Source organism: Onychostoma macrolepis, chromosome 17 (genome assembly GCF_012432095.1).
Source record: "Onychostoma macrolepis isolate SWU-2019 chromosome 17, ASM1243209v1, whole genome shotgun sequence".
NCBI classification, from domain to species: Eukaryota; Metazoa; Chordata; class Actinopteri; order Cypriniformes; family Cyprinidae; genus Onychostoma; species Onychostoma macrolepis.
The window spans coordinates 28498090-28642268 of NC_081171.1; the positions used below are offsets into that span (position 1 = coordinate 28498090).

The window sequence follows — 144179 nt, forward strand, 5'->3', positions numbered from 1 at the left end:
TAACAGAGTAACGAGAGAGAGAGAAAACAAAGTGGCAAATATATTGTATTATTAATATTAAACATGCAATGCAGTTTTACAAGATAGTATGCACCCTATATTGTAAACAGGTTGTACATGTTAAATACACATATTGAAAGTATACACAAAAGGTTCATGTGTGCAGTTAATACAAGGACATTCTCTCAGCCTTTAAATTTTGCACTTACTTTTTGCAGTTACAGTGTACTTGCATTGTTGTATTGTATTATGGACATAAGCATTTATAAATCTAAAACACCCTTTACATTAAATTCATGATTCCATTACACAATTATAATAAACTCATACCTGCTTTACCAAAGCTAGAACTGGAAATGCGTAACCTGTGTGCTTCCTCTTAGCACAAGTAAGCTGTATGTAATGAGAACTCATTAATGTAAATGACTTTGGTTTCAATTGCATCCAGTGATCTTTCTGAGCAATCTGCGCATTGTCAGAATGCATTATGACACTGAATTCCCTTAAGCTCTAGCAGATGAAAGATGATGTTATGCAAAGGAAATATTGCAGAGAGTCTAATATGTGTAATGCAAAATAGCAGATCTTCGGCAAAGGCTACATTGTGTGTGTGAGACACATACTGAATAGGTATAACAAAACTTTCAATGCTTGTATTGTAGAGAAGATGGAAGATTGTTCATAGCTTTATGGTCTGAAAAAAGGAAACTCCAGATTCCAAATGCAGTTGCAATAATTTTAATGTGAGGAAGTGGAATTAAAATTAATTGAAATTTTGGCAGACGTTTTTACTAGGAAAGCATTTTTACCAAGATAAATGTTGAATGTTAGCTTCACAAAGCATTGTTAGATGTGTTACAGTGTTTTCCAGATTTTGAATCTGAATAGTTTTGTATTTAGTTATGTATCAAACTCCCTAGCAAGGAATAATCATCACACAAAATATAATCATTATAAATCACTACAAATCCACTCCATAAAAGAGGGGTACAAAAGGACTGAAGGATGAATTAGAATTGTTGTTTTGTGATTACAGCAGTGCCTCATCTCAAGGTCAGTACACAAAGGCACTTGTACATGCCAACAAGAGAATAAATAAATAAATATAAAGTCTTAGCTTTTAACATGGAGTTTCTTTGATTTCCACAACAGATATAACATTGAACCCTTTCATAAAATAAAAACGTTGTGTATATACAGTACGCTCTGCCAATACACAAAATCATAGGCTACGATTTTAGGCAATGTTATGCAAATATAAACACACATTTGAACGCTGTATGCATCAGTATAGTGACACTGTAATAGTAACTGTAATGGATATATTTTTCTTGTTAAATTATTTCTCTTTTTTTTTTTTTTTTTTTTTTTTGACCAAGCTTGATCGTATTAGCTTGTAGAATTTATTGTATTAGCTTGTCAAGTGAAATGGAGGTAGCGAACACTTAAGCGTTTGTGTTGAGACTGACAGATAACAGACCTCTGTGAACGATACATTAAGTTGTCTGTGTATAGTTCAGTAACTGAGGTAAAACGTTAAAATTTGTGTTCATAATATGAGCGCACGGCAGCAGATGTGAGGTCACTGAACTAGCGTTATATTTGAGTCTCTTGAGAGCCATTTCAGATTAAAGCTAGAGGTCTCCTCCATTAATAATGCAAGCATGAAAGCTGCCTCTCTGTTTTGTTACCACTTTTAAAACTAAGCCACTGATAGAAAACTGCGCAGAACATGTAACCGTTTTGGTGTAAAAATGAGTCTATTCCTTTGAACAAGCTTATTTTATTGTACTTTTTTTCTCTCTCTTTTCTACGGTGATTATTTTTCTTTATTGACACTAAAAATTCAAAAACATAACAGATGTAGCTGTTAATTAGGTCAGAACCTCATGTTGTTCATCAAATCAGAGTTTAACTGTTTTATGCCATCTACATATATTATAGCTCACATGTTGTGTAAAAATGTTTTCACTCTGTTATCATATAAACAATTTCATATCATGTTAAAGTATTTTTTTCAGTCTGTCCTTCAAATATGTCATTGCACCACAAATATAGTTAAATGCTTTGACCAAATGTCCATTTTATTATCTTTATAGCCGAAACCGCAACAATACACAAACAAATCACTAAAGAACAATGCAATTGATTTTGAACACAAACAGAAGGATGTGGATTTTCCACAATTCCGTAAAAACCAAAATTATAAATCACTTTCAAAGTTTATTTAGAATTCGCATTATTTCGAAACTTGATAGAAACGAGGTTAGCCTACCTATTTACGCAGCAATATTCAGTGATATAGGGAAATGCGTTTCCGTCTTCCTGCTTTAACACAAACAATTTGTTGTTGTTGTTGTTGTTGTTGTTTTGAAGAACAGCGAATATACGATAGGCCTTCATACCACGATAAATTGTAAATATCCTCCATTCTCAAACACCTTCGCAAACTCTGTGTTATAGGATTGCTTAATAATGTTAAAAATATATACAAGATGCACACTAATACGCCTTTATATATATGTATATAATTCTGCAGACAGCATTGTCTCTCCGGCGCCCGGTGTTCTGCAACCTATTAGCATCATTTCGTCCATCGAGTTCCATTAATTACATTTGAATGAAAACTTGCGCGGAAGAATAAGATTTTGGAGAGGCCTGCCAGATACTTGCTCCTCTTGGGAGGACCTTTAACCTTCTTAACGGTGGGTATGCAGTACTTAAAGGCTGCTTTTTACTACAACTGGGAAGCTGGGACGTGCACCTGCCTGCTTATAGTACAAAATGGTCGACATAAGCGAAGTGGCAATTGCTTCATGTGTAGAAGGATTCTGTAGATTACTGTATGCTAATTAAAGAACGAATTACAAAATTTGGTAATAGCAATCTTTTATTTCGAAATATTATACTTGTCCTTACTTTAATTGAAGCTTGTGTCTGCGCGTGGCATCTATTTTAGATGTTAGACATGCATAACTTAAGCAGATAAACAATAATATTTCCTGACTGTTTTAAGATCGTTTTTATTTGAAATAAAATAAAATGATGGAAAATGTAATTTCATTTTATTTTGCTTCTAGACAGCGCGTTATACAAGACAGCGGATTATAAAGATATGAGATGCGTTTTGAAAGCTGGGGACGTGATTCGTACTTGTTAGGCTATATATCAAGGACTTGTGAATATTCAAATAACATTTTGAAAGACAGAAAGGCAACTAAAGAATCTCTCTGGCGCCAATAAATGTTACTTTATTTAAATACAAAATAATGAACAATAAAAAAATATATATTTATTTGCAAGTTAGTGGTTTAAAAATGAGAAGTTTTTATGTAGGTATTCAATTTAGCTACCATGAAACTGAAAATATCAACATGTAGACTGCTTAAACTTTATAGTCTATGTTACATGAATGTAAACGCCTTAGGTAGATATGCTGCTAATAGTTTGTGTAAGCTCTGTCTGAATATGGCAGGCCCTGTTACACCAGTAATCATGTTTGTGTTGCACTTACACCTATAGACACATATGAAAAACATGCAAGATCGCCTATGCAGGAGCATCCTTGCAGTCATTTATTGTGGATTTTTGAATTTTGGGAGTCATTATAAGCAAGGATAACACAGCGTTTTAAGCCTATGCGTCTACTACACAGTTCCCTTGAATGAAAAAGCTAATATCGCTGTTTTGTCTAGATATTTTTGTATTTGCAGTTTATGATAAATGAGCCTCAGAGCATGTAGACATATTCAACGAGCCCTAGTCTTGCTGTTAAAGCTGTAACAAAGGTAATAAAAATTTGATATGCCGATCTTAATTAACATAATTGTCCTCTAAATTAATTAAAGAAATAGTCGCGGGTTGTGGAGTATCATGATTCAATGTATCTTGACTCCTCATTGTAATACATTTACCCCGGAGGAAACTATAGGCTGTGGCATGTGCAACATCAGCATTATAATTGAAATAAATACTGAAACTTGATATGTGATGTCTTATGGATCTGTGGATGTTTTATTTACTCAAATATTTGAAATACTGCACCTTGCTGACCCGATATTTTTTTTTGTACCGCAACAGCTAGGCCATAGTTTGCTCGTGAAGTTAGGATTTTTTCTTTTTCTTTTTCAATATGCTCATTCCTAACGTAGCTATTTTGATGTGTTTTATACTGCATTGCAAATTATTCGTTATTGAATGTGATGCCAATAAATAATATTAGTAGGCTACCACTCCGAGCCCTTGTGCCTGCCTATACCGCAAAGTAGACATTAACTTATTCTGGACACTTTGTTTCACAGTCGGTTCTGTGAGATAATGGGTCAGGACCTCAGCTCTTACTCCAGGCTCTCTTTCCCTTCACTGACCCTTGATCCATCAAGCACTCCAGTGGACACATGTGTTTGCCCATTCACTCCTAGACTTAGGCTAGGCTATATGCACGCTCTGCTTTAAATGAGGATAGTTGCTTAAGAAAGGCAACGAATTGCAAACCAAACGTGAATTAAAATAAAATGCAGATTAAAAATAACGTTCAAAGGAATACTACAGGCCATGCCTTTTATTTTGATGGTGACCCAATTACCAACAGCTCTTGTCACGCATTAAAGGAGAAGGGCCATAGGTGACAGCCAACTCGCAGCTAAGTCAAACACAAACAAAACTGCACAGATTTGTCCTGAGAATTCTCGACTTACACTTTTCACTCTCACATTTTACCTGCAAGTCTCACGCAGACACATAAACATGCTTAGAAACGCGTAATTAGCTTAACTAAGAATGAACGGAATTCAGTTTCAGTCGAAGCATGTTCAAACAAATCTAAGCACGGTAAGATTTGTATTTTATTAATTAACTAGTTTTTCGCACATTCACCGATTAATTCAGTTGAATGGGAATTCATTTTATTAAAGCAAAAAGACATGCGTCAGAAGAATTTATAATATACTGAACAATCTTAAAGTAAATCTATAGATACGGATTGAAAAATCCACCTCTAAAGGAACACATAAGCACTCTTAATCATTTTTCAGTTTCAGCTTTAGTAAATAGTGTAACTCATTCATTAGCCACTGTTAGTTTCTTCGATATTAAAAAAAATAAAAAATAAAAAATAATAAATATAATCTTATTATTTTCCCGGGAGTAACATTACACCCACTAACACGCAGACACACATATACGCACATACGTATTTGAAGAGAAATTCTGCGAGTTCCTAAACTTACATGGACATTAATACATAACAATCCATCTCAACTAACCACGGCAAACACGCTGCCTTCATGTGATTCATTTCCCACGGCAACCTGTTTCAGTACCTGAGCAAATGTTGTCCAGTATATCCCAGTCCCATCTCTGATGATAGATTTTTTCATGTGTTCCTTCCGCATTGAAGTAGCCTATAGTCTACAGACAAAACATTTTTAGTTTTCTTGAGTGACTTGGTATAGCTACTTGAAATACCAAGCGGTCACCCATCCAGTGGTTTCTCCAGCATCAGAGTGAGGCGGTTGCTTGGCCCTCGGTCATGCTCTCTGCCTTAATATTCCACAAGGTTGAGTGGCCCTCATTTACCTAATGGATCAGGCGCACAAAACCTTAGACGAGTTTCTCGCTCTGAATCGCAAGACAAACTATATGTGATGCTTCGAACTGGATGGTCTCAGAATGAACCCAAATTAAACATATCGACAATTAAACACTTAAACATGATTTGCTGAACGTTTAGTAGTCAGAAGAGAACGCTGGGTGTTACTGTTTGTTTTGTGTTGCAAGTTTGCAAAAAGAGTAGAAATGTGTAGTGCTACTAAAGCCGAAGGTACTTAACGAAATACCTTCACCTTACATAGGCTACTTGTACAGTAGGCTATACCCAAACGTTTGAGACCAGCATCCACCCACGTGGTCGAATTAGACAGAGGTGTGTTCAACATGAATGACTGATGCAGGCATGGAAATGTTTCTTATTCCTAAACTTGTAGTTTTAAAACTTCATGAGCGTACAAGCATGGCTTATCCATTTTTCCTGCGCATTTAAAATGAGGCTTATTTTTAGAGCCTTATTTTTACATTTATATGAAGTGCCAAAATTAGGCCACGCAACATGTGCCCCACACTATTTTTTTAAAAACTGCATAAAATGTGAACTGTAATTATTAATAGCCATAGACCTGCTCACATCCGTGAGGTTACTGACCCATAAAGAATTTGAAACAGGTCGGATGAATTAAACAGGTTAAATGAGCTTTATTGTATTTAGTATAACGATTTTTGCCGAGGAAATATCGAACGTTTTAAAACTTAAATGTTAATTTTTTACAATGTACGTTCTTCATAAGCTTATACGTTTTCCCTTAATGTAGATTTCCAGGTTTATATAGCTATTACAAACTCCTTTTGTTTTAGAAACTGTTTAAAAAATGTGGCTGTACTTCAAATTTTTGATTAGAATGATTTTCTGTGGACATTTTTTTTATTTTTTATTTTTTTACTATGATCTTATTTGGGAGAGACCCTTAGCGCTGCTTAAGACGCATAAATTAGGTCATAGACTGGAGGGGGTCTTCATTGTGCCACTCTAACAGTGCGCACTGGCGCTTATGACTCTCGGAGTGCTCTCAAAGTTGGAAAAAGTATGGAATTCCCTATTGACGCAGATTAACAGCGCCTAAAAAAAAAAAAAAAAAAAAAGAAGAAGAAGAAGAAGAAGAAGAAGAAGAAGAAAAAGTAGACTTCAGACAGACAGCGTCGGCTCAATTCGATACCAATAAGCTTTGAGGACGATGTCAGACTCGTGAATTGTAGCTACGGCAAAAAAAAAAAAAGAAAAAAAAGGGGGGAAATATGACCATTGAAAATGTTCAGTCGGAATGATGATATATGTAATGTGAAACTAACAATATTTTTTTCTCAATTATCTTGCTGAGATGTCAATGACTATTGTTTGCTGGTCTAGGGAGTCGCTCCGCCCCTCATGTTTGTCGTAAATCTGGCGCCTGGCTACAATAAACCTGAGATAAGAGTGGCCAGGGCTCGCCTCCTTCTCCAAGGCGATCAATCGGATCTCAGGCATACTACAAGCACTCTCTTACGTCGACGTCCACGAGAACAGAGCTGATACAACAACACGGCTGAGCTCCACCACCAAATATCTATCTGCTTTTCTGAACCATGTCGCTGAGCCCAAAGCACACGACACCTTTCTCAGTGACAGATATTTTGAGCCCAATTGAGGAGACTTACAAGAAGTTTAGTGGCATGGAGAGCACTGGAAACCTCACATCTCCATTGGGAGCGTACCGGCAACCTCAGGTGTCCCAGACTGGCATGCAGCAACACTCTATGGGCCACAACGCCACTGTGGCGACCACCTACCATATGCCACACTCCGTTTCCCAGTTCTCGCACAGTGCAATGGGGGGCTACTGCAATGGCAGCATTGCCAACATGGGGGACCTACCCTCTTACCAAGAAACTATGAGAAACAGCGCAGCAGCAACAGGGTGGTACGGCGCCAATCCTGACCCTAGATACTCAACAAGTAAGTTCTCCTGCATTATTCTGATTTATATCTCGACTCTTTGCTCGTATGCATGTACTTATTTACTGAGTTTCCAACGAGTCTACTTCAGTTTTACGCATCAGCACTATTGCTCATAATTTGCTTTCATAGCGTTGTCGCTGCTATTGTTACTGTTGATTTTCCACCGTGTAGATTACTGCTTAAGTTTATTATAACTGAAACATTTATGTTCGTTCATCTGTGCACGCGTAAATTCTGCACTGAGTTGAGCATTTCAAGACTGTTGCTGCACAAATGATTAACAACTTAGCCCAACACTGCTACTAATTGAATGGCCGTACATCTGTATGCATATTTTGAAGTTTCTAGATTCATGGGACCTTCCACAGGTATGAACATGACAGGAATGGGCACGCTGACAGGCATGGCCGACACCACCAAATCCATCCCACCTCTGCACGCAGCTCCAAGGAGGAAACGACGGGTGCTCTTCTCTCAAGCACAAGTCTACGAGCTGGAAAGGAGATTTAAGCAACAGAAATACCTCTCAGCGCCCGAGAGGGAACACCTGGCTAGTATGATACATCTAACCCCGACGCAGGTCAAGATCTGGTTTCAGAATCATCGCTACAAGATGAAACGGCAGGCCAAGGACAAAGCAGCGCAGCAGCTTCAACAGGAGGGCAACCTGTGTCAACAGCAGCAGTCGCCGAGGAGAGTGGCTGTCCCTGTCTTAGTGAAGGATGGCAAGCCTTGTCAAAACGGCTCCAACACACCGACGCCAAACCAACAGCAGATGCAGCAGCAGCAGAACGGATCCGGGGTCGTGCTTCCTACCTCCAGTAACTCTATGAACCAACACCAAACCCAACAGGTCAACGCACTGGTCCAGGCCCAAGACCTGGAGGAAATGTCCCCCAGTCCCCCGTCACTCCACTCGCAGATGAACAACATGGGCCAGATAGACACTACTGTAGATTACACAAATAACATGGTCACGTCAAATCTGCTTTATGGCAGAACGTGGTAAGACCGGGCACCTTTTCTTTCCTCCGTTTTACCACAAACTTTAACGTCCTCTGAATTAAGAACTGCAGCGAGGCCAAAAGCAGACAGTGCTTCGCAAGCCGAGCATCCGTGTGGCGGGTGGTCGGATCAAAGGAGCCAGTTTTTGCGGGAAATTTACCACTTTTTTTTTTTCTTTTCTAAAAAACTGTTTTTGTGGTCACAGTTTTCTACAATGACCCTGCTACTCATTATGGACAAAATAACAATTTCTAGCCTCACGCTCTATGTTTGGGACTTCCTTTTGTTGTTCTAGTAGAAGGTTGTCTGTTGTTAAACAAAATTGCTGCTCCACATCTATGGCAATGCCAGGACACGGGAAGCAATGTTTCATATTTCAGGTATGAACTTCTAGCAAGAACTGGAAAAGTTTCCAGATCTCAATAAATGCCTGAACGTGCGACTGAAGCGACTATTGTAAAAACTAATGTATTCATTTAGAGAAATGAAAAGTAGGGACTGTATATTTGGCTAACACTTAAGTTTCTGTTTACTTGTAATATAAATGTTTGAGTCTTTTCGTTGGTCATTTATTCTATTTTTTTTTTTTTTTTTTTTTTGGTAAATTAAAACAAAGACACAAAGACGATGGCTGCTGTATATGTTTCAAACCAATTGAACGTTAACAATAAATCAATTAAACCGCACGCCATTGTTGGGGAATTAATGTGTGTAGAGTAATTTCTGTGAAGAGCGTTTTTATTCAATTAATATCTGAAAGTACATTTATTATTATTAAAAAGTCGATGGAAGGAAACTTTTCACTGATTTTGAGAGGAAGAAACCTTTATTTAGACACAAACAATTTTTAACGTCTGCCCTTTACTTCTAAATTGGCGTCCATAGTTAATTACTTGAGTTTGTTACAAATTCAGTTACCTCTCCTAATTCAAATATTTCCGAAACCTACCTTACACAAACGCTAATAATAATAATAATATTAATGATAATAATGTGCCACCCATTTATAACTTTAGGTTCTATCAATTTGTATTACGCAGAAGAGAGAACGATATTTTTTTTTGGTTATCTGTTGGTTCATTTTATTTAACTGTCTGACATTTCAGTTTGTTCAGATCCAAAGAATACATATGTATAGTTTACATCACGAAAATAAAACCGCATAGGCTACGTTTAGTATTCTATATTAGCTATGTTGTTGTATACTATTTGAATATAATTAAAGGCCATACGTTTAGCATACAATTAGATTTTCAGTAAATAGATTATTTTAATTTTGTAATAAGATCTAAATTGTTATTCTATTTTTAATTGTTTTATTTATTTATTTATTTGCATTATTAAATTCGATACCGTGGACTTCAATAATAGATTGTAGATTGGGAATTAAAGTTAATGCGAATATAGTTCGAAATTATTTAACATGATTTACAATTATGTATCTTGTAAAAAATAATTTTGCGCTGCAAGCAAGTTAAGTAGACTATGGCTATTTAATTGTAAATGTAACAATCAGAATGCCAGTTTAAAAACACTGACCTACATGCAGTAGCCTAATGAATTATGCGTACCTGGAATACATGACATGATCCAAAAAGCCTCAGAACTATCGGACAATCATCGAGGCACGTCACGTAAAAGAACAAATAAAATAAGAGTAAATGAAAATAGGAAACTGGTGATTGTAGCTTTTTTTTTTTCTTCTGTAAGAGCTATGAGTGCTCCAAAGTTATGTAAAGTGATTCAGTGACAAGCCCTGAAATTTAAAACAAGACTGTTTTTTTTTTTTACAATTTTAGTTCCAAAAGGTCCAAAGGAAGACAAAGCAATGCCAGTCGACATTATTCATATCCACATCAACTCAAACGACACAGACTGAATGTAATGTGAATGATGTTCTGTTTAAATGAATCTACTGTCCAAATGGTGCAAAAGGGAAGAGAAAACTTTTCAAAGTTATAATAACTTCCACCAACCCAACTGCAGAGACTTTTTTTTTTTTTTTTTTTTTAATTATAGACTCCAAAACGCACACAAATTTAAGGCTAAGGAAGAATCTGTAAATGATTTATTATTTATATCTGGCATGATAAATACTAATAATAAAAAAAAAAAAGCAGGGTTAAGTACATAAACACCTTCCACATGGATATTGCTCCTGACTGAAGGGAAAATTAAGCAAAATATTTGGTTGTCATTATGAAATGGCTATGTTTCAAAGCCTGTGCAAACTTGATCTGATTATGATACTATTTTACTCAGCGTTTGGAAGATGGATCCAAATAATATGGTGTTGGAGGCAGAGGCAGGATTTAAATGATCGACTATCATCTCTGACAGCCTCAATTCTGGCAGTGTCTAATGCTGAGTCTTCAAGCTCTCTACTATGTAGCAGTCACAATATCAGACAGAACACTTGGTTTTGATATTTGGATTAATATAAAAACTGAATTTTGTGTATGTTGAATATGCTGAACCAGTTCATGAATTAATGCATCAGTTAATTATGTAGTTTTTATTGCAGACAAAAATTAAAGCCACTATAGTGTCAACATTTTGCTTTAGTTTTTTAGTAGAGCATATCTTGTTTAATTTAATATAATTAATAAAAGCTTAGTGAAAATTGAAAAATATACTTTTCAATATCTGTTCAGTGTCAGGAACGCATAACATAGAGATTCAAGAGATTTTAGTATTGCTTTTCTCAATCCTGCCATAGATTTCTTGAAGCTCCATTCTTCCCCACTAATTGCAGGATCTTAACAAATTCTTACCACTGAGTAATTTGAATCCAGCCGGAGGACCTTGTCTGTATTTTCCCTGGCCATTATTCTACTTAATATGTCAGAACGTCTGATCGCAGAGAAACCTTTTCAAGTTCCATTGATGTGCCTTTCAATTGACCATGGTGACCTAGCAACCTGGACAGCACTAATTGGCATAGGCAGCCTGACGTCAGTATTACAGTTTATATGGGAACAAATGTGACACTGCTGGAATAGTTTACACAAGTATATTAACAAATATTTAGGCTGTTTGTTTTTAATATAAAGACATAAGCTAAAATTCTAATTCTATTGTACATTTTCTCACTCGTTCTCTCTCTCTATATATTAAATTAAAGCTGCATATAGTTTTATTACCCATGCATGGTTTTAAAATCTTAATTTTCTAAAAACATCATACAGACTGAGGTTTTTACAAACCAGTGAAGCACTCTGACATACTTCAGAAATGGTATTTGAATGTGCGCGACGCCCTACCCCCACTCTAACACACACACACACACACACACACAGATGTTGGTATTTGTGGTTTACGGGGACTCTCCACAGGCGAAATGGTTTTTATACTGTACTTACTGTATGTGCTATTGCCCTACACCAACCCTACACCTAAACCTACCCCTTACAGGAAACTTTGTGCATTTTTAGATTTTCAAAAAAACAAAAGTGAGTTTTTAAAGCCTTTTGAAATAAACCACCTTCAAATTGTAATACCTCTGTCATACCCATGTCATTATACAAATTTGTGTCCACGTAAACCACAAATACCTAACACCCACCCCACACACACACACACACACACACACACACACACACACTCATACTTCTGTCTATGTTACGTGTTTCCAAATAAAAATAGACTCTCATGTGGTGCTTTGACAAATATTTACTTCAGCGCACGGAAAAGACAATGGAATAAATCTCAGAATAACTATCTGAGAATTTTTATATTCACATCTCAGGTAGAGAAATGCATTCTTTGGATAAAGGCACTCTCCTCTCTTTGAGAGCAAAACCTCACTTCACATTTCTCATTGTGAGTGATGTTCAGAAAAGGAGGTATTTATCTGGTATATGGCAGTAGTGCATGGTTGTGTAGTCTTGGTCGGGCAAGTTGAGGCATTGTGTTTCCATGCAAGTATAAGAAACCATCAGCTTTGCAGCATCAAAGCAGACTTCTTCCTAGAAAATGCAAACCGTCCTAATCTGAGCCATTTCAAAGTGGGGGAAAATAGTGGGCAAATAGACATGCTCCAACCCAATGAAAAATATTTCAAGAAGGTCAAGGGACTCGGAAAGCAATTCTCTCTCTAATGGGTTTCCATAAAATTAAACAAATCACTGTGAATTTTGCCATTGCCTTCGCAGAGAAGTATATAATCGAATCGATGTATATATATATGGCAAGACAATGATAGTGTTCGTAGTCTTAAAATGTTTAAATTCGTTGCTATGGATAACATTCCACCAGCATTGTGCAGGCGATTCACTCCTCTGAATTCTGTTTCATTTCACTACGTGAGAGACGGAAAGCAAATTAGAGATGGAAAAGTGAGTGAGGGAGAGAAAGTTGTATCCCTTATTATCAAACCATGTCACATTCCCCCCAATGCCTGGCTGTGCAGCTCTGGCCGGTCAGTAATCCCTCTTCCAAGTTCCCCATGCATCTTATTCAGGCTGCTTATAAGTTGTTAAAGAAACTGTTTTCAATCACCACTAATAACTACTGACCTCGAGTGACACAGAGCCACAATAGGCTTCCGAAGCCTGTGCAGCCCAACCAAAGAAGCTGATTAGTACTTCAAGAGGTCTAAAGCAAGAATCAATGGCTGGTCTGTCTCTAGCTGCCAGTCTCAGCATCGCTGCCATTATGGCTGTACGCCATTAGTTATGCCTCATTAATTTCAGCAAACACCACTCCAGAGAAATTTGTTTACCTTTAGACATCTAATATATGTGATATTATAGACCTTATTGGAATTGGATGGTTTAAAGATTTTGACAGAAGGCCTAAACTGGGCACCAAAAGTAAAGAAGGCCACAGACCACAAAGGTGGTCGAAGGTGGTGCGATTTGAGGTTAAAAGGCCGCAAAAATGTATTTGGATATTTCCAATTTGTTTTTTGTTTTTTTAAAGATGGCTTTTAGTTCAGCATTACTGCAACTATGAAATTGAATTGAAGTTGATAGTTTCTGTGAATATCCACTCAGTTTCAAAATATTTAATTGATGCGGATGTGAATGCAGCTGAAATAATAAAAATATTCTGATTTTGTCAACTTAATCTGTTATCAGATTTCACTGGTTTAATAACTAATTTATTACTGAATGAATGCACTGTGCATTATTATTGCTACTGGAATCCAGCCTATTCAAGCAGCTGATTTCCAATGTAAAAATATCAGTTTATAATGTACTCTCTGCTACATCATTAATGAAATGTTTTCCCCATTCTCACCCATTAATCCACATCTGATCTTTCTTTAGCATGAGCTTTGAATGAGACAATTGTGAAAATTTGTATGCCTTGATGAAAATGCTTCAGATGACAATGGGATTCTCAAGAGCCGAGAGTATCTGATTTGTATTCGGCTCCTAAAATTCAAATCAGGGTTGAATGGGCCACATTGTGAAGTGCTGAAGTATTCTAGGTCCCTGCAAGACTCTTACAATACTACACTTTCTAACTAGCACACAGCTTCTTCCCAATCCACAGTTGCCAAGGCGATGGCCAGCTGCAAGACTGGGCCTTGTTTGTTTATAAGGGCAGGGGTGGATGGTGGTTCAAATGGAGGCAGGCAATAGCATGAATTGTTTGCGTGCAACCACTTCAGAAGTGTGAAAGGGAGGATTGATGTTGCATATGTTTACGTCCTGTTCTATTATGTGTGCAACACTGCTGGATGCACGTAACTTATTCGTCTACCTGAGCGCATGTGATAAATTTGACATTTTTGACTAATTGGTGGCTGCTTATGCCTCACTGATGGTTAGGTGTAACAGGTGGGCCTTCTTGCTTGTTTCGAACAATCATACATTTTCTTACTAATCAAACTGTATGTAGACTATACGAAGTTGCCACCTCATTAAATTGTAACATTTTCTGGTGAGATCAGGTTGGCACATATACTTTCAAAACTGAGATCCAACAAATGACGTGACAGTGGGACTTTTTCTGTGAGAAACTGAAGATAACTTATTTAGAAAAACAAAGTGCAGTTTGTACAGAAAAAAATGACTTCACATCTATTATGAATATGTTTTAATGTTATTTTTGTAAAGCATAAAGGCAAACATGGTTTGTATACACATGGTCATCATCGAAAGGCTGACATTACTTTTTTAAAAGTTTATTTCAAAAATAGTTTCAGTTTTATTCAGAGGTCCAGACTGAGCAAATTATGCAACTTAGAGTAAATACTGTTATTTATTTGACTAAAAAGTAAGATGAAATTAAGATAGCTTATAACGTAAATCACTGAGATCTTTATAACAGTACAGCCGATACTTACATAAAAATATATAAATATCAATCACTCTATATCTCTGAATTATGTCTCATTAAGATGCTATTTAAATGTTTAGTTTTATGATCAAAGCTCTGTAGTTATTACTAAGTTATAGTTATTACTAAATATACAATATATACTAAGTACTAGTTTTACTAGTATACTACTTTTTATGATATAATCAAGTCCAGTAGGTGTTCATTTTGAAATGTATTAACAGTATAAAAGTTATTATTTGTTTACTTTCACAGCAAAAAGATGTGAAGCACGACTTGAAGGGGAGTGTTTTTTCAATTATACTAAAAGTTTTTCACTTGCTGAAAAAATGATAAACTATCAATCAGAAGAAGGCATGTGGTAGATTATGGGCAACAGGTCTTTAAGCAAAGTTAGAGGCCTTATATGACACATAGGCTTTTATATGGTTAAAGGGACAACATTGTGCCTTATTTACTTCTAAAAGCGGCATATTAGTACCTCAGAGCAGTAATATATACCCTTTAAGTACTACCCAGAAGCTTGCAGGGGAAAATAAGGAACAAAGACGTCTTTTTAAGGGTACTGCCTTAGTGACAATCTGTTACACCCCTAAATGTGCAATTTAATGTTTCATGGGAAAACAATCAGATTTTTCACCTTGAAAAAAAAAAAAAAAATGTAAGAAAAAGTACAAATATGATGCATATCAGTGTAAATTTACATGTACACAAAACAAGCATCTCCTAACGACCTAACCCATGTTGGGTAGTCCATCACTCTGGGAACATGGTTAATTCATTTAAAGAAAATGTTTATCTGTTTGAACATGGCTTGTGTCCACTAATAAGCTTAATCAAGTTTAATTAAGTCTAACAAATTAAAAGACCACTGCTTGCTTCATTAAGTGGAGATGAACCTAAGAATGTTGGCACATTTGTTATTGTGTGAAATCCCCTCGTACAAACACAGCAAGTCAGGCCTAATATGCTGCGTACACAAGGCCAAAGAGCAGTGCAGGACCACCCACTCTCTTTCCAATTATCATCTTGCGACAACCTGTCTACTCTTCACCATTCATCAATAGACGCACCACTCCAAAGAGGGCATTACAATTAGATGCCTGTTGTTCCCCTTAATAAATTTCTAGACAGTTGCTGGGAATCAATAGCTGGCAGTCCATGTGCCCCGGATGACAAACAGGATTACACCCCAAATCCCGCGTTCTGTCCCCTGCTCCTCCTCCTAAGTCACCCGGGATGTCAAACACTGAGAGCTGGCTATTCAGCAGAACACAGGATTGTGCTGCGGACTGAAAGAAATTAAGATTTAAGATTTAAGGCTCCTGCAGTGCACTGACAGTGGCACGCTTTCTGCCTCTTTCTGGCTCCTTTTTCCAAACTGTTCATCAGTTATTATCAGACAGTGTCCATCCGATCGTATGTAAATGTATCTGTGCATCTTGCATCGCATTTCAGATCCATTCCTTCCTGCGTTTATCTATAATAATATAATGCACACGACCCATGTACATTATGCAAATAAAGCCAATTAGGCCAGGAAGTGCATGAGACAAAGGTGCGCTACAGCTGGCTAGCCTCTTGGCCACAGCAGACGCTGGAGTGTTTACTTGCCCTGATTTAAGCAGCTGGTCTCAGAGGTTAGGCCTGGACGCATTCACCCCGCTCCACGGGGGGGGGGGGCCCGGCACACTCAAAGAGAAAGTTTTAGCTGCATTCACTTTTGCTGGGGGGTCAGTGATGATAGGGGAAACAAAGATGACATGCAACACAGGTTTTCCACAAATCCTCAGTCTAGCCACACTTAATGGTTAATTAGCCGAGCTCGGTCAGTCCCCTAATCATTACACAGCACATTAAACCCGTCCTAATCAGGCCTAATCCTGAATGTGTGCTCCTGATCTTTCTCCTCTACTTTTGCAAGAGATGGACGCACTCTAGTAGTATTGATTAAGCCACAAGTGCCTGCTAAGATGTGTACATCCTAATAATTAGATTCTATATTAAGAATGGGATGTTTTTTCCTGATCAATCTCTGCTTTGGGCATCATCAGCATTTCGATTTTCCACGGACGTATTCCCCAGAAGCAATTTGAGATACTATGGAAGATAATTTCACGGATCATTTCCATAAAAAAAACTGACACGGCTGGACTTGCATTTGCTAATAGGCTAATTGCAATGATCAATTTTAAAACATCATCTTTCCTAAACAAACCAGGCTCATTTGAAATATGTGACTCAAAGTTGCAAAAACGCACCTATAGGCCTACATACATTGCACTGCAGTTTCCAGCTGAAATGAACACTAGTGGTAGAAAAACACCAACAACTTTGGTTCCTTTCCAGACAGATTATGATTACAGGGCAGCTTATCAATTAATAAAGATTTATATTTCCTTGCACAATACTATTTATTTATTTTTTTATATATATATATATATATATATTTTTTTTTTTTTTTTTTTTACCTCAAAACACTTTTAAATAATGCATGATTTGTAAACTAATACGTTTGCATTATAACCTGGTCCACATGCATGGCTTTTCTAAAGTAGTAAACTTACTTGGTAGTTCATCACCCGTGAAGTCCCGTGAAACATGAGTAACGATAATAGACTTGTAGAAAGAAGCTAAAATGGCATGGTTATGTCACCAAATGAGCTTTTATCTCACATTAGGTTTTTCCTCACACTATCAGTTGGGTTTAATGTGTTCAATTCAAATGTGAGACAGCATTAATCATTCACTGCACATTTAGTTTCTGAACTGCCGTGATATGTGCATTAATAAAATGTTGCCACATTTATATTTATACTTTTTCAGAGAAAACTGAACAAGCTTTTTAGAGCCAGTCACTGGACATTTCACTTTAAAAATTCCATAAACGTGTTTCATTCAATGGCATGAAATGGAGGAAAAATATATATATTGCTTATGGCGCCTCTTGTGGATGTTCACCTGAAAAGTGCAAGGAATTGTAACCGAAACAACTTATTTCAGGTTTTGCAGAAATGGAGTCATGGGTTGTTTCTAACCGATGTGCCATAATTTCTTCCAAGTAAATGCTGAATTTCACATCTCCGACACTGGCTACTTTAACTACACTCCAATTACCGTGCTCCTCCAAAATAGGAGAAATGAACTGGTCAGAATTTTTCAAGCGACCACATTTTATTCTGAGTGCTGTGCAGAAAACAGATCAGGTAATTACTGTACTTTCCAGGACTATAAGGCCATACATTAAAATCTCCAACAACTTCTCAAGTGACAACTCATCTAATCACAAGGACAATCACAGAGAGGCTGTGCTGTTTACTGATTGCTCTAATCAAAAATAGCTTCTTCAAACACCGCTAATTGGTAAGTTTATCCACCGAATCACATGGCAGACATGCAGGGGACACGGTCCTGATTTGCCGAACCCAAATATCCCATTTGCATTAAGTGCCACCAGAATGCTCTTGACTCCCACAAGTTATCAGCAAACCAGACAATTATTCATCAGCAGCAAATTGGCACATCAAAGTCAAATCAGAGAATTACGGAGAGGAACACCCAACACCGGGGCTGAGAGATGTTAGGTGGCCTTTGATTGACCGCATTGCCCTTCCAGAGTCTTCACCGACATTACAGCGCTTAAACCCCTACCGAGGCCCATTTGCCTGCTGGACAAGTGTTATATTCAGATAATGGCCATTTAGACAGCGAATGGAATCTCACCCTGTTTCCCCTGATAAAATTAGGATATACCGCTCTAACGTGGGGTTTGGTCATTTTTGATAACTTCTGATAAATTGATAACTCTAGCAGACTGAGAAAAAAAAACACCACACATGCTGCACCTTGACTAATACTGGTACTCAAATTTCCATTTTAAGTTATAGGAATTTTTCAAAGACCACGAGACAGAGCAGAAAAAAGAATAAGTGCCACACAGAGTTCCTTTACAGTTATTTTAACCCCATGAACAAAATATTATTTACTAACAGTGATGCTGCAATCCAACTGAGATCCTACATGAAAACAAGATACTAAAATTGATTAAAGGGAGATTTTGCCCTACATGAATGACCTTTTCTTTCGGAGTCAAGCTCAACAAGGAACATGGGTGAAAAACAGTGTGGCAAACTGGAAACAAATGAGTTTTAAAGATTAGGGGTCACATTATATTCTGAACTGAGTTTGTAACACTCGGCCCTATCGTCCGAGCAAACACAATTAACAGGGGAATTGTTTGCTGTACCTGTTTACTGGGTGTACGAAGAAATAGCAGATACAGAAGGCGAAGACGAAGAAATAGCAGATATACAATAACAAAAATTTATTTTCACAAACAAATAACACAGAACTGAAACAACACAACATATACAAAGAGTTCTTAGACTGTTAAACGCATAGAGTCTGCTGGTTCTTTACTATAAAACAGTCTTGAGGCAACTCCCAATGTGTTGATAGTCCAATGTGCTATTTGTTTGTGAAAATACATTTTTGTTATTGTATATCTGCTATTTCATCGTCTTCTTTGTTTACACCCAGTAAACAGGTACGGCAAACAATTCCCCTGTTAATTGTGTTTGCTCGGACGATAGGGCCAAGTGTTACATATTGGTGGCCCATACGGGGAACGATTGATTTGGAATTGTTTTAATTGGGGATTAAAAAGAAAAAATGGCATATGAAAAACAGAATGCTTCTACTGTTCCTTGTACAAAATATCTGTACCAAACATCTGAGAGTTTTAATGATTGAAAGAAATGTTACTGTGATCAGCTAAGAACAGAAATTGTTGCACTTAAGGAAATGGTTTTAAAACTGGAGAAAAATTTGAATGATTCTGTGGAAAGTCGATTTCCAAGGAAAGTCTTTTTCAAGAAGTACGTCAGGACCACGGTGGAGACACTGGAGAAAGAGGTGAAGGTTTGTTTACCGAGGAGGGACAAACAATGGGAGAAAAAGCTAGAACAAAGAGTGTCACTCCTGCAGCCATCACCAGCACAGAGGTCCTCCACTGTGCACCTGCTAACCCAGTTCTCAGCGTGTTTACAGCACAACATAACACCACTTCTTCCAGAGATGACAGCCGAGATCCGCCATCTACAGAACCATCTACTCCAGACTGCCATTTTCCAGAGAGGAACTGCTCAGGCCCAGGCTGACGACACCACCATCATCCACCTGAAAGCAACTGACACTTCTCCTACCTCCCAACACTGCAAGTTCAAAGTACACCAGGGCGTACTGTATCGTCAGGTCCAGAAGGAAAGGGAACGTCTTCAGATGCGACCCATCATTCCTGGAGTTCTGGTGGCCCAGCTGATACACTGCTTCCATACCCAGATACCCGAAAGACATCATGGAAGGGTGAAGACTCTCCTGAGGGTTATGGAAGTTGCCTGGTGGCCGTCCATCCAGAGGGACGTCTGGCAGTTTGTGGGCGACTGTAAACGATGTAGGAGGAAAGAGAGGACAGTGGCAGTAAGGGGCCGACAGAGGTCACAATCCCCATACCATCATCATTCTTCTATTCCTACCACTCTTGCTACCCATTCAGCACAGCCAGGAGCAAGGAGGCACCAGGAAGGACTGCATACCAGCGAGACTGGGTCAGGATCAACGCTACCTGTCCCGGGTTACCCAGTCTGGTGGAGAATCCCTCCTCTTTTTAGTGTCTACCCTGCCTCCTTGGTGGGAGGGCCAGGCTTTACCTAACTTATTACAAAGACAATTTTATACACACTGGAGGAAACCCACAATACGGACTTTATGATGTGGCAGATTCCAAATGGAGCTAGAATTCTTTCCCTCATACGCCGTAGGCTGGGGGAGGGGTCAATGTGACACTGCCACATAAGGGACATGTTGTAACTGCTCTGCATGTAACAGTATATTTGTGTAGCAGAGTTTTAAATGGTTTTACATGTTACCTTGTCCATTTGAACTCCTATTAAAATGGTGTGTTTGTCTTTAAAGAATGGGACTACTCTAACTGTCATGTGACAAGCACTTGACAGGAAGTAGGAAGTGGACTCTCACATGCTAGGCAAAAAAGGAGCAGTCTGGCATAACGGCAAGGGGAACTGACACTTAAATGAAACTCAGTTGACGTCATCTACTGCCTGGATTGTGAAGTACTCTTGGTGGACACTTACCCTTCCAGGACCAACACTTGCACTTGGGATTATAACACTTTGGATTGTACATACACAGGTGAACACATTGGACTATCAACGCATTGCCTCAAGACTGTTTTATAGTAAAGAACCAGCAGACTCTAAGCGTTTAACAGTCTAAGAACTCTTTGTATATGTTGTGTTGTTTCAGTTCTGTGTTATTTGTTTGTGAAAATACATTTTTGTTATTGTATATCTGCTATTTCATCGTCTTCTTTGTTTACACCCAGTAAACAGGTACGGCAAACAATTCCCCTGTTAATTGTGTTTGCTCGGACGATAGGGCTGAGTGTTACAAGTTTATAGAGAATGCTTGCAGCTGAAAGGCTTTAATCCTACATTATGAAGAGACCTGAACAGTAGACAGTCAGCGCTTCAACCGCATGAATGCGACTTGGCCTTCTTTTCGCTTCGGCATCGCTTGACGGTCTTTTATCATCAGCTGAATAGCATGTTTTCACTGCTCTTGTATGAGTTCATCATTAATAAAAGACAGAAATGTGTGTATGAACAGAAAGACACTCTCGTTCGAGGACTAGCCATTCCCAATTTTATCGCTGGCAAGCGAAACAAACCACACAAGCAGCTATCCAGCGGTGGTCGTAAAAGAAATGCTTCAAAACGCTGCACTTTAGGGCAGCCGACCTATTTCAATCATACGCTGTGAATCGAAAATGTGTGGCCTTGCTTCTGCTCAGTGTTGAGTTGAATACAAGGTGAAAGATATTTTTGACGAATTTGAGCATCTTTTGCTGGTTTCAGGTTCCCCTAATTTCAATAAAAACTGAACCTGATCAGCCACATTCAATGAATAATGCTAAGTTAAATAAGGATTCATATTTTGTGTGAACATTTTGCACCTAGGCCAGCGAGGTGCTGTCATTCATATGCTGTTTTACATGGAATGCATTTCTGTGATAACAAAAAATGGTGACTTGCTGAAGGGTTGTGATCATAAACTGAAATGCATCATTGCTGATTGCATGATCAGCAGCAGCGTTCCTCCTCCAAACCATACCCTCACTGCATCAGTCAAGTGTTGAGATTGCTTTGATTCAAGTAAGACGATGTGGATCCTTTTTAAGGAAACTGATAGTGCTTGCACATCTTTCAAAGTATGTGACATATACACAATAACATAAATTCAACATTGGTGGCCTCTAAGTACAAGGAAAGCAATGAAACTTAAGAGCACTTGTTTCCCATTTCAAGTACAGTGTACAACATTATGCTTCCTCAACCATTCCCTTCTCTTCACATACCATAAGTCAGTTTATTTTGCTTCAAAGGGACATCATATGGTGGTTTCAAAGTGTGGGGCACATCAATATTCCAGGTGGATTTTGAAAAAAATGCCTTAGAAGCACTATATGAATTGCAGTGAACACTGGAAGCCTTTCTGGCGTGTTTACTCCTCTTTGTGGGAATTTGGCTATTTAAGATTCTAGCTTGCATATTCAAACCTTACAGCTGTAGTACAGTATGCATAAAGAAATACTATAATAACACTGTACTGAGGAATATTATTAGTGTAGGAAAGGTAATCCAAATGTATTGTTTACTATATTCCCATTGCAGTTAACAAGCTACACACTGATTCCCACGCAGTTTGGGGGAGTTCTAACTTTTTAGTAGCATGAAAGTAGCTCAGCTGTTTTCAAAATTGTATAGCTTTTCTAGTAATACTTTTTCCAGCAACAGTGGTGCAGTGTGACAAATGTTAGGTTTTCACGTCACGTATTGAGTTTTACAACTGTGCAATCTGATGCGACAATCAAAAACATTTATTTGCATAGTGCTTTTCTCAATACCACAATACGCATTATTTAAAAACAGCTTTACAGAAAGTCATACCGATATGTCAATAATGCATTAGTGCTTTACCACAGAGCAAGCTTCAGGGCTGGGTGATATGACAATATGACAATATAAAATAAAAATGTATGTGTGTGTGTATATATATATATATATATATATAATGTTGTTTGGCACATATATCACTGCCGCAATGACTCATGTCCGAGTGTTCAAAGCAATTAAGCGATTTAATTACTGATAGACAGTGTAGGGATGTCTGAGTAACACTTAATTTTAAGGTGTCATAATACAAAGCAATTACCTAATTAAGTACTTAGTAGTAGCTGTTGTACTTACATGAAACAAAATGTACTTACCATGTAACTAAGTTATGGAACAGCCTGTACTTACAGTTTGTAGTTATGTAGATGTAATAGGCAGCTACTGTTACACATATGTAACAGTCCGAGTCTGTTACACAGCTACTTAAGTACAATCTTGATAGACTTTATTTTAAGTAGCTTATGCCTGTGTAATATTCTGTCATTTTAATGTAATTAGAAAGGTATTACGTGTATTTTAGCTGTGTACTTTGGATTAGTAGCCTGTCTTTGTTGGTAAGTAGCTACTTTCCAAAAGAGTAGCTTCCCAGTAGATTATCTTCTTCAAATGATGGTTAGCCTGTAGCTTGGGAAGCAACCGTCTCAAAGAAGCTTCCCCAACGGTGGTCCTACATATATATTTATGCCAGTAGCTAGAATCCGTCACCGCGCATAGCTAGGACCGCTGCTGTGGAGCAGGTGTCTGAGGCTTTAAATTAGCATTTCCTATTCATGCTAATGGCTGAACCCTGTTCCCCCCGTGAGGAGAGTTGAGCGTGCTCTCTTCTCCAGAGCACAGTGCATGCTAATAAGAACACACTCCACAATCCCCGCTCTGTGTGTCTTGGCTAATCTTGTTTTATCACCTTTGTTAACATCTCCATGAACAACAGATTTAATCCAGGCAGAGATTACCGTAATGTGACTTCTGCTTTCCCAGATGGAGTCTGCACCCTTCAGTCTATAAACATTTGTATTCCCTGCGGTAGGACAGACAAAGAAGGATGAAGTGAAACGCTACAGATGTAACAGCAGGTTATGAACTGTGCCTGAATGCTTGAAGTGCAGAGGTTAAAAACACAGCACATCCGCATATAGGACGCGAGCGACGGGTGAATGCGAGAGGTGACTCCTTTTGAGCCCTCGACGCTGTTTGCGCGCAGAGCTGCGGAGTGGAAAGTCAATAGTTGCGGAAGCCAAAGAGACACAAGAAAAACTAGTTCTCCTTTATCTGCAATGATTAATTCTGTTCATCTCAGGAGATTGTCTTCAATCACAGAGCATAAGGTGCCAGTGCTTTGGCCCTGCATTCAGGGAGCAGTGAATTACCTTGTGCCAGATTGCTAGACAGCTGTGATAAGACTCAGCTTTGGGTTAATTATCCAATGGGAAGTCAAAGCTCACAATCTGGGCTACTTAACAAGAGGGCAGGGTCACCCTTGGACGAGAGCAGGTAGAAAAAGGGTGCACGACAGATTCAGAGCAAAGAAACCTTAAAGGTACAATATGTAAGATTTTCGTAATAAAATATCCAAAAACTGCTTGCACAGAATTATATATTTTATGCAGTTGGGTATTTTTGTTATTCCAAAAGTTCCCAAGGATTTGTAAATCCAGAGAAATTCCAATTTCCCTGGTCATGGTCGCCGATCAATGACGTAACATCCGCAAATCCTCAGTTTCCGCTTGTTGAAACTATGGCAACAAATGCTGCGGTACAGTTAAACTAAATCCATTATGTCTGTCCTGAATAAAATGCAAATGAAATGAAAAGTGCTCAATGTTGCGCCATGATTTTTTAATGCGCTTTTACAGTGTTGCGCATTATAACCAATCACAAACAAGTCTGTTGAGCTTATGAATGCAATGGCCAATCAGAGGCGTTCAGATGAGTTTTTTTGTTCACTGCACGAGCTCGCTGACTGAATTCAGCTCTCATGCGAATTCTCTCATCATAAACAACGAAGTGCAGATGTACGTAAATGATGTAAGATATTCATTCATAAAACCGTGTATAGACAGCTTTACTGATTATAAGGGGAGTTTTTTGAGAGTGCTTAAACTCGCGCTAGACTCAAGTCAGTCATAATGTTCTTTGCTTGCATTCTCTCTATAATTTATTAGCTGTTTGAATAACTATGGAAAATTTATTCATTACCTCATCCGTGAACATATTCCTTCGTCCTTTGTTATTGTTTTGAAAATGTGACCTCTAGTGGCGAAAACTTACATATTGTACCTGTTGGCAACATCTTCGAAGCCATTCGATGGAATGCACGTGCAGCAAATTACACGTTTAAGCTGAACAAGGAACAGATATGAATAGTGCCTAAGCGATAAATGTGCAACACAGTATCTCAACAACACGTTTTCCTGAACATGGAAGTTTTGCCTAAATCATACCGGAAAACTGTTTTACATTTCCGGTGCGACTAGTCAAATTAGCCTGTTTTCCTAGCTGGTAATGGAATGGTAAATCTATGAAAATGGCCATAAAAATAAAGCTTCCAAAAGGGGGATTTACACTGATGCCATAATGTATTCTTAAGTGTTAAGAATATTTAAAAAATCTGAAGAACATTTTTCCACTATAAAGAACCTTTTGTAGAATGGAAAGATTCCATGGCTATTGAAGGTTTTTCACACAACCTTTAATAAACCTTTTATTTTTACGAATGTAGTGCCGACACTTGCAATGACTGTCTTTTGGCATCGTCTCACCTGTCAAAGTTTAATGAGTGGGTAGATGACATGAAGCGGTCCGAGGCTAACTACATTGATAACAGGTGGGAGTTAATATCCTACACACAGCTTTGGATAGCAGTGAAGTTTTTGACGGCTTTTGTCCACTTCTTTTCTCCTTTAAGTTTCTTTTTAAAGGGGTGGTCTACCAGCTTTTTTTGAAGGCTTGATTGTGTTTATGGGGTGCACAGTAATGTGTTCATGCTTTGTTTTTGTTTTTTAAAAATCACATTATTTTTCACATATTTTATCTTCATTCTACACTGCTTTTCTGTTCTTCTAAACAAGGTTTGTTAACTTCCTGGTTCCTCCCTCAGAAATTCACAATGGGCCCAGATTGGTTAGCTGGCCCAGTGTGTTGTGATTCGCTAGTGCACATTGTCCGGAAATGTCATGCCTCTCACCATAATGTGTAGTTGCATGCACGTTGTATTGTAAACAATGGCTTCAATATTGCCTTATCAATTTAAACCCAAGTCAGACCCAGAGTATATTATTGAAGAGGATCCAGCAAATCCTATGCAAGCACGACTCTTACAGGACACTGAAGAATGGTATTTTTTATTTTATTTTTTGTAGCTGTCTCATAATTATTTTTTTGGATGCGCTGTTATTTGACAAATGCTACTGCTGTTTATGTTATCTTTTGATTGAGTTCATTTGAACTCACATAGATTGAGGAAGCTGTCCTCCATAAAATGTGCAGCACAGAGAGCTATATTTGGATTATAATTTTCAGGAAGTTAAAATAAATTTTAATCATTTCTCCATAAGTCCAGCTTCCCTAGTAGCTTCCTTTAGGCCAAAAATAGAGGGCCTGCAATCGGTGTGAAAATAACAACGTTTAGATGGCATGTCAACAACACTCTTCTCTAAAGCAGCCCAACATAGCCCCACCCTCTCTGTTGCATGTTCCTGGGGGCAGGGTTTATGTAAATTTCAGGGTTTGTGATGTCAATAGTCCCTACCAGCCTTTTGTTGTAGACCTTAAAAAGTTAATTCTGTAAAAGACATTTTCACCCTTTGCACTGAACTTTGAGCGTCGTAACTTTGCAGATGTTGTTAATGCTCAAACAGCCACATTACACACTAACTAAAGTTAAGAAGGTGAAATCGTTATCTATGACCCCTTTAAATATTTAAGTAGTTTTTTGCACAGTATTAACATGGTTTCCTATGGACACTGGAACAGTTCAACGGAAGTTAGAATCCATCATGGTGGCACTCATTGGTTGTCCGGGAAAAAAAGAAGTATATTCAGCGCCAGTTATTAGCAAAACAAAACCTGGCTGGCTGTTTTACAGTAGTTCTGAATAATAGCTGGATTTGGAGTTCACGCTAATTGAGATATGACCAGTACATTAATGCCACTGCACAATCATGGCATATGCAAAATTTCACCCTAAATGGTTGGTAACTGATGGAGAAACCCAGACTATACTGTAGGTAATGGCCAGTAATCATCCTAACTCAGTGTGCACCTTTATTTATTTATTTCCGTGCCCTGATGTGTGGGGTTAAAGTATCACACTGTTGTTGTTCCATTTAGCAGATCACAGAAATTGATTTGCTGCCCAAGGAACGGCCCTTTTCCTGCTCCCCTCATGCAGCCGGGCGGCATTCCGCTCACATAATCAAGGATGAACGTTGTCTGTCTACCCAATCTAGCCCTCGGTCCCAATGGGAGAGGGGACTAGTAGCGAGAAAATCTGCATGAATACTAATTCAGCCTCTCGGCTTTAACAGCTTTCGCAAACCCATCTCAAAGGAATTCACTGAACATGATGTCTTACCATATTAATTACTCCATGGGCATGAAGCGGAAAAAAGAAGCAGAGATCACAGGAAACCTATAAGGAGGGACTTGCTGCTCCAACTTAAATGTGGTTAATTATAATTTGATTTTGTGCATTAGATGGAAGGGCCCAATGGTATAGAGCGATGCTGAGGGTTCTTTTGCCCACGATGCTGTGTGCTCTTATCTATACGTTGCCTAACTCACCTTGAGCGTTGAAGTCTAGCATTACAGACCACTTTTGTATATACACAGCCTCCATGCAACAGTACATCAGATCTGTACAAAAACATTCTTTGTGTACAGAAATTCATTTTTACAGGAGCCTCATATGAATGTTTTTGGTCATAGACCATGCAACTGTGGGGCCAGTAAGGCATTTACGTTTTGGTCACCAAAAAGTTGGTGAGAAAGCCATGGACATACAATGTTAATCAAAATGTTCAAATAACTTAGTACAAGACTCAAAATACATACATCTATACATACCACTGTAAAATTACAACTGTTTATAGCTCAACAGTAAGTTTCAATGAATAACTGTATTAGATCAAAGTATTTTTTAACTTTACAATAAAAATACAGTTATATTTGTAGTTTTTGGAAATGAAAAAGATTTACAGTGAAAAATGTAAACTGACATTCCCATAATTTCCTGCATTACACTCCACATTTGATATTTCTTTCTTATCATTCATGTACACTAGGATTTTATGTTGCATCTAATGTTGTTAAGTTAATGTTTATTTAATTATTTTAGTGCCATGTGTGTTACCAAGAAAGCATTTCTTTCTGTGTATAACACAGAGCAACTTTGATATATTAGTATTTACATCATCCGCTTGAGGGAAGACTACTTGTGACAAGTTTTGGTCCATCAAATGACTTTCTCATCACCACCTGATTTTGGTAACTGCCAGTTTGTTATAATTGTACAAAACAGATTAGTACTTCAATAGGATGGTATATGAACATTGTATCATAACTGTCAATGCAAGATAATGTAAAATCTGTAAAAGTCATTTTTATGGTAAATTTCTGGCAACCACAGATGCTGTTTTTTTTTTAAACCTTAAATTTCAGATTTTTATTATTATTATTATTTTTTTTACACTCATGTATACTTTAGTTCAGTTAATGTAGATAAGTTAAGTTAATGCAGATAAAGTAAAACTATTAATTTACATCTCTTCTCCTTCATTAATTTATTGATAAATAAATTAAGATAAATTCGATTAAATAAGATAAATAAATAAATAAGATTAAATAATCTGATTTTAAAGGTTGATCAACAAATAGTTTGGTATACTTATAATTTTTAAACTGGTTTGATTATGTTGTATGTATTCATTAAATGGTCAAAAAAAGGCACTCAAACATAATGACTATGTGTTATGGTATCTCATATGGTAACCACAAATGTTCAAAATGCACATTCAAGCAAGAGAGGAAGAGGAGTCATTTCACAGTGTGCAACATAATAAACAACGGTAGCAAAATTAGTGTAACTCACCCAAAGGTCAAAAGGTCAGCTATCAATTCAGTCATACAGACAGAACATTTTGTAAAGAAAACTTGTAGGATGCAGGTTATTGCATTATACAACAGTGCTTAAAGCAACATTTACAGTATTGATAGTATAGTGTCTTCTGTTGTTACAATTGTCTTCATTAATCTTGCCAGAGGTGTCATGCCCATTCAAAGTGAGGGGGCACGTGCCCCCTCAGATTTTTGAGCCAAGTGGATTTTGAATGCAGCTTCCAAAAGACAAAAAAAAAAAAAAGAAAGCCGATTAATATTTTCTATATTTGATACAATCATACCGGCGTGATTAGAACGTTGGGTGCATCATATCATCAGCTGATAAATACAAATCTGCATTCACTGGCTGGCGCTGAGCCAGAGAGAGACGCGTTTTTACAGCGCTGCATTATAACCAATCACACGATTCTGCTGAGCTTATGAATGCAATGACCAATCAGAGGCGTTCAGATGAGTCATCGCTAAAATGCCGGTGTTTTCTTTACTCGCTCGCTGACTGAATACCTCTTTCTGGCGAATTCTCTCCTCAGAAACAACAAAGTGCAAATGTGTGTACGAATATGTAAGTAAGATATTCATTTCATAGTGTAAACGGCTTCAGTGATTTTAATGGGAGTTTTTGAGAGTGCTTGAACTCTAGACTGACATTAAAAATGTTCTTTGATAATGTAAATGTTCTTTGCTCTCTTTCTGTACAATGAAAGTGTTATGATTAGTAGCCTAACTTACAATGTTTTTATTCACATTAACTTTCAATGTTAAATTCACATTAAATATAAAGTCAGTCATATTAAAATATGTTATGGCATGGCACCCATATCTGTTAATTAAGTAAACAGACAGGTTTTTATGCATGGTTAATAGATTACATTATTAGGTTACTTTGACCATGGCCCACTAGATCAAATACCATAATCTATAGGTGAGAATCAAGATATTTCATGATATAGTTAATGCATTTGGGAATGTTTCATGTTTCATGACGCCACTGAATCTTGCCTTTTGCTTACAGAGTGAACAGATGATACACGCATTGTGAAATTTATATCAATTTGCTGAGGCAATGTATGTGTATTATCTAATCTGATGTAAATTGTGACAGTTTTTATCCAGCACCTCATCAAGTCTCTTGCATCGTGAAAGGACACATGTAATACCCTAAAAAGCACAAAGGTTTTGAATGAACGACAATCTATGTAACAAGTGTGATCTGTGGATTTTTGTACTAAAGGTTTCAAAAAACCTCTTGTGGAAATAGTATCCTAAGCCATTAAAAGAAAAAAAAACTTTCAAATATAAAGAAAAAATAAATACTGAAATATTTTGGAATGTTTAAAATTGACACTATGTCTAAGTCAGGCAAAAGCAACGTCAAGGTCATGGGTTTGATTTGCATAAATTGACCCGTACAGTATGTGTACATTGGGAAATGCAGGCGCATTACAGAAGGGCTGATATACAGTAGAAACATGCCACAATATACAGCATGGTCCAAGAAATCAGACTACTGTCGATGACATTCATATTGCACTAAAGACTGTTCATGCAGAAGTGTTTTTCACCTAAAACACTGCAGTACATTTAGTCTTTACAAGAAAACGATTCAATACTGTGCACAGCCCACATTCCCCCAACCCACAGGTCCTATTTGCATATTATAAAATGGCTTTTGCATGGACACCCAACAAAACCAGGTAAACTGTATATTTCCAAGCAAAAGGAGGTTTAATTATCTATATCTGTATGAATCAAAACGTGAAACGTGGGCTTGAATGATGAAAAGCACGGCCTTTGTGTCTTCGTTGAACATCCTCAGAAACGCTGTCAGAGAAACCACAGGCGAGTAAATGAATATTTCATTAAGGTCTATTGAAACAGAAGATCAAATGACCTTGTTTTAAATCATTATTCCCTGATAAAAATAAAAGTGGATAGGGGGAGAGTGGAAGGGACACACTTGAAACTTCAACTTGTCGAATAAGCGTGAATAAATTACACAAACACGCAATATGCAAATAGCACAATGCTGGCATATCATTGTTAATAAGAGTGTTTAACTTCCCTACTTGCTTTCATCTAGGTCTTCCTTTCTTTTATTGTGTGAGATTGTTCCTGAAACAAAAACAGACATGTCTGGCCTTCGCTGCATATCATTCAAAGCCAAAACACAAGTTTAGCTTAGGTGCCCAATGCCGTGAACAATTAAACACGCTGACAGTTTACGGTGGACTGAAGAAAAATGTTTAATTATGATAACTGAGACCTTGACCAAAAATCATCTCGACATTTAAAGCTAAATTAATATATGATAAAATACTGTTTTTAACACATTATAACTACATATAAACGTTTTTATTTTTTTTGAAGGATACTTTTATTCAGCAAGGATGCATTAAATGAATCAAAGTGGCAGTAAAGACATTCATAAGAACTCTATTTATCTCCAGACTCCACAATTAAGCAGCACAACCAATACTAAATTATTATTGTTATATAATAATAACAATCATAATATAGATTTGAAAAAAGAAATCAGTTTCGTAGGGTATGAAAAGTGCCTTTGGAATGTACCGCGTGACATGTTGCTGCACATGTACCATGCATAATACTGATAACAGCTAGACAAAAGCAGACTTTCTTCTCAATAAAAAACATGTAGATCGAACCGATTTAATTCTTCAGATGAATGGAGATTCAGCAACGGACATCCTAACTGAGCCTTGAAATCAGGCACTATACACCATTAAACAGATGATTTAAATCGAGAATGTCTCTGAATCTGAATGCTTTAATGACCTTCCCTGCTGGGAGAGCACCGTGCACGCTTATAAAGTGGCGTCGTACACACAAAGAAATCAAAAGCAAAACATTTTCTCTGTTTTGATGTGACATCATTTACAAGTCGCACTCTGGGTTCGGCTTTTCTCTTTTTTTTTTAGCACGTCCGTGGGCCCTAGCGCTCGGAAGGCGGTTCCTTTAAAAAGCGTTCACGGCGTTGTTACAGGCTGGCACAACGTAACTCTCTCACAGAGCTTCCTCCATCACACAAGTATCTGTTGACATGATCCTTAACACAGATATTATGTGAGGGGAGCTTTTTAGCAATCTCCAAATTATGCAGGCGCGTTTCGACGCGTGCGGGTCAAGGCTGGCTGCAGCCATTACGGCTAATGAGTGTGGAGTCCTACTCTAGCAGGTTCGGCCTCATAAAGTTACTTAAAAGCCAACTAATGGAATCATACTGATGGATAGAATGCTGCAGGTTTTGTATCATTACAGGATAACATGCCTCCGTGCATGTTAAATATGATGAAACCAAATGAACTCAGAGTCACAGACAAAATGACAATCCCCTGTCACGGGCGATGTAGATTATTGATGGCTGGGAAACAGTTCTGGAAATCCGTGCACAGCAATTTTAGTTTGCAATGTTATTTTCAGGTCCATTAGAAAAAGGGTTACAGTCGTTATCACTGATTGGCTGTTTTGGAAAAATAACCGTTATTACTGTAATGATATTGCTGTGTTTGATCAGTGCTCTTTTCAATGCCTAATCATAATTATCTGTAATTTTAACTATCATGTGGAGTCTAAAAATAGCCATTAGAGGGGCATATTATAACAATGAATCGAAGCCAGTGCGTCACATGCTTTGTACAGTAACACAGACGTCTGTGTCTATGATGCAAAATGTATAAAAACTAACTTGACATCCCCCAAGAATCAGCCAGAGAGCATAAAAATGGGCGCACATTTGCTATAAGAGACAAATCCTGAAGTGGACTTTGCAGCACGCATATCGCCGGTCGGGGAGACGCTCACGTCGCGTTCGGCTGAAGAAATCGCTTTTCTACCGCCACAAATACAGAGAGCGTTTGTTTCTATATTGAGATGAGCACAACGCATTTTGTCCTCCTAAATGGGCCAGGGGTACTTGAGTGAGTTCAAAGGTGTTTCAGCAGCATGCAGAGTGGCCATTGTGCACTGGCTTTTCATAGGAGTTGACTCAGAGCATTCCACTCCAACTCACCGCCAGGTACCTGCAGCATCTAAAATGCGTAATATTCAACACAGAGCAAAGGAATCACTTTAAAAACCAAGTTTAATCTATTTCAACCAGGCCCAAGTGTTGTTCAGCTAAAGAGATTCAAGCAGGGTTAACACCGACATGTTTTGAAAACCCTTCACAGTCTTTGGCCACAATAAAGAGGATGGCTCTTTTTTGTTTTCGTGGAATGTCGCACTCATTCCTCAGTGAAGATTTTTGTTTGTTTTGCGAGCGTATAAAGGCATCTCTTTCAAACATATTAACTGCTCGTCGAAATTAAAAAAAAAATATATAACACGACAGTGTGAACTCACAAAAGAGAAACGCTAATCATAAAAATCATCAAAGTCATGGCTGCTGGTGTTGCGGGACTGAGGACGCAAGGCCATTTCGATCTCAGAATTGCTGTCATCTGATTCTCCCCAAAATGCTGCAAACAAAAATATATACGTACACCATTAGCATCTGTTGGAGTAAGGGGGCAGAGATGAACTTGCCTATGAACAAAATGATAAAAAGAAAAAAAATATATCACATTAAATAATTCCAGAGAAAGAAAAAGAAAAATCACTTTTGGGTGTTGGGGGGTTGTACAAAATATAGGTGACACATACTACTATGATTTTTTTCAATATTTTTGAAAGAAGTCTCTAATGCTCATTAAGGCTTTATTTATTTGATCAAAAATACAGTAATATTGTTCAATATTATTATAATTTAAAATGTCTGTTTTCTATTGTAATCTATTTTAGAATGTAATTTATTTCTGTGATCAAAGCTGAATTTCCAGCATCATTACTCCAGTCTTCAGTGTCACATGATCTTTCAGAAATCATTCTAATATGCTGATTTGCTGTTCAAGAAACATTTCTTATTATCATCGATGTTGAAAAAATGTTTGTCCTGTTTCATATTGTTGTGGAAACCGTGATACCCCAAACCTTTGAATGACAGTGTAAGTAAAAAAATAATAATAATAAAAAAAAAACTTAAATTGATCAACGGTGACAGTAAAGACATTTATAATGCAACAAAGGATTTCTATTTCAAATAAATCTGACTGGTAGTGTTTTCACAAAATGTAGGCAGTACAGTAAACAGTACACAAGTAGGAGTGTATCTTAATGTGGATCGTAAGAATTCAAATAAAGGCATATCCACACAATGTGCTGGCAGCTGCATTTAACACCAGACGCCACGTTTTCAACACTTTAGTCATTTGTACAGCGGTCTTACCCTTTGACTGGACAGCAGAGAAAGCTTTACTCTTTGCAGTCTTTCTGTGAGAAATGAAAAGAAAAAAAGAAATCTCTATAAACATTTGAACCATATCACACAATCATTTGAACCATATCACACAATCAGAGACACATAATTTCATCAGTTTAGCCACAACACACAAATGATCCAGGAAGCCATCATCTCTTACCAAAACGTTGTCTTTTCTTTCAAAGGTACCTATAACCAAACTCTGAAGAACATCATTTCCCCTCAGATGGGGCGAGTGGCCAAATAAACTTCCTTGACTTATTTTCTAATGGCGCCGAAGGACCCGGTCAGGACTCTCTATTCATAAGTGTACTGAGCGCCGGGTTGCCGGGTTCCCAGGTTCCCATAGCATCACTGATATCTCTATGTAAATGCATGACCCCTGACAAGCCTTTGATCTGCATTGATGCATATGCAAAAGCTCACGCTACTTTTCATACAGGCTTCCTTCTTCATTTACATCAGCACAGGGCTATTCAGATCTCAACAATGACGTCTTCATCTTCACCCTCATCCTCACCCTCACCCTCCATGTCTTCATACATCCATATCACTGATTTCGTTTTCACGTCCATGTACTTGAAAAGATTCTGGGAGCAAGAGTAAGAATATTTAGTTTCCCTTTGATGCATGTGGATGAATAAACCAAATGCCGATTGTATGTGTATTCACGTGTGCCCCGCCGACCCGACGGCAAATTCAGTCACGTGCGCACAACCTTGACACTGACCAAAGGGGCTGTAAAGATGTAGTTGAACTCAATTAGGCTGGCTCTCATATAATTCAGCTTAGCTCTTTTGTTTCCAGAGCATCTCTGCACAAAGTAAGACATTTCATCAATTCTATTGATGCATGTATGCAGATGCTATGATCAGGGTCAGAACGAACAAGTTACATAAATCACCTTTGGCTCAATAAGAATACAACTCCAAACTCATAAAACACAGAGCATCAAAGTTACAGTAGACAGATACAAAAAGTACCAAAGATGCATTCACTCCCAGGGTCAAAGGACGTGACTGACATGAAGCTCGTGAAAAACCTTTCTGAAACAGATACTGGCAGCTGAATTCTTTTTCATCAAAGTTTACAATATATAGTAGACCGATCGTGAAGGTTACTTTGATGACTTTAGGAGAAGCAAAACCCAAGAAAGGCAAAGAAACATACTATTAAGGGTGAAGTCTTGCAAAGAACAACAACGCAGACAGTAACCATCCTCTTGCTCAAAATGGCCCTTTAAGGTGGACTGAGCACAGTCTTTATTAAATATGATCAGCAGATATTTGAGATTTGTGTTGCATAGATAGCATGATGGGAGCACATTCAAAACACGTATCCAGAGCATTAGAAATACTTTCATGTAGCATAATTTGTTATGGTATATCTATTATACTTAAGCTCTCTGTGATTTAAAAAAAAAAAAAAAAATTTATATACACTGTAAAAAGTGATAAGTTGACTTAACTTAAAAAATTTTAGGAAACCCGTTGCCTTAAAATTATTAAGTAAATAATAATTAAAAATAAAAAGTTAAGTGAACTTGACAATTCAATTAACTTATTTTTTTAATTATCATTTACTTAAAAATTTAAAGGCAACGGGTTTCCTCAATTTTTTTAAGTTAAGTCAACTTATCACTTTTTACAATGTATACTGACTGACAGTATAATTTTGTTAGATTTCATTCTTCTTGCATAAAAAATATTTATTTGGTAAGCAGCTGCATAATGAATGGACAGACTGACTGTATATTATTCCTCACATACACTACCTTATTTTAAAAAGTTAGAAATATTGCATTTATTAGATCCCAAATATAATACAGAAAAAATAATATTTTTGTGAAATATTACTACAATTTAAAAGAACAGGTTTTTACTTTAAAATATTTTATTTCTGTGATGGCAAATCTAAATTTTCAGCACCATTACAGTGTCACGTGATCCTTTAGAAATCATTTTAATGTTCAATGTTCAATGTTCAATGTTCAATTTATTTATAAAGCACATTTAATACAACTTTAGTTGACCAAAGTGCTGTACATAAAACATAAACATCTAAAAAATTTACAAATCTAAGCGCTGCATTTAGTATTTTAATATGCTGATTTGCTGCTTACAAAACATTTTTCTTATTATTATCAATTTTGAATACAGTTATGCGGTTTCATGTTTTTATAGAAACCATGATATATTTTTGAATACTTTTATGTATAAAGTTCAAAATATTATATTTGAAAAATTTTTTTAAAACATGACAAATGTTTTACTGACACTTTTGATCAATTTAAAATGTCCTTTCTAAATAACAAAAATAAATAAATAAATACAAAAAATTATATATATATATATATATATATATATATATATATATATATATATATATATATATATATATATATTTTTTTTTTTTTTGTGGTAGTGGTAGTGTATGCTTACTGCATAGTATATATTATCTATTTATTTATTTTGTAATCCAGGAGTATGTTTTGTCATGTCCTAGTATATATGCCGACACTATAGGAATTGCTGATGAGAGTTTGACATAAAGGACAGTTTTTGAATAATGATTACATTGATGGGTCATGCTTAAAAATGCTTTATGGGAAAATTAAATACTAAAGTTACAAACAAACATCTTGTGTACAATTTTCCATCTCCCTTTCAAATTGAAAGCTGAAAATAGGGAGGCCTTTCTCTTTCCCAGCAGCGAACGCTAAAGCAAAATTTGAGGGCTTTTTCCCCCTTTAGTCATGATGAGCTCAATAATAAATACATGTTTGGGTGGGTAAATAGGGCTATTCTTTTATATAACTTGCTTGCCATGGGAATGCTCTATCAGCTGGGCCACTTCAGACAGTGACGAGTCTGATTTCAAGACACTATTATCATAGAGAGCTGTGAATGTCACTGACCCTCCAATCTAATATTCCATTTCCATAAACATTTATGCCAGTTCATCTTGCACTGAGGTTCACTTAATTGAGGCAACGAATCTGAATATGTAAGACAGGGCTGGCCACTGTTTGGCTGCGTCTCATACACAGAGGTGAATGTAATGTGTAAAATGATGCAAATTACTGCTTTGACGGCAACCTCTCTCTATTTCCCTCCGCTCCGGCGTTTACTTTTTCCGCTCTCCCTCTGTTCCACGTTGTTTTGAGCATTTGGATGTATTTGCGATATTTGATGAAAAGTGCCCCAGTGCGTTTTTAGGCAAGCATTTGATACATTAATATATGGGGTGTGTGGGTTGTTGTTATGATATCTATGAGCTATGAATAAAAGACGTCTCTCGGCATCCTATGCAGCAATACGCTTCATGTAAATAGACTGCGGTTAGTCTGCGTTTGTTGTCTGGGCCAAGTTATTTTCATAATACCTGTGATCACGTACGATTATAGTTCTGCGATTACATTTGATGAAAGTGTATCATTGTGATATTGTTCCTTTTGAAATAGTCTGTTTATAAAGTAAAACAAAATGCATGTGTGTCATGTCAAAAATTGCAGATATTCACTTATATTAAAAAAAACAAATGTAATTTATTGATTAGATAGATAGATAGATAGGTAGGGTAGGTAGGTAGGTAGGTAGATAGATAGATAGATAGATAGATAGATAGATAGATAGATAGATAGATAGATAGATAGATAGATAGATAGATAGATAGATAGATAGATAGATAGATAAGCACATGCTTAAAAAAGATTTTTGGACTGTTGCAACATGTTTTAAAAGAAAATACTGTCCAATCAATTCCATTTTCCACGTTTAATTCAGTGTGTTACTTGCTAATGTTACTAATTTTCAATTTGAGTGAAAATTGTTTCTACACCAATTTTATTTTTCAGTCTATAAGTATAAAAGAATCTATACCTATCATGAGAATATAGCATATGAATATAAACATCTACACGCCTCCACAGCTATGCTAATAGAACACGTTCTTTGGATCAGTGTTTGTGCAAGGTAGCAGTAGCACCTCCTACACCGGTCCCAGCTGTGACCCACAGCAGCACTGATTTACCATTGATTAGACCCCTGAAAGAGCCAAGAGCTCTGGAGTGAGGTAATGATTCAGAGCAGCAGAGAGAGCGCCCTCTACTTGTTACCGGCTGCCACTGTCACAGTACCAATGGCTGGGCTAAATATGAGTTCCCTCTCCTGGCCAAGAACCAGAACTGCAGGAGAACAGGCAGGGGGCTTTTCTATTTATTTGTGGTTGTGTACACACAGACAGCACCTCAAGGGAACTGGGTCACTGCATTTATTGCCTTTTTTTTATTCAACTCCGGTATTAATTTAGTATCACAAAACGAAGACCTCACCTCAGAAATAAAGAAAGTGTCATTTTTGGCTCAGTGAAATAAATATTGTTATGCGTAGAGAGGACTCTTTTTTTAGTAGACAAAAGCAGGTGGACATAGAGAGGCACAAAGAAAGAGAGTGACCCCCACTGGCTACTGCTGTTTAGTGCTACCCCCGTTACACCCACCACCCCGGACACGCTCATTCACTGGTGGATAGCTGAAGACACACACTGTCATTTTAGTTGACTAAAACTAAAACCATAAAAAGGGGGGAAAAAAAATTGTTACTTGAATTAAACGTTAATTCTGAAATAAAATATTCAAAAATAATAATTTTAGCCATTTGGCAGATTTGTATTTCTCATGGCGATATTTCTAATTTTCATTTAGTTTAACTTGATGTACTAAAATAAAAATGAATTAAAACAATATAGACCATCTAGACAAAAAAACTAAACAAAAACTTAGTAGTATCTCAATGACATAAAAATTAAAGTGCACAAGTGCAAATTTGTCAAACTAGAAAACTCTTAAAAGAACTACTTCCTTTACATTTTAACAATCCTGCTGCAGTTACACAAGCATTCGTTTTTCTCAATGTGAGAAACTGATGAAATATTGGTGAAGATGTTATACAAACCCACTACTAATCCTAACCTGTTATTTGTCATAAAGCAACAGAGTGGGACATTAAGAAACTGCGAGCAAGCGAGATCTGCGCTACATGCCTGCAGTAGCAGAGGACACAATAGCGGCTGAAGAGGAGGAAGCTGTGGCATGCAGCCTTTAACAAAGCACAGGAACAAGAGGTCTTTACATGGAGTGCAGCTGCTTATTCCAGCGCTCTCCTTCCTGAATCACTGCGGCATACAGGCGTAACAAACACCGCCTGGTCCGTCTGCACAGCCTCTGAATTATAACACAATAAAACGCTGTGTTCGATAAAAGTATTTCACAGTAAAAACGGCACGCTGACGAGAGCGCAGGGAAGGGAATTAAGAAAAAAAAACGGGGGTGGATATGAAAGACCCCAATTCTCTTCAGTGCTATAATAGTGAAATGAACACACATAAATGTGTTAAGAGTATCTCTTTGCATCTTGTATGGACTGCATGTATTTAATCTGGAAAGCTTATTATGGGCGAGTCATTGCTATGCAAAGCAGCGCCTGACGCTTTTCTCTGGTCTTTTCAGCCCAGCGCAGTGTTTGGCCAATAGGCCTGGCCCCCCGCCTCTCATTGGGCATTCATAACATGCAACATTTGCACAATGTATCTCTCAAAGACTGCTGAATAGGGGGCCTTAATACTCATGTAAACAACTGCAAACCAATTACTTAATGAATCAGCCCCACACATAATGAGGAGGCGCACAAAGGCCCATAAATGCATTTTTTGCACCAAAGCGCCTGCTTTAAACTCTGATTCTTCAGCTACGGTCTCGGCTTAAGCGCAAAATCATAATTACGGCTAAGAAAGAGAGGCACTTGATTTATTTTATTTTGCTTTATTACTATTTTGTCGGGAGTTTTGGTCCGAACCAGAAGGTCTTTTAATGTGCCCATCGGCTCAGTGACAGAATGACAGCAGTAAGTGACGGAGACGAGAGAGCGAGAAAGCAGAGAGGACGGGGGAACAGCACATGTAGTGTTCTACTGGTGCTCGAGTGCAGGGTACTTGTAGAGGCAATAAAGCGCAAGAAGTGACTGGCAGAAGAGGAATTCTTCAACACGGCACAAAAAAAAAAAAAAAGTGCCACAAAATATTTTACCTGAAAGCAACGCAAATGCTCCAATGCTAACCTTCATCTTTGCTGTGAGCTTTTAAACAACCTCTAACCCTCCACAAGCGATGGAGAGTCTCCGGCAGGGTTCTCAGGAGCTCTGTGAGGTTCTGGGATGATCCAAAAGCATCTTGCACTAGAGACAGCTTATGTTTATTAATGAGGCCATTCATTGGGCAGACTGTGGCATCCATCAGAGAGCTCTGTCAGAGTGCGATCATTATACCCTTTCCTCTGCAAATAGTGTAAACTAGCTGAGAGAGAGCAAGGGGAGGCGGGCAAAGAGTGGGCATAAAGACTGGGCAGAAGAGAGAGAAAAGGAGAAAGAGAAGAAAAAAAAAAAAAAGACGCAGACACAGGGAGGGAGACTTTCGACCCTTGTGTCAGCGTGATGCTCGGAAAAGCATGTGAAATCAGAGACAATTACTCTTCACGAGGTTTACCCATCCATTACCTGCCCTAATGGATTCATGGAGGAGAGGCGCTGCTAGGAGGCCTGCGTGTCTTAGCTGATTGTGTGAACTTGTGTTGATGTGAAAACCTAAACATTGTACCCTCAAGATCCTTTTTCATCATTCAAAGTCCTGATTTACTGAAGCAATCAAATAATGCCGATGATGAGAGAGGAAGCTCTGAATGAAAATACAGCTTGACTGATGCCTCCCACGTGAACTTGTGTTAATGATGCTAAGAGTGTTTCAAGGACAAACACATATTGCTTTTTTATTAAAAGAGGACAAATGGAAAACATTTTTTTTTTTTTTTTTCTTATATATATATATATATATATATATATATATATATATATATATATATATATATATATATATATACACACATTTGTGAGTACTTACCGGCTATTTTGCGTTAAAGAGTCTCGGAGCGCTTCAGATCTCTCCAATTTGTTGATGTCTTTGGATAACAAACAAATAAGGGTGTGTTATTATTACACATTTATACTACAATATTAAAAATGCATTATATGCATGTACACACAATTTTGTTAATTTGTATGATCAGTATAATCATAATGTATTTAGAAATATCATATATTTGTCTGAAAAAATACAGATAATATTTATTATGAATAACAGTAAACTCTCCAGATGTTTTAAATGTAACTGGGTTGAATTGGCGTACATGTAGTTTAAAAGAGAAAGGGCGATTTATGTATTTATATATTCTTACAATTAACAAGTGATTTACAATTAGGGGCAATAATAAAAAAAAAAAAAACATGTTTGTTTATGGTTGTCTGCCAATATCTGGCAATTATGGTGCTGGTACTTTAGGCATGAGGTGGGGAAAACAAATGAACTTGAACTTTATAGGCACAAATGGCAGTTTCTTGAGAATGGGCCGTTTGAAAATAATTATTTACAAACACACTCTGGACACACAACCTGCAAAATGTAATAGTTACAATAAATGTAACAATTCAAGAATAGCGATATTAAGAACAGTTTAAATAAGTTTCAACCAAATAAATTATATTTGATATAAAACTTTTAAATGTTTCATGGAAATAAACAAAGCACAACATATGCTTTGTCAAACTTTGGAACATTTTCTATTATTTTCCGTTACCTGGCGGCTCAGAATCCTCCTCCACCGAGTCACTCAAGTGCCTCTCTTGTGCCACAGACTGTTTAAGCAGCTGATATGCTTTAGTCTCTATAGGAAAAAAAAAAAAATACAAAATGCAAAAAGCAGCTAGTCAAATATTTGCTAAAGACCTCGACTTCCAACTTTCCAGAGCCTTGATGTTTGATGAACCAACATCAGCTCTTTAAGGCCACTGATGAGCAAAGAGAGGAGGTGAAAAACAGAGTGAGTGAGCACTAAACTATTGATCTAATCCAGACGCACAGACAGGCTGCCGTCTCCGTGAAAAAAAAGAACCCGCCGGCTTTTGTGTTGCCGCACATCTTATAGGATTCCATTTAAAACTCTGTCTTTCATGTTCTATAAACTTTGGAAATTGAGATCTTTAACCAGCGAGCATTCAAGCTTAAAATATTTTTGAAAGCGAGCCCTGGAAAACAAAAGTATGACGGTTTTAAATGCCGAAAGCAGACGGAGAAACAAATTGCAAAGTGGTTATGCCCCCAAAGACAAAATACTTTCCAGCATCTCGTTATCCTCATATCTGCAGTATGGCATGTTGTTTATTGCTGGTTTCTTCCAGTGTAATGACTGCAAAATATAGGCATCAGTAGCATGTAGAAAGAGCATCTAAAGATTTCCTTTTTGTTCGCCATATACATAAAACACTATTGTGCGTGGCGGCGATTTACCGACATGGAGACGGTGGAAGGCCACCGTTCGGACGCTGTTTCCACTGATGATTGCAAAGTGATGTAATACGAAAGGCAACAGAACTCGACACAGTCTTCATTAGCCGCATGTAAACAGCTCATAAGCAGCCAGGGACAGCAGAGGCGGTTTTCTACTACCATAATGCCTTTGATTAGTTGCAGTGAGAAGCTGGACTTCTCTCTCTGTGGTGCTCTTGGGCTAGCCCTGCGCATGAAAGGCACAGTTTGAAATCAGATAGCCAAGTGGAATAATGGATAGTTTTACATTTCTGAGCTGGCGCTGGGACTTGCTACCCGAGGCTTTTCAAAGGATGCCTTGACATCCAGTCTTTTCAAGTCCGCCTCTGGCTGGCATTGTTTAGTAGATAATGAGAACCAATGACAGATCTTGTGCGGCACCCCCAACCCGGCCGGCGGACAATTAAACCTCCGCATTATGCGCTCTGAGAATCTCAGTTTCACCCATACCTAGGGCAGAAGAAAAGAGACGGGTTTGTTTTCTCTGCCGATAATTAGAGGAACTGTTCCACTCTTCAGGTGGGACTTTGACCTCTGATTCACCTTGATCATCCTTTCACAGCTATCCAGTTGGGAAAAAAAGGGACCCCCATTATCTACTGCGTGAGGAGAAAGACAAAACAGGCACAGAAGAACTCCCGAACGGGCGCTTCTTCGATCTGCCTTTTTACCTCTAATAGGAATACTTTCCACTGGGCTTTGGTCGGCACTGTCCTCTTCAGCACTTTGAATTCCTGAAACAAAGAAAAGAGAAGGAAAGCGCAGCTCAGAGAGACGGTGGAAGAGCGAGACAGAGGAGAAACGAGAAAGAAAAGAAAGAGAGAGAGAGCTGGGGAAGGGGGGTGGGGAGCTTTTTCAATCTGAACAGCAGGACTGATTAAGACAGGTTTAAAGGGAGAATGAAGGCTGGCTGGCTTTGTCAGAAATGAGATTTGGGCAAAAGTGTATTCTCATGAGGGTCAGAGCTCTGGCATCCTGCGAGTACTCGAGGTCCCCTCTTCCTTCATCAGAACGGAGCCACCGAGCTGATGTTTCTCTGCTTTGGCACTGGAAATGAGCCGTTCATGCGGTTTGCCTGCTTTTGGGGAGTCCCTCTCAGTTTCTCTCTCTGTTCTAAACTGTCTTGCTCTTAACACCTGTGCGTATTTAAAAACCATCTTTGCAATAAGCAGAATTTGTAAATGCAAAAAAGTTCCAGCTAAGCAGAAAAGTCAAACAAGCCTACTAACCTTGTGTTCCAACAGTTTGCTCAGTTGTTTTGGAAGGCCTGGCGGGCTTGATTTCCACACTGTCATCCAGAAGAGAGGGCAAGCTGCAAGAAGATGACAGTTCACTTTCTGACGGCTGATGGGTCTCAGATTCGTGGATCAGAAGCCTCTTCAACAGCTCCCCTGCCTGGATGACAAAGAGACGATTTTTCTGTATTTCAGGGTTCCACCACCTAATATTTCCAGTCATGCATGATTAGAAAAAATGGCTAGAAAAAAATTATATTTAACAAAAACTAATCCTGGAAATCGCAGTTTTGAAATTCTGTGATATTTCCAGATCATGTTATTCATAATGATATCAATATGTGTGTACAGTGTCCAGATTCAGCCTGACTAGATTTAATGTGTTTTTTTGTTTTTAATTTTTGGAATTTGCTAAAAACAACAACAAAACATGTAGGATTCCCGCATAGAATCAGCAGCATCCACTGAATGTCTGTTGATTAAACATTTACTATTTGACACATTTTACCATGTATTTGAATTTAAAAATCTAATCTCCAGAATTCCAATTATTTTTTTTAGCAAAAATCAGTGCAGAAAATATGCAGATTCCATCTGAGCCACTCACTGCTCAGCCTCTCATCTTTTCACATACAATTATACAAGATCTGAGGGCTGATACCACAGGCAATGCACTGCATGAGGGAAGCTGATGACTGTTAGTTAGATTGTCATCCTCGGGTCAGATCCTGAGATCAGAATTCAGTTTCTCTGCATGAGATACAGAACAGACAGAATAACTGAATATACATGAGCAATATATAAACCACAACTATAAAGCAAGCCAAATAGTCACTAAGCAAGTAAAAAATGCTGATAAATTCTGCACTGTGTCAAGAGAAACTATCAGAAATAATGACAAGGAAAGGAGGTCAAATGTCAACTATTATCACATCCTAGCAATAGATTCACACATCAGAGGCCAAATGCCACATAACACAGTCTTGTAACAACAGGAGAGTAACACCAACCCCCATGACCTCATTTTAACAAAAAAGAAAATAACTTTATAAAGCTGGAATTTATAGCAGGGCTGCTCTAGGAAAGACCCATATACATTTACAGGATGAGGTCATTTTACTGGACCAGCTGCATCATATTCTAAAAACATTCTTTTCTCGTAATTATTACATATTCCAGGATAATAATGCCTCCATATTCACCACAAACATTAAAAAGTGTTTTTATGGACACTAACATGAATCACTGAAACTTTAAGGGCATTTTCAGCACTGCTAAAGTATATTTTAGAAAGAAAGAAAGAAAAAATACTTGCAGTATAAAAAAACAAAACAAAAACTGAGACTGAGAAATTATTGTGAAGCAGAAATCAGGTAAGAGCGATACCTTCTCAGTGTAGATGGCATTGCTTGGCACTAGGAGTGGAGTGAAGAGCTGGATGATGTGGTCAACGCTGAGGATTTTCTGTTGCTGAAGCTGGAAGAAGTGTCTGAAGCAGCAGTCCCACAGCAGAGCACTTTCAGCTGACAGACACGACCTGCATGCTCAAACCAGGACAAACAAATGTAATACAAACTCACTTGCATTCATATACATCACAATCAAGTAATGGCAAGAAACATTAACCACCCTGTTATTGGCTCATTAAAATTATTTATATATATATATATATATATATATATATATATATATATATATATATATATATATATATATATATAATATATACATTAGTGCTGTCAATCAATAAAAAAAATTAACTAATTAAATCACAATCTTTTTTCTGAAATTAATCGCAATTAATCCCACCTAACATTAAAATAGTCCAGGTGATATGTGCGAAATTTGAGGTGATATGTTCACTTTTTCATAAAAGCATGAAACTTGGTACAATTGTACAGGTTAGGGCCCTGAACATTTTCAGAAATGGAGCCATTGCAGAAACACCTCGTGGTTGCCATGGTGACCATTTTACTTTACGCCATAAACAAATTATATATTTTGTGTCATATCTCCTGAACCAAACATGATAACACAGAAAAGGTGATGTCTACCCCTATGTTTTGATGGTCAAGGCTTACAATGATACCATATACAAAAAAATAAACTGTTCAGGTGAAGAGTTAATGGTGAAATCAGCAATGTGAGAAGAAAATCACAGTATCTGAGAATCACAGTATCAGAGCATTTACAATAGTCCATATTATGGCTATCAATTTTTTCTTTCTTTGATAATGAGCTAATATTTTATTCAATAGTACAATAAAAGATTGTTTTAATTAACTAATTAATTATTAATTTGTTACATTTATGTATATAGCGCTTTACATGGAAATGGGAATATCCTCAAGCACCACCAATGTGCAGCATCCACCTGGATGATGTGACAGCAGCCATATTGTGCCAGAACGCCCATCACACACCAGCTTAACTAATATTTTATTTAATAGTACAATAAAAGATTGTTTTCAAGAATACAATCATTTATTTCAGAGACATAAAAACAAAAAAAAATCTCATATAAGGTTATTTTTCCTTACCTCTCAGGCAGAGTCAGGTAGGCGGTAGTATGTTTCCAATACATTATTGTTCTCTCTCAACAATGCTTTAACATCACACGCAGACGGCAATGCAATCTTGCTAAATTGTGTCCTATTTGCACCTCTTCTGCTGCACCGCTGTCATTTTCTGTGGGTCTCTGGAATTGCCAGTCAGCTTTCAACAAACTTCATTCTGGCCATTGCTTCTCAGTCTACTCTTAGTAACCTGGGCTTGACTGAGACCTGGATTCGTCCAGAAGACTCATCAACCACTGCTGTTCTCTCTAACAACTTCCCTTTCTCTCACATGCCCTATCAGGTTGGAAGGGTATTGGTCTTCTCATTTCTAATAATTAGAAATACTCAACCCACTCTTCCCTATGCTAAAAAAAAAAAAAAAAAAACTTTTGAGTTTCATGCTATTATATAGAGATGTTCTGATACCCTTTTTCCCTTCCCGATACCGATTCCGATACCTAGGCTCAGGGTATCGGCCGATACTGAGTACTGATCCGATACCTGGGTGTGTATCTGGTTATACAGCTGTATGTACTACTTACTAGCCCTGTATGAATTTATACAATTATTTTATGGTGTGCTTCACCACAGATAGATGGATGGATGGATGGATGGATGGATGGATGGATAGATAGATAGATAGATAGATAGATAGATAGATAGATAGATAGATAGATAGATAGATAGATAGATAGATAGTCTGGCGAGTAAACAAAAAATATAATATATAATGTTTGGAAAATGGCACATCTTTTTAAATATCTAAAAGTACACTCTTAACATCAGTCAGTCAAGCATTATAAATATATTATGATAATAAAGTATTATTTAATGATAGAACTTTAGCAATTAGAATTAAAACTTGGTAACCATGTATGAATGCATATTAGTCATTTTAACTGAACTTAGGACTGGTGGTGGTGCTTTTTTGGTCATTCAGTGTTTCTGTAAAAATGGGGAAAAAACTATCAATAATGCTGATAAGATAAAAATCATACTATGAATTCTATTAAGAACAATATAAACACACTAAGGATTAACGAGCTGCTGGATTCATGAATATTAATCACGTTGTCTGCATTGGCTCGAACTGATTTGCTGAAATCAAAACAGGGACGATAATAGGTGAGCGCCAGCCAATGAGATTGTCGTTTGCGCATTAGCTCCGCCTACTACCCGAGAACCTGGCAGTTAAGCTGAAGAATTCCAAAGGAACTCCGTTATTTTGACAGGAAAATACAACAAAAAATATCGTTTACATACCATTTGGAATTGACGCGCTACATGTAAGACTCTCTCTCTCTGTGTGTGAGAAAAAAGCAAAGCGACGCGTAGGCGAGTCGTGCGCTTCACACTAGAGTTTATGGTATGTCAAATACAGGTGTGCTTGCGCATTCATTCAGATGATCTGAAAAACAGATCGCTTGACGGAGAGGGAAACTCTGAAGCGCTCAGTCAGAGTGTTCAGCGAGTGACAATATATCTGTGCTAAACTTATACATAGCCTCCAACTCACACACTGGCGAGTAAAATCTGATTATTTATTAGCCAGTGGCTAATATTAGACATCATTTGGTCGCCCAGGGTGAAGATTTAGTCGCATATGCAAGTGATTTACTGGCAGTGTGCTAGCACGTTTGTACTTCTTCTCTGCTCTAAATAGTGGTTGCTTGTGGCAACACAGCACAACTTCCTGTGTTTGCATTCTGAGCAGTGAAGAAGAATTGATTTCCGACTTGCAGCGTTAAGCAAAGCTAGCACGCATAATTATAGGTCTTGTTTAAGAAAATGGTATCGGATCGGTACATGGGTTCAAGTACTCGCCGATACCGATGCCAGAATTTTTTGTACTAGTATCGGAATCGGAACAACCCTACTATTATGGTAACAGCTCCTGTTAAACTCCATATTGTAATGATTTATCGCCTTCCTGGTCAACTGGGCACCTTCATATAGGAGCCGTATGGGCTGCCGTCCTCATTCTCTGTGGATGGCAGTCCACTTGTAGTCTTTGGTGACTTTGAAATACATCTGGAGAAGCCTTACACTACAGACTTCCACTTCCACTCCTAGCTTCATTTGATCTCAAAAGGCTTACCACCACAAGCACTAACAAATAAGGCAACCAGCTTGAATTTACACATAAAATTTTATCACAGACAACATTTGGTAAAACCTCTAGACATCTCTGCTCATTTCTTTATTACATTTAACCTACATATTACTACCTGTGTGCCACCAATTCCTCCACCAGTTACTTTTAGGCAAAATCTACGCTCCCTTTCACCCCTCCATCTTTCCTCTGTAGTGTCATCCTCTCTTCCCTCACCCACCCATTTCTCATTACTGGATGTAAATACAGCAACTGACACTTTATGATCCACTTTTACTTCTTGCCAAGACAATATCTGTCTAGACTGGCCAGTGCATACTACTCCTTTTAACCTAAAAAGTTGCCCCATGCCCCATCTTTACTGTATTTGAGCTGAGCAGTCTTTTGGGTGGCTCACCAATGTACTAGATTTCTCTAATACTAAAATTTAAATAGGCTTGACCGAACTTTTTTGTGGGGAGAAGAATTCATTGAATTGGTTGTATAGCGGTTATTCAACAGCGATGTTAGCATGTCTTCCTTCAAACAATCTTAACCCTTGTATGAATCCTAGCTTCTCCCAAAGTTCTGTCTGTGGGATATAATTTTATACCCGAGGACAAAAGGGCTAGAAACAATACTGTTAGGACCTTCCCACTAGAGATCCTGCAATCTACAAGACACTCCTGAGGAATGCTGTTCCTTTGTTATTATAATGGGATGGACCATTTGGTTCACACCTTTATAGACACAAGTTACATTATTTCTTTCACAGAATGACCAACTGAACTTTAACCAATCAGGTTTCAGCAGCGGCCATTCAACTGAGACTGCTTTGCTGTCGGTCACTGTAGCCCTGCAGATAGAGAAAGCTGATTCCAAATCATCAGTTCTTATTCTGTTGGATCTATCTGCCACTTCTGACACTGTGAATCGTCAGATTATCCTGTCTACCATCACCGGATCTGCACTCCACTGGTTTGAATCTTATCTCAAAGGTAGGTCTTTCAGGGTTTCCTGGGGAGGAGAGGTATCCAAAGGACATCTACTGGCCACAGGGTTTCCTCAGGGATCAGTTCTTGGACTCCTCATCTTCTCCATATACACTACATCACTGGGACCCATCATACAGGCACATGGTTTCTCCTACCATTGCTATGCTGATGACACACAGCTCCATCATTCATTTCAACCAGACAATCCAATAGTAGCTGCACAGATCTCAGGCTGCCTGGCAAATATCTCGGCATGGATGAAAGAACATCATTTGCAGCTCAACCTGGCAAAGACTGAGCTTCTTGTCTTCCCTGCCACTCCGACTCTACAGCATGATTTCATCATCCTGCTAGGTTCATCAAAAATTATTCTTTGGTGGCCAGCTGACCTTCAAGGACCATATTGTAAAGACAGCTCGATCATGCAAGTTTGCATTGCACTACATCAGGAGGATAAGGCCCTTCCAAACAGAGCATGCTGCACAACTTCTTGCCTGGCCCTTGTCAGTTCTTGGCTGGACTATTGCAATGCTCCTCTAGCTGGACTTCCATCATTCAGTCAAACCTCGACAAATGTTTCAGAATGCAGCGGCACGACTGGCTTTCCATGAGCCCAAAAGGGCCCACTTCACACCTCCCTTTATCTACCTGCACTGGCTCCCGATTGCGGCTTGCATCAAGTTCAAGACATTTAATATTTCCGTACAAAACAGCCACGGGCTCAGCACCCTTGTACTTTCTCCTCATGCTTACAAATCGACATCGTCTCCAAAAGTCTGAGATCTGTAAGTAAGCGATACCTTGTGGCAAAATCATAGAGAGGCATTTTCGTTCACCTTTCCTGGCTGGTGAAACGATCTTCCCACAATCGCAGTAATTAACAGAACACCTGATACGTTATCTGACAGTAACACTAATTTAATCCCATACCCGACCCATTTGACATAAAAACTGAGACAAAACTCATTTATTAAAACTTTTATTCAAATTGTGAATAGATTTAATACAGAAAGCAAGCAAAAAGTGCTCCCTTTAATATATCACTAAAGCTGTTAATCAGTGGCAGCGCGATTGGCTACATTGCTCAGCGTGTACTGGACCGAGTCGAAATAGTCTTGGTTACTGGACCTGCAACCCGCCCATGCTTGTCACCGTCCGGCCCGCACTCGCACCGCACCGCACCCTACACATAAATTTTATTCCAACCATTACATCATACATTAACGGTTCACCTGCGTGTACCTGCCAGCGTTTAAGACTCTGGCTTCCCCCTTGTGGACAACATAATAGACAACTCTGGCCCCAGAGAGTGATTGTAAATTAAGTTTACATGAAATATGGTTAAAATTTCATTCTGAAATTTCATTGTAATCCTTCTATAAAGTCACTGAATTAGCCATTAACGGTTCACCTGATTGCGTTGCCGTCTGTGTGTGATGTTAGAGCATTGTATTGTATATTGTATTGGAAACACACTACCGCCTGCCTGACTATAAGAGGTAAGGAAAAATACACTTACCTGAGATGATTTTTTTAATATCCCTGAAATATATGATAGTATTCTTGAAAACTATCTTTTAATGTATTATCACCATCAACTCTTCACCTGAAGAGTTTATGTTTTTGTATATGGTATCATTATAATCCTTGACCATCAAAACATAGGGGTAGACATCACCTTTTCTGTGTTATCATGTTTGGTTCAGGAGATATGACACAAAATATATAATTTGGTTATGACGGAAAGTAAAATGGTCACCATAATAATAATAATAATAATAATAATAATACCTTTTATTTATAGGCACCTTTCAAGACACTCAAGGACACTGTACAGTAAAATACTAAACATAAAACACAAGCATTATAACATTTAACACATTAAACAAGCAAATCATTAAAAGCTATTCTAAACAAATACGTTTTTATCTGAACTTCAAAATGGGAAATTGAGTCCCATTTTAAACAGCTGGCGAATGTGCAAAGGTAAAGAGTTCCATAACTTCGGAGCTGCACAACTAAAAGCCCTACCACCAAAGGAACTCATCTTGAACTTTGGAACAGACAATAAGTCTGCAGAAGATGATCTCAAAGAGCGCAAAGGAGTATACAAATGAAGAAGATCTGAAAGATAATGAGGTGCCAAATTATGAAGAGCTTTGTATGTAAGAAGTAAAATTTTATAATGAACACGATAACGAACAGGAAGCCAATGCAGCTGAAAAAGAATTGGAGATATATAGTCAAACATACGTGAATTAGTAACTATCCTAGCTGCTGAATTCTGGATTAACTGTAATCTATGAAATTGCTTTTCAGGAATGCCAACTAACAGAGAATTACAATAATCAATCCGAGATGTAACCAATGCATGAATAAGCACTTCAGTACTATCTTTTGTCTAGCAATGTTACGTAAATGAAAAAATGCAGAACGTGAAATATTACTAATATGAGAACCAAACGAAAGCAAACCATCGAATATAAACCCAAGGCTTTTCACCTTGGTAGAAAAATTGACTAGGCAGTTATCAATAAGTAAGTAAAAGGATTGAGTTATTTTTATGGCATGGCAACCACAAGGTGTTTTTGCGATGGCTCCATTTCTGAAAATGTTTGGGGCTGCAAACTATACAAGTGTACCAAGTTTCATGCTTTTATGAAAAAGTGAACATTATTTTCACATATCACCTGGACTAAAATATACTCTTATATTGCAATAATTTCACATTCAATCTTCAAATTAATGTACAAACAACATATTTTTAATTTGTTTAATGGCATATGACTGAAGGCCAGTATCACTGATACCAAGTAATACTGACTTCCCTATAAAAAGAAATTCCCCTAATATTTAACCATTGACTATAGCCATTAAACATTATTATTATAATTAAGAGCTATCAATTTTAACATTTATTAGACTTTACAAATAACTTCTAATTTAAGTTAACTTAAAACAATCTTCACATAAACCCATTATAATAAATGTTATATTTAACTACCTGTGCCCCTCAGGAGAAAAATACAGAAATTGAATAAAGTTATCAAACAATAAATTCTAAACTAAATACAGACAAATACTTACAGCTATATAAAAGTTTTTTCTTTTATTCTTGATGAACAGACATCACAGCAGCTGGTTATTAGGTTGTTTTGGCTGCTACTTCTTTAACAGCTGCCACTGCTGAACGTGACGCGGATCTGACACGCATCGTATTTTCTCTCAATTCTCATATATAGGTTAACATACTACATACACGCGAAGCTTTAAAGGAACACTCCACTTTTTTTGGAAATAGGCTCATTCTCCAACTCCCCCAGAGTTAATAAATTGAGTTTTACCGTTATTGAATCCATTCAGCTGATCTCTGGATCTGGCGATAGCACTTTTAGCATAGCTTAGCATAGATCATTGAATCCGATTAGACCAGTAGCATCGCATTCAAAAATGACCAAAGAGTTTTCGATATTTGTCCTATTTAAAACTTGACTCTTCTGTAGTTATATTGTGTACTAAGACCGGCGGAAAATGAAAAGTTGCGATTTTCTAGGCTGATATGATTAAGAACTATACTCTCATTCCGGCGTAATAATCAAGGAACTTTGCTGCCGTACCATGGCGCAGCAGGTGCAGTGATATTGCAGCGCCTGAAAGTAGTCCCCAGCCAGGTACCTGGTTATAATATAGCTGGGGACTACTTTCAGGCGCCACGTAATATCACTGCGCCATGGTACGGCAGCAAAGTTCCTTGATTATTACGCCAGAATGAGAGTATAGTTCCTCTAGTTAAATCATTCCTGTGAAGCTGTAAGTCTTCTTACACTTATAAAACATTAAATCGGTAATAAATTAAAAATAGACTCTAGTTAAATCATTCCAAAACACAAGAAACAGAAACAGAAAAGAAAAAGAAAGGGCTCTCAAACAGTCTCTTGCTATACATAACAGTGAAACAACCTGAATAGATGCTAGAGTCCATAGAACTGTAAAGAAGCACTATACCTGATCTGTTCTGGTTTTGTAGCTGATGACCAGTGAGTGTTGATCAGATCACTGTGTAACAGGCATCCATGAGACAGACTGCAGGACAACAGGGGCAGCTGCTGCAGAACCACAGAACCACACGCATGCAGTTCCACACCATCCAGACGCCCACACTGACCACATATACTGGGCAATACATAAAGAAACATGACATTAGAAATGAGAATATGTGGAGTGCAGGCACACACATTTGAGCCTTCTTTATATTAGTACAAATATTCTCCGCTTCTATCAATTTACACAAATAAACACAGAAAACAATAAACTGGCATGTATGAATGCCATTGCAAAATGGTTACTATAACAATTCACTGTGATTCAAAACCCCTTAGAAACCAAGATTTATTGCTAGAGTGTTGTTGGTGCCAAAGTAATGGCACTTAATTTATAGTGAGAGCCCTTAAAGGCAGGATAATGCAATTTCCACTGAATCTGTGAACACTACAGCACCATGAGAGGAAGCAGACTCAAGCAGGGAACAAAACATCTTCCTTCTCTGACCTGATGACATCATCGAGTTTCTGCTTATTGACTGTGCTTCTGTAGATGTTCATGTCTTTAGCACCGAGACGTCGCTCAATGCTGTGCAGAAGATGACAAAATCCCTCCATGGAGAGCCTGGAAAGTAAGAACAAACAAACAAGAAGTTAAATTGTCATGTCATGTCATGTTGAATATAGCTTTATTAACTTCTGTGTTTCCTCTTGCAAGTTGCAATTCAACAACAAGAAACTACATTTGCAAGCCACTTTGATTGTACAATGTAACATATTTGGAGTAAAAAGGATATATACAGGATGGGACTTGACAGTATTCACTGGAAATCGACCCTTCGCAGGAAGCTTGACTGACAGGCGATCTGACCTATCATATCGCCCAATCCAAACCAGACAGGAGAGTAGATTAACTTTGGTGGACTTAAACTTGAAAAATGGTGTGTATTGATGTCTTTTCGTGGTTTAAATAAAATACCCTGTAATGTTCATTCATGTTTATTTTGTGTGAAGTGAATATGAAAAGATGATCAGTTCACGTGCTGCTTTAACTGAGGTAGGGCTGAAACGATTAGTCGACAGTATCGACAACGTCGACAATAAAAAATTGTCGACAAATATTTTTGTTGTCGAGTAATCGTTTGATCTCACATGACCTAATGCAAGCGCCTGCAATACTGCGGTTCGAGCAGTGTGGCGCTGTAGCGCAAGAATGTAATTCAGCCCTCCTGGATGCAATTCAAGAGAAGAAGACACACCCGAACCTGAGTGGTGTTTGATGAATTTGTAAATATATATTGCGCGCTTTCCTCTCAGTAACAAAATAAACACAACAAAAACTGACAGCAGTGTGAAAAAATTCGTCTGATTACAACGATGTGGATGTTTGCATGAGCTCTGCAGTTCAGTACTCAAGTAAAGTCCGTTCACATTATGTTTATTTATATAGTACTTTATGCAATAGATAGCCTTAAATCAAGCAGCTTTACGGTATTAAACATGAAAACCCAGAGTCAGTGTCACTTTCAGTTAGAATTACAACTTGATTTTCTGAAATAAAGCAGCTCTCCAGTGTGGAGCTAGCTAATGATAAAATGTTTTTATTAGTGGGGGAAAAAATATTTAATTAAAGTGATAGTTTGTTTTACAGAAATCAAAGCTTGATCTAGCTCAGGACTGTTTTGGTTATCATAACCCTATAAGGTAGGTTATTTTAAGACATTATGTTTTGAATAAAATAGTTTATCCAAAGCATCTCATCACTTACCTTTATTTTGATTCTTATCTCTTACAAAAGGAGATGTTAGACAGAATGATGTGTTCCTTTTCCATGTAGCTAATTAAATGGTGAGAGAGTGTCTCTGTCTGTCATCTCATTTTGTGTGCCAAATACATCTATTTGTATAAGCAATTGGTAACACTTTGTTAACAAATGATACCTTATTGTAATGTATTAACATGAATGAACAATGAGCAATACATTTATTAAATTCATGTATTAATCTTTGCTAATGTTGGTTAATAAAAATACAGTTATTCATTGTTTGTTCATGTTAGTTCACAGTGCATTTACCAATGTAAAAAAACACAACTTGTGATTTTTATAAATGCATTATTAAATGCTGAAATTAACATCAACCAAGATTAATAAATGCTGTAGAAGTATTGTTCATTCTTAGTTCATGTTAACTAATGTTAACCAATGAACCTTATTGTAAAGTGTTACCAATTAATTGTATAATAATTGTAATTACATAATATGCTTTTCTAAAGCTGAAGTGACCTTTATGTTAGAATATGTATAACTTAATATTTTAACTAATTGCAAAAGTTGAATAATCAATCAATGTCTACTGATTAATCAGTGAAATAATCGATGATTAGTCGATTAATCGTTCCAATAATCGTTAGATTAATCGATTATCAAAATAATAGTTTGTTGCAGACCTAAACTGAGGTACTACAGCAATCTGTCACGACACATTATAGAGCCACAAAATGGTATTTATCGTTTGAATTTCTTAAAATCTGACAAAAATTGAAAGCTGAGACTTTGTTTCATACAAGAAGTAACCTGATATCTCTTGTCTGAGAGTGAGCTTGCAGTGGATTCTGGAGGACTTTTGAAGGGGACCACTTTTAAAGGGAATTTAGAACTGGGATGAGGAGGTTGAAATGTATGGAAGCAGAATAATGACAATAGTTTTTGAAACATGAAGCATGCTGAATTCCACAAATCGAAAAAAAAAGAAGATGCATTGCAATTAACATCGCTTGCATTTTAATGCCTTGTATTTCCAGGGCTTGCATTTTTAGGTCCTGAAATTTAACATAGTTGTTTATTTAAGCTGTGAATATTTCAGTTCAAAATATTTCACACACATTTTCATAATTAAAAATTCAATAATTCATATTCACCTTCCAGAATTCACTTCCAAAATATTCAATCTGTTTAAAAATACGATGTATAATATTCGACAGGCAAATTTCAGTCATTTTATTTCACTTTCCAAATTCGCTGCCACAAATTTAGTGGTTAAAATTCGGCAGAAAATTCAGCGTTGCACATCCGGGAACCGCAGGAATAGCAGTAGAGCACCAATGCATGATCTCCAGCTGATGTCAGTCGCTCACCAGCAGGTGGCGCAAGCGGCTGTCGATGAAGGCCATATGTGGATCAAGTCACTCATTTACAAAAACTGATTGACGGAAATGGAGCTAGTGCTAGAAGTTTTGATTATCGGGGCCAGTATAAACATGTGGAAACACTGATTGTGTGTAGTTTAATTCAACATTTTCACTGTTTCCCGTAGCCTACATATATGCAGCTTTCTCTACCACAAAGGAGATTATAATGCTCTTTTACCCAACGCTGAAGTACAGAACTAACATTACATCTGAGGAAGACATATATTGCTTTCGGTTGCTTAGTTTCTGTAACTCTGTATCATGGCTTGTGTGACGCTGTGCTGTAATACTGGGGTTCCCCTCATACGTCACACTCCAGGATTCCCCAACGACGCATAACTCACCACAGTGAACTAATACAGTGATATAAGACCTCAGATCTCAGAATACACTTTATTGATGATTATGCGAACTATATACAGGCATGCAAATGAGGTCAGAAGAAAGCAACGCGCTGCATTTTCGTTGCTTTCCCTTACCACTGATCTATAGTCAACAGTCCTACAAAGATAGCAATACCACGATTAGTTTTAACAGTAAGCAACCACTTTATATCAACATAAAAAAGGAGTTCAAAACCGCCTAGGTGTATTTGTGCAGCAAATGTAAACCTGAGAAAGCATTGTCGCGCTATCACACCCAAGGGGCCATCTGACAATTCCACCGACTGGGTTAAAACGTCCAATTAATTTAAATTATTATGACTTTTAACATTTAAAATAACACAGTCAAATTGTAAAGCTTGTATTGCTCATAGTGATTTACTACAGATGAGATTTTGCCAATATATATACTGTATGTACAGTACACAATTATTTACATATAAAAGATCCCTGGTAAGGTTTTTTTTTTTCATGTTCCATTGGTTGTAGTACATTGCTAGATACAAAACAACTGTGTGATCGTTATTATTGATGTTAGTAATTGTTGGTAAAAAAAAAACTACAGTAATTCACCAAAAGGGTTTTTCATGTTCCACAGGTTGTAGTACGTTTTTACTAAGTAGTACGTTAATTTTGCCAATATCTCCCTTACTGTATGTACAATTCACTTTTTTCATTTTTAAAACAAAAACAAAAAATCTGTAAGACCTCAAAAGGAATTGTTCATTTTCCAAAGGTTGTAGTATAAAATATTGATGTACTTTATGTACATTAAGGGAGGTATTAGCAAAATTTCACCTATAGTAAGTGAGTCTAGTCACTAGGAATGTACTACAAACTTTTGGAACACGAATATTTTTTTATTAAACATATAACATTCACAGGGGATACAGTCAAAGCAATAAAATACATACACAACCAGAATACAAAACAGTAAATACCTCGATAATAGCAATAACAAAAAATAAATATAAAGAGAAAAACAAATAAATAATAGTTGCCATAAACATTTTTTTAAAATAAATAAATAAATAAAAAGTGTCCGAGTTACGTCCGCCTTGTTGTCATGTCATGCTGACGTGTGCAAAAAAACTCTTGCGACGGCGAGGCGGCTGTGTCGGATTGAGCAGTCGCGCGCAGTTGCTCTCCACCGACTGCGCTGATCAAAAGCAGGATGGGAAACGACTGATGACACAGTTTAACGCTCATGCTGCGTTCTCTGCTAAAATGTTTTTTTTTTTTATTATCTGATTTCATGTGATTGTATATTTAAATTATGCTTGAATATTCCCAAACACTATGATCTCTGTGTGAGATATGTGATTGTTGTCATATTTCTATAAAAATCTAAAATACATGTTTGTATTAAAGTAAAATGGATGATAAATACGCCTTTCGTATGGGATTAAATAGGAAGCACTTTGAGTGTCCTGTTCATCATTTTTATATTCATATAAAAGCAACAGAACTGAAATTATATCACATTTATTAGCAGAACAGCACATGAGTGAGAATAACGCGATATCCGCCTTTGATCTCGTATAGTCTATCTGTTCTACTTCGAGAGGTCAGAACTGTCCATCTTGACTGCGCTTATTGCACTCCTCCCCTCACTACAGCTGCCTACTCTCGCCTACATTTTAGGCGAGGCGCACCTCAAACAAGTCTAATAGCTGTTATTGTGTTAGTGCACTACTGAGCCACGTAATGTGTTTTCTTTAACCGATTTCTGAGGGAAACAGCGTGAAACCTTACGCGTTCGTTCATATTCTACATCTGCTTAACTGTCCTTTTAGTTTGCATAATCATCAATAAAGTGTATTCTGAGATCTTATATCACTGTATTAGTTCACTGAGGCGCGTTACGCGTCGTTGGGGAATCCTGGAGTGTGACGTATGAGGGGAACCCCAGTATTACAGCACAGCGTCACACAAGCCATGATACAGAGTTACAGAAACTAAGCAACCGAAAGCAATATATGTCTTCCTCAGATGTAATGTTAGTTCTGTACTTCAGCGTTGGGTAAAAGAGCATTATAATCTCCTTTGTGGTAGAGAAAGCTGCTTATATGTAGGCTACGGGAAACAGCGAAAATGTTGAATTAAACATACACACAATCAGTGTTTCCACATGTTTATACTGGCCCCGATAATCAAAACTTCTAGCGCTAGCTCCATTTCCGTCAATCAGTTTTTGTAAATGAGTGACTTGATCCACATATGGCCTTCATCGACAGCCGCTTGCGCCACCTGCTGGTGAGCGACTGACATCAGCTGGAGATCATGCATTGGTGCTCTACTGCTATTCCTGCGGTTCCCGGATGTGCAACGCTGAATTTTCTGCCGAATTTTAACCACAAAATTTGTGGCAGCGAATTTGGAAAGTGAAATAAAATGAATGAAATTTGCCTGTCGAATATTATACATCGTATTTTTAAACAGATTGAATATTTTGGAAGTGAATTCTGGAAGGTGAATATGAATTATTGAATTTTTAATTATGAAAATGTGTGTGAAATATTTTGAATTGAAATATTCACAGCTTAAATAAACAACTATGTTAAATTTCAGGACCTAAAAATGCAAGCCCTGGAAATACAAGGCATTAAAATGCAAGCACTGTTAATTGCAATGCATCTTTTTTTTTCGATTTGTGGAATTCAGCATGCTTTATGTTTCAAAAACTATTGTCATTATTCTGCTTCCATAGAAATGACGTTCACCCTCGACAGCATCTTTTCCTAAATGTAACTCTTTTTCAAATCTACCATAATTTGCTTTTATTGCTGTCCCATTAATTACATGAACTGACTTTACATGTATTTACTTACAAGATGACATTCCGATGAATCATGCACAGTAAGACCAGGAATGTGTATTAAGAATTCAAGTATATTAAAAACAAAACAAAACAAAAAACAGTTAAATTAACCATATTATTTTTTCATTCTTATTCTTATTCATATTCTTCTTCTCTGGTTTTAAATGAGAAGCATTGGCTGTAGAAATGTGAAATATTGTTTGTGGCTCACTTTGTTCTAGCAGATCCATATCTCTCACACTGACGAATTAAGCACTGGGTGGCCCTTATAGAATAGCTTCTGCAAAACCTAGACCCAAATCCTAAAACCCCCACCATATAAAATGGGCAAAAAGAATTTATGACAATCTATAATGGGCCCTGGGGTCAGAGGCCACCAAACAATCGCTGCCTCTCTTTGGCAGGTTGTTTCCTGGAAACACCCTGATTAAGCTGCCTGTGTGAATTATATCCATGACATTCTATCGAGCACAATCCATCTGGGCAAAGTCCTCTTCAGAGCGGCTGAAACAGCCTCCCCCCCATACATCCCTCTGCTCCGTCATCATCTTCCCCCCTAGTTTATTCGCCAGGGCTCTTCAAAACACCAAACACACCCAAACAGCAGCTGATTACAGAGTATTGTTGGCAACATCCATAGGTGTTTGCTCTTGAGGGTATTTATGAGGAGCATGTTATCTATATTTCAACAGTTTGTTTTCTCCATAACAGCAATAATGGTTCCTCTAGCATATATTCTAGTCCTCCTTAGAAATAGAATGCAACAAGGGAACTGATGTGACTCTCAGATAAAGCATGGAAATACTGAGAAACAAATATGTTAACAAATCAATCGGTGAAGATACAGAGTCATTACAAATTCAGCATCATACTTGAAAGGGCTTCACACTGGATCCATTACAGGGTGTTTTAGTGCTGGTCTTTCCTTTTACAAAGGTAGAATTACAATGGGTTCAATGAAAGATCAACTGGAACACATCAAGATCTTTGAAAACACAAACTTGTGCCGTCATATGAGAGGCTGAGAGGACAGCTTCATGAAGGGAACGCTCGAAAGAATACAATGATACACTCTCCTCTCTAGACCTGAGCGCACGATAGCCTTGACTCCACTTTCGCATCACAACATGCGCGACACAGTATTTACTAAATGCTAAGATTGATACTAATGGTTTCTCCTTCTCTTGCTTACACGCACAATAACGTTACAAGAGCTTTGTTCTTAGCCTGGCCTCTTTACAAGGCCACAAACTCTCACATTCATGTTCAACAGCAAACATTCACAATGAATAATAACACGCCGGAGAGGTCAATATCAACCATATTCATTTCTCATAGACAACGTGAACAAAAATTGAATAACGAAGTAGCCCAAGTGGTGGGTATCGTCAATAAAATTATGTCATTTAAATCAATTAAAGGTCTTAAATTATAAGGAAACACTTTACAATCACCACCATAGGGAACCACTGAGGCTTTGCACACACATTAGCATCTAAAGTGAAGGGGATGTTTGTCTTGATACACATCTCATTTGATCGCAGAGCCTTTATTATTATGCATGAAGCAAACAAATGATTCTGCCAAAAATTTCTGCCATGCAGAATTTGCATGCATACCTTTGTACGATGTATGTATTCAACCAATTCATTAAAGTGGATAATCCACTCCATATATACACTGGGCAATAATGATAAAATAGACTTCCATTAATCTATTTATTCACTGCAGAATTAATAGAATAGAACAGAGTAGAATATAATAGAATAGATAAAGAAAGAAAGAAAGAACAAAGAAAATGGCAAAACGCTAGATGGATATTGCAGGAGAATTTAGTATAAATCTTAAATTACATTGTCGTGGAGAGTTATAAAGTTGTAATTGATGCATGTCATTCTATTGTCTCTTTTTCAAAAGTGATGTCCATTACCACAGGAGCATGTGTTACAAAGGGGTTGAAGGAACAACACATTGGCAAATCTTACAAATCTTGTTATCCACATATAGACTAACAGGTATAAGTATTCAAAAATGTACATACTTATTTAATTTATTTTAAAGTGAAAATGCAAATGGACTGGCTTTTATATGTGCATTCAATTATAGATATAATGACATATTTTTAGATTCATAAGATTTTTTAACAGCTTATTTATTTATTTATTTTCAAACATTCCATTTGTGGGTGATGTGTATGTATTTCCATTATGTTGAATTTATAGCATAACTAGTATAAGTGCACATCATGCCAACCTACTAACTATCCACCTGAGCAGAGCCTTCGTGATGCCCACACTTTCATTCTTCAGAAAATTCTATGAAGTCAAGAAATAGTTGAGTCTACTGGGACTTGGGGTCAAATCTCCCGAGGAGAAAATTGCTCCCTTAAAGCATTATCTGGGATTAGGCCAATAATGTTGGATTCGGGGTCTGAGCCTTCCTTACAAGGTGTCCTAAAGCCACAACTGAGCCCCACTGAGTGAGGCTGTTTGCTGCAGAACCCCAGTTCATTAAATCTGTACACCCATGTGCACATGTACACGCATCCCCATCCGACAAAACCACACACAGATAAATGATCTCCCAGTTGTTGTGGTTTATACTTTTTGGAGAAACTCTACTACTGACTGTTTTTCAACATGCTTAATTTTTCTCTATCTTTTCTAAAAAAACAACAACAAAAAAAACATCCTTAAAACTTAAACAGTAATTTAATGACAAATCAAATTTCCCTTGATTGCTTGAAATGAGATTTTTGTACCCTTAAAACACCCTGAAAATGCCCTCTTCAGTATAAAAAGAACATTTCTTTAATCAAGCTCCGTGGCTCATTTGAAGGTTATGGAATCTGTGACGTCACACGGGCATTTACATGTGACTGACTCATTAGTACTGCGTCTGAAATTGTAGTATGTTGAAATGGGTAGGCCTATTTTCCAGTAGAAATTCGACATGTAGATCCGTGCACACTCTATTGGCTAATATTGCCCACAACCCCATAGTGTGTTGATAGAGGGTTCGATTAGAACTGCAAATACGCATAAAAAGTGTTAAAAAAAACTACAAACATGGCGGATATGCGAGACCAACAGACAAAGATTCGTTTGGTCGTTAACTTTCAAGTGCATTCAGAGATGGCAAAAGGACACACATCCTTCACTCAAGTAGAAGTACAGATACTCACGTTTAAAAATACCCATTACTACTACCTGTTTTAGTGTCACGATGGTAACTGGACCTCACGTCATATTGACACATCAATACAAAATAAATTACATTTAATATTTTGTTAGCTAATGAATGTATCATGACTGAACAACCACCACGTAGAACAGGGAAGGACTGGGACAAAATTTCAGGCAAGGAAATCTCACATTCATCCAGGCCATCCCATACACCCACAACAAATTCTGAAACAACGAATAACCCCTTTTTTTTTGTATGGCCATTACATTTAAAAAAAGGTTTAAAACCGTAGGCTGGGGCCATGCAAAATAATTAAAGGTGCTCCATTGAACTGCAACTTCACTTCCATTTTCCTTTTCAGTCTCTTCCTTTTCCATGATATCTCTCTACATCTTACTTTGTGTGTGTTTACTTTTTTCCACTAATTTTCTTGTCCCTGCCAATTTTCCCATCAGCCATCTGCTGTTATGAATAGAACTGTCTCCACTTTGTTGCAAAACAACCACCTCATTGTATTCTGTTTGCAATAACATAACTTTTTTTAGTTCAATTTAAAGTATCACATTATGACCATGTGTTGTTGTTCTATCTTATAATGACTTGTATACTATAGATTTAGCGAAACTATACTTTTAAATTGCCTAAATGTCAAAATTAGTACAATAATAATTACATCATGACAATATATGTAAAGAAAAATCCTAATACTGTACATGTTACTGCATTATCATGAGTCACATTTTTCTCTTACCAAAGTTAACCATGGTTTATTACAGTAAAAATATAGTAACCAGGCACGGTGCCAAGACGCACAACTTGGGGGGGGCTTTTATATTTCTTTGGGGTAATCTGTCATTCACGCCGCCGTCTGCGGCTCACCCAAGCCCGCTGGTCGCCGCTGACTCCTTCCCAGGTCCCGTGGATCCAGACCACATCACTGCCAGGAGTGCCGTGCCATGTCCCCAGAGTCATGTATTTTTAGTCTTGTTGTACCCACAGGAACGGTTTTAATCTTGCCATGTCTTGTCTTGTCCACGGAGACTCATCGAGGGCCCCTCCTGTCACAGAAGTGGAGGCGGTTGATGAGGGACCCTGTGAGGGCCCCTGACTCCACGTCATGCCCAGAAGAAGCCTCAGCTTCTGAGCTTAGCCCAAGGAGGGCTTCCTGTTCCTGTGGGCTGTCCTGTTCCTGTTTGTTTAGCCCCGGAGGGCTCCTGATACCCCGTAGCTGCCCCATGTATTTTTTGGGGTGGGGGGTGGGGGGGCTGTCATGGCCTCCTGACATAATCGGTTATTTCTTCACCGATTAATAATCATTTCCTTACCTAGATCCTGCGTTTGGACTAGGCTCGGTTGCAGAATCACTCTGACTCTAAACTCGGTCCGGAGGGGGGGCACAGGGATGTCCGTGGGGGGACAAAGCCCCTGATAGTAACCATGTTTTGTTTTTTTTGGCAGATTGATTACAATCTTGATTACAAAACCATGGTTAATTTGTGGTTACCATGGTTTAACTATAACCATGGTTTTTGGTTTGAATTTTCATAAGGGTTGTGTTGTTATCTGCCCGAGCTCCCTCTCCTCTAAACGTATTATAAAACGATGTTTTATAACATTTGTTTGCTAAATTATTACTGTAACTTTACAGTAGATAATGATGTCCTTTATCATACAGATAAATTTATCAGATTTATCATCATTGAGTGATGATAGTAATTTAGTTTAGTTTAGTTTACAGTAGGCTATTATTAATCATCTGGTTGCTACTGCTAAAAGTTGCTAGCAGTTTAATTCTTAGCTAAGTAAACAAACACAAAACTACAGCCTATTTACAGATGAAACTGACCTGCACTTGAAGTCATGAACAGGTCAGTAGATTTGCCTCTCTGATCCACTCCATTCTCAAGTCTCTTGCATTGATTACTCTGATAGAAACAGACAGAAACCTTTTGGTGGAGACGCAGTGCACACGAGCTGAATCGCGTTGCCAGTCAAGACTAACCGATTCATGATTTACTACAGATTTGTTATCAAATGGTGATCCACCAAAACTAAAGTAACGAGTCTGGTTTGAAGAAGTAGAAAGTACAGATATTTGTGTAAAAATGTAAGGAGTAAAAGTAAAAAGAAGTCAGAAAAATAAATAGTGAAGTAAAGTACTGATACCAGAAAAATCTACTTAAGTACAGTAACAAAGTATTTGTACTTTGTTACTTCCCATCTCTGAGTGCATTATTATGCAAACACAGGATAAGAGCTCTCAGCATGATTAACCCATGACTGGCAGATCAACGTGTCTCTTCATTTCTCTCCAATAAGGTAGGAAATCAAATTAAACAAAATGGATGACGTTAACTGTGACAAGATGATTGACAGAGCAGTTTAAATGCTGACAGAATGCACACTGCGCAGACTGATCGTATATGATATCAAAGTACCGCATAAGCAATTGGAAACCATATGGAGATGTCCGCTCCCTATACTGTAGCTCTTGCAATACTTTAATATCATACACAGATAGGTCTGACTCTGTGCAGCGCAAATTCAGGTTTTACATCACATCATTGCCATGCCCACTTGCACTTAGTCACTTAACAGTTGACACCTGGCTATATCAATAAATAGAAAACATTCTAATTACTGATGCTGTCTACACTGGATACAGTATACAGATGACCGTTTAGTTTCTGACACATGCTTGAGCTACTGTTGACAACAGGACAAACAGATAGGTAAAGGAAGGTTAGCTTTGACTCGTCCTGTTTAAACAGCATGTTTGCGTCTGCAGCCAGAAGGAGGCATCAGGAACAATTGCATAGTTTTTTTTAATGGCATCTCATAGGAGGATTATATGTTTGTTTGGAACATTTGACAGCAGATTGTTTTGCAAACAAAGCGCAGTGTAATAAAGAGTGTATATATATATATATATATATATATATATTATATATATACACACACACAAAACAAAATTCTTTTTACTTATTTGTAGTGAGTCAGGGCATGCTAATGCAATAAAAATATTTAGCAAACTTTAAATCTGGCATTTACATCTAAATTTAATGCAGAATTTAGAGTCAGGGTGAAATGAAAATACTGCCATTATATTTTGTAAATGTATGTAAAAAATATTTTTGTGAACGATTCACAACATTTTCACTTCAGTCCAGCGAGTTCAAGCACTCTCAAAAACTCCTATAATAATCTCTAAAGCTGTTTACACTGTGAAATTAATATCTTACTTACATTCGTACATCTTCACTTTGTTATTTCTGAGTAGAGTATTCACCAGAGAATTCAGTCAGCAAGCGCGCGTGGTGACGAAATAGCAGCGCTTCGGCGATGACTCATCTGAACGCTTCTGATTGGTCCTTGCATTCATAAGCTCAACAGAATCGTATGTGATTGTTTATAATGTGCAGTGCTTTAAAAACGTGTGTGTCTCTGGCTCTGTGCCAGCCAGCAAACGCAGATTTGAATTTAACAGCTGTTTTTCTTTTTATATAGTTTACAGGAAAAACTGAGCATTTCACCCAAAATTGTTTGGTGTGCTATGATTCCTAATTTAGGGGGGCCAAGCTTGTTGACAAGCATGATAAGAGACAAGCGATAACTTAGATTAGAAAATACAATACTGTGATCACATTGATAATGATAAATCTATTTTGGAGTAGCAAACATTTAGTAGGGTCAGTCTTTAGGTTCATAGAGTTTCTGGCTGTTTAGAAGGAAGAAATTAGTCCTACAATCCAAGCAACTGTACCTGTTGGGGGATTCGAGAGAGTCAGGCCTTCCAGATTCCTGTGTGTTGATTTGCTTGTGTGCGCCACCTTTGGTTTGAAATGATATTATATGCTGATCTTGAATTACAACATCTCCTCTCAAAGCGTGATGTCTGCTGTTAGTGTGATCTGAAATGTGTAGAAGATTATAAGTATAATTCCCTTAAAATGGGCTAATCAAAAAAAAAAAGAAAAGAAAAAGTGAAGTCATATCAATAAATCTGCTTAATCACAATGTACAATTGCAGTTAATTGAGCAGAAAAATTCAAACCTGAAAGATCTTGATGCCTTGGTGCAGAGTCACCATCATCCTCTGCAGACACTTCCTCATCCTCACCTCCGGAGTTCATGTATTGTGAGGAATCTCTTGGATCAGTGGTATCTGAGGAAGGACTGCGGGTCGGACACAATGACACAATGTCTGCAGGCTTCTTCGCGGTCACAGATCGAGAGGACACTTCGGCTTTCTTCAGGGTCGTGTGAGGTGAGTTTAGTTCTTCCCATCTATGCTGCTCTCCTGTCCTCTGAAAGACGTCCCAATCAGACTCCATCTGCTTTTCATGCACGTCACTCAAATGTCTGCCCTCAAGAAAATCACCTGAGTTTAGAATGTCATCAGATAAAATGGCAGTGCCACTGGCTTTTGAAACATGGGAGCGCATACAAAGGCCACTTTGTAGAGGAGAGAGTGAAGGATGATTAGGTATCAGCTCTGTCTGAGATGGTGAACGTGTGGTTGTGACGCCGTCATTTCTTGATGAGCCGTTGGAGGTCTGGTGACCCATGAAGATGACAGCACTCTGTGATGATCCCTGTGTGCTGGGAAGCTGGAACCTGCTCGGGAGCTGTGCAAATCAAACAATATATATGAAGATGTAAGTTATTGGATGACAGGGGTTAATGGCAATTCACGCAAAAAAATAAATAAATAAAAAATTCTCATCATATACTTACCTTCATGTTGTTCCAAACTAAAACCAAAACCAAAACAAACATTAAAGGGATAGTTCACCCAAAAATTAAAATTAGCCAAAGATTTACTCACCCTCAGGTCATCCTAGGTGTCTGACATTCCTCTTTCAGATGAACACATTCGGAGTTATATTCAACATTGTCCTGTCTGTTCTTAAAGTAAAAAAATAAAGTCCTTTATTAACACCCCGGAGCCGTGTGGAGTAGTTTTGCCATGGATGGGTACTTTTTTTCAGATTCAGAAACAGGGGCACCATTCACTGCAATTATACAGATTGGAACAGACAGGACAATGTTGAATATAACTCCGAATGTGTTCATCTGAAAGAGGAATGTCAGATACGCCTAGGATGACCTGAGGGTGAGTAAATCTTTGGCTAATTTTCATTTTTGGGTGAACTATCCCTTTAAACAAAATCAATATCTAAATTACTTCAGCTAGTTGCCAACTTTACTTATTTTTGTTTAGTTTACGTAGAAGTACTGAAAATAAGTAAATCTCAATAAGATCATTTCAAAACTAAAACTTTTTAAAATCTAGGGGGGAAAAACTAATAAAAATTTTTTTTTTAAATTTAAATATTAACAAAAACTACTAAAGTATATAAATGACTCTAAAATAGAACTGTTTCTAAACCTGTATGGTTTTCTTTTTTCCTGTGGGACACAACATGTTAAAAGTGGTATGTCGCAACCGGTTATGATTTGGAATACTGCATGCTTTTTTTTTTTTTTTTTGGTGCTTTTCATCATTTTTGTTTTTAAATCCTCAGCATCATTCCCTATTTTCTTCCACTGTGTATTGTGAAAATTCTGCCATCTCCTTTTGTTTACAACAGTGAAAAGAAAGTCATACCGGGTTTGGAAAAACACAAAGGTGAGAGAATCTTCAATTTTAGGTAAGCTAACATTTTGAGGGGAATTAACTCTTTGAGGCATGTCCTTTTGAATACCCATGGGAAGAGTTTGTTAATATTTTGACAAATGTAAAAAAGTTAAATATTTTTCAAATATATCTGCAAAAATGTGATATACTATTTTTCTATATTCATGTAAAACTGCAGAAAACAAAAAAAGGCATGTCAAGTACACTGAGTCAAGAGGTTTAAAAAGTGCTAAAATTAATTGGGTGGTCAAGGATACATTATTGCCAGCAAGTGGAAGCTACATTTCTGATATATCATTCTCTCATTGCTTTACTTCCACTAGTCCTTGGCCCCAAAACTCAACCCTGACAATTCAGGTTACAGTGGCTGCTTTTCAAATAAGCTTTAATCTGAAACATTTCAAGGTGTCATTTTTGTAGCTTTTTACAGACTGACTAGGATTTCTTTTGGTCAAGGTTAGATTTTCTTCCAACTGTCTGTTCAGCTGAGTGCACTGAGATCAGTGTCTTAACTTTTAATCTTATTAACAATCCTATGCTCCTAAACTCTGTTTCATGACAGAAATACTGCACTATGGAGGAAGAGTGGCGGATGGGAACAGAAAAAATAAAAAAAAAAAAAATTCTGCACATAATAAAAAAAAACATGGCTTCTGTTTCTTTTCTGATAAGGGTCTTAAAAACCAACCCGTTAGCTGCTTAATAACATCCACTGTAAACCACGTGGTCTGTCTGGCAGATCCAGCGTAGAAGTAAAAAAAAAAAAAAAAAAAAAGAAAGAAAGAAAGGAAAAAAGAAATGGAGTGAGAGGAAAAGTTAATTTCTTGGCTGAGTGATTCCATCGCTAGCTGCAGGGCAAAGTAGAAAGTGTTTCGCTAAAGTAGCAATTGATTCTTCTATCAATCTGCGGCACGCGCCTGCTCTTCCAAGGAATATATTAAATATGAAAATCATATCCCGTTATCATGGCTTCCCAGCTTTCAGGCTGGTAAGCTCCCCTTAATGAATGCTGCAGCCTCGGGGACATGCACGCAGCCAGTGGTGGCGCCTATGCATAATGGAGTGATTCCTCCCATCTCTGCTCATTACAATATCGGCAGGCTGGAGGGAGGGGGGGGTGGGATGCGGCACAGTCACAAGTGACTGCTCTAGACGGAATGCTCTAAGTCATTATGAGCTGTCTTCCACATTTCATCCGAGAGAGCTCGAGTCGCTTGAAGAGAGGGAAAGCTACAGCCACGAGCTTGAACTACATCGTCAGTGTGGGCAAAGCAGCTAGGATTAGACACCTGCGGCACTACAGATACGACGAGAAAAATGAACAGCCTCGCGACCACCGCCGAGCAATCTGCATAACAGCGACTTTTATTTGAGGGACTGACAGAAAGAGTTTGGACGCATATTGTTTTAGCTGTCACACACATGACGTGAAATAAACACTGCCGACAAAACTGACACACGGTCAGTTGGATTGCATTAGCTGCCAGAGGCTTCCGCAATACTCTTTCCTTTACTCTTTTCCATTCTTTTTTTTTTGTTCTCATTTTAAATAGCCTTTTAAAAATGCATAATATCATTTTGTTTTAAGACTGTGATACTCCTTTGTTAAACCAAAGCAGGCATTTGAAGTCATTTGAGCAAAACAGTAATTACTTCAAGCACTTTTCAATTTGCTTTTGATTATAAATTAATTGTGGCCTTTGAACACTGATACCCCATATAAACTGTCAAAAGTGTCTCCTGAAGAGGGAGGCTGAGCTGAATAATGGTTGTGGTATTTTTCTCTACAACTCTCAACTCTCTTCTTTTGAAAAAACGACACACTTCCATTGGATCCCATCACAGCACTGCAGCTTTATCAAAGGCACACAGATAGCTTTGTAAATTCCCCACTGAACTGTAATTTCCATAGATGACACGATAATTTTCTCTTACCTCATCCGCTTCTGATTCCCCCCTGCTCCCCATTTTCTTCCTGTCTTTCTTCAGTCTGGTAATATGATTCTTGTACTCCAACTGAAATGAATTCAAGTCAAATCATTACTATCATTTTCAACAATGCAAACGACAAGAACATTTGCTTATAACCCTAGTTCTTAAAAAAAAAAAAAAACTCTGCAGTGACTGCAGTTACGAGACACAAGTACACAGGAAATTACAATTTACTCAAATCTATAACCTCCTTTTTTTCATTAAATATTACAAACAAAGCAGCGGAGGAGAAAAATATGTTTATGCCCCTAAACGTAGCACTAATCAGTGTGTGTATTCCTTTGTGAGTGCCCTTAATAGTGCCTGCCAAGGCTCTTAATCAGTTTGGCGAGTTAACCAGTAGCAGAGATGAGGGCACTGGGATTACCTCCAACCTCCCACTTCATTCTCGTAAGACAATATCTGCACTCCCAAAAGGGACCAGAGTAACAAACCATTTACACCCCTTTTAGGCGTGATAACACAGCTACAAGCAGACAAATATTAGCACTGTTAAAACATAGGTGGGAAGAAAAAACGTCAAAGTGAAAGAGTGTTTTAGAGTTGAACGTGATGTTTTGAGGTCATGGTATGAATTTGAGCAATTAAGTAATAAGGATCAGTTTAGTGTAATAAAAATCAAAGTGATACTCCTTGACTGGCAGCTAAATTATCAGGTATCCTACTGAAATTCAAAGCAACCATTGCAGCAACAAAACAAAATATAACAAACACATATGCACACACACACACACACACACACACACACACAAAAAAGTAGAAAAACGGGTTCCTTTCACAAAAAGGCAAATTCAGAGGCACTTCACTATCTGAATACAGGGCGATTAATTTGTGGTGGTGTAATTAAACAATTTGTCTAATTTGATATTAAGCTGTGGAGCACTGTTCAGTTTTAAGTGACAATCTGACGGAGCTGTTGTTTTCTTTTTCTCATTTGTGTGCAGTGATAAATGAGTGCTGGAGTGTTTATGATTGTTCCCAAACAACAATAAGTGCGAATGTTTAAACACTGGAAGACAATTAGACAGACAATTACAGGATTATGGCAATGGTCTAATTGAGGCTCAGAATATATGTCTGGGGGAAGAAAAAAAAAAATTCAGTGCCTCAAAAGAATCTCTTAGTTTTGGGAAATACAAATCAAATATTCAGACTACACTAAAATTTTTGCTCCCGAGCAGCTGTCATTTGGGTCACTGCATATCATGGTAAGTATAACACACAAGACTTCACATTTCATTTCATGTCTACAATCAGAACAACACAAACATGTGTTCTGACATGAGAATAACAAAAAATAAAATAACAACCAAAAGACAGGCTGGGCTGCCAAAGAGACAGTTTGATTTGATGTATTTGCTCTAAACCAAATCAAACGTACATCTTCAATGATAAAAAGTGTGAAACAACAATACACACAGAGTCAGTACTGTTTTAAGAAGCGCATATGATGGATATTGGGACAGATGAAGCTGCCCAAGGTTGTTACCCTCTTTTGAAGCAGCCTGCTACAGTCAATGGAGAATTCTTTCATTTTTGATGCCAAGTTCTCCACATTCCCAAGAAGCTCAAGGTTGCGTGTCTTTGCTTGCTGCTCTCTCTCTCGCAGCTCCTTGTAATAGCAGCGCATCTTGGCACACTTCAACTTAGTCCTGTGAGCAGGAGACAGATATGAAAGGGACAGCTTTGCCACTCTCTCTCTCTCTCTCTTTTTAAGAAAAGGCTGCACTGATTTTGTCTATATTATTTATGGAAATAAATATAGAGACCTGTTACAAATAGGTCAAACATTACTATAAATAGGTTAATGCTAGCTTATTGGTATAACTAATTGCTCCTCACTGTGCATAGTACAAGACAAACTAAAACATTGCATATTTGTCAAGGGCCACTTTACAGTAGTACTAATGGATTCTCCACAGCTAAGATGGAGTTTTGTGACTAGCAAAGGGCGAAAATGGATAATGACAGCTGAAATTTTAAAATGAATGATAAATGCTGATCTACTAATCTCTCACATACCCTTGACCGTCACGGCCTCATATCAAAATTCTTTATTTTTATAAATGCATTTAATTGAGCCATCATAAAAACAAACTGTTCTCAAGCACTTAAACAGAAACAGATGACAACGTAAGTATCACAAAATCATCAATGAGTGCGTAGAGTAGTCTACTTATTTGTCCTGAAATAAACATTTTTTATTGGAGAATGCCTATTGTATTAGTGAAATAATAAAACAATTGAAGTAGCATCAAAAATGGTGTGTCACTACAATATAGACTCATTAAAATAATAATTATAAAAAAATACATAGGATAAAGGATAAAAATAACAAATAATTACTCAAAGTAATAACATGAAAGCACAACAAAAATAATACCGTAGTGAAAGATGATAAACATTTATTTTCTGCCCTGAATACAGTCCCATATAGAGCAATGGCACATCAAAACGTGCTGTTAGCTACATGAGGGGAACCCATATTCATCAAGCTATCTGCCTTTTGTCTACATATTTACAATGGTTTTATTTTTATGGATTCTATATGGATGTTGGTGTAGGATAATATAAATCATTATATATTTTATATAATTTTATTTGTTTCTTGATAAGATATTTACAATTAATATTTTTTGTAAGGTTCTAATGTTTTTATACTTACAATCTTTCCTCTGATCTTAAGTAGGCAAACAGTTTTTCTTCCAGCTCATGTCTCCTTCTCTCCCTAAATGCAGAAAAAAAGAATATTAATACACCTGCAGCTTTCAGAGTTAAACATTTCTTATTAAATGTATTGCTTAAATAGATCTTATTACATATATAGTTTAAACAGATTACATTTATTACATAACGTACAGTTTAGCCAGATAGCGTTACCAAATAGACTAACTTTATAATACAGTATAACTTTACATTTCTCACAAAAATAAAGCGACCAGCTATAGTGATACTGTATACAAATATATTATCCTGAAAAGCAATAATCTGTGAAGGCTAATTTTCGAACTTACTTAATACTGAAAAAAAGACAGATAAGCAAACATCTGACATACTACTTGAGCTCACTACCACACACAGATTATTAATAAATTATTTGTTATTTTAAATGCTATAATGACTAGTTTAGCGCACTCCCACTGGTTATCGCTCTCGTCTCACCGAGCTCGACAGCTACATTCCGGTCAGAGCTGAAATCTACTGCGCTGCCTCATTCAAGGCCCACTTAAAATTCCTAATGTTTTATTTCTAGACAATACAGCATCTATCGTGTCTAAAATTAAAAGAAAAAAACAACAGCAACATGTACACCATGCTCTTACCTTTCGTGCATGCTCTTTTGAATATTCCCAATCTGGTCGAAATACTCGGTGTTGCAGAAAGCCATAGCTGTTTTGTTCTCTCTTCACCTCGCTGTGGCAGGGCGCGTTGTTTACAGTGGTTGCCATACTCACCGTTACCCAGGAGACCGCGCGAGCTAGTTGACTGAAGGGCGCGAAAATTTCTCTCAGGCTCTGCTAGACACATTCTACCTAAGAAAGGAACAGCACCATAGACATAATACATTTTATTTGGTATTTTATATGTCTATGAACAACACGGCTGGAACAGGACTGAAAAGGTACAAATTACACGTTTTTACTTAAGACATCCACATTAACCCGACAAAAAGTACAAACCCTACATTTTACCTCAGAATATTCATATTTAATAATTAATATTTAATACGAGACGAAATATGCAAATGAAACAACGTCTTCCACAAGAAGATACAAATGTATAGTACAAATGTATCCAATGCCTTTTAAAAAAGTATTGTAATGTAAGTTGTATTGTAATGAATTAAAATGCTCTTGGGTGAGGGTGCTTCAAAATAAATAAAGACCATTCAGAAGACAACTCAGTGAATGTTGTAATTGTTCATACAGGCCTACATTTTATTTGAAACCCTCCATTTCCAACTTTTGCTGATTCTTATAGTTGGGTTGCAGTATGATCTTCATATTCAGTACTGAAGTATAATGAATGAAATAGTCCTGAATGCTTGGCCGGCCCAAGCCTTTATGGGGCCCTAAGCAGAATTTTATTTGGGGGCCCCTCGGTGCTGCCAATATGACTGGTTATTGTCAAAGCTTGATTATTCACACACTATAAATCTAACACACCCATGGTATGTTTTTACCCTTCTGTGATTTTTAATTGTAACAGTTGCAAACTTACAAGAGTGGTCAGGTGTTAATTTGCATTTTAACATTCAAAGTCTTAAGTAGTCTTAAGTTTAACATTCATACTTAAGTATTAAGTGGCATACTTAATGTGGTGTGCTGAAAAGTAGCTAAATAAAGCAGCAGACAATGCATTTACAGAACAGAATGTTATTTTAACAACATAAATATTAATCAAAGTTATACTTTTATTACAAGTCATACTTTTTTATAATAAATAGGCCTGTTAAACAGCAGAGAACATCTGTACATAAAATAACAACTCTTAATCTATATCTAGCTAACTGAGGCGTAATGATATTGGAATATAATGGCAAAGACCCCAAATGTAGGCTAAGGTAAATAATGTTAAGCTGTTATCAGTTCATGAAACAGAAGCTTATAATTCTGACAAAAATATATACCCAGGGAAGTTATTTTTTACGTAGAAAACTATCTAAAACTAAGTAAAATGTTATATATATTAAGATGTCTATTTGCTGATGTTTTGATGTTCAAACATGAACTTCCCTAAAACAAAAAGATACCCTACATAGGCTATGCTAATTAACTGTTGTCCCTCCTCCACCCCCAAAATGTGATTGAGTTTAACCCTTTGACGCGCCAGAGAGAAAGAGGAGCTCAGAGAAAAAAAGAAAAGAAAGATGTGCTCAGTGCTTTTCATATTTCATAACTGTTCAGTGTTTTCAACCGAATAAAGTTTATTTTAGGTTTCAGACATTTAAATACATTTCAATTAAGTAAAAAATACATTTAGTTTGTTAAATAGGCTACACACTGATTTATATGGAAAGCGGCAATAATAATCCTTTCAATTAATGGACGACGTGTTTTATTCCTATCAAATACACATTGTGTAGTTTACTATAAAGTTTACTCTGTTTTTCTCCCAGCTAACTGGCCACTTACTTTCATGTATTTCGGGAGAAATAGGTGAATTTACGTGATGTTAATCCGACAGATCCACACGGCAGCGTCCAGCGCATATTATCAACATGGTCATTATTGTGCCTGCATGACACGTAGCTATGGAAATAATAAAATATGTACAGATTATTTAATTATTTAATATTGCGCTTTCATATAATTACCACTGTCCATTGACATAATATAGCCTATCACGAATTTAAATAAAATAAAATAAACTGTCATATCATGTAGGCTACTCTTGAGGGCCCTCTGGTGGCCACGGGGCCCTAAGCAGCCGCTTAGTTCGCTTATGCCTTGGGCCGGCTCTGTCTGAATGCAACAGAAAATGTCATTGCTTTTGGCTAAACAACAGAATAAATGACAGATGAACCCACGGACATTTACTATAGTATTTTTTCTTCCAATTATTATCTTAAAGATCCAATCAACAACTGATGCATAGGGCCTACTTTCTTCCTTTATAATCCATTACACTCTGTGTAAGTCACAATTAGCAACAAAAACTTTGTTATTACTTGTTGTTACTTATTACTTTGTTCTAGGGCTGGACGATATATCGAACACGATATTCATGCGCATGTCGTCAGTAAAGCAGGTTCCGTGATTAGTGCTAAATCTCCATCACCTGTTTTCAAATAGAGCGCCATTTAATACACAGAGTTCGGCTCAGGTGATGGAGATTTAGCGCTAATCATGGAACCTGCTTTACTGACGAGATGCGCATGAATATCGTGTTCAATATATCGTCCAGCCCTAACTTTGTTGTTACTTCTGTTTCATTGTGACTTTAACCACATATACTTTATTTTGCATATCAAACACTGTCATTCTAAAAACGTATAGAAAATAGCTAAGGAAACTCATGGCTCTAAAATACTAATTCCCTTCTAAGAGTTCTATTGAAATTTCTGCTTCACGAGTGTGGAACTGTAATAGAGACCTATTTCTGACTGTTGAACTAGTGTGTCACTGTGTGGAATCTTGAAGGAGAAATTGATTGTGTCCGCTCTTTCTCAGTTCAGTTTCATCGTGTCTTCCCTTCAACACTTGTGTTGTGATTCTCTCTTTGAGCTCCTCCACACTCTTCTTAATGAAGGCAAGCCCACAAGGTAAGCACACAGGTGTCAGTGCCTTCAAAAATAACTGTGCACGCACCCCTGACCCTCATCCAAATGGTCCACTAAATTATTTTTTCTGTCTCTAGCTGTGTGGTGTCTACATCGAAAAAGAGGCAGCTGAATGTGAGTTTCATGCGTCTATTGGGTTTTTCTATCAGCACAGAGGCAGACATCAGTTAGACAGATGCTCAGAACATGAAGGTAAGTGTCTCTCAAGTTGATAGAGGTGAGTAATCAAGCATTGTCAGGGATACGGGGACAACACTACTGGCTGTCAATTGAGATTCGCTTTAGGTGGTAATCTTCCGGATTCTTACCATTTCTCTAAGATAAGACAGAAAGAAGTTAAACCCACTTACTGTAAATTGCTCTCCTATTCTGACATCTATTGCACATGTTGGCAGCTTTCTCCATTTCCCAGTTGGCCTATTCTATAGAGAAGGAAACTCCCCTCAGAATGGGCAAATTGAGACCATTAACCTACGGTTGCAGTTGCTATTTATTGGCATTATATGTTATGGTGATAGAAAGGGAAAAAAGCAGAATCTCATAGAGAGAAATCGATACTAAATTGATACCATAGGTGCCAAATAAGCAGCCTCAAAAGATAATATATAATAATATAATATAATATAGATAACATAATAAGATACACATAATAATACACATAAAACATTTAGGCTACAACAGCCTAACATAAACTATGGAACATAAAAGAAGATAATTAGAGAAACATCTCTAATATATAACATATCTCATTTTTGTTGATACAATGAAAGTCACTAGTAACCAAAACAGCTTTGTTACCAATGGTCTTCAAAATACATTCTTTTATGTTCCACAAAAGAAAGGTTTGAAATGACATGAGGGTAAGTGATGACAGAATTTATTTATTTTGGGGGGGGTGAACAATCCATTTAATGTTTTTATTATTATTATGATTATTATTATTATTTATTTTATTTTATTTTATTTTTATTTTTTTTAATGAAATGACACTCTAAATAAGAAACTAAATCTGCCAGCAGTTGGCGGTAAATGTCTTTATGAGTTATTCATTCATTTGATTCGTTCAAATGGCTGATTCATTCAGGAATGAAGTAAATGGCTGTGTTCAAAATGGCATACATGCTTATTGCTAACTGCCCAGTACACAGTGCATATTGCCTCCTATTTTTTAAAGAGTAATGTATGAAACAGTATACAATATGCAACAAATGTTTCAGAGTAGTATGCTAAAGTGATGTCACATGACAAACACTGAACATTAATTCAGCACAGCTGTCAAAGTTGTTACCTTACAAACAAATGTGCTAACCGTTCTTTTTAGAAAAGCTTGTTAATAAGGCTTCATACTACTGATCTATAATAGATCAGTGGTTCATACTAGTAATATTGCCCAGTTGAGCTCATTTCATAATGGACTTTACATGTAGAAAAGAAATGAATCAACACTGAGCTCTCTTTAACTGAATGATAGTATTTTTGGCAGTTATACTAAGTGGAAAAAGCGATTTATTCTAGTTACACTAAGTGCAAATAAATTTGCAGTTTTCACTAAAATAGCAGCATTTTCTTTAGCAACAGACATGTAAATAGTAGTTAGGTGGCAGATATTTATACTTAAGTACTGTGGTACATTATAAAACAGTATGCAATAACATATTGAGTGTAAATTATAATGCTTATAAATTTTATTGGGACACTTTATTGGGGCAAAAACCTTCCTACACCGACAGCTGAGCATGCCTAATAACATGTATTAATGAGGCGTTTTATTTCCACTTTTCAAATATTTACTTTATTTTTATTGAAAATAAATGCCTTTCTGATCTGATATGTGATGGGAAAAGGAGAAGCACGAGTTTGACAAAAGGCGGACTAGAACTCGGGTCGATCGTGTCAAAATTATACAGCTAACGTTTTACTCGCTGTGCCACTGATACTGCAGAATAATATGTGTCTTGTGCAGTGCTGTTTATCGCAACAATGTATTTGTGGGCAGAGTTAATGTAAATAGCCTCTGACAACAAATTGTCTATTGTCCTTAGATATAAACTCTTTCTTTTTAGAGATGCTTTACAGTGGAATTGAATTTTGTTTGCATAATTGAAATATTATTTTTATTTATATATGTTATTTATATATTATATTACTACAATATTATTATTGTTATTTAATATCTTTGAAACAATCTGTAATGTATAAAACGCTATAGAGATAAAGGTGACGTCATAACGATATTGTTTTTAGATACACAGCGATAGTTTGTACTTTACATATACTGTATATGTATATACGTACACACAAAAGTGTTATTTTTTGTGTACATTTATAATTGCTATTCCCCTTACTCACGCGTTTGAAGATGAAATGTCACATGGAGTGTGTTGCGTTCTGGGAAACAGTATCCCATGCAGTGTCTTAAAATATTAATATAATCTGGGCATTCTATGCTTACAGAAAATTCACATACTATTCACAGTATACACACAGCATACTGCAATATAGTCAAGTCATCTTTATTTATATAGCGCTTTTAACAATACAGATTGTGTCAAAGCACTTAACAGTATCAAATTGGAGGATAGAGTGTCAGTAATGTATAATGATAAGATTAAACACTCAATTTTCTCAATTTTCAGTTAAAAGCATTTCATTATTGAATTCAGAGATGTCATTGTCTAGCTCAGTTTAATTTAAATAGTATCTGTGCAACCAAATCGACGATAATTTCTAGAAATTAAGTGTCTGAGCAACCCAACTGAGCAAGCCAGAGGCGACAGCGGCAAGGAACCAAAACTCCCTCTGTGACAGAATGGAGAAAAAAACCTTGGGCTAAACCAGGCTCATTCGGGGGGCCAGTTCTCCTCTGACCAGACGAAACCCGCAGTTCAATTCCAACCGCAGCCATGTCAGATTGTGTAAAGGGCTTATCTGATTCCCGTGGTCTTGTCCCAATGGAGCAGTTTAATTTATAATTTAATGTATTTGTTATATTTGTGTTTTATTCATTATTTGAAGTTTTTCATTTATATGATTTATTCATTTGCTATAATTGCAATGTATAGTTTAATGCATTTATTGTTTCTCGGTGTATTTTTATAATATATATTTTTTTGTTTATTATAATTTAAATTTATGTCTCAGGGGCTCTCCGCTGACGATCAGGGCTGCAGACATCATCTCTTGGTGCTGATCCACCATCTGATCGGATACGGACTGAGAAACAGAATAAGAAAGAAACAGACAAATATTAGCATAGATGCCATTCTTCTTACGATGTAACGAGTACATTGTGTGTTATGGGGAGTGTTCCCGGTTCCGGTTGATCTAATTAATGCAGCCTAACAATCCTTTAACAGATTTGAATAATAGAAGTGTATGAGTGTGTTATGTGTACGCCAGGATAAAGAGATGTGTCTTTAATCTAGATTTAAACTGAAATAGTGTGTCTGCCTCCTGAACAGTGTTAGGTAGATTGTTCCAGAGTTTGGGCACTAAATAGGAAAAGGATCTGCCGCCCGCAGTCGATTTTGATATTCTAGGTATTATCAAACAGCCAGAATTTTGGGAACGCGTGGAGGACTATAATGTGATAAGAGCTCGCTCAAGTACTGAGGAGCTAAGCCATTCAGGGCTTTATAAGTAATTAACAAGATTTTAAAATCTATCCGATGTTTGATAGGGAGCCAGTGCAGTGTTGACAGAACCGGGCTAATATGGTCATACTTCCTGCTTCTAGTAAGGACTCTAGCTGCTGCATTTTGGACCATCTGTAGTTTGTTGATCAAGCGTGCAGAACAACCACCCAATAAAGCATTACAATAGTCTAACCTTGAGGTCATAAACGCATGAATTAGTATTTCTGCATTTGATGTTGAGAGCATATCGCAATTTAAATGTTGTTTTTGAGATGGAAAAACGTTTTACAGTTTTACAGATGCTAGAAACATAGCTTTCAAATGAAAGATTGCTATCCAACAGCACACCTAGGTTCCTAACTGATGAAAAAGAATTGACAGAGCAGCCATCAAGTGTTAGATAGTGTTCTAGGTTATTACATATGGGGCTTTTAGGTCCGATAATTAACACCTCTGTTTTTTCAGAATTTAGCACAGGGTGGCCGCGGGTCCTTAAAAAGTCTTAAAATGTATTAAATAAAGTTTTGCTTAAAAAAGGCCTTAAAAAGTCTTAAAATGTCTTAAATTCAGATTCAGTGGGTCTTAAATATCTTCGGTCTCATTACCGCAAAAGTTTCACCAGTCTGACGGACCCAGGGACTGTTTACAATCATTGGACAGACGGAAGATTCCCCGCGCTGTAGTTACTGCGTCATCAGAGAGAATTGCGGTTGCAGAATGCAGGTCGAATACCACCAGCTCGTTGACAAGCCTCCTAGCTGCTTTAAATGGGTTAATGCAAGTTTACTGAAAAATTGCTCGAGGATTTTACTTGCCCGACGGGACAAATAGCTTGATTAAAACTTAAGTGACATTTTATTACATTCAGCGTAAACAGCGATCGATAATGGATAATGCATTTCTGATATCAATGTTGCGCTGTTGAGGCTCATGCTGCCTGTCTCTGTGAGAGACTTATATGGAGAAATCAAATCAAATGAGCATAATGGCAAACTAGAATGGCAAAATTTCAGTATTCGGTACCAATACCAGTGGATATCCACGGTTCTCGGTACCAATTTCGGTACCACATGCTAATTAAAAAACACACTATTTTTAATAATAAAGTCAAACAAAAATAAAATGTGCAAAAATCAATGCCATTCTTTATACTTATTTAAATTGTGTTAAAGTAAAAAAAGTATGAAAAACAGTAAACAGTAAAGTTTAATTTGTCTTGTATTTAATGAAATTTAAACACATTTTATTTTTTTTGGTAAATAAAGGGGATTTACTATTAAAATTAAAATATGGAAGAAATATTGTGTGATTATTTCTTTAAAAATAAATATTCATTTTTTTCAACAGTAGTAATAGTATCACATACATTCTACTAAATGATAGTAATATATTTCTGGCACAATGTCTTTAAGATAAACTTTTATTTTGACGGGTTGCCGTGAATACCTTTAAATTTCTGTGTGTAGCTATATGATATGACGCTGGTTTTACTCAAATGAAACGGTAAAATGCTCGTGAAGTGACTCTCAGAGCAGATCTGTAGATGTAATGTATTTATGTCTTCATTGAGACGGCAGATGCTGAAATCACCGCGAGCGTCATGCGCGCTTCAGTGTATAGTAAAAAACGCTCGTCTCTGTCATTCATTCATTCACTCAAACAGAGACTCACAGAACATGCAAGATTCATATCTGAATTAAGCGGCTTAATATTTACAGATAGCCTACTAGTTCAGGTCATTTGATTAAGTGTAATGACCTACTTTTGATTAATTCATCCAAACTTTGACAAATTCCGTGACATTCTGTAAATTGTAAACTGTAAACTGTAAATTCCGTTTTTATAACTGGATTCCGCGATTCCGTCCGCGTTTTCTGCATCGCGGAAATCATAGGGCTGTACATAGGGCTGTTCGCGTCAAGAACCGGGTTGACCGGGTACTCGGTACCGTGACGTTTTCATTTTTTTAGTACCGACTTGGTACCGAAGTACCGGGTCTTTTGACAACACTACGGCAAACATAAAGAAACTCACAGAACGAACATACTGAGGTAAAAATTCTAAAAGTTTAGTTTATTTATAACATGATGATGATGATAACATACCATGACAAGGGGACTATTTTACTGAATATTTTCATGATTGCAAATGTTACATTGATTTTGGTTCAAGAAACAAGTAGTTAAGTAGTTACTTACATTTTAGACAGAATATTGACTGTTTCGTTCTATTTCACCAACGAAAATAGTTCCAAACAAAGATCAGAAGTGTTGCACATTCTCCAAGCAGCACTCGCGTTTTTGTTCCTGAATGATTCAGTGTTTTGAATGAATCGGTTGAATGAATAAGTGAAGTACCGCCACCTACTGGTGGTTTAATTAGTTTAAAAGTATGCATTTTTCCACCAACATTTCTTATTTGTATATTAAAAAATATATATATATTTAAAACATTAATCTCATGACATTATTTATTGCGGTTGTAAATTTGTTGTGCAAATTATTTAATTTGATTGCTAACAGCTCTGTTGTGTATATTAAATTTCCTCATCAGTTGTAAGAATTTGACATGAAAGATGACGCATACATTTAATAAGGTTAAAAAATATTGGACTTTATGGAGGTAAATAACAACCTGGGGTAAATATTAAAAACACGCAGATTTAAATGCTGAATAGAAAACTAATTAAACTATTTCTTCATTTACACCACCAAAAATATTGCTGATGTGGAGCTTTTGAGTGATATTTTGTATGGGATATTGTCTTCAGATATGAAAAGTTCTCTGTATATCGTAATAATAAATAGCATTTTTGACAGCGATGATATTTTTTTTTCTTTTTAAATTTAAAAACACATTAAATATTACATTTACGTATGTAATATAATGTGTATCTCCTTCACAGGTTTGGTCTTAAATTTTACATATGGTGGTATTAAAAAGGTCTTAAAAAGTCTTAAATCTAACTTGTTCATATCTGTAGACACCCTGTAGCAGTAAGAAATTACTCGTCATCCAGTTTTTTATATCGACTATGCATTCCGTTATTTTCTCAATTTGGTGTGTTTCACCGGGCAGCAAAGAATTATAGAGCTGAGTATCATCAGCATAACAGTGAAAGCTAACACCATGTCTCCTTATAATATCTCCCAAGGGTAACATGTAAAGCGTGAAAAGTAACGGCCCTAGTACTGAGCCTTGAGGTACTCCATACTGCACTTGTGATCGATATGATACCTCTTCATTCACTGCTACGAACTGATGGCGGTCAGATAAGTACGACTTGAACCATGCTAAGGCACTTCCACTAATGCCAACAAAGTTTTCTAGTCTATTCAAAAGAATGTTGCGGTCGATTGTGTCGAACACAGCGCTAAGATCCAGTAGAACTAATAAAGAGATACAACCACGATCAGATGATAGAAGCAGGTCATTTGTAACTCTAATGAGAGCAGTCTCAGTACTATGATACGGTCTAAATCCTGACTGGAATTCCTCACAGATATCATTTTTCTCTAAGAAGGAATATAACTGTGAGGATACTACATTTTCTAGTATATTTGACAGAAAAGGGAGATTTGAGATCGATCTATAATTAACTAGATCTTTGGGGTCAAGTTGTGGTTTTTGAATGACAGGCTTAATAACAGCCAATTTCAAGGTTTTGGGGACATATCCTAATGACAATGACTAATTAATAATAGCCAAAAGAGGATCTATGACTTCTGGAAGCAGCTCTTTTAGTAGTTTAGGGTCTAACATACATGTTGTTGGTTTAGATGATTTACCAAGTTTATACAATTCTTCCTCTCCTACAGTAGAGAATGAGTGGAATTGTTCCTCAGGGGATCTATAGTGCACTATCTGATGCGATACTGTATCTGACGGCTGCATGGTTACAATTTTATCTCTGATAGTATCGATGCCAACACCTGTTGATGCTTTATTTTTCGTAAATTTAGTCACTGTATTGAATAAATACCGGGGGTTATATTTGTTTTCTTCTACAAGAGACAAAAAGTAATCAGATCTAGCAGTTTTTAATGCTTTTCTGTAGGATAGGGTACTTTCCTGCCAAGCTATATGAAATACCTCTAGTTTTGTTTTCCTCCAGCTGCGCTCCATTTTCCGGGCTGCTCTCTTTAGGGCGCGAGTGTGCTCATTATACCACAGTGTTGGACTCTTATCCTTAATCTTCCTAAAGCATAAAGGAGCAACCGTATAAAGTGCTAGAGAAGAGAGAGTCCACAGTTTCAGTTACATCATCAAGTTGTTCTGAGCTATTGGATATGCTGAGGAACTGAGATAAGTCAGGAAGATTATTTATAAAGCAGTCTTTTGTGGTAGAAGTGATGGTTCTACCATATTTGTAACAAGGAGTTGGCTTTACAGCTTTAACTATATGGAATATACAGGAGACTAGATAATGATCTGAGATATCATCGCTCTGCTGCAATATTTCAACACCACTGACATCAATTCCATGTGACAGTATTAAATCTAGAGTATGATTTTGACAATGAGTAGGTCCTGACACGTGTTGTTTAACACCAATAGAGTTTAGAATGTCTATAAATGGTGATCCCAACAAATCTTTTTCATTATCAACATGGATATTAAAATCACCAACAATTAGGACTTTATCTGCAGCCAACACTAACTCCGATAGAAAATGAGCAAATTCTTTAATAAAGTCTGTATGGTGCCCTGGTGGCCTGTATACAGTAGCCAGTACAAACATCACAGGGGATTTATCATAAACACTGTTTCTTTGGATAACGTTATATGAAGCACCATTACTTCGAACAAATTATACTTGAAACCCGACCTCTGAGAAATACTGAAAATATTGTTATAAATTGTAGCAACACCTCCCCCTTTACCTTTTGGGCGCGGTTCATGTTTGTAACATTAATCTTGGGGTGTAGACTCGTATAAAGTAATGTAATCATCTGGTTTTAGCCAGGTTTCTGTCAAACAAAGCACATCTAGTTTATGGTCAGTGATCATATCATTTACAAAAAGTGCTTTTGTAGAAACGGATCTAATATTCAATAAGCCAAGCGTTATCATGTGTTTATGTGTATTATATCTGTTTTTTATTTGTTGAACATTAATTAAATTGTTACTATTACTTTGGTTTGGATGTTTTCTGTATTTTCTAGTTTGGGGAACAGACACAGTCTCTATAGTGTGATATCTAGGTGAAAGAGTCTCTATGTGCTGAGAATTAACTGACTTCTGTGATGTGAGGCGGCTAGCAGACGGTCGGTTTAGCCAGTCTGTCTGCTTCCTGACCTGGGCTCCAGTTAGTCAAATACGAACTCTAAGACTATGTGCCATATTTCTAGATAGAAGAGCGGCACCACCCCAGGAGGGATGAACACCATCTCTTTTCAACAGGACAGGTCTGCCCCAAAATTTTTTCCAATTGTCTATAAAGCCTATGTTATTTTGCAGGCACCACTCAGACATCCAGCCATTGAGTGATGACAGTCTGCTATGAATCTCATCGCCACGGTAAGCAGGGAGCGGACCAGAGCATATTACAGTGTCTGACATCGTACTTGCAAGTTCACACACCTCTTTAACATTATTTTTAGTGATCTCCGACTGGCGAAGTCGAACATCATTAGCGCCGACGTGGATAACAATTTTACTGAATTTACGTTTAGCATTAGCCAGCACTTTTAAATTTGCCAAGATGTCAGGCGCTCTGGCTCCCGGTAAACAATGGACTATGGTGGCTGGTGTCTCTATTTTCACGTTCCGTACAATAGAATCGCTATTAACTAGAGCACTTTCATCAGGTTTCTCAGTGAGTGCGTCACCGAGTGGGGTGAACCTGTTTGATGTTTTGATCAGAACGGAAGAGTGGTGTTTTGACCCGCGACTAGGCCGCCTCACAGTCACCCAGTTGCCCTGCTGCAGGGGCTCAACCGGAACTGAACAATGTACAGGGCTCCCTGAGCTTGTCGCATCCAAAGCAGTATCTACAGCCCTCACATTCTTACTGTCCTCAACTAAAGTTTGGATGTCTCTAGTTCTAAAACCTTCTCTGTCAGCCTAACTATTTCCCTGCATTCATCACATGTGAATCCCTTGCTGCTGACAGAGACAGATAAACTATACATGTGGCAAACGGTGCAAACAACAATAGCAGGAGAAGAAGCCATTACTCACCGTGATTGATGAATGATACCAACTTAACTTACCACTTACCACTGTTGTTTGATGAACTCGTGAAAAACAGAGCGAGAGAGAAATGAAAATGGAGCGAGAGAAAAGAAAAGAAAACAATAATAGGCGCGAATAGAAACGCGAATGGAATCGCGAGTGACAAGCTAACTGGCTAACGAAAGCTAACACGCTGCATGCGTGCTGCACTCGCGGTTTTAAAAGCAAACAATCAAATTAGTTAGATTAATTTGAAAGATAACACCAGAAATATGGTGGGAATTAAGTTATATATTATCACTTTAAACAACAGGGAGTGAAAGTAAGGTAGAGATTCAATAAAAAGCGAAGCTACACGGAGCTACGATCACAAACCTCTCAGTAGCACAACAGACAGAAACAGACTGAAGCAATCTAAGCAGTGTCAACAGGATCCAAGGACTGATATAGTAGGAGTTGTATGGTAGTATGCCATTCCGAAACACATCTTCTGTACTGATTTCAGTGTACCTAAGTTATATTTAGCAGATTCTGGAAAATATAGTAGGTTATCCGGGTATTCCATGAATACAGAACATTTGCATACTATGTACAGTATACATACTGGATATTGCAGAAATAGTACGAGTAGTATGATAGTATGACATTTCAAACACAACCAATTGCTCTCTTTATGAATGGGCCTTTGAATCATTGGTTCACATGATTCGTTCAAACCGCGGATTCATTCAGAAACTAAACACCGCTAATGTAACACAATATCAGCTTCTTATTTACTGAACTATTGTATAAAATAACATTTAAATTTGTGATATTCGGGACAAAATCAGCACTTGTGTAATACTGCTCTCCATGCTCGTGTGGTAACGTATGATATACATATGAGACAAAAACTCATACAGGGGCATTTTTTGCACCAATATCTTGAAGTTTAGGGCATAACTGCATTTATGGAGTTGTGGCCCTGCATCACATTTGTCAACAGTCAACTATATGAAATGTAAGATGATGTACAGTTCTGGGGCGGAGCCAGTTAAAATATTTTAATTGCGTTATTTTTTATTTACTAATTAATTAAGTTATCACGTTAAAATGACAGCATATATATACAACCCGAATTCCGGAAATGTTGGGACGTCTTTGAAATTTGAATAAAATGAAAACTAAAAGACTTTCAAATCACATGAGCCAATATTTTATTCACAGTAGAACATAGATAACATATCAAATGTTTAAACTGAGAAATTTTACAATTTTATGCACAAAATGAGCTCATTACAAATTTGATGCCTGCTACAGGTCTCAAAATATTTGGGATGGGTGCATGTTTACCATGGTGTAGCATCTCCTCTTCTTTTCAAAGCAGTTTGAAAACGTCTGGGTATCGAGTTGGAATTTGGTCCCATTCTTGCCTGATATAGGTTTCCAGCTGCTGAAGAGTTTGTGGTCGTCTTTGATGTATTTTTCGTTTAATGATGCGTCAAATGTTCTCTATAGGTGAAAGATCTGGACTGCAGGCAGGTTAATTCAGCACCCGGACTCTTCTACTACGAAGTCATGCTGTTGTAATAGCTGCAGTATGTGGTTTTGCATTGTCCTGCTGAAATACACGTCGTCTGGAGGGGAGCATATGTTGCTCTAAAATCTTTATATACCTTTCAGCATTCATAGTGCCTTCCAAAACATGCAAGCTGCCCATACCGTATGAACTTATACACCCCCATACCATCAGAGATTTACATTTACATTTATGCATTTAGCAGACGCTTTTATCCAAAGCGACTTACATTGCATTCAAGTTACAGTTTTTACATTTTATCAGCTCTTGCTTTCCCTGGGAATCGAACCCATGATCTTGGCGTTGCTAGCGCCATGCTCTACTATTTGAGCTACAGGAAAGCTGGGAGATGCTGGCTGGGAGATGCTGGCTTTTGAACTGAACGCTAATAACACACTGGAAGGCCTCCCACCTTTTTAGCCCGGAGGACACAGCGTCCATGATTTCCAACAAGAATGTCAAATTTGGACTCGTCTGACCATAGAACACTTTTCCACTTTGAAACAGTCCATTTTAAATGAGCCTTGGCCCACAGGACACGACGGCACTTCAGAACCATGTTCACATATAGTAGGGGAAAAAATTATTTGATCCCCTGCTGTTTTTGTACGTTTGCCCACTGACAAAGAAATGATCAGTCTATAATATTTAATGGTAGGTTTATTTGAACAGTGAGAGACAGAATAACAAAAAATAAATAAATAAATAAATAAATCCAAAAAAAACGCATTTCAAAAAAGTTATGAATTGATTTGCATTTTAATGAGTGAAACAAGTATTTGACCCCTTCGCAAAACATGACTTACTACTTGGTGGGAAAACCCTTGTTGGCAATCACAGAGGTCAGATGTTTCTTGTTGTTGGCCACCAGGTTTGCACATATCTCAGGAGGAATTTTGTCCCACTCCTATTTGCAGATCCTCTTTAAGTCATTAAGGTTTCGAGGCTGATGTTTGGCAACTCGATCCTTCAGCTCCCTCCACAGATTTTCTATGGGATTAAGGTCTGGACACTCCAGGACCTTAATGTGTTTCTTCTTAAGCCACTCCTTTGTTGCCTTGGCCAAGTGTTTTGGGTCATTTTCATGCTAGATTACCCATCCACGACCCATTTTCAATGCCCTGTCTGGCTTCAATGCCCTGGCCCTGATGGTACATGGCCCCGTCCATTGTTCCTTTGATGCGGTGCAGTTGTCATGTCCTTTTAGCAGAAAAAACATCTGCTTTCTTGAGCAGGGGGACCTTGCGGGTGCTGCAGGATTTCAGTCCTTCACGGCGTAGTGTGTTACCAATTGTTTTCTTGTTCACTATCGTCCCAGATGAGATCATTGAGATCATTGACAAGATCCTCCTGTGTAGTTCGGGGCTGATTCCTCACCGTTCTCATGATCATTGAAACTCCACGAGGTGAGATCTTGCATTGAGCCCCAGTCCGAGGGAGATTGACAGTTATTTTGTGTGGTGCGAATAATCGCACCAACTGTTGTGACCTTCTCACCAAGCTGTTTGGCGATGGTCTTGTAGCCCATTCCAGCCTTGTGTAGGTCTACAATCTTGTCCCTGACATCATTGGACAGCTCTTTGGTCTTGGCCATGGTGGAGAATTTGGAATCTGAATGATTGATTGCTTCTGTGGACAGGTGTCTTTTATACAGGTAACAAACTGAGATTAGGAGCACTCGCTTTAAGAGCTCAATCTCAGCTCGTTACCTGTATAAAAGCCACCTGGGAGCCAGAAATCTTGCTGATTGATAGGGGATCAAATACTTATTTCACTCATTAAAATGTGAATCAATTAATAACTTTTTTGAAATGTGTTTTTTTTTTTTATTCTGTCTCTCACTGTTCAAATAAACCTGCCATTAAAATGATAGACGAATCATTTCGTTGTCAGTGGGCAAATTTACAAAATCAGCAGGGGATCAAATTATTTTTTCCCCTACTGTATGGCTTCCTTTTTGCATGATAGAGTTTTAGTTGGCATCTGCAGATGGCACGATGGATTGTGTTTACTGACAGTGGTTTCTGGAAGTATTCCTGGTCCCATTTAGTAATGTCAATGACAGAATCATGCCGATGATTGATGCAGTGTCATCTGAGGGCCTCCAACAAAGGTCTTCGGCCTTGTCCCTTACGCACAGAGAATTTTCCAGTTTCTCTGAAACTTTTGATGATGTTATGCACTGTAGATGATGAGCTTTGCAAAGCCTTTGCAATTTGACATTGAGGAAGGTTGTTTTTAAAGTATCTTTTTATGCACTCCTTCACAGATTGGAGAGCCTCTGCCCATCTTTTTAAAGGGGTCATATAATGCCATTTTTGTACAAGCTAATATGATTCTTTAGGGTCTAAATTGAAAGTTTGTAATATACTTTAATTAAAAATTCTCATTAGTATTGTAAGAAAACACTCATTTTACCTGGTCAAAAACAGCTCTCTGTTCAGCACACCGTTTTAGTGCGTGTGTTTTTAAATGCTAGTGAGCTTTGCTCGCCCTGCCCCTCTGTTCTGTGGGGCGTTTTTGACACAACACACGTGGAGTGTTGCCTTGACAACAGTTGAGGGTATATTTTGAAGAATGGCAGCGGGAGTCTCTGAGGATACTGTGCAACCGTAACGTTTTGTTCATTATAAACGTGGGATTATTAATTATATTGAGAACGTCGTAAATAGAAAACATGCATGTACCCTGAATGTAAACATTAGCCACATACATCGTGAAGCGTGCTAGCGATTTGCAAAGATTAATATAAAGATTAATATAAAGGTTAATTAAACGTTACACTCACTTCTTCTGGAGGTTCAGCAGGAACACGAATAGTTGGTACCGATTCTTTTTTCAGGTGCAGCTTCTTAGCAAAACCAGCTTTATACTGACCTTCATTTATAAAGCAGTCTGGTGAAAAATGATTCGCGCAAACATGAAAACATTGACGTTGCTCGTGGGGAATATTCCCTTCAAAAGCGAAACTCAGCCACTGTGTCTTCAGCGGTGCGGACTTAGGAACATCAAAATGACTGCTGTGTTCATTATTGCACCCGAGAACAGAACACCACAATCGCTTAGACGCCATTCTGCTCATAGACAGCTCCAGCGTATATCAACAATGCGGACTATGATTGACAGCTCGCTCACGAGCAAGGGTGGGTCTGTGTTGAAACACTGCTGTCAATCAACCATCATGGGAGGGGCATCCGACCGTGTGACGTCACACGGTCGAACGGCTTGATTTGAGACAGGGTAAAACAAATAAGGAGATTAAAAAAAAAAACACTGGATGGATTTTTATCATTTTATGATGGTTGTGTACAGGCACTGCTAACACACATTTCAGTACAATCAACTTGTAAAAGTGCATGTACCATTATATGACCCCTTTAAAATAAAAGAAGGATTAACAATGCAGATTAATTTTCACAGCCTTCTTTGGTCATATTTACCAAGGGTGCCGATATTTTTGGCCATGACTGTATATATGTAAGAAATAATTGACGATGGGCCGTTGAATTATTAGAAAAATAATGCACACCCGAGGTGGTGATGCGATCACGACGCGATCCATTCTTTCCTCATATCAGTTTGCTGCTTAGTGGTGAACTTGGTAACAGCAGTAAAATAGTACCTAAATGAGTAAAATCATGATATTATAGTGTTTAAAACATAATATATTTTGCCAATTCCAGTATAAACATGCAACCCTAGATCAGCTCCAGGAGTCACTTTGTAAGATAATGTAGAGACATGATACGGAATTTGCTTTAAATTAGACACAGCTTTCTAAAAACTCAGCTCTAAAAACACACTTACATAAAAAAAAAAAAAAAATTCTGTATTTTGTGCAGTGGTGCTTTTAAGGAATGTACAGTTCATTCAGCCTCTCAGAGATTGCTTTACTTTGCTGATAGCTGTACTTTAATGCACCAACAATGAGCAAACCAACTTTAGGACGTTTTGTCTCTTAATTCATTCCATTTAAAGCAGTGCTTGTGGACAAATTCATATGCTTTGAGAGTAAATTTCAAGGCAGTAACTGTTGGACTTTAAATATCCTGTGAGCTATGTTCCTGTTATTATGCAACCCACTGATTTATTTGTAAGGTGTTGTGGGGAGATTAAAGGACATTTTTTTTTTTTCTCCAGTCAGTAGCTGTTGTGGTGCTTGCTGCTGGGTGTTTGTCGGATGGATCACTGCTTTAATTTAGTTGCAGTGAAATCACTCAGAGAGTCCAAGTGCTCAGGCTACATCATAAATACTAGTAAAATCTATATATTGAATAATGTGTTAAATAATTTTCTCAATCATTCCTTCCTGTGATGATGCAGCTCAGATAGAAGCTACAAGAGTTAACGTTGAATTAAAAGCTAGATACTGTTTATACCAAAATTCCAGTGTTAAAGCAAAACTACTTTTATTCATAATGCAGGAGTTTTAGTTAAAAATAAGTCAGAAATAGACTATTTAGAAATGCTGGCTGCTCATTTTAAAAAGATAGAGCTAAAATACTCTTACAAACATCAGCAGCATATTGCAATATAAACACTAAGGTGAAAACTTATCATAATTTATCAACTGTCGATCATAAGAGATTGACATAACTGCACAGCATTCATTGATTGTGAACTGCTTTAAAAATGGAAGCCTAGAATGTGCAACACACATGCATTTTGACTTTGGAACGTGCAGCGCTCATATTTATTTAATAAAATCATAGCCTTTTGAAGTTTAATTATCACATTAGGCTGTATTTCCTGCTTTTCCGTGTTAAATGTTTACTATACAATTTAAGCTATTTATGACTTTTTAAGTAGCTGCAGGGACTTGCAGTTCAGTTACAGTTCACACACATTTTTATTTAATCGCTAATGCAAGTGAAATTCCAGAGGTGTAAAATTCTTGAGTGATTTTACTTGATTACTTTACTTAAGTATTATTTTGGGGGGTTTGTACTTTATTCAAGTACAGTTTATAAACTGGTTACTTGTACTTTTACTTGATTACATTTCTGGAGAAAAAACAGTACTTTTTATTCCTTAAAATTTTATTTCATCTTAAAAAGTACATTACATTTATATTTTGTCTTATGCACAACAAATATGGTAAACAGAAGTTCAAATGTGGGTGCTTGACATGAGAACCAATGATCATTGTTATCACGCATAAAGCACACACATTTCTACTTCAGTTGTGACTTTCATCAGATAAATGTCTGGCTTCAAAAGTTCACTATCAAATCTGAGGAAGCATATTGAGGTAACAAGTTTTTTTTATTTATTTTTTTTTATTAAATGTTACAAATCTCCAAAAAAGTGTTTAAATGAACATTTTATGTTAAATAAATTGTAATTTATGTTTAGTGAAAAAAAAAAAAAACCCTAAATGCCCAAAATAAACAATTACAATTTTAATTATCCTTAGACAGTGATGTTGAATGGACAACACAAAAAAAGTGGCCTTTCAAAATGTTAATGTTGTATGTTTTAATTCTATGACTCTCCTCATTAATGCAACACATTCTTGTATTCTGTCTGGAATATGTTTTAGCCTCTGCATCACATTTTGTTATTCAAAAGAATAGTTCACCCAAAACTGAAAGGGGACAGGACCACTTCAGAAACCACTCAAATTGCCGGTCAAGTTTAAAATATTGGTATTTGTATTTTTTGTATTTATCCTTTCACTTAAGAAGACACTGATTCATTAACAGGGGTTGTATGAGCTACTGTCTGTCATATTCATTTTTGGATGTCCCATACACTTGCATTAAACAAAGAGAGATGATTTTTTTTTCTAAAACTCTTGGCTTGTGTTCATCTGACAAAAGAAAGTCATATATATATATATATATTGGATGGCATGAGGGTGGAAAGGATAGAGTTTCCTTTTAATCCCTTTCCCTGTATGTGTGTGTGTGTGTGTGTGTGTCTGTCTGTCTGTCTGTCTGTCTGTCTGTCTGTGTGTGTGTGTGTGTGTGTGTGTGTGTGCGTATGCGTGTGCGTGTGCGCGTGCGTTTTTGTGACAAATGAGGACATAAATTTGTATAATGACAAGGGTATGACATAGGTATTACAAGGAGAAGATGACTTTTCAGGACATTACCCCATGTCCCCACTTTTCAAAACGCTTATAAATCACACAGAATGGAGTGTATTGAAAATCTGAAATAGCACAAAGTTTCCTGTAAGGTGTAGGGTTGGTGTAGGGCAATAGCACATACAGTTTGTACAGTATAAAACCATTACGCCTATGGGATGTCCCCACTTTTCACAAAAACAGACATTAGGGCTTTTCACACTGCGCTTAACCCCGGGTTATCGTCGTTCTAAACACCGCTTTTAACCCCGGGTAAAGACAGGTTTCACACCTGTAATTTGAAAGCGGTGTTAGCACCGCATTTTACCCGGGGTTATGAAACCTTGCTCCGGAGCAGGGTTAGCATCGCATTTGTGGTGTTAACCCCGCATTGTGGTGCTAAGTTTGTTCAGTGTGAAACGGAGCGGTGTTTGCTTGTTGCTGCTGGACGCTTGGCAACAGACAGCCAATCAGAAATTGAGCAGCGAGGCTCATGTCATGTCAGTAACAGGAAACGCGCGTCATATAAACTGCAGCCGGTGAGAAGATAATATCAAAAGACAGAAAGCTTGTGAACTGGAGAAAATAGGAGACGGTATTATTCTTACTGTACAAGTAAACAATAACGTTAGTCCCTCCACACTTAAAAGAAATTCAAAGAAATATTCACATACTTTGCTCCTTGTTTTCTTTCTTTTGTGCTTTTGTCTTTGTTTTCTCGCCTTTGTGCGTCATGAGGCCGTTCACATGTCGCGCCTAAAAACGGGTTTAAAACGCTTTCTCCTTCTTTCCAAAGCGTTATGTAGCTTGCGCTCCCATGACGTCTGCCGTTGCTAAGCAACCATGACCTGCGCGCTTCATGAAGTCGCACAAGTTTCAGCAAAGACTTTTAGTTTCAGCAAAGGATAAATGGATTTCCAGCACTAAATCGCTTGCAGTAGCTCTTCTACTAAATTTATTTAAAAATGGCTATCCCTGCCTGTAGAGCTGATCAGCTGTTCCTCAATCTTCGCTGATCTAAAGACATAAGCGGCGACGTTTTTAATAACTGGCAAGACGCGGGAAAAGCTGTGTAAACAGGTTGCCTGCTGCTCGTCCAATCAGAGACAGTGACACCACAAATATGCAAATAAGAACGTTAACCGGGGTTTAGGAACGTACAGTGTGAAATGTCTGTTAATGAATACCCAGGGTTAACAGTTAACCCCAGGCATAGTATGAGCAGTATGAAACGTGATTATAGATAACCCAGGATTCCTCTTATCCGGGGTTTAGGATGACCCAGGGTTAACAATTTCAAGTGTGAAAAGCCCTATTGTGTGTGTGTGTGTGTGTTCTACTGTGCTGCATTTTAAATGTTGTTGTTGCACTAGATGTATGTGTTTGACCTGTGCATTTTGTTTCGTTTTCTCCCTTTAACAAAACTTCTGTGTATCTGTTAGGAAAAAAAGTACTTCTACTTTTTTAATACTTGAGTACAATTTAAAGTTGTACTTTTTTACTTTTACTCAAGTATGTTTTTGGTCAGATACTTGTACTTTTAATTGAGTAAAACTTTCACTAAGTATCTGTACTTTCACTTGAGTAAAATTTTTGAGTACTTTTTACACCTCTGTGAAATTCTTGCACAGTCGAGCTTTGGATCTATTATTTGTATTTTATTTTTATTTTTTTAGTTTAAATTATTTTAAACCGTTTTAAGGGATGTACTTGCACCATAATTATGCAGGGCTTTCTACTAAACAAAATTTTCTAAGATGTTAACACATATGTTTGTGTTGCACATCACAGAAGACAAAGATAAATATAAGGATTTTCTTTTGCACTATTTTCATCTTCCGGGTTTAAAATCTACATTGTGTCAGTGTCACAAGAAATAAGTAATGTTTTCAAGTGTTGTATATCAAATATGGTGAGAACTAATAAGCGCTGAAGTAGGAGGGTTTTAATAACCCTTTAACAGAGAAGTAGTCTTTCTGCACATCTCTTGTTAAAGCTTTATGCATAGGTATGAGGTGTTCTGTTTATCATCCCCTACAGATATATTCTCTAATTTCTCTCAATTTTTGGCCAATTAAATTGCTCTTTAGCTGTTGAACGAGGGAGTTTTGCTCTGCCTTTCACATGCTAATTTTCTCCATTCATGGTCACTCTGTGAGATTATTTGTTGGCTAATAAATCTCTTTGTTTGCCTCCTGCATGTATAATTGTTACTGACACGGGGCTCTTTGAGCAAGGAAGAGCTAAAAAAATCCTGTTTTGGAAACGATGACAGTGAAATGTTCAATGCTCGTCTTCTACTAAGAACCACCAGAGCTGAGAAAGCAATCAGTGCTTGACAAATGTGTCATTCACCAAGTACTCATAATGTAGGAGTGGTTTTTGATATTGTACTAAAGGATACAGCATCACTTGAGTTGAATAAGACAGATGCTGTTGCGAAGACAGAGTCTATATAGTGGTGCAAAGGAGTTTTGACCCATTCAGACTTATTGTGACTCTCTTGATTCACATAGAAAAAGTATGAATAGATCTTGGAAGTTTTGACCTGGCTACTTAGCTTGAACTATAACACTTGCCTTGTCATTTTTACATTCTTTTCACACCACTGAAATTACTTACAGATATAGAAGTAAGGTTGAAGGCTGACTCTTATGTCATAAGCAGTTCGTGTATTATAGTTTTGGTCTTTGCATTTACAGGCAGCAAGAAAGAGTGTCTAAAATATGAGCATTTCAGCAAGCAAAAAAGAGGGCGTATCTCTATATTGTCTCTTTTTTTATCTAATAGCTTGAAATTAACATTATCTTTCTCCTTATAAATTAATGCATGGAATTTTGAATTAAGCATGTATGAAAAAATACTTAATTGTCCTCCTTTTGTATCACCACAATTCATTCGTGGTTTGTTATATTCCCCTCTCTTCTACTGCTCGCTGGCCCTCAGATACAGTACGTGGGGTAATTGATATGCTTTAACGGAGGTCAAAATTTGCATGTGAATTAACAGCAGTAAATTAAATTGATATTCTGGGCACATCACAAACCATTCCTTTAGACCTTTGTTTTGGTGCCTGGCAGATCCAGGGTGTAACCGTGAAGCAGTCACAAACATCTGTCTGCTCAATAATTTGATAAACAGCTCATACAAATAGTCTTCAAATTATTCCCACTGAAGGCTGTGTTTTGTCTCCAGTGTGGAAGCTGGATCACAGAGCTCAGCTGTATGCAACATATTTTTCTTTCTTTTAAAAAAAATGTATTTACTTTTTTTTAATTTCTGCTGGCAGTTTTTCAGAGTATTGGCTGTCTCTTATGTTCACTTCACAATTTGTGTGACTTTTAATATCTAAGCAATATCCAAGGATTCATTTAACCCTCTGGGGTCTGAGGGTGTTTTGGGGCCCTGGAGAAATTTTAACGTGCCCTGACATTTGTGTTTTCTTTTTGTTTTTTTTCCAGCATCTTAAAAACATATTAATGGCTAAAGTCTGATAACACTGTATTCAGCACAAACTGGCCTACAACAATATGTGAGCAGCATGAAAGTACATGTTTGTGTTTTTGAGAAAACAATGTTTATGCATGGTTAGTGAAAAACACATTTTCACTGAAATAAGGCCATAAAACAGATACATAATATTTGTTCACACGACTTTTGAGAACTGGATGTGGTAGACTAGAGTTTTTGCTACAAAATGATGTGAAAATTATCCTGTTCACTCCTTCACGGAAAACAATATATTGATTTAACATTTGTAAAACATGTTTTGTGATAGAATTCCCTTATGCGAGGGAGTGACAATGGCCATTAATATTTAGTGATTCACACCTGAGGGACAAATGGCCTCCCATAATGGGCCATCAATATGAATGTGACTGAGGCAGGTAAGAAAGAGTGTGAGGAGAGTAAAATAATGTGGGATTTTGATTATTGTGTGTATTTTATTTACAACACAGTATAATACAAATATATACAGTGAAGGTCAAGGACACATGATTGAACATACTGATCTGAACACTGAGACTTGAACAACACACCTTTGTGCCAAACCTTCATTCATAGTGTTAACACTCGTACTACTTTTATATCTTGTGGTTTCATGTTATAAAACATTAAACAAACATTCTGGCATTGTGAGAGATTTAGACAATGAAATAACACATATTTCAAAATGTTTCACTTGATTTCATACATGTAGTCAGGAATTATAGTTTGGAAAAAGTCTAACTAGTAAAATGTGCACAAGTTATGTCACAATAACAACACATGCAACTAATCTTAGGCTACTCATCAGAATGATATCCTCCACTGGATCTAGCTGCGCGACGCATCGCGTTGTGTTCTTCTGAAGTAAATTCTGGGTTATTCCTCTCATCGCATCTTGTTCCAGAAGCAAAAAGTAGCCGGGATGAACTCTTCTCGTTTGTTTACAGAGGTTGTGGGCATTTACATGTCCGCACGTCTCACATGGATGTTTAGAATGTGAAAAGTGTGATTAGCACATGGGCGTGACCGCATCAGTGTTGTTATTATTAATTAAATTACTTATCCACTGAAAAAGTAAAGTAAGGGATTACTGTTCATTTTTAGGTAATTTAATTACAGTTACTTATAAAGTACTTGCGTTACATACAGTAAATAATTTCAACAGTTCTAAAATCAATATTGAATTTGAATTCTAAATTTACCTTCTAAAGATAAAATTGAATGCAGCGGCGTTAACCCTCCGCGCGCCAGTTCGTTCACTTTCAGATTTTCCTCATTCACAGAGAAACCTTAAAAACTCAGATACATATAAGTAGGGTTGCCAACCATATTATCTGGGACGTCCCGTATTTTGGGCCTAATTGATTTGTCCCGTACGCAACTTCTCTTGTCCCGTTTTTTGACTGCTACGCTGATCTAACCACTGACTGATACAACATCAGCAGTGCTGATCACTTGAGAATGATCACCTATACCTGTCATCATCCAGTCACAGCCCCCCTCATGCAGCATACGTTAAGTAGGCTAAATCAGAATTTAACAATTTGAGGAAGGCTGCGGAATTCTCTGCGGCTCGTCGCTCCCGCCTCACAGCAAGCGCCGCTCGCACTTAGAGCCCTGCACTTTTTTACGCCCCTAGGGCCGAGCTTCGGGCCAATTTTCACGCCGTAGTTCAGACGCGGGCCGGGCCTCTGGCCTGTTTTAGGTTTCTCAGTGAGCGCAAGTGACTTCAGCACAGCTGAAGAGTTCTGCGTTAAATGCATGCAATAGGCTAAAGCTTGCCACAAAGCCCCAGCAAACATAACCATGAATGTGTCCGCGGGAAATAGAAAGGAGATATTTTAATTATTTACTAATAAACAAATGTTTTCTGAGTCCGTGTCGCAAGGATGAAGTTGCTGATCCTGACTTACCGTCTCCTCATTAGATGCGCCTTTAGAGAGAAATGCATCTTTATTGATTATGATTAAGATTATAATAAAAAAAAAAAATATTTTTTATTTTATTTTTTATTTCGTTAAGTGATAAGATCGGTTCATTTTTGTGAAGCGCTCCTGTTCAAGACGAGACGGCAGAAAGCGCATCATGTTTGTTTCCTTTGTTTTACAAAAGCACAACATTTTGTTGATATTGTGAGTGCACACAAATAAAAGTAGACCCTTTACAGTTCCGAATGATGAATTACTCTTACCTTTATCAGAAAAAAAATGACGGCGTAGGCTATTTTAAGTTGTTTCCACTGAAAAAAATGCAAGTGTTTGAGCTGGTGCCTCCATGTCCTGCAGAGCGTGCTTTAGCTTCCACTCTCCGCACAAACTTGGATATAGGCTAGCGCACATTATTATTATAGCGCAGGCTTAACGTTTAAACATTGTTATATGCTTGAACTGTTTTAGTATATCTATAGATTTTATTTTAGGCAAGTCGTGATGATTTGAGAAGGCTAAATTGATAAAACATAGACTATGATCAGCTGACTGTATGCCGCTGGCCACTTGGTTGTTACTTGAAAAAAAACAAAAACTTATATTTAACGAACAAAAATACTCCAAACACTTTTCTAAATTAACAATAAAAAAAAAAAAATTATATATAATCATTTTGCCATTACATACAAAACTGAACTATTTTAATAGCCGAAACAGTAGTATAAGCTGTTTTGGGAGAAGGGGGAAAAAAAGACGGGCTCAGGTCGGACTCGGGCCAGTAATTCTGATAAGCTGTCGGACACGGGCCGGGCTAGGGCTTAAATTTGAGGCCCGTGCAGGGCTCTACTCGCACTATCGCCAATTCCGTCCGTGTTTTGATTTCGGTAAATCAGTTTTGGTGAATACAAACAACATGTTTTGTTGTTATTATGTCTATACACAAATAAAAGTTTTTATTTGAAAGTTTGCAGTTTCAAAGGATACGTTATTCTTATCTGTATGATCAAAAATGAAGGAGTATTTTTAGTTCTTTTCGCGGTACGAGACAGGCTGCACTGGTGCGGGCTACGACCCCAGAGGGTTAAGTAGGGATGACAGTAATTAGAGACCAACATTTTATTTCACATGTTGTATATTAACACATTTAATGAGCCTCTGTAAAGAAAGGAAACATAGTAGGGTAAACGTTATTGAATGGTTTTTCACAGAAATAACTAACATTATCCGCAGATATTGGGCCATGTGTTTTCAGGCACAATATGAGCGACATTTTCAACTTCACAACAGAGATTTTCCTTCTAAAAAATAAATTGTCTCCATGCAGCTCGAGAGTCCCACGGCAAATTGCAAAAGAGATGAATTAATTTTTATTCTCAATGTATTCTACATCAGAGTATAAAAGCTTTCAGGTTCTCTGTGTTAATTCAATAGTCACTTGATTTATTTTAATGGCCTTATAGCATGAGGAAGGTGAATCTGACTAAGCTTTTATCATCATTCCAACAACTGGACACTTATGTTAATTGATAACATCTTTTTGCTTAATTTTGCATTTGACCAGGCCAGCTTACTGATCAGTGGTGATAAACTGGGTGGTTGATATGGAACTGAGCTAATCTTTAAAGATATTGTAATATTTTTTGTAGTTTTATTATTAAAATAATATTTATTACAAAAAGAAAAAAAAAGAAAATCCAACACAGGAATTTAAACAACTAGTCAGTAATTACACTGATTTAATTTTTACAAACTAATGTTCTAACAGATTCAGTGAGATGTTTCAGTGAAGGATTTGTGCGACTAATTTCATTACTGATTCATCAGAAAAACGGCTCATATAGTCATTATCCCACGAAGCAGACTATACTCATCTTGCTATATGCTCTTTTTTGTGTGCAGCCCACAAGGACAACTCAATAGATACACATATTTTTGTCATTATATTGTTGTACACAGTGTTTTTATCTTTTTATTTCATTCGATTCAAAGAGCAAACTCACATTTACAGATTGGGTAAAATGTGATGCTGGTGATTCACTCTACTGTTGAAAAGCGATAAAGGAAACACTGATGCACAGAAGTGTTTTTATCAGGGTCCATCTGTATGTGCTCGCATGACAATGTTCACTTACATGCAAGAATTTGTGTCTGTACACATTTATGAGTGTGCAGGAGAGACAGAAGCAATTAATGAAGTGCTGTGAAGTGGATAAAAAGGTTCAAAACCCTCTTTCAAAAAAATGTGCTAGAAACGTTAATAAAGTACAATGGAGTGTGGCTTGATGAGAAGCTTTTCTTTTAAAGCTTAAGATAGAGAAGGAATTGGACACAGCCTGTCTCCCAAACAAATGTCAAGACTTCATGTCATCCTTGCCAGTGACAGTAATTTTCATGCTTTGGGAGCAGTATTAAAAGTTGACTCATGGAATAAAGCAGCTCTCACACATTTTGAATAGATGTGGTATAAAGCTAATTCAAAAACAAAGGCCTCTGCTGTATGGGATCTCATCATGACTAATTACGAGGGATAATTTGAAATGCTTTTGGAAAACGAAGCCCTAGTAAATGTAAAGCAGTTTAATTAGGCCAAATTGATCAGAATCAAGAGGACTGCTAAAAGCATACGCTGTCACAATGAGGTAACCTGTACAGAATCTGCAAAACTAACACCTAGGTGTTAAAGCCATCCATTATTATAGAAATGGAGTAAATCACATTTTTAAGGGATTTAAGGGATTTTTATGTCAGGCATACTTTTTTTCTTCTTTTCCTTTTACATTATAAGGCTTAAATAAACTGGGTGTTTTAAAGTAGGCAATTACCGTCCTTAAAATTTATTTTGTGTATGTTTTTGTAATAGGGTGGCTTATTAATATTTTTCATATTCAGTGATTGGTAGCATTTTATCTCTTACATAGAATTAGCTAAATACATAAAACATCACAACTGTATTACACAAATCTGTATCACTGGATGTAATGTACAAAGCAAGCATTTATGATGTTGAATATGGGTCACAATCCTTTTCAAACCCATGTATTAAGTAATGTCAATTTATCTTTGCGAGTTGCAAATAAAGAATAAAGAAGCCACAGTGCGTTGAAAAGAACTGGAGCCCAAAAAATGAAGGTTTGCTAGACGTTTTGATAGACCTGGTATTGTGTGACTCCTAGTTGAGGGTTCAAAAATATATTTTATTTCCTGAACCAAATTAAAAATAACACGGCTTGGCAAACAATATGTTCAGATAATGTGTTCTTCTGGCATTCAAAATAAATTAAAACGTGGAAAAAATCCTTTCCCTTCTACCACGCGCTCACTGTTCTCTGCGGTGCCTCCTCCTAGCAACAATAAGTGTAGCCATTTCAAGCACAAAATAGTTTAAGACATGCTTTTTTTGGACGTTAAATAATGGTGCAAATGCCAGTCATTTGACCAGCGCAAACATTTGTAAAACACGTTGCGTGATTCATTTGAATATTCTCCTTCCATAACTTTTGCGTCTGAAAGGGAAACTCCTACAAATTCATATTCAGTAAGGTCAGGCGCAAAAATAACTTTGTCCACGCCTTTTCAGTGCTAATTCGTCACTGCGCGTCTTTAGTAAAACCTGACAGTACTATTTTAACGCCAAAAGATGTTTTGCGCTGGCACAAGCTGTTAGTAAATCTGGCCCGTTTTGTTCAATTGTCAGGGATGCAAATACGCACCAGCCATCTTCCCAAATTTGTAATTACAATTATTTATGAATTTGTTGTATCATTATAAATAAATAATAAATAAATAAATACGTAAGTAAGTAAACAAGTTAAATTAATTGTTTACTTATCAAATAATTAAAAACTTTTCAAAATCCTAAGAATTTGTTTATTTTCAGGCTTAAGTTAGAATTTGAATGTGATCTGTCCCTTTAATCCCTGTACAGTAGTTTGGACCTCATCTTCATTGTGAATCGTAAGTTGAATGTTCAGTGGCCTGTAGCACGAAACTGGTTTCAGTTTTTACCCAGATAAGTTCACGTTTAGTTTGAGCAAACTCTGAGTTTTCTGGCTCAAGAAAATGGGTTGATTTTGAGCAGGTTTTGTCACCATGGTAACTTGCACTACACAGCTACCCTGTTCCAGGGCAGGTTTTATTCTGGGTTAGAGGTCACAAACCCAAATTGGATCAGCTTTGATCAAAGTTACATATATCTGATGCAATAATGAAGCCACTCCCCCGTATCTCTAGCTCCAAATTAAAGCAGTTAGAATTTTTGAGACAAAATTGCCCGACTTTTGTGGCTATTTATTATATTTATATTATATTAATTATAATTGTTTATAATTCAGAAAATATATTAATATTATTATATGAAGTTTAAATATCGATATATATAGATTAACATATCCAACTTTTAAAATTTTAAAACATATACAGGTGCATCTCAATAAATTATAATGTCGTGGAAAAAGTTCATTTTTTCTTGAAAGTTATTTCAAAAAGTGAAACTTTCATTTATTTTAGATTAATTGCATGTAAAGTAAAACATTTCAAAAGTTTTTTTGTTTTAATTTTGATGATTAGAGCTTACAGCTCATGAAAGTCAAAAATCAGTATCTCAAAATATTAGAATATTTACATTTGAGTTTCAATTAATGACCATCCCTACAGTATAAATTCTGGGTATCTCTTGTTCTTTGAAACCACAATAATGGAGAAGACTGCTGACTTGGCAATGATCCAGAAGACAAACACTGACGCCCTCCACAAAGAGGGTAAGTCACAGAGGGTCATTACTGAAAGGTGTGGCTGTTTACAGAGTGCTATATCAAAGCATATTAAATGCAAAGTTGACTGGAAGGAGGAATTTGGATAGGAAAAGGTGCACAAGCAAGCGGGATGACTGCAAGCCTGAGAATACTGTCAAGCAAAGCTGATTCAAACACTTGTGAAGGCTTCACAAGGAGTGGACTGAAGCTGGAGTCAGTGCATAAAGAGTCACCATGCTCAGACGTAAAAAAGGGCTACCAAGCCACTTCTGAACCAGAGACAACATCAGAAGCGTCTTACCTGGGCTGTGGAGAAAAAGAACTGGACTGTTGCTCAGTGGTCCAAAGTCCTCTTTTCAGATGAAAGTAAATTTTGCATTTTATTTGGAAATCAAGGTCCCAGAGTCTGGAAGAAGAGTGGAGAGGCACAGAATCCATGTTGCTTGAAGTCCAATGTGAAGTTTCCACAGTCTGTGATGATTTGGGCTGCCATGTCATCTGCTGGTGTTGGTCCACTGTGTTTTCTGAAGTCCACAGTCAACGCAGCCATCTACCAGGAAATTTTAGAGCACTTCATGCTTCGTTCTGTTGACAAGCTTTATGGAGATGCTGATTTCATTTTCCAGCAGGACTTGGCATCTGCCCACACTGCCAAAGGTACCAAAAGCTGGTTCAATGACCATGGTGGTACTGTGCTTGATTGGCCAGCAAACTCGCCTGACCTGAACCCTATAGAGAATCTATGGGGTATTGTCAAGAGGAAGATGAGAGACACCAGACCCAACAATGCAGATGAGCTGAAGGCCGCTATCAAAGCAACCTGGGCTTCCATACCACCTCAGCAGTGCCACAAACTGATCACCTCCATGCCACGCCGAATTGAGGCAGTAATTAAAGCAAAAGGAGACCCTACCAAGTATTGAGTACATATACAGTAAATAAACATACTTTCCAGAAGGCCAACAATTCACTAATTTTTTTTTTTTTTTTTTGTATTGGTCTTATGAAGTATTCTAATTTGTTGAGTTTGTGAATTGGTGGGTTTTTGTTAAATGTGAGCCAAAATAATCACAATTAATACAACCAAAGACTTAAACTACTTCAGTCTGTGTGCATTGGATTTATTTAATAAGCGAGTTTCACAATTTGAGTTGAATTACTGAAATAAATGAACTTTTCCACAACATTCTAATTTATTGAGATGCACCTGTACTTTCCTTTTGAGCTCTGTGTGAAACTACATAAATAATTAAATTCAGTTGATTCCTTTCATATATTTTCTTTCTGCTGCCTTCTCAAACATTTGCTGCAGCAGAAGTGTATATTTCTGCCTAGTAAATGCATTTACATTTATTTTTAATAAATACGTCTCTTAATCTTCAGCAGAAAAGTGAATTGCGCTGACTCTTACGAGAAGTGAATCCAACTGATGCTTGGCTGATGCTCTCCACGTTTCGTGAGATCGGCTGTTTCCTGCACACGTCACACTAGGGCTGTGCGATTAATCTGAATCGAACCGCAATTGCGATTTGAGATGTTGCGATTTTACTAATCGCAAAGCCTGTGATGTGGACACGATATTCTCTGTTCCAGATCAAATGCAAATGCATGACTGCCAGCCTTGAGTGGCAAAAAAATTTATAGAAAGCGCGCGCGAGTGGGATTATGGCATCTACAAGGTCAGATCAATAGTCAGGCAATACTAAAGACATCGTAATACTAAAGAAAATTTTATGTAATATGAGATTACTTCGGCTTCGAAATGACAGACACCGAACAAAAAAGGGTAATTTGCAAGAGCTGTGCCACAACGCAAAAGAGCTCCCTTATCGGCTCTGCTTTTAGTACTGGAGAATAAAATATACATTTTCTTAGATGTTTTTATTAGTACATGAACGTTATCTTACACATTTTATCTCCCCAACAGATTCTACTTTGAAATAGGTTTATAATGCATGTTCGCTATTCCCAATTCAGAAGACCGCACACACAGCCTGCGTCTATAAATGCTTCTCATACTCGCTCCTCTCTGCCCCACGTGGCGCATATCCCACGTCTCACGGACGAGCCGTTTACACTTGCCACACATACGCAGCTTGTTTTGTAATACTCGTTTATACTCGCGGTCTCGCGCCCGGCTCTGCACGAGTGCATCTGGCAGTATGGACGAGGCTTGACACACGTGCGCAACCTGTGCCAACTCGCGCCTGGCTCTGCGTTTAAAACAAATGTAAATTCAGTCTAACTGCTTTGCTAATTTCACTTGGATGAAATGAAACATTCAGCACATTTTCCACTTGTTCTTAAAATCCCAAATACTTAAAAATGAATAAATCAGCCTATGTAACCTATGTAATACTTGAATAATTGACTAAAGTAATACAGTTCTTTATTTACACAAAATAAAGAAATCTTTCTGGTGAAATTCAGTATTTAACTAAATTCTGCAAAAGTAGTAATACCATTATAATCTTCCCTGCTGGAAAAACAATAGAACCCCTCCCAAAACACCATAGAACATGTAATGGATTTAAGGGTTATAATGGGAATTGTATTGGTTTTAATATAATGGTGTCTACTGGCATTTGATGGATTCTATTCGTGGGATGTAATCTGGCAGATGGGAACCAATAGAACAACAGTAATTCCTATTGCAATAATGCCCAAAACACACTACAAAAAGGAATTTTGTAATGGTTTTAATGGAAACCATAAGAATTTGTGTGATGGTTTCTATTGTTTTTTTCAGCAGAGAACAATACCCATACTGTGCTGCACACTATTGACAATATTGAGCTGAAGCTTGACTTTGCTAAATTAAAATCGCAAATCAAATCGCAATATCTGTCAAAAAAAAATCGCAATTAGATATTTTCCCTAAATTGCATAGCCCTACGTCACACTTTCAGGTGCATGCGCTCCAGAGTTAATAACAAACTCTGGTTCAAATTCTGAGTTGACAGAGAACATTTATATTCAGCTTTGTGAGCCCGCTGATCCTGATCGGTCCATGTATCATCTGATCATTCGTTTTTTTTATTTAATATTGATAGTAGAAAAATGCCTATTTTACCTATTTTAGTTTTTTCGTTTGGTCAGAGAAGCGCAAAAACAAGATTTTGGCTTGATTCTCATTTTTTGGTTCACGGGGTAGAAAACGGATAAACGACTTCAAAATTCGTTTTCCCCTTGTGGGCGGTCATGAGACGCCCCTTTCTGCCGATTGGTCAACCAAATCTGAACCCGTGACGTCATCAGTCTTTCCTCTGTTCCGTTCAAGAAAATAATAGTCCTCTGCTGCTGTATCAGTATACCGATTCTTAAACTGTACGGGGCAGGTCCTAGATCGGGCTTTCTTCTGTGCAAACTAAGCGTTTTACAGAAATATTTATTTCAAAAATTTTTAATCAGCACCAAGCCTGTTTTATTTAGCTGTGCAGAGTTAAATCAGTGTGAAGCTGCACTGTGCAGAGTGGATGAGAAGCACAGATAAGAAAAGATAGAAAAAAAAACAAAGACACCAACAGGTTTTGCTTATATAAGATTATATAACCTTCATTCCACACAGAACCCCAATATAGAACAACAGGCTATTTAGGCTATATATCTATGTACTCTTGGTTGGCTTGAAAGGGGTGTTTGGTTAGGCTAGTTCTTCATTTATTGAATGAGGAGTTTGTTATCCTTCAGTGACTTGTGTTCTAAATAGCTACTGAACGTAAACAATTTAAGCACGTTATAAATGCCATTCCAAAAAGTTTTATAAATCTATTTATAAATCTATACAAAACTTTTGTTTACATGCCAGATGGATCATGTGAACTCTCATCACTTCTCTTTAATGGTAACGACCTCAAAGCTTCCCAACAAACGTATTCGTTCTTGGTTGTCTATAGACTGGGCTTGCTTCTGTGTAGATATAAATTCTATTCTTTGCATCAGCTGGGCATGGCTGGGTATGATATGACAGCTGTTATACCCTACCCTGCTTAACTGTTTGTTTAATTAAGTAAATAATTAATTCATTTCAAAATAAATATTTTAAACACTAATACGAAAAGGAAAGAATACAATTGGGTATAATAGGCCTATAACGTTCACGCAAGAAACTGTCATTATGACTGACAACCGGAGAACAGAGATATTAAAATACATACTCTCCTGAGTTTTATAATGTATTCTTGTATTTTATTAAAATTGATTAGAATTTGTATCTCAAAATATGCGCTCGTGCGTGGCGCGAGCTGCTGCCCACTCGCACATAGGAATGTGAGATTTTAAGAAAAGTAAAAACTTGCCATTTTGGTTGTTTCTCACCAAACCCATATGATATACCCTCAGAACGCTTAGAATATACACCACAAGTTATTTTACGATAGATTTGCATCCAATTCAAAAAGAAAAGAAAAAAAAGAGAGCATTCTCTGCCATTAAATGGGCAAGTGCGAGCGGGATATTGTGTATGTGTGTGTGTGTGTGTGTTTCGAAAAAAGAAGGTAGCTATAGCCTTTAGAACAGGTGAGTTGCCCTAGTTCACACAGTTCCAATACACTGCGATGGGTTAAATCAATAAGCAGACACACGGGACTACAGTCAAGCACAGACCAGTATTGCAGTGCACAGGAAATATGCAGCAGTCATTTTAAAGCAGTTTATTTAATTAATATTGAGTATTAATTTATGTTTTTTTTGTGTGTGTACATTCAAAATAACTACAAATTGTCATGCCTTTGAAAAATAAAGAAAACAACAGCTTGCAACACTTTTGGCGCGTCTTGGTCTCCCTGAACATCTTTCTGTCGCACGCCACCACATGAACTAATCCACAGTGATACTTGACACGCCTACTTTTAAAAGTCTACATTTAGATTATTTGGCCTTAAATGGATCATATAAGTCACTTTGGAAAAAAATCACTGTATGTATCATGATAAAAAAAAAAAGTGACTTTACAGTCTGAAAAATATGGTAGGCTATAGCAAATTATTCCGCGGATCACTTTAAGAACTGCTGGTCTACACAGAAAAAAAAGCCTTGTCTAGAGACTGCCTCGGCACGAGTTGTGTCGAGCTATTCATTAGTCTGCTTGTTTGATGAGAAAAAGAGGAAATGTAGTTGCAATAAAAAGGTTATAAATCTGTACACCTGCAGCAGCGGAGGACTACTATTCTTCAGCGTGGAACTGCAGAAGTACTGATGAAGGCACGGTTGATCTTTGACTGACCAATCAGCAGAAAAGGGCGTTTAATTCCCCCCCCCATGTGTAGACATCGAATATTTAAGCTGTTTATTCGTTTTTCTATGCCTGAACGAAAAACGAAAAATTAAGCTGAATTCTCCTTTTCTCCTTTTTTTGAACAAATGAAAAAACGAAAATAGGCGGCGTTTTCTCATTTTTCTACTATCAATATTAAATCAAAAAACGAATGATCAGATGATACACGGACCCTGATCTAAACCAGGATGGATTTTTGGGGTTTTGTCAACTCTAAACCTACTCTGAAACAATGAGTTTGTTCATCTCGCTTCGTGCTACAGACCACAGGACCATTAGGACCATAGTGAGTTGAAAATCTCAAACGTGAGTAGCTTTGCAACTACATGCCATCTACCAGTCACTAGAATATTAGTAGACTGCTTAACATCTGCTATCACTTTATTTTAAAGGTCCCCCAACACACACTCTACTGCCTGTAAGTAACTTTGCAAGTACATGTCAGCTTATTGTACTATTCCTAAACCTAACAATAACACTAAGCCTATCCCTCACAGACTTAGGAAGAGTGGGATCTAACCCGGAACCAGCTCTGCTGGAACCTGTGTGCTTCAAGCCACTGCCAGTCAGATTCATCAGTCAGTCTGTTTGGTCCATCTAGCAAACCGCATTGTGACGGGGGTTCAGTCTGCTCTTCTCAGTTTAAATATGGATTGGCTGATTTATGGGATTGCTTGGAATTGGTTGCATACAGGAGTGGATATCTTGGGGAGCCACTATGGGGAGGCCCTTGCAGGCTGCCAGAAGAGAGCTACTGGAATCCTCACGAGTTTGTTGGGAAGAGGCATGGCAGGTGGCTAGCAGGTGGGCCTATATGAACTTAAAGTCCATCCAAGAATCAACAATAAAACTAGCGACCGCTGCAGTCACAAGGCTGATGGCGGGTGAGGCCCTGGAGTCACTGATGAATCCCCAGTCGGTAGTGAGGGAGGCCGGTCAGCCCTTGGAGGTTCGGGTGGTGCATCTTCATTCAGGACCACCTTCATCCTCGACAGTAGGGAAGATCTGGGTTGAACAAGGGGAAGGGGCACAAGAAGCTGTAGTGCCTGTTCAAAATCCCCAAGTAGAGAGGTAGACGTAGACGTAAGGTAGGTAGATGAAGGTAGACGTAACACCAGACAAAGGAAACCAGGAACAGACAACACTTTATATACAAGACTAAACAAGGATAATTGACGAGACACACCTGAACCAAATGAACGCAATCAAACAAGGGAGAAACTGGGTCACGGGGAGCACATGGGGAGAAAAACACACACAGACAGTCCAGAGGCGTGACATATTGCCTCCCTCCCGGAAGGCGCATCCTTGCACCACAGGAACAAAATAGGGAGGGACGGGTGGGAACTAGGGAGGGACAGGTGGAACTTGGGAGGAGGCTCGGGAGGAGGACAGACACCTGGGAGTGGGCCAGCAGACAGAGTCCATGGTGGAGACGACGGACGTGGAGCCAGGGCGGACCAGAAGGAGAAAGAAGCCAGGGAGGAGACCGGAGGGACTTGGAGCAGGAGGAGCCAGGTGGGACACAGGCCACAGCCGTAAAGGCGACCCACGGTGGAGCCGACGGAGGGAGGAGCCATGGTGGAGGAAGGGCTGACGACTCCAGGGGGGCGACCGACGGGGATGATCCAGAGGGCCAATGCGGAGCAGATGGCTCAGGTGACCAAGGCGGAGGTGGGGATCCGGAAGGCTGCGGTGGAGCCGGAGCTACAGAGGACCGAGGTGGAGCTAAAGGGAAGGAGGAGCCTGACAGAGCTGGAGGGATGAGGCACAGCCGGAGGAGTGGAGTCCCAAGACGATGGATGGTCGACGACCGGAGGGACAAGGGAGCCCGGTGGAGCCAGTGGACTGATGGGCCATGGCGGAAAGGAGGGAGCTAGGAGCCATGGCGGAACCGCTGGGTCGAAGGGCCAAGGCGCAGTCCGGGACTCAGAGGCTGGAGGTGGAGACAAGGGATCCTCCAGCCATGACGCCGGAGACTGGCAGCCCCGCGGTGATCCCACCGCACAGATGGAGGGCTGAGCAGAGGGGCTGCCGGACGATAGCGGTGGAGGAGGCAGGAGCGGGAAGGTGGGTGGGCATTTGTGAGCCTCCGGGCTTTCAGGGCTGGTGTGCGCTGCCCACACACACATCAAATCGCGACTCCCAGCACCGGGAGCGCATCAGACAGGGGAACAAAAGGGCTAGTAGACAGTTCAAGGCAGACTGGAAAGCCGAGGAAGGTGGGAGGAGAATAGGCATGTCCGCATAAATATCTGCCTCCCAGTCTGTTTGGTCCCCAGAGTCCAGGGGACGCTCACCCTCAGTGGTGGTGCAGTGGGCGAGGCTTTTCACTAAGCTCTTGTGCTCCTTTGCATCATCCACTGTCACATGCTCCATTGCCAGCTCTCGCACCTGGTCTGACGTCACAGGCTTGGGCTCCGAGGCGATCCTCAGCACTGTCGCTCTCTCAGACAATGGCTCGTCGGTCGCGGTGGGCTTTGGCTCATCGGTTGCGGTGGGCTCTGGCTCTCTGTCAGTGGTGGGCTTGGGCTCCGCGCAGCGGGGTGATGGTGGGCTGGGCACTGGGTCCAGAGTGGAACTGGTGAGATCCTCCTCGGGACCAACGGTGAACGGAGATCCGCTTCTCGCCGGTATCCACTCCACAAAGGCAGCAAAATCCTCTCGAGGGCTGTCTTTGGACGGCGGAGCTCTGTATGCGGGGTTCAGGCTGGCGTCATTGAATGTGCAGAGCGCATCGTCCGGGTTTTTTCAGGTGTTGAACTTCCACCATCCCTCCATCAAGGTCAAAGCTATGCTCGATAGCCAAGCCGTGGATTTTTTAGACACCATGGTGAACAAGGGGCCAGACTTCCACACCACAGATACGGTTGGATTTTAAGGTTTTTTCCAAGGACATGTATACTCATGCCTTATTGCACCATCATAGTTACAATCCCTGCCACACATTTTGAGGGATTGTCCGGATGCAATTGCTATGGTTGAAGGAGATTTGTTAGCGGGAAGACAGTTTCTAGGAAGTTAAGTGAATCTTATTTAAGGCACTCCGGGTGATGGGATATTCAAAGGAGACCCCGAGGAGAAAGCTGTTTTGGTTCTGGCTATTTTCAAGTTTTCATCAGCCTTGAGTGGTCTAATGGGGCGAATCCGGAATATTTTTGCAGAAAACTTGGCAGACCCCCCGGCAAGAGGAGATGTTACTCTTCTGGCCACTTATAAGCACGATACAAACTTGCCTGTTGGTCTACAGTCGCCTTGACCTGTTGGTTAACAGTCGCCTTACTAGGGCCAGGGAGGTTTCACAGCGGGCAGGAAGACTTCGGGTCATCAGGGCTCGAGGTCGACAGGAGGCCTTTTTTCTACTAAGTATCCCTTTAAACAGCAAGAACTGTGTTTATGTCATCAGATGTTCCAAGTCAAGTCAAGTCAAGTCACCTTTATTTATATAGCACTTTTACAATACAGATTGTGTCAAAGCACTTAACAGTATCAAATTGGAGGATAGAGTGTCAGTAATGTATAATGATAAGATTAAACACTCAATTTTCAGTTAAAGGCATTTCATTATTGAATTCAGAGATGTCATTGTCTAGCTCAGTTTAGTTTAAATAGTATCTGTGCAATCAAATCGGCGATAATCGCTAGAAATTAAGTGTGGAAAGCAGTGTGTTGGCCAGACGAAAAATTCCATTAGGACAAGGCTGTACCAACAACGGTACATGATTCATTCTGGGTCATCAAGTGTGGCCAGATGGTCCTTGGTGGAGTATTTTCAAAGGCATGTGGTTTGGAATTTTTGTGAATACAGGCCTGGAGCATAACCCTAAGTAGACAAAGAGGCAGAGTATGTATAAAGAATGTCTTTGGATAAATAGGCTTAACACAAGAGTTCCAAATGGTCTTAACGATTTAAGTTTGTAATGTTTAGTTTGGTCTGATGTGGACAACATTGTAGAAAGTTGAGTTGGAATTGTAACACATTTTCTGTTCAAAACAATCAAAAGTAATTAATATTAAACCAGCTTTGGTTACACCATATATAGAATAAAGAAAGAATAACAAAAGAAAACAACAAAGGATGAACAATGGGGGTTATGATGGTCATGGGGGTTATGAGGGGACAATGGTCCAAATTCATTCTCTGTTCTGAATAGAGAAAATAAAGAAGTTCTCGAAATGGGAAGGGATCTGGATGGGTGGGGTCTTTTTGGGAGGGCAAAGGCCATGCTTGAACTTCAGTGTCCGGTAGTGAATTGGCAAATGGTTTTCGGTGCTTCTTATGCGGAGGATTGTAGTTGACTGACATAGAAAATATAAAAAAGAAAAAGAAAATGATTACTAATCAGTGCAGAACAAAGATAGGGGGTTGACGGGGCATGGTTCACCTAGCTCATCCTAGAACATCTTGCACCTGACAATTATCTCTGGTAAGGATGATGTCTGTTCAGTTGTTACATTAATTTTAGAGGGAAGGGCTGTTAGAAGGTTGGTGTACATCTGGTGTGTATCTGCCAGTCTCGTGTCTCGGCCCAAGTTGGGTTTATGGGGTCTATCCTTGGGGAATGAAGGACCTGGCAATGGGTTTCTCGTTGTTATACGGGTGCTTTGTTCATCAATGGACTCCCTGTTTTAAGTCGGCAGAGGGGGAAATGACAGTCCCCTCTAATTGTGCTTTTTCCCAGGCTGACAAAGGGCACTAAAATGAGATCTTTCTCACAGGCTTTTCTCGAGTGACCTGGATACCTAGCGGTGTTAACAAGAGGTTGCTTTGGGGAACAGTAAGTATCCAGCCCCCCTGGTCCACTTGGACAGCACGCAGGGACAGTGCCCTGGGGCTAACAGGCCTTAATTGGAGCCCAATCTTTTATGGGTGATTAGAACCTCTCACACAACAGCACATTTTGCACCCAAAACCCTTGCACTCTTCCTGATTTTTTGGTATAGTGGTAAAAATCATGAAGGCCAGTATGAAAATTCTCAGATTAGAATTTACCACAATTAGAAGTGGGTTGCCCCCACAGGGGATGATGTTGGTCCTGTTTGTCTTAACTTTTAGGGGTGAAGGACTGGTAGAAGCTTGATGCTTTGCATCTGCCAGCTTCAACTCCTGACCCCCAAGCTAGAGATATTTGCCTTCAACCTTAAAAAAATTATTTTTGGCAAGCAAGGGAAATTTAGGGAAAAGGATGAGCGGTTTAACTCTGTATAGATCCCAACAATGGGATTGTGGATCTGGTTTAGATCAAAATAGTAGTTGACTATAAAACACATGCCTAGGATTGATCACCCAAGGCGGCTGGCCCCAGAGGAGGGTGTCTAGTGTTTAAGGAGCCAAAAAACCTGATGGTTCTGAGGTACACTATTGAGGATGTGTCTAAAATATTCCCCCAGGCCAACGATATAAGAAAAGTCTTAATTCTAATTTTAAGAGGTCTTAAATTGGGGACGGAAAGACAAGATTCGCGATATAGCTTAGTGTGATGATTAAACTTCAAAAGGCTGTAAATTTCATTGAATAAATACAGGCGCTCCACATTGCAGAGTCAAAACACGGCACGGGTGTTTTCATATCAATGTATTGCTGAAGGGAACTGACTGTCTCCAGAAATGTTTCAATTGTATTTTCATTTCGTCTTTCCTATAATGCTTGATAAAACTGTTTATGAGCGCAGTGCTGCTTTGTGTACAGCCGTTACCGGAGAAACCACTATAGACCACTGGAGTTGAAAAGCCCCAGCTACTGGCAGAAAAATAAATAATTTGCATCACTGATCATTATACAGATCCATGATTTGCATTTCCAATAAGCTGGTCTGCTGATTTATTTCAAACCAATGTGAAAAATCAACCCATGTTTTTACATAGCAAACACAGTATTGTAAATGTGATAGAAGCTCGTGTGCCTTCTAAAAATCTAAACAATTAACACACTTCATATGTTTTAAATTAATATAATGATTTATACATTTGACTCATCCCTTTTCTTTTAGAGGCTCAAATGTGATGTATATCATTTATAAGATTTTTTTGTGTAAACCTGTATGTGAACTGTAAATCATGTAGTTTAATATGTTACCAGAAAGAACTTTAGCACAAATATCTATCACTCCATGCAATTGTTTACCAATGGTGACATGTGTGCCATTAGATGGTGATTTCTACTTTATGATCTGCTGTAGAGATAGTCGGATCGACTGTACCTTGATGAAACATTGTAGTTTATGCAGACAATCACAATACGGTGTTTGTTGTAGATTTTAATATATCAATCGAACATAGAATTCCCAGTTTGCTTTCACTCTGAAGCAGTGGTTCCCAAACTGGGGGCGGAGTTATAAAAAGGGGTCATGACAAGGCTAGGGGATAGTGTATAGTTAGCAGTTGATATAAAAGTAATCTTCAAGGTGATACAAGATCCCACAGTAAAATTGTCCCCTTAAGTAAATAATTGAACACAAAAATATTTATCTGACATTTTATTACCTCAAGATGACTCACAGTACTCTGAGCAGTCTGTTATAAGTTGTAGCAGTTGTTGTTGTGAAATAACAGCCTGCTGGATGGCATGATTGAAGAATCACAATTGAGTATTGCAGGGAGCCATGTGAAAATATGAATGAAAGATGCATGTGTCACGGTTGCTTACAGGCAAGAAAGCAAAGGCAGAAGAATAAATTCCAACATCCAATGTTTAATGAACAATCCAAAAAGGCAGGCAAGCAGACAGACGGTGCAAAACCAACCTTGCATAACAGTGACTAATCCATGACTGAGTTTGAGGGAAGAGTATATAAAGGCAATGCAAACGAGATGATAAATCAAACACAGCTGGAGACTAATGATTACAAACGAGGAGCAGGAAATCAAACAAAGGAAACAGGAACTTATGACCAACGTATACTAAAAGTCTGAATGTCAAACCTAAAGTCCATGAACAAAACTGACAAATTTTAACTGTGACAGCATGGTCTTGCACTAAGCATGGACAAGTTTGTGAAAGTACTGCCAGTGCCAGGTAAACATAAAACAGATGATGAATCTATTTTAAATGTCACAGCTGCCAAAACAACGTGTCTACACTAGACATGAATAGCATGACGCAACAAAAGCAAATAGAGCCCATTATAATAAGATTCTGTCTACTCTGCCGCAACAAATTCCCGACAGTAAATTGATGCCCCGTTTTATTTCTGATGTACTCCAAACAGTCACACAACTTCTGATACAAAGGAAAAATGGATTTACAACATTTGTGTTGAGGTGTCCAGTGTAGACAGCCTCATCAAGCATTTGCAGCATGGTGCAACAGCCATCACATCCGGTGTAGACACAGTTTTTTAAAAACAAGAAAATATGAATTCACCTGTACATCAGTAGGGAATGAAGAGATACCACAGTGTGTTGTGTGCCTCGGAATGTTAGATTCTGACAGCATGAAGCCAAACAAGTTAAAGGAGGGGGGTCCAATGCTGTTTCATGTATGTTGAGTTATTTACACTGTTAAAGAGTTGGATTCTCATGCTAAACATGGCCAAAGATAATTAAAAGAAAACAAAAAAACGATTTGGATGTATAAGAGAGTATTTCTATGCCAAATACACACTTCCGGGTTTCTTACAAGTTTCGGAAAGTTTTGTTTTTTTTCATTCATGGTTCTTCATGACGTCATGAAGGTTGGAACTCCTTGTATGGGCATTTCTCCCAGAAGAGTGCGCCCGTGCACACATCGACCGGAGCAAGAGCAAGAGCGCGCCCATCAATGCGCTTCATTTGGCAGCACTGCACAGGACATGCTCGGAAAGAATGTCTCTAAAGAATTGTGTTTTTGGTTGTAAGGAAACGATAACCTTGTTCAGCTTCCTGAAGAACCCAGCGTTACATGAACAGTGGATGCAGTTTGTTTTTTCCGGGCAGCAATGGAGTTTTGCAAGTGTGTTTGTTGACAAACGTTTTATAAACAAGGCCCAGTTCGACGCTGGATTTGCACATCGTTTGATACTGAAAGATGGAGTGGTCCGTACTATAAGTGAAGCGGCATCAAATGTCTGTTTTGTCAGTAATTGGCGCACAAGTGCTCGTCAATCTTTAGCTCCGCCCACGGCACGCCTCCAGGAGCTCAGCTGTTTTCAGAGAGAATCGTAAAGCTCTATCTTTCTTTTATAAATATGATAAAACTAAAGACTTTTTGGAGATATGAAGGATGCAGTACTACTCTATAGGTTCTCGAAATCAACATGAGATTGGTTGAAACTGTGTGTTATGCCCCCTTTAAGATCACAAGTGATCACAAGGTCATACTCTGTTGGAATTCCAAAATAATTAATAATATGTTAAAGGGGTCATAAAACCGAAAATCTAAATTTTTTTACATTTACGCATATAAAATGTTGCTCTACCAAAAAAAAAAAAAAAAAAAAAATCATGCCTCAAAGCTAACGCCCCAGTTTAAAACAACAGTTTTCCACCCTTTTAAAACACCAGGATTTGCTCTCATGACCTTGTGATATCTCAAACATGTATATGTAAAGGAGGTGTGCTCTTCACAACTAATGTCTGTTCATCAATCACGAGCGATACAGCTGTCAAGTAAGACTGCCTGACATTGTTCTGTCCCTGGATGTAAACAAACTGCATCTCCAAGAATTGTGCATACCCTTCCAAAAGATCAAACTAGTAGAAGTGTACTGTATGGCTGAAGTTTATTTTTAACGACATGCCTGAGTGATTAAATGAGACTGTGGTTTTGTTTGTTCATCTCATTTGACAATTACTCTTTTCTTAGTTATTTTCAACATGTTGCCATTTTTTTTATAAATATCTTGTATTGAAAGTTACAGCAGGAGGGAGGAGGGAGACGGTGTGGATACGGTGCAACGAAGTTCACCAATTACAAAAGTGGCCGTTTACTTGCTTTTCTGAAAGCGGTACCCCTTGAAATTAAGTGTTACTGCAGAGAATGAAAAAGATGGAAAAATATTTTTACAATTAAATTAACTTTTTTTTTTTCAGACATTTTGATGCAAAAAACTTTGCTAACTCCAGAAACATAAAGATCTGAAAATTCATTTCATGACATCTCAGAATCATTTTCTATGAATGCATTTTCCCATGAATGCACAAAATACAAATAAAATTGTCTTGACCAACTTCAGATTTGAATATGTGACCTGTGCTGGCAAAATGAGTCACGATAAGCAATTTTCTTTTAATTTTTTTACATTTTCCATTAAAATACCTTCAAAGTGATATATGAGTTGTTGGAATCTGAGAAAAAAATGACTGAGCTACACCCGTTTGAATTTGACAGTCAGCAAAGTCAATTTCGAGAAAAATCGAGTTTTCTGAAGGCTCCAAAGCAAATATCACCTAGCAACATTGCATCTTTTCCTTCACTTCTTTTCTTAATAATCACTACTATGTTAATAATCACAAGATAGCTCTTTTTTATGTTATCTTTGTTGTTATAAATAAGAACAGATGCAAAATAAGAACAAATATAAAAAAAATATAAAACAAATATAAAAAAGTAGTGTATTACTTTTTTCATTTTACATCTAAACAAAAGCATTCAAGTAAGAAAACGCCCCCTTAAGTACTGTGTAATTATTTTTCTGTGAAATAAAAATTAAATGTGTTCAGAAAAGTTATCATAGTTTTAGTGACAATGACATAAATTATAAACAAAGTATGAGTTTTCATTCAGAGTTTTCCCCCCACTCTACTGTTTCCCAGAATGCAGCGCGCTCCATGTGACGTTTCATCTTCAAACAGGTGAGTGAACTGGAGGTTGGGAATAGTAATTATAAATGTAACACTTTCATATGTAAATGTAAAGTACGAACTTTTGCTGTTTATCTAAAAATGATATTGTTATTAGGACAAATTGTACTTGAATCTCTACGGCATGTTTCTAAATAATTTTAGCCATAGTTCAAAGACATGCTCCTATTAGAAGATACAGAGTGAGGGGTAGAGACAATCCTTGGTTTAATGACTCTATAGCAACAGCTATTAGAGAACGGAATAAAGCATGGATTAAAGCAAAAGTAAATAATAATGATAAATGCTGGGTAAATTATAAGGTATTAAGAAACAAATGCACAAGACTAATTAAAAGTACAAAAAGTGAATATTATCTGAATTTATTAAATGAAAACCTAAATGATCCCAAACGTTTTTGGAAAGTAATTAAATCTTCTTCGGGAGACGTACCTCCTCCAACTATCCCAGAAGTTATGATAGCAAGTCAGGGTGAAGTAAGGGGTAAACAAAATATAGTAGATACATTCAACAAGCATTTTATTAATGCAGGAATAGATGCTCAGTCAACACTCCCAACCAACCCCACAGATAGTGTAATTTCTATCACAAACTTGTCTAATGTAAATTTAAATAATTTTAACTTTACTTTAATATCTGTCTCTGAAGTGCAAAATGCTCTGTTGGGCCTGGACTGTAAAAAGTCTGCTGGGCCAGACCAGATTGAGCCATTTTTTCTCAAAACTGCTGCACATTTGATTGCTAAACCCATCACTTCCATTTTTAATCTTAGTTTATACAGTGGTTCTATCCCAAAATCATGGAAATCTGCATTTGTCCTCCCACTTTTTAAAAATGGAGACCCGTCGGCCTTAGATAATTATCGGCCAATTTCCAGATTATCTGTCTTGTCTAAACTATTGGAGTCTCTTATAAATGAGCAACTCAAACATTTTTTAGCTGATAACTGTATTTTAAGTTCCACTCAGTCTGGTTTCCGGAAAGGACACAGTACAATTACGGCTGTAACCTCTGTTACAAATGATATTGTTAATGCTTTAGATGGCAAAAAGTCTTGTGCTGCCCTATTCATTGACTTATCTAAAGCATTTGATACCGTTGACCATAATCTCCTTCTGCAAAGATTGCAAAACATAGGTTTTAGTAGCACTGTGCTTAACTGGTTTTATGATTACCTGAGTGGTAGAACTCAGTGTGTGACATTAGATAACTGTACCTCATCATTGCTAGAAGTAAAATGGGTGTTCCCCAAGGATCAGTTTTGGGTCCTATTTTATTTTCTATTTATATAAATAATTTAGGTGAACATCTGAATCAAACAAAGGCTCATTTCTTCGCAGATGACACTATTTTGTACACCTCTGCTACATCATTGAAGGAAGCAATTTATCATTTACAATCTGCCTTTAATCAGGTACAAAAATCTCTGATAGGATTAAAATTGGTATTAAATGCTAAAAAAACTAAATTTATGGTCTTTACACGTTCACACTCTCCTATGGATTTCACTATTTTAACACAAAGTGGTACTCCAATAGAGAGTGACTTCTTACAAATACCTAGGTATTTGGATTGATGATAAATTGTCTTTTGGGGTCCATATTGAAAGCCTTTTAAAAAAACTCAGACCTAAGTTAGGTTTTTATTTTAGATTAAAGAGGTGTTTTCCTTATTCAGCAAGGAAAAGGTTGGTGCAGGGTTCATTCTTAACAGTTTTGGATTACGGTGATTTAATTTATATGCACTCTACCTTATTTTTATTAAAAAAATTAGATGTATTATATCACTCTGCCTTACGTTTCATTACAGATGCAACAGCTAGGACTCACCACTGCACTCTGTATGAAACTGTAAAATGGCCCTCCTCTCTCTCAGAAGGAAACTTCATTTATTGATTTTTATTGCCAAAGCACTAATGGGTAAATTACCCATTTACATTTCAAATTTACTTACTTACCAAAACAGTGTTTACAGAACAAGGTTGTCAAAAAATTATTATTAATTATTCCATCAACAAAAACAGAATTTGGAAAAAAGCTTTTCATCATATGCACCAAATGTTTGGAATGAACTCCAAAACACCTTAAAACTAGAATCACTTCCATCTATTCATATTTTTAAAAACCTTTTAAAGTCAACTCTGACTGAACGTTGTAATTGTTTTTAAACTAGGTACCCTTTAAATTATATGCTTGTATTTACTTAAGTTAAACATAATGTTTTGTTTGTATATGTATAGTCTATGTATAGCGATTTGTTGTGTAGTATGAACATTTTATTTTATTTTTGTCCTGTCTTTTTAATGTTTTCTTTCTTTGCAACTTTGTGCCGCCTATCTTGGCCAGGACTCCCTGGGAGAAGAGTTATTGTAACTCAATGGGACTTTTCCTGGTTAAATAAAGGTTAAATAAAATAAAATAAATAATCAAGTCAAATTACGTCAACTTTGTCTCTATAGCACTTTATACAGTACAGCTTGTTTCAAAGATATTAAATAATAATAATATTGCAGTAATATAATATATGAATAACATATATAAATAAAAATAATATTTGAATTATGCAAACAGAATTCAATTCCGCTGTAAATCAGCTCTAAAAAGAACCAAAGTGTATATCTAAGTACAAATACACCAATTTGTTGGTCGAGGCTATTTACATGAACTCCGCCCACCAATACCTGGCTGCGATAAACAGCACCTGCAAAACACAAATATTTTACTGCAGTATCAGTGGTGCAGTGAGTAAAAATGTGAGCTGTTTGATTTTGACACGATCGACCCGAGTTCTAGTCCGCCTTTTGTCAAACGTGCTTCTCCTTTTCCCATCACATATCAGATCAGAAAGGCATTTATTTTCAATAAAAATAACATAAATATTTATAAAGTGGAAATAAAACGCCTCATTAATACATGTTATTAGGCATGCTTAGCTGTCGGTGTAGGGAGGTTTTTGTCCCAATAAATTGGCATTAATCTAATAAAATGTAGATGCATTATAATTTACACTCAATATGTTATTGCATTCTGTTTCATAATGTACTACAGTACTGAAGTATAACTATCTACCACCTAACTACTATTTGCATGCCTGTTGCTAAAGAAAATGCTGCTATTTTAGTGTAAACAAAATTTATTTGCACTTAGTGTAACAAGAATATATAGCTTTTTCCACTTAGTGTAACTGCCAAAAATACTATCATTCAGTTAAAGAGAGCTCAGTGTTGATTCAGTTCGGTTCAATATGTAAAGTTCATCATCAATTATGAAATGAGTTCAACTGGGCAATATAATTGTTTACTAGTATGAACCATTATGTCAACTATTATAGATCGGTGGTATGAACCCTTATTCACAGGCCTTTGTTAAAAGAACGGTTAGCACATTTATTTGTAAGGTAACAGGCTCAACAGCTGTGCTGAATTAATGTTCAGTGTTTGTCTTGTGACAACACAGCATACTACTCTGAAACATTTGTTGCTTATTGTAAACTGTTTCACACATTATTCTTTATAAATAGCAGGAAGTATGCACTGTGTACTGGGCAGTAAGCAGTAAGCAAGTATGCCATTTCGAACACAGCTTGGATCTTTGTTGAGAACCCCTGATCTAGATTCATGAGTTTGGGTAGCACTATCTGTTTGTCCTTATAATGGAAGACAAGGGGAATGTTGAGAACCCCTGATCTAGATTCATAAGTTTGGGGTAGGACTACCTGTTTGTCTTTATAATGGCTTTATAACTTCTAGTGGTGCAGAAATTACACACTTCAACGCCACATCATCAGAAATCAGCCAAACAGTTAAACGTTCAATGTAATTGACAGTATTAGATAACCAAATGATCAGTTTCTGCTTCTTCCGTGAGTGAAAGTAAGTGCATTTAAGACAGTGAAAGCATTTAGGTGTGGATTAGTATACAAGTCAATGATGATTTCACACTGCTGGATGGATGCTTTTTAAAGCTGATTAGCTGGATGATCTGATCTCCCAGTTCCCACATGTGTAGTGTAACAGCATGTATATTTATCAGTTTGCGTTTTCTGGGAATAAAACCCATGACCTTGGCATAAAGTCGTTCTTGTCCTGCAGGAATGCTTTATATGGCCAACATTTTTGTTTAAAGCAGCAGATACAAAATGAGTTAAACAACACTTTTTTCCCCCTTAAAGCACCGATTTTTTTCTTTTCTTTTTTTTTTTTTTTCATTATCAGTCTTAATGTGTTCATATAATCCATAATAAAAGTTTAAATTTTATATTTTGATAAATCATTTTGACGCTCCTGGTTTTTAAAGTTTGGTAAATGTTGTCCTCAAATTTGATGTAATCGAACGTTTTACAAAGGATGATACACATTTTTTTTTGACACAGAATATCCTAATTATGATTATTCTTTGCTTTCTCAGCAGCATTCCGCTTGGTTCCATATGGTCTGTTTGACATCATGACCCTCTTAGGAAACCAAATTGTGGTTGCAGCATTAAATAGGGACAGCATTTATTTGTGTGTGTGAGGGTGCGTACACATTGTCACTCATCCGGGCTGCCTTCTGCTGACACTGGAAATTGTGCTTATGGGGGCTTTGTCTTGTAGGTCAAATTATCCTCCAATTCATCCAGCACAGGCTGAACTCTATCTCCAGTGGATGGGATCAGGCTGGGCCCCGCATCCTTCGCATTAAGCCATCTCACTTATATAAGGCAAGCTCATATGAACTCAGTCACCAGCGCCCCTGCCTCCAATATCCCTATAACATAGCATGCATATTGATTGCAGATTGTGCATTTGAGAGACTCTTTTCCCCCCATATCCACGAGAAGCTGGGGAATCATGTTACTCTGCAGCTGATTAGAAAGCTCATGCATAGGAAATTATGCGTCCAGCGCCTCTCCTTCTCCTCCATCTGCCCGCAGTGCAGGTGAAAACAATTTACACATCGGCGGCCTAATGGATACATTCATGGGGAGTGGTGAGAGAAAGGAGGAAAGAGATGGGAGAGCGAGCGCGAGCGGCCGTAATGGGCCAGGCCAATGCAGGCCAGCAGCCTTGGTTAGACGGACGCCGCAGATAGCAGCGTATCGGATAACATCTAATCGTGGGGTTGCAGGCTAATGAGTGTGGTCGTGCCCTGTCAGCGCTAGCTTTTGGCCTGCACTAAAGACACTCGTAAACAATTCGGCTGCGCGCGCTTCAAACGCGCCCGTAATGTGTTGATTCAGCAGGTAATGAGCTGCTCCCAGAATCAATACCCTCCTCTCGGCACCCTGGCCGGCCCCGCAGTCACAGGGCACAGCTAGCAGGGTTCGATGTTGCCCCCCCCCCCTCCCTTCATGACCTCTCTCATTGCGGTAAGGACGGCGCACTGTCTGAAGAGGACCATTCTCATATTGCGGAAGGCGCCCGAGTGTCAGAACTTTCATTCGCAGGCGAGCAAATGAACAGGCAGCCACCGCATGCTAATGAGGCACAGGCTATTTTCCACCTTTTTTATCTGCACATTATGCTCTTGACTCTGGAGAAGGTGGGAATTAGGTTGGACCTTAGTGTCAGGCTGCCTGATGGCTGCGCTCAGAAAAACTGGTAATTGAAGCCGATGGCTGCTACGGAGGAGGTCTGAATTTGGAAATAAACAGTTTCAAGCATCGCACGTCATTTCTGGAGAGATGGCAGGGGAATGGAAATGAGCTGTCTGGATTTAATGTGTTCGCACAGCAGGGAAAAAGGGGGGCGTCTTTGTGGATGACAATTCCACTCATTAGGACTTCAATGCAGCCATAATGACAGGGAGCCTGGGACGCTGTATTCAAAGAGGGCAATTAGGGGACGTCCTCCAAACTGTAAATTTAGACGCTATGAAAAAAATCTTTACGTTGTTGTTATTTGACTTTGCCAGATACATCTAATGGCTGTGAAATGGAGGGAGATGTAGATAGGTGGCCTCCCACTGAGATTTATCTATCTATTTTTTTATTTTTAAATCTGCACTGGAACTTGGTTTATCATTATTGCTTGTTTATTAGCATAATAGGAAGTGGACCAATTATTTCTCCTCTTGTTGGCAAAGTGACTCATTTGTGTTTGTTTTTCTGCTCATTTTCTGTCAGGCCTGCGAGAACATCTTCATCTGTTTCTCCTTAAGTGAGTGTCTATTTGTGAGCGTGCACATGTCAGCTAGTTGTTGTTTTATAATATGCCAGCACGATACCATTCGTACTATTTACGCCTGTTATGTGACATCAAACAGATTTAAGAATGCCAATTGACGTTTCAGAATGAGGCAGTTTTACAAGTTTACAACTATTTGCCATGCAACAGTTCTGAGAAGTAAATATATTTCGCTTTTGTGTTATGCTATGGGTGTGTGATCTTTATATTGAAGAATCTGAACCAATTTGAAGAGATTGAGCTTCATTCCATCACCATTTAGCTGTTGCATTGGTCTCACCTTAGGGACGCCTCTCTGTCCCTCTTTCCATTTCCACCGGATTACTGGCAACAAAACATTTCAGCAGTGCAAACTTTTTCTCTCTTCAAACCTTCCTCAAATCCCACTCCCTCTCGCCAAAAAGGAGCTCGTCTTATGTTCTTTTCATATTTGATTTCCATGAGTCGAATGAGCGCGCTCCGATTATCCCGGCGGTCAGAGCTCTCTTTCGGGGTGTTTCTGTTTTCTAGACGAGGACCTGTCGATCAATCCCCAAATTGACTTGGGTCCGTTAATCTCTGTTGCTTTTTAATGCAATGTGTCGGAGCGGCGACCTGGGCCTGATTGTAATTCAGGCACAAAACCTTGATGTGCTGGAAGAGACTGCAGGGGTTTTCTCAGCTGGCGGAGCCTGCATGCTCATGAATAAAACAGGGGCTTACCAGTTCTCCTGAGCACCGAGCCCCGTCCGGTCTGTTTTTATGGTGCTTGGTTGGAACAATATCACTCCCCATTCCAGCAGAGAGAGGAGGATTTTTGTGCGGTCTTGTGCTAGAGCTGTAATTTTTTTATAATCAGCGTGTATTTGGGGTTTTACCTTTGTGAATGGAGAGAAAGCAACACTTTGCATTTGTTTCCCTTAAAATACAGATATTATAAATAAGAAATGGCTTGTTTCATTTTTTTTTTATTCATGATTATTGTTGTTATGCTTAAACTAAACATTATACATGTTTAAAAGGCTACTGTATTGATACCAATGTGAAAGATGCAGGGTGCCGTGTACTAATGTCACTCACCATGCCCTTTCACTGATTAGATTTGCTGTCTTGTAACTGGTTTTAAGTGTCAAAAAACTGAAAGCTCTCTAAACTAGCATATCTTTCAGGCTTACAGACTTCCTTCTCCTCTTCAGTGAAGTGTTGGAGCACAATTAGTCATGAGTGGCATGACGTTCCTCGCGAGTCCTGTTTGCAGACTCATTACCAGACCCTGCTGGTGTCTTGGAGGCTGAGAGGAAGTCAAACAAAGCGGCACTCATATTTCTCCAGTTCTCTGTGGCGTTGAACAGGCCCAGGCCTAGCGGCAGCGCAGAGAAGTGAAGGGCTGTGAAAAGAAACCCCAGCTGCCCTCTTACTGCCTCACACCCACACGCACACATCTCAGACTGGATAGGGACTGGAGCAGTTTAGTTCTGTTCAGAATCTCTGGTGGTGCATGCTGTCTGTATTTGATATTTCAGACTTACCTGTTCTCTTGAAGTCAGCCTTGTCTGGATTTTTCTGCAGTGTAAACATCATTAATCCACCGGTATTTATGAAAATCACAAGCCAGTGACTAATCTACACAGTGGGTCAATTATAGTCCAACTTCAAAGATGGAAAGGAGCTGAGAGACCCGGCTGTGTGTAAATTCTGGCGCGTACGTGTGGTCTACAGTGTTTGTGCTCTCTTTCTTTGCTCATATGCATGTTGAAACTCTTTTCAGCCATGTAAACTTCTACAGAGACATGAACAGACACTGTCACTGACTGATTTATCGTATATGAGTTTCAAGGTTTTATACAGTGTATCTTATATATTTCAACTTGTCTTTTTATATTCATATTTCATAACTTCTGCCTAGAATATCTGATTCTTTTTTCTCTCTCTGCACATGTGTGTCAATATTTTGTATTCAAACGTGGAATGAACCAACGTAATGTAGTGGCTGTATTCAAATGTTTACTTTTCAATTCCACAACTTTCTATCCACGCAGCCTTCTTTGTCATATCAATGCATTGGCCTGTATGCCTCTGCTCTGCTTGACAGAGGGTATCAAAGTGAAATGAAAGCACCGACAGCCACCACCCTGTATGGGTCCCTCGATCTTCCATATTTATCCGTGTGTAGAGAAATCAGAGGTCTTTTTTTCAGGTCCTGCAGGAAGGGCTGCTATGCACGTCCACACAGGTCTGAGAGGAGCCAGTCATCCATGTGGGCGATTTTACTCAGCTCAGAAGGTTCAAGGCTGTGTCAGCAGCTACGTAAGACATGGTATTTTCAACCCTAAACTAATGTCAGAGACAGTTAAATAGAGAGAGTCAGGTCAATTGCATATTCTTGGAAATGTTGTAAGAAACATTGTACAAAATAAATACATAAATATAAATTAATAATACGAGAAAGGAAAATAAGATTTTTTTTTTTTTTTTTTTTTTACGTTCAAATTTTCTGTTTATTGTATATGAAGAAATGACAAAAGTTGATCCACCTCATGAATGATGTGGTAAATGTTAGCCAATGTCTTGGTCTGTTACTAACGCTCTGCCTTGTACCTGACACAATCAGACACCGCTTCAGCCAGCTAAGCGCAATCACGCAATCTGGAGGCAAAATAGCTGGTATTTTTCCTCACTTGCACAAGTCTGATGACTGCTCTGAGTAGTCATTAACCAGTCATATTGATGAGCTTTGCGTAATCCATCAGCTTTGTTTTTTTTTATTTACTATCTGAAACATAATTAGTGATTATGTAATATGCTGGCTCTTGCTGCTGTGATTGCTGTCCAGTGTTTGAAAGGGTACAGTTCTTAGTCAATTACAGACTGATTAGTGCATAGCAAATCCACTTAATTCTAAATATGTTAATTAACAGTCTATGCACTCATACTAGTGGTTAAAAGCACTAGTAACCTCATGCAAGCTTCAAATGTGCTACTCTCTAAATTGCTTGCAGTACGTTTCTTTGAAAGGCCATATTTAATTAAATGGCGTGTACTGTAGCCAGTTGGAGGGCTAATGGAAGTTACATTGTATGTAACAGATATGCTGGAGAATCGCTTGACTATCGTTAATGGATACAATTTGACTTTACCCCTTTCCTTGCTCGTTCATAGAAATTTAAAAAAAAAAATCTGCTTAAAGAAAAGACCATATTTAGTCATTCTGAAATTTAATTAGTATAATTTATAAAGCTATAAATGGAGTTTGCTGATGGACCAATGAGATAGTGTGAATGTTTCATGTAAAAAGAATGTGTTTAATTTCTTGCCTATGAAATGACATCTTTCTGTGTGAAGAGAAATGCTTAAGGACCACTCCACCTCATTTTTTTTCTGAACTGGCAGAATTCAAAAAGCTACAGAGGACAGCATCTGTGCCCAAGCCATATCAGTGGGTAAAATAACTTGCATGTCTGTTATGCTTTTATCGAAATGCAATAAACGGTCTACTGACTATCTCTGAAATGTTGACCAAATTTAATTGTATTTTAGTCAGAGACATTCAAGTAAAACTACGCAAACAGTAGAAAAGGATAAAGAAAAGATACAAACAAAAAAAATCACAATCATCCATCAGCACTTCATGTATCACAACAGAGCCATCTAGTGTTTTCGTTGCTGGAGCTCTCTAGTTAGCTCTCTGTTGTTCACTTTTTAAGATTATTCTTGAAAAGCAAAACCAGTAGACCAGAGACCAGAATTGTATTGAATAGATACACACCACTTTAAAAAAAGAGGCCTCCTACATTATGGGAGTAAAATTACTTTAGAAAATTAACATTTAATATATAGAAGCTATAAAACATTTAATTATTTTATAAAATGGAATAATATAAAATGGTGGCTACTACTATAAAAAAAAAAAAAAAGGTTTATTTTATTAATATATAGAGTTATTAAATCATTAGAAATATCAAAGAAATAGGAATTCCATACATATAACTATAATAATTTAATTTGAAATTGAAGTGTTTGTTATTTGTTTATCATTAAATAATTTCAGTCATTCTAGTTATTCCCACCTGTAAATATATTATTTGTTTAGACTCTGGTATTGTAGCACTTGCAAGTGCCAGTGTTTCAAAAATTGGTTAAGGGTGCCCCCACCTGGCCACAAGTCTGTTCTGTATCTGATATATTTAACGCTGAGCACTGAGAGACTGCATTGAGACGGTTGGGTTTTGTTCATGTGCACACACATTGCAGCATATGATTTTGTTTTCACATTAAATCAAACGTGACAGTCAATTCTAAATAAAATAATAATCAAACCTTATTTTTTTTTTAAACACAAAGATAATAATCAAAATATGTATCATTTTTTTCAGAAGCTTTTAATTGTTTTCAGTTTCTCATTTTGCTTCTTTTTTTTTTTTTGTCTGTAATGGAAGCTCTCATCCTTTAGGACTGTAAGATAGAAAGAAAGAAATGTAGAAATGTAGAAAGCAACAGTTGTTTTGGGCAGGCTGTGTTTAAAGAAAGGAACATGCTTACTGTGCTTTCTTTTGACGCCCAGCTCCTGAGCCATTTTCTTTGAGCACAGGGCTATTCTGTTCATCAGTATGGAAGTCTATTAGGTGAGGCGAAATCGCACTGATGGACACTGAGCACCAGGAATCAGCTGCTCAATAAAGGCTCCTAATTGCTTAGCAACAGTGTTGCAGACCTCTCATTTGAGATCAAGAGTTTACTGGACTGAAGACTTCGCTTTGGAGAAATAGAGCTTGCGCCATTAGATAAGACAGGGGAAATGGGCTATATCTACATCCTCCCTCTCTCTGTCTCTGTCTCTCTCTCTCTCTCTCTCTCTCTCTCTCAGAACAGCCCTCCACCCCCGCACCTCAGCATGATGATTGTGTTACCTTTCAACTGGCTGATGTATTCAGTTCACTAGATTATTCTCTGTCATCTCAGTTAATTGAATTCTGTCCATCACATTTGGATGATTTTGCATTTGCATAAAGGTTAGAGTGGTGAAGAGTGTCAAACTTCAATTTAGACAATGTCAGTCAAATAAATATACCACTGTATCTGCCCAGGCTGGGTATTTATGGATTCTGACAGGAATTCAAATATCACTGCCTGCATTCTCATGGATGGGAACACTCATATGCATGTAAATATAAATACGAAAATGACTGGGGGGGGCGGGGGGGTCTGTAAAATATGGCTTGAGCTGGCATGTGTTATGGTTTGGGGGTGTGTGTGTGTGTGGATAGGGAGTGATGCCATTAGTCTAGTCATCTACTCCCGTTGGCTTTCTGTAGCAGAATGAATGGGCACTGTCGTACTGCATTTTAGACTATACCACTCAAGTATTTTAAGCTTCCAAACCACAAAGAACCACGGGGGAAACGCTGGGGCCATATTCTGGGGTCAAGACACGCTACCTGAATCATCACCATGTTTTTAAGTGTGGTAGGCTCTGATTTCCACATTTTTTTCCCTCTCCACGTCATGCTTTTAACAAGTATTTCCTTTAGATAGTAGGTGAAAAAAACAACAACAAAAAAACAGACCTAATGATGCGAGATACTGCGCTGTAAATGAGAGTGAGAACAAAAAAAAAAAAAAAAGAAAAGAAACGTGTCAAGCAGCTTCACCGTCTGCAGAGAAGATCTGATGCATTACTCGATATCCAATTCATTTGTACGTCTTTACTGGCAATTTTCATATTAGCCCGCCGTTGGAGCAAATGTCTGTTTCGATTTGGTGTGTGGTATCTGCAAGGCTACGAAACCGCAGGCACTGGCAGCAGAGCTGGAATAAGTATGTGTCAGTTAGTCAATAAAGAGGAGCCTGAGACGGAGGGACGATTAGAGCTCTTATCTCCTTTCATCGCTTTTGAATGCTGGCTGAATTGAAGGTCAATATCTTGTGCTTCTCCAGAGCTGAGCAGGTGTCTAGAGAGCATGAATTCACTCTGTTATGGTGCATCGCTGTGCCTCTTGGAGTAGCCAGAGCTGGCTAAAAAAAGAAACGAGGAACGGCCAAAGGAATGATCCCACGTAGAAAAAAAAACTTCAACAACACTTTAACAAGCCGTTTAGCAAAACGGTAGCGAGGCTGTTTGCTCTGTGTCTCTGGCAGGCTCATCGTATGAGTTCCAGTCAATTGTGCGGGAAATGCAGCTTCTCTGCTGAGAGTTAAGATGATGTGTTCTCTGCTCTTTCAGTACGGGTAATTGAGAGAAAGAGACAAGTGAGAGACAGTGAGGTGGTATCGATGAAGCAGACTCGATCGTCTGCGAGCTTGCTTAGAGCTGAGATGGAGAAGAATTTGCCGGCAGTCGCTAAATTAAAGCCCGCTAATGCAAAGGCTCCGGGCACAAAGGCAATGGCATTCCATTCTCAATGGACCATCTGTTTGGAGACATTTTCAAGGCTGTGCGTTATTGATTACATCGCCTTTTCTCGTGTAAACACGCCATGACAACAGGCCAGGAAGGCTGTGGAATCCGAAGCATATTCAGCTGCGGTTATTTTTGCACATTTCTATTCTGTACTCAACTATTAAAATGTGAGCGCAGACCCTTTCTGCTCTCGAGTGTCACAATGGATGGAATATTTGATGGACGAAGGCAAATATTCCTGGTGCAGAGGACCTCTTTTGGGCTGTTTGTGGAAGAGCTTAGAGGCCTGTTCAAATGGAAAAGCCACACAACCCACTGGATCAGCCCAGGGACACTTGAGTGGTGCCACAAGAGTGTTTGTGTGTGGTGTTCGTGTGGAGTTTGGGTTTGGCTCAAGGGTCTTGCTCCCCCTGAGTGTCCTCTCATCTAGAAGACGACACTCTTAGATGTTGCTGTGGATAAGCTTTTGCTTTTATCACAGAAGAATAACAGACACACAACGGAACAATAGACGTAGTCATTTAGTGAATATGTACCAAACGGTTTGGGGAAAATATATATAATATATATTTAGTTGGGAAGGGACAATTCTTTCAAGATTTTTTAAAATTTTTTATTATTCTAAAGCATAGAATAAAAATAGTTTACAAATCATTCTTGCGTAAATAAACATTCTTACATTTAATGTCAAAGTTATGTAAAAACATTTCATAGAAATAGGTTTTGATTGGTCCATTGTGTTTCTGTTGATTTTATTTCTGAATGAAAATGAGTATCTTAAGGCAGTTTTGTGGTGTCTAAACTCAAGCTAGACAGGAAAGCATATCTAATGATATGCAAGATAATGCATCTCACACTCTGATGTCTGACACTGCTCACAAAAATCTGGGTTCAAAGATGTAGGTCCAATTCAAAAGTTAAAGAAAAATACAGTCATTCAACAGCTATATGAATGCTGGCAAAATCAAATGTTTTATCTTCAACAGTAACACAAAACATTTTCCTATAGCAGCCTGATTTAGTCTTTCTTTATCTCAACATGCAATATGGAACACACCCTGAACATCAGCGGAGGTCAGGACACCTAGATGAGCCCCAGAGACAGATCCCCAGTGAAGACCTTGTCACCTAGACGGCCATCGGGACAAGACCACAGGAACCACATGAGTCCTTTACACAATCTGACTTTGCTGCGGTTGGAATTGACCTATCGGTAAGCCCCGCCCCCCTTAGTTATTGTTGCTCCCTCGGACAAACAAACGGAGTTGCACACTGTCTTACAATGACAGCTACAGTGTGAAAACCTTGTCCCACGATGTCTTTGCACAATTTTGGACACAGAAGGCCACCAAATGGGAATTAAATATTCCATGAAGGGATTTATAAAATAAATACGGTGGGTAACTCGAAGCGAGGGTTTACAGATCACAATGCAAGCGGGAGAAGTCTCATGTTACGGTCGGATGACAACATGCAGATCAACACTGTTCATGTATCGCAGGGTACGATTAAATTAATGTACATTTAACCAGTTTAATATGGAGAGGCACTGAAATGTAGACCGTTTATGTGTTTTTGACCTACACTGTACATGACGTGAGAACAGTCCGCTATTTAGGTTTGTACGTTAGCATCACTAACTTTACCGTTAGCTAGTTTTAGCCAGAGATACCTTGCTAAAGCACAAGATAACATTAACGTTCTGCTTGAGCAGATGAAAACTGTAACTTGAGTGTATGACAACCAGAAAATTAGTGTATGACAACGTTTTTGTCTTCATTTGTATTGGGTATATTGAATACTTAGGGACATTTCGCTCTGTTTTGTTTGGATTCAGGAAATGTAATACAATTAATTATATTGCCCATCCTCTCAGGATACCTGGAATCAGTGTTACAAGTACCCCAGGCACATCGTTTTGCCATTTTTGAAGCATAAACCCCATAAAACCGATGCGAGCTTCGGATCTTCCAATGTTTCTCTATGGCGCTGAAACCTAAAGATGTCCGAGTTCCGCTCCCCGTGCAACTGATACTTGACTGCCATTGGCTAGTCTGCGTTCGAGGGGAGGGGCTTACCGATCGGTCAGTTGAGCTGCTGGTTCGTCTGGTCAGAGGAGATCTGGCCCCCCGACTGAGCCTGGTTTCTCCCAAGGTTTTTTTTCTCCATTCTGTCACAGAGGGAGTTTTGGTTCCTTGCCGCTGTCGCCTCTGACTTGCTTAATTTCCAGCGATATCGCCGACTTGATTGCACAGATACTATTTAAACTGAATTGAGCTGGACGATGTCATCATTGAATTCAACAATGAAATGCCTTTAACTGAAAATTGAGTGTTTAATATTGTCATTTTTACATTATTGACACACTATTTTCCTATTTTGATATTGGAAAGTTGCTTTGACACAATCTGTATTTTTAAAAGCGCTATATAAATAAAGTGACTTGACTTGACACACATATACTTTGACCTAACAAAGCTGTACTTCATCTGGTCTTTGTTACATGAACTGCCTCTTCTTTACCCCGTATTCCAAATTTCAGTCATCTCAAAATGACCTTGATGAACAAGGTTCTTAGAAATCAATCAAATTTGTACTTATTTAATTTATTTAATTTCCCCCTTTTTGTCCTTTTCTCTTACTTAGACTCTCTTCAGAGATTTGTCAAGCTTTGGTTAGAGTCACGTGCTCGTTGGCAATCAATTTTTTTAATACAATAGGACTGAAAGAAGTTGAGCCAAACGAGAAATTTAGCAGAAATTCAGCCTTATAACTAGTATAATGCAGTGATGTTACTTGCATTCAGTCTCCAAAACGTGCAGAAATGTTATTTTTGAGAGTCGGGGTTTCAAATAAAGAATATTTAATGCTGCAAGTGACACAGATGCACCATTATGTGAAAATATTTAAAAATATTTAAATACTAATAATGAATACTAATTTGAGAATAATCCTCAAAGAAACAGAAATATAATTTTTCTGAACATGGTTATGAACAGTATTTTTTTAATTTTTTTTTTTTACTAAATTTACAAGTGTATCGTACTGTAGATACAAGACAAAAACAAAAAACAGAATTTTACCACAACATTTACATCTGTTATACCTCATTGTAGGGGTTTAATTGAATTGCGTTCATATAAATGCAAAATTCAAAATCAAAACAGTGATCTTATGAAAAAGGACCAAATTTTGGAATTGGTATCATGTACAAATGTTCAAATGGATGATGCTGATATTTTAGCCTTCTGTAATTTAGGGGGTAAAAAAATTTAGAAAGAGTAATATTGTGTGTGTGTGTGTGTGTGTGTGTTTTCCGTGAATATATATTTTGGAATTTGGAGTGGTGTATTAAAAGCTATGTTCCACAATTACATTTTAAAACAGTTAATAAATTACAATGAACTACAGTGAAAACCTGTAATTAAATGATACACAATTAAGACTGACTACAAATACAGAACACAACACAAACACACCTCAATCATCAAGAGACATGATTTTTGTTCAGAATAAATGAAATGCTGCATTCTGTTCAGCAAGAGCAAAATCTCAGCCTATACATGACCACACAAAAAAACACCAGCATCTGCTTTACGGTTTTATAGCCCACAACATATGTCCCTTCTTCGATGACAAAGCTGCCAGCATCTCTCCCGCTGTTCCCTCTCCCCAGTCCAAACACACATCTTTAGATACCTGTCAGCGTTTATTATGTTGTCCTCTGTCGTGCCGCAGATAAGGCCAGTTAAAGTTTAATGAAATTCAGCCTGGTTACACAGGCCCGCCTTTCATAATTTGTCACAGCCTGTGTGCTGGAGACCCACTGCTCAGTAAACACGGCGCTTACATTACCAACCATTAGGGTCTAAACGGTGTGGTCCCGTATGCAGGGCCAGCAACACAGCGCACCGCTGCTAGGGGCTGGGGCATTTCTCTGTTGCCCTGCATGTAAACGCAGCTCTCCGAAACAAACATTGTAGGCATGTGAGTGAATATTAGCTGGAAATACTTTTTACTACACACCTTTCTGTAATACTTCCTTCTGACTGGTCAATCGCAGCATTCTCTATATTTTTGTATAATAATCACTGAACTGTCTAATTGACCGTTGTCCCAGGCAAACATTTCTCTACACAGCGATTCCTTCTCTTTTAATAACATAGTGGAATCAACATTTAATTTTTAATGTCATTTTTTAATTATTAAATAGTCATATAATAACAGGTATAACATCATTTACTATAGTACAAGACACATGATGACTCTATACATTATCTATACATTACATAAGCAAAACCTATATATATTTACTTTATATATGAATATCTACTACTTGTACTAAATGTCTTTAATTCTCTATTTTTCAGACATTAAATATCTAAACACTGGACAACTGGACAAACCCCTGTAGCTTGTGCATAGCATTGTGTTGTACACAGTTTGAGCAGGTAATGTGTGTTTGTGTAAAATCAATAGCCATATTGATGATAAGGTCGAGCTCAAGTGAGAAAACTGAAAATGGATGCTGCTCAGATGGCCTCGGTGAGTGGTTATCTCCAGAGATTATTAAGCTCCAGGGAAAATGACTAGCTTGTCTTAGTAAAGGGCTGAGGTCAGGCCTGGTGTGTCCCCTCTCAGGCGCGGGGCTTCTTATCCCTGAGTAGCCTCTGTCAGTATGACAGCTGGAGCTGTCACTGCTTGGCCCTGCGGTTGTGCTAACTACTCTGTGCATTAGGTTCAGTAGTTGAAACACTTCAGCAAAGCTGTATCTAGGGCTGCATGATCTGGGGAAAAAAAGTGATTTGCCTGATAAAATTTGTGATAACAAATCCCCTTGATCCCCTTTCCAACAAACAAACAAACTAACTAACTAACTAACTAACTAACTAACTAACTAACAAACAAATTAAATTAAATTAAAAGGTTTGTTATGTTTGTTTCTAGTACTACATAATTTGGCCACAAGTTTGTGACTGTATATCAGATTGGCTATAATAATAATAATAATAAAATAATAATAATAATAATTATTATTATTATTATTATAATTTGCTAAATAAAAATATAATGTAAACAAAAAAAATACAATAGTGTGTGTGTGTATATACAGTGGGTACGGAAAGTATTGAGACCCCCTTAAATTGTTCACTTTTTGTTATATCGCAGCCATTTGCTAAAATTATTTAAGTTCATTTTTTTCCTCATTAATGTACACACAGCACCCCATATTGATAGAAAAACACAGAATTGTTGACATTTTTGCAGATTTATTAAAAAAGAAAAACTGAAATATCACATGGTCCTAAGTATTCAGACCCTTTGCTGTGACACTCATATATTTAACTCGGGTGCTGTCCATTTCTTCTGATCATCCTTGAGATGGTTCTACACCTTCATTTGAGTCCAGCTGTGTTTGATTATACTGATTGGACTTGATTAGGAAAGCCACACACCTGTCTATATAAGACCTTACAGCTCACAGTGCATGTCAGAGCAAATGAGAATCATGAGGTCAAAGGAACTGCCTGAAGAGCTCAGAGACAGAATTGTGGCAAGGCACAGATCTGGCCAAGGTTACAAAAACATTTCTGCTGCACTTAAGGTTCCTAAGAGCACAGTGGCCTCCATAATCCTTAAATGGAAGACGTTTGGGACGACCAGAACCCTTCCTAGAGCTGGCCGTCTGGCCAAACTGAGCTATCGGGGGAGAAGAGCCTTGGTGAGAGAGGTAAAGAAGAACCCAAAGATCACTGTGGCTGAGCTCCAGAGATGCAGTCGGGAGATGGGAGAAAGTTGTAGAAAGTCAACCATCACTGCAGCCCTCCACCAGCCGGGGCTTTATGGCAGAGTGGCCCAACGGAAGCCTCTCCTCAGTGCAAGACACATGAAAGCCCGCATGGAGGACTCCAAGATGGTGAGAAATAAGATTCTCTGCTTTTTGGCCTTAATTCTAAGCGGTATGTGTGGAGAAAACCAGGCACTGCTCATCACCTGTCCAATACAGTCCCAACAGTGAAGCATGGTGGTGGCAGCATCATGCTGTGGGGTGTTTTTCAGCTGCAGGGACAGGACGACTGGTTGCAATCGAGGGAAAGATGAATGCGGCCAAGTACAGGGATATCCTGGACGAAAACCTTCTGCAGAGTGCTCAGGACCTCAGACTGGGCCAAGGTTTACCTTCCAACAAGACAATGACCCTAAGCACACAGCTAAAATAACGAAGGAGTGGCTTCACAACAACTCCGTGACTGTTCTTGAATGGCCCAGCCAGAGCCCTGACTTAAACCCAATTGAGCATCTCTGGAGAGACCTAAAATGGCTGTCCACCAACGTTTACCATCCAACCCGACAGAACTGGAGAGGATCTGCAAGGAGGAATGGCAGAGGATCCCCAAATCCAGGTGTGAAAACTTATTGCGTCTTTCCCAAAAGACTCATGGCTGTATTAGATCAAAAGGGTGCTTCTACTAAATACTGAGCAAAGGGTCTGAATACTTAGGACCATGTGATATTTCAGTTTTTCTTTTTAATAAATCTGCAAAATGTCAACAATTCTGTGTTTTTCTGTCAATATGGGGTGCTGTGTGTACATTAATAAGGAAAAAAAAATGAACTTAAATGATTTTAGCAAATGGCTGCAATATAACAAAGAGTGAAAAATTTAAGGGGGTCTGAATACTTTCCGTACCCATTGTATATGTATATATATATATATATATATATATATATATATATATATATATATATATATATATATATATATATTACACAAACATAATATAATAATTTATTTATTTTATAATACAACAGTGAAATGACAATACTATAATTTATGGATGTATTCATTTCTTCATTTTCAAATGTTAAACTTGAATTTTTGGCATATTCTGTCACACACATACTCGGTCAGAAACAAGTAATAATAATTATCATTATCACTACTAAATACAATTCTAAACTGAACTAAAAAAAGGACTAAATATTACAATATTATATTGTGTGTATTATACGTATATAATAATATTTCTATTATAATATTTCACTTTAAAAAATGAGCATTTAAGAAAAATAATGTGATAATATTGCATTTCAATACTAATATTTATGGCTGCCTTCGTTTTCAAACGTTAAACCACCAAACTTTTATTTTGATGGAAAACCGCAGGGAGCCCTTAAAGATTCTTTTCTGTTGATAAGAGCTTCTCATTACAAGTATGGGAAGATGTTTGGAGCCTTTGCGATTTGATAATTGCACTAAGCCATATAACATTTTTGGTTTTATTTTCGATTAATTGTGCAGCTGTATCACCGTTGGAAGACCATGGTGAGTGCCACTGATCAGAATTTTCAATATTTGTTTACAGTAAATTATTAAATAAGCATAAATTAGTGACTTTTTTCTGTTTTCTAATTTAACAAATCTAGTTCCAGAACAATAGGTCCTCTTGCCAGCATGACCCAGCTAAAAAAAAAAAAAAAAGGGAGCTACGCAATAACAAACACTTATTACCATGGGACAAGCATCTTTTCTTTCATGCACGCACATGCACAGCTAGAAATAATAAATAAGTATAATAATAATAATAAAAGCTAAAACCCTCATACCACGAGAATAAACAAACAGCATTAAGGAGTTTCTCCCCGTCTGCTTCGTCCAAAGCCATACAAATACAGACTCACTCGAAGCTTTGAGAGAAAATTGTCTTTCTTTCTCACACTTGCTCTCACGCGGGGGACAGGAGCCACACACATACACTCGCACACCCAAAAGCGAGCTGCACGGCAGGCTGTAATCAGTGGCTCTATGACAGTGGGGGGAGGCAGGCTGGTGGGGGAGACAGAGGGACAGGAGTGATAACAGATTGAGCGACTCTGATAAACTCTCCTTTAATGGCTCTGCCTGTCCCCCCTCGCCTCTTTTTTTCTCCAGCACCTATTTAGTGGAGTCTTTCACTGCTGCAGGGATTAGGCTGCTGGATAAGGGCAAGTAAACATGGGCTGCTTCTCTGAGCAAGCAATGGAGAGACAGAGACAGGGAGAGATAGAGAGAGGGGAAGAAAGGGAAGGGAGGAGAGGGAGAGGGAGGGAAAGTGAGAATGCTAGAAAGAACGAGAGTTTGGTGAGAGGGAAAGAAGCAGAGCAGGAGAGGAGGAAGAGGATTTTCTAGTGGATGAAATCAGTCACGGCAAAAGAGAGCGCGACTAGGTGGAAATTGGAGCTTGGAATTTTCACCTAACTAATGTTTTCTGCAGAAATCAGTTTGTTACATGATAATTGTTTTTCTTGTTATTTTTTCATTTTTACATTTGTTTGGCGTATTTTGGAGCTATTCGGAAGTATTGCCATATCTCCATTGGGAATATAGTTAATGCAATTCCCGGTGGTGTCAAAAAGGAACCTAATTCTGTGTGTTTAGCACTGGGGCACGACACACAAACCCAAACACACACAAACTCGCATGCAGACAGCAATGCAAACATGGATTACTGTGATGTCTTAATCACGGTGTGGCAGGCAGGCAGACAGACAGGTCGCGTCGTCTTTGCTGAGTTCCTAGAAAAGCATTTCGAGAACAGGATACACTGATGACACTTTTGAAGGGGTGAGATAAAGATAGCAAACTGATGGCAACTGCTTGAATAATTTTGTAATTAAAGACAACACTATTACCCTTATTGCATTTTATAGTCACAGTAGTAACCAAAAAAAAAAAAAAAAAAACTTTGATTGTTGATTATGGAATTGCTGTGGAATAAATTGCAAAGTTATTAAAACATACAGAATTAAGCAGATCCTGAATGGCTGGACTATAAATGGCTTTGAACTGGGCTAATCATGATATCTATTAGTTAAGCTTTTAATCAGCCACCTGCCTAATTGCATAATCAAATCAGCAACCTCTCTAAAAGAAGGTGATGCGTGGATAGCAGTCTGGTGCTCTTCTCTTTGCAAAGGTGAATGCAAACCAAAAATGCATCATCTGAGACCCGTCAAGCAAGCCACATGCTGGTCTGCAAATCACAACACTTACACATGCATTCATCCATACCTGTGTTTACATCAGCAACTGTATCTTTAGGGCAAAGTGGTAATGGCATGTTGTTATTATGATTTATTTGTCTCTGTCTTCTGTTAGGCTAATATCTGATATTAAAATACACACTTTTTTATTCTCAAATAAATAATTTCTGGTTAAACCTAAAGATTTAATAATTGTTTCTATTTTTCTGCTTTATTTTTAACGTACGAGCAGGTGCATCCATCTTTTTTAACATTTTTATCATAATCATATATATACTGGTTTGTAGCGTGAATAGTTTTACTATTTACTGTGCTTACTGGTACTGTTATTCTTTGTGTTATTTATCTGTAGCAGCTAATACATTGCATGTTGCACACTGGCTTGCTTCCGTGTTGCATAACTTAATTTATGTAATTATTGCTAATGCAATGCAGAATAATTTATTTTTCAATATTTATAACCATATTAGTACAGTCCATCACTACAATGAAATATATAAAGTGTATGTAAAAAAAAAAAAACATATGTTATACATATAAACATACAAAGAAAAAAGATTTGGGAAGTCAGTGTTGTAGGATGAAAATGACAAGAAGAAAGATTTTAGGACTAGGAATGCACTTGATGATGCTGTATACTGATGACTGTATTGTGCTTCCAATACGATATTCAGGATTTGTCTCTCTGTGAACACAGTGCGGCATCAAGCTGCAATCAGCCCTCTTCAGCTGAGTCTGATTGTGGTCAGCTGCCATGAGTAGGCCTTAAACAAACACCTTGTATGCTGTCATTGTTGGCCTGTGCGTTTCAGCACGAGGCTGGGCCACCACAGCCAAGTGTTTCAATTCCTGAAGAGCTTCCAGAAGAAATTAGTATGTAATGACCGCACTCTGCAAGAAGAAAGGCCCATTATGGCTCTCGCTGACTGTACTTGGCTTTCATTTGCAAGCTAAATGGATGCGCGCGAAGGTGAGAGTTCACTAGCCATTCAAGTATTTGGCTTTAACAGGCTCCAGCACTCTTGCTTTAATTCAAGCAGAAGGACAAGTATGAATAATCGCTCTAGATAAGACTCATCAAAACACGGTTCCAGCGCCTGCCTGCCTGCCTTTTTTTAAAACCCCTTAGCCTCTTTCCCGTCTCCCTCCTCCGCGTCCAAATGGACAGTGAAGCCCGGTGACAAAATGCACTTCACGTTGTGTCTTTTAATTTGCGATTTGCTTGCCATTTGCTTTTTTTAACAGTACCCAGTATGATTTTGACGGACCTTTCTGAATATTGAAGTTTAGCTGTAGTTGTGCAGTGATTTTGGTATTAAAAAAACGCAATAGCCCTTATAAATGTAATTTAGCTAAAATTGTAAGTGATCGTCACCTGATGCTAATACACGAGCGGCATTGCCCCCTCCTCCGTCAGACAGCCCACACTCCCTGTAGCATATATAGCCCTCCTAAATGATGTGTGTGTGGCCAATTTGTAGAGAATGACTGTGTAAGAGATGTCTCTTTGTTAGCCCATAATAACCAAGGACGGAATGTTTTATTTAGATACATGAGGGTGCACAGCCAAAAGCGCTAATTCGTGGCCCCGAGGGTGTTCATTTCACGTAATGTATGCACAGGCTAATTTATAACACTGTGACTAATTTCCATTTCTTGTGCTTGGAGTTGCCTTGCTAATTACGGGATTTTTTTCTTTGGTCATTTTTTCTCGACTCTTCTTTCATAATTACAGCTCAGCATTCAGGGAAGGAACTGTTGCAAATGAGATGGGCCTCACCGTGTTGGGTGACTGATGCACTCCTGCGTCCAGGTGAGCCCAAATCCCTGACAAGAGCCGCCGTTTCACCCCCATCTGCTCCAGTCGCCGCTCTTGCCGCACATCTTTGATGTGAGCCATCCTCGCCTGTGCGACTATACCTTATCCTGTTTCCCAATGATCAGATAGAACCGCCTGTAATTAGCTGGGCGACTTTAATTAGGAAAAAGTTAACTGTTACATGAAAGCTGCCACATCTGTGATCCTACTGCTGCCTTGGCGTCAGGCTCCCAGGGGGTCCCCATCAAAGGGCTCCCTCCCGCTGCGCAGCCCCACTCTAGCATGCTCTCCTCTGCCAAATCAGGCCTGCCGATGCCAAGTGACAGAGCCGAGCAGAGATGCAGACATGAGTTAACTGTGCAAAACAAAAACAGAAAAAAAAGAGGACGACCGAAGGCATCACTTCGGTCTTTCTTGTCTCTCGTTAGGCGAGGAACACGAGGCTGACACAAAAGGATCTGAGGCCAAACAATGTCACTTAACAAGACATCACTGGCTCATCATTAGCAATTTGCCAGGGCATAATTTGTTCCTCCCCTCACATAATAGGTATCTTGGGATGTTGTGAACGGCCTTCCGCTTGTTTCGCTGTTTATTTTTCTTGGCCAGAGTCTCAGAAGCAAACTTGCCACCTATGGCGATGAGCAGGACGATGCTGTTGTGATTTTATTTCACAGTTCCAGTAAATAAGACCTCCTTTAATTAACTCCCAGGCTCATCCTCTTTCATTTAGATATCTATTTATCTGTTTTACTTGAGACAACAAGCGACTGTCAGGCACATCACTTGAAAGCGCCGAAGGAAGATTAAAAGCACCGAAAACTTAGGGATGTCTGCGGTTACAATTTCAGACGTGGACGGCATTTTTGTTTTTGAAACCTATTACCCCTTGGGAGGAATTACAGAGGCTGCGAGATGCCGCGTGCCCTTTTTCTTTTGCTTTCCATGCCTGCTTCGTTCTCTCTGCCCTCGTCT

The 144179-nt window shown here is 37.9% G+C and overlaps 2 protein-coding genes and 1 long non-coding RNA gene across 7 annotated transcripts; 2 read left to right on the plus strand and 1 right to left on the minus strand.

The window, feature by feature from the left end:
* The first annotated feature begins 5664 nt into the window (after positions 1-5664).
* Positions 5665-9120, plus strand: nkx2.4a (NK2 homeobox 4a). Its single transcript, XM_058748546.1, has 2 exons — positions 5665-7543; positions 7915-9120. Exons 1-2 carry the CDS (start codon positions 7174-7176, stop codon positions 8553-8555), a joined length of 1011 nt encoding a protein of 336 aa, XP_058604529.1. The 5' UTR covers positions 5665-7173; the 3' UTR covers positions 8556-9120.
* A 22095-nt stretch (positions 9121-31215) lies between these two features.
* kiz (kizuna centrosomal protein) lies at positions 31216-74323 on the minus strand. 5 transcript variants are annotated; one of them, XM_058748543.1, is made up of 15 exons: positions 74198-74323; positions 73540-73602; positions 72364-72526; positions 70818-70898; positions 67296-67869; positions 67005-67152; positions 54171-54287; positions 53628-53795; positions 45364-45514; positions 43972-44137; positions 43414-43476; positions 41994-42080; positions 41261-41318; positions 34277-34320; positions 31216-33470 (listed from the first exon to the last, which is right to left on the minus strand). In XM_058748543.1, exons 1-15 carry the CDS (start codon positions 74260-74262, stop codon positions 33367-33369), a joined length of 2052 nt encoding a protein of 683 aa, XP_058604526.1. In that variant the 5' UTR covers positions 74263-74323; the 3' UTR covers positions 31216-33366. The 5 variants fall into 5 exon arrangements, 3 of the variants coding, with proteins under 3 accessions (XP_058604526.1, XP_058604527.1, XP_058604528.1); XM_058748544.1 differs by lacking the exon at positions 43414-43476; XR_009266648.1 differs by lacking the exons at positions 31216-33470; positions 34277-34320 and having other exon boundaries at positions 41994-43192; positions 43286-43476.
* Positions 74324-74365: 42 nt separating this feature from the next.
* On the plus strand, positions 74366-77534 carry LOC131522797 (uncharacterized). Its single transcript, XR_009266651.1, has 3 exons — positions 74366-74496; positions 77048-77139; positions 77235-77534. It is a non-coding gene; the product is annotated as an uncharacterized LOC131522797 (long non-coding RNA).
* Positions 77535-144179: the final 66645 nt, after the last annotated feature.

Excerpts from the sequence above, each read along its gene's own strand:
- nkx2.4a (XM_058748546.1), top strand. The coding sequence starts at position 7,174 with ATGTCGCTGAGCCCAAAGCACACGACACCTTTCTCAGTGACAGATATT. Across the intron at positions 7,544-7,914 it reads TGACCCTAGATACTCAACAA|GTATGAACATGACAGGAATG; the intron begins GTAAGTTCTCCT and ends GACCTTCCACAG.
- kiz (XM_058748543.1), bottom strand. The coding sequence starts at position 74,262 with ATGGCTTTCTGCAACACCGAGTATTTCGACCAGATTGGGAATATTCAA. Across the intron at positions 70,899-72,363 it reads GCAGGCTGCTTCAAAAGAGG|TTGGAGTACAAGAATCATAT; the intron begins GTAACAACCTTG and ends AATTCATTTCAG. Across the intron at positions 34,321-41,260 it reads TCTTTAACGCAAAATAGCCG|AAAGACTGCAAAGAGTAAAG; the intron begins GTAAGTACTCAC and ends CATTTCTCACAG.